The 144,179-nt window shown below is 41.8% G+C and overlaps 2 protein-coding genes and 1 pseudogene across 2 annotated transcripts; all 3 read left to right on the top strand.

The window, feature by feature from the left end:
• Positions 1-26,139: 26,139 nt before the first annotated feature.
• LOC129640850 (rho GTPase-activating protein 20-like) lies at positions 26,140-51,661 on the top strand. The gene is made up of 7 exons (XM_055565837.1): positions 26,140-26,148; positions 27,675-27,836; positions 32,987-33,096; positions 33,616-33,796; positions 34,987-35,118; positions 51,218-51,282; positions 51,643-51,661. Exons 1-7 carry the CDS (start codon positions 26,140-26,142, stop codon positions 51,659-51,661), a joined length of 678 nt encoding a protein of 225 aa, XP_055421812.1.
• Positions 51,662-55,923: 4,262 nt separating this feature from the next.
• LOC129640849 (rho GTPase-activating protein 20-like) lies at positions 55,924-64,272 on the top strand. Its single transcript, XM_055565836.1, has 5 exons — positions 55,924-56,082; positions 59,482-59,591; positions 60,111-60,291; positions 61,485-61,616; positions 64,258-64,272. Exons 1-5 carry the CDS (start codon positions 55,924-55,926, stop codon positions 64,270-64,272), a joined length of 597 nt encoding a protein of 198 aa, XP_055421811.1.
• Positions 64,273-96,522: 32,250 nt separating this feature from the next.
• Positions 96,523-120,396, top strand: LOC129640848 (rho GTPase-activating protein 20-like; annotated as a pseudogene).
• Positions 120,397-144,179: the final 23,783 nt, after the last annotated feature.

Genomic DNA, 144,179 nt, shown 5'->3' with positions numbered 1-144,179 from the left:
TCCATTTTTTTCCTTTGGGTGAGAGAGTACTTGTTTTGCATAGAATGGTGGGGAGTTCCTGGAGGAGATTTTGAACTCCAGGCTATTTTGAGCTGCGTAGCTTTCCTTCAGACTCTGTGTGTAAGAATCTCTGAGAGTCCACCTCATCCTCATATGTCTCCTCATCTCCTCCCTTGAAGTCCACACGAGTCTCAAGACTCCTTCAGCTGAGTCTACTCCCCCTTATGATGCAAAATGTCTCGCACGGATTTCATATGCAACTCAAGTGTTTAAGCATAAATTACGCATCCTCTGCCAAAGATGAATCATGTGCTCCTGACAGAATGTGTCAAAAGAGAGCCACAGAGTTTGGACTGTGCTATATCACATTAGTGTATTGAACTGTAAGCATTAACTCTTGGTCACTGTCCACTATCTCTGCAAGCACTACACTAGATGCAGGGAATTTTATCGTATATATGAAGAAATTTATCATACTAGCTACGTGCTAGCTACTACCCCAGACCGTGCGTCTTTCACAGAAAATTTAGGGAGTAGCCATGACTATCATCACCCCCACTTCATAAATGAAAAACAAAAGAGCCTCACCCAAGTATGTGCTATGCCCATAGTCGCAGAGTGGAAGACTGGCATAACAGACTCCACATTTCTTGAAAAACCTGGCTCCAATATCTGTTATTTCTCTAACTCTGCAGACAGCAGAGGACATGAAACTACAGGAAAATGAACTAGAAAGGCTGATGAGAGAGGAATGTCATCGGAGAAGGAGGAGAGGCATATTGAGCCTGATTTTGAGGGGAGGGAATACAGGAAACAGGAATGAACGGGGTGGACAGTCCCTGGAAGGAGAATAAATGAATAGAGCGTGAATATGGCAAAAAGATTTCCACACTTAGGGAAGAGCCTCTGTAATAGGGAATAATGAGAAAGGAGCGGGGAAGGAGGAGAGGGTGAATCTACAAAGGCCTCAAAGCAGAGACGTTTAACACAGTAAATTCACTGAAACGGAAAATCTGATTACACAAGTGTTTAAAATGTTTCAGTGTATGAATGTCAAATCGATTGTTGGGTCGAAAATATATTTAGAGACACTGAAGAAAAAATTTCAAACTGACTTCGGTGCTGTTCTAGAACTGTACCCTCATATACCACAGCTCTGTCAAAACAGGAGAAGCTTGTGCTCTGGGCTTCTAGGCAGGAAACGTCCCACAGTTTTCTTTTCTTTCCTTCCCTATAGGATATGCTTTCCTTTATCAATCAAAAAGGGCCCTTCACACAAGGCATCTTTAGAAAATCAGCCAGTATAAAAACATGCAGAGCCCTAAAGAAGAAACTAAACTGTGGAGACACAGTGAACTTGAAAGATGAACCAATTCTTGTCATAGCGTGGGTCTTAAAGGTAAGGAAAGTTTGAGCATTATCCACACACGGTAAATCCGAAGCTATATGACTGATCCTTCATTATGAGTGCCCAAGAACCCTAATAGGCATAAGAGAGGAAGGATCTGAAAAGTGAAAAACACTTCACAAAGCCAAAACTGAAGGAAGGTACCTCAAATGTTATAAGCCCCATACATTAGATATTTTCCTTTTTCATTGCACATCTTGACTCCGGAACACTCCATGCAAAGGAATAACAATATATTTCAAAATACCCACTTACACATTGAGTGTTTACCAAAACAAGCTTCCTGCTTTGGATGACTTCCTCATCACCTTCCTAATGAATGAAGGCTACATTTCCAAAAGAAAATTCCTATTAAGCTTTTGGAAACAGTTAACAGAAGTAACTTGCCAGGTGGCTCAGACACTAAAGAATCCACCTTCAATGCAGGCAACCTGGGTTCCATCCCTGGGTTGCAAGGATCCCCTGGAACAGGGACTGGCATACGACTCCAGTATTGTTGCCTGGAGAATCCCATGGACAGTGGAGTCTGGCAGGCTATTGTCCATGAGGTGGCACAGAATTGGACACGGCTGAAGCAACTTAGCATGGATGCAGGACAGATGTTTACTCACTACGGTAAACTCATGTGTTTAGTGTGTGTGTGAGTGTGTGTGTGTGTGTCTGTGTGTGTTAGTCTCCTAGTCGCAGCCGACTCTCTGTGATCCCATTGACTGTAGCCCAGCAGACTCCTCTGTCCATGGAATCCTCCAGGCAAGAATACTAGAGTGGTTTGCCATGCCCTTCTCCAGGGGATCTTCCTGCCAGGGATCGAACCTGCATCTCTTGCATCTCCTGCATTGGCAGGCAGGTTTTTTACCACTAGCACCACCTGGGAAGCCCATTTGGCTTACAATGGATCAAAAAACACTTAGTGAGGCCACCAAAATCTCTGATCACTTCATCATCCTTCCTTCCCCTGTGTCTCAATGCCTTTTACTTGAAAATTACTGTAGGGATGACGCCACCGTTTGTTCCTCCTTTTTCCTCCTTTTATCTCCCTTACTGTCTTTAATGGGCTTTGTTAACACTTGTAAGTTTAACCCACCACCCAAGCTTACAGTTACATGGTAACCAGTTTTACTACGTGCCTAATCTTATACATCTTATTTTTAAAGTGAGTGCAAAAATCAAAATCTGTTTGGAATTTTGCAAAACTCAATAGATTTATACAAAAAATAGACTGAGATTGAAATGATACAGCTAAATCACAAGTGTGTAGTTAAATTTCTACCAGGGCGATAATACAACAGAAAGAAAAAAATTAATCAATCCATCTTGGTACTTGTTAGCAGCTATGAACAAAAATATTTTGATGTAGTAATAACTACAGACAGGTTATTAAAATTATCTTAGAAACCAAATAACATATGGTGTTTCCTTGTCCCCTACTAATGTTCGATTGTATGATAATAGCCACAGTGCAGATATGATTTAGAGTTGACCCCTACTACACTTGACCCATACTAATACACACTAGGTATGCAAATAGCAAGTAGAGTGCCACCCTCTCAAAGGTGCACACTTGGAACTGATTTGACTTTTGAGCAAGTGTTACTAGGCTCTTGCCTGTTTCCATGCTATAAGCACAGACTAGTAAGAGGGTGGCTACTTATGGGTACAGGTCTTTGACAGTCCCACACTTTTCTCTTCCTAAAGTTGATTGATCTTGGTGGGGAATCAAACCTTGCAACTTTGGCCTTGAGAATACCATATGTCAAAGCAACCATGGAGTTGGTCTAAATCAGAAAGGAATATATAGTCAGAACCACATTGAGTTTTTCAATAAACTGTCTATAAACAGTGGTCCAATAGCAAATACCCATGGCATATTCTGCATGAGTCATGTCCTGGCTTAGCCATACTCAGTCTCACCAATCGATTCTACAGCACAGGGTTCAGGAGAGAGGAGACACACTCCAAGTGCATGTAGTTTGGCACACAAAGCATAGGCCCTGCTGCACACTCCCAGACTCCCAGAAGTCAAAGCCAGATGACATAGTTGAATGGCATCACCAACTCCATGGACATGAATTTGAACAAGACCCAGGTGTTGGTGATGGACAGGAAAGCCTGGTGTGCAGTCCATGGGGTCGCAAAGAGTAGGACAGGACTGAATGGCTGAACTGAAATGGAGTGCTTCCTCCTTCCAAATGTACTGCGGACACTCCATAAGAAGCCTAGTGAAACCCTGATGACCATCATTGGGTACTGTATACCAATTACAAGAAAAAGTATGCGAGGACTGAGACTTTGTACATTATCTTCATACTCTGTCCTCAGTACTCAAGAGAGTGCCTGACACAAACAGCAGCTCAATAAGTCCTGAAACAAGCGAACACTAACAGGATTACAATCATGATAGTTGCCTTAGAAACACTGCCTAAAGAAGATACTATTAAGAGAAGTCAGGCTGTATATTAAGACCAGTGGAAGCAAGTTGTGCCTTTGAAACTGGCAAGGCAATGCAATCATTTCCCCTCAGTCTCGCACAACAGGTTACAACTTCATCTATTTTAATAGGCCCCATTCTAAGATATTAAGACTTGGTCATCAGGATAGTTTCCAGGCCTCCTCTTCGGAAGCTGACATTTGCATATTCTATCCCACAGGTGTCAAGTTGCAATGTATCTAAATTTTCAGTTTCTTCTTTGGGTGGATATATTCCATTCAAAGAGTTGTAAGGGTAACATGTAGTTTACCATTGGGGCTTTTGATTTATTCCTAACACCTGCTGCTTATAAGTCTGTAGAACTGAATTTTTATATGGTTTTTTTTTTTTTTAAGAGAAAGATTGAAGCTATTTCAATACTAGCTTTTTCCCAAACAGCACACATACTTCAGGTTTTCTCTTAATATTTGTATAAGTGCATGTAGGGGTGTAATTTTGTTTGTTTTATTTCAGAATTCTCTTTCTTGAATCACGAGCAAGCATGTGTCTGAAGGAAACAAACAAAATGGGCATGTGCGTTTCTTTTCAAGAAACTAATAGGATTTAGGATGAGTTATCACCAGACCTTGCCAGTTTGTACTAATGTGTTAACATGTACACAAAGAGTAAGTTCCAGGCGATAGAAGGAGCTTTAGCTTCATTCTCACTGCAGCCCAGACTCTGCTTTTATGCTTCTAATTTTAGTTGGGGAAAATCCATCCAGTACTTCTGGGTGTGCAAGGCTGTGGAGAATGACAGCCAAGCTCTGTGGGAATCAGTCTGCGTGGCTGTGAAGGAATTGTGGACTGAATTGAATTTTTCCACTAAATATTTTCTTTGCAATTTCTCCATTGAATTTATCCTAAGAATAATATATACTTTTTGATCTATATAAGGATTTTCTTCGAAATATCCAAGGAAGCATATTTACAACCAGTCTCTATGATAAATGGCTTGATGTTATTGATCAAGGGAACAAGGAGGAGAAAATAACATCGACCCAGAGGTAATGATGCAATAATTACTCAACTCTGAGAAAATACAACCAACAACTCTTAGGAAAATATTAGCTTATAGTTTACAACTGTGTCCTCGAAAATAATGATCAGTATCATGGGGTTTCACTTGATCATGCCCATGGAAGCCAGTTTGAAGAGAGATGCATGCCTTATTGGTGACACTGTAATTGGTGTTTTTCTCCTAATCTTATTAACATGGAATGCTTGACCATTTTACACCTTCTGAATACATGAAACTGTTGGAGATGAAACCCACTGGTCTAAAATGAGATGATAAAGAACCAATCCGCCAGTGGTATGATCTTAAATACAAACACATAACTAACCAGAGCAGGTCTTACCTGGTTCAGGAATTAAATTCAGTGAAACATTTTTGTATGCATTCATGCCTGAAACTGTGAGAATGGACTGTGTACATGGTATAAAAAGAAGTACTTTGTTCTCTGTATTTCCACTTACTAAGCAAAATGACTCGCTTTATTTATAAGTGTTTTTTCTGTCCTTAGGCTTCTAGACCAGCTGCCCAGAGCCAATGTAGTTTTTCTGCGATATCTTTTTGCAGTTTTACACAATATTGAGCAACATTCCTCATCCAATCAGATGACAGCTTATAATTTATCAGTGTGTATAACATCAAGCCTTCTTTGTCTGCCTAATTCTGGCAGCTCAGAAAACCTCACCAAACAGGTAACGAGAGCTCTCATTTTTATGCCTTGCAGAGCAGAGTCCCCATCTTGAACCTGAAGTCTGTAGTAGTAACTCTGATGAACCAGTTTTTAAAGTGCACATTTTAATTACACTGCCTTGGGGTGGCAGAGTCCTACTCTGGTTGGGCATGGGAAGGTGTATTATAACTGAGAACAGTTGACTCACTTCCCCTTTGCCATCCAAGAGATTAAACGATAGAGAGGTAAGAGTAGGATGATATGATAGAAAAGAACCTGGCTTTGGAATCAGAGAGCCAAGGTTCAACTCTCAGCCTAATCTCTGAGGGTGTGCAAGCCTCCAAACTATGATTTCATCATTACCCAATGATGACAACACCCAATACATCTGGTCACTGTCGGCACATCTTGGCGGCCTGGGCAATATGAGCACCTGAGGCTCCACACATAACTGGCCGCACTCTGCCAGCTGTGGCTCATTCAGGAAAACACTTGGCTGCTATTGTGTCTCAGCCTGAGGATGAGGAAGCTAGTAAAATATTTCAGAACATCCTAACAGAGCCACAACATGCCTAATAAGATCACAGCTCTTCTCCAAGCTCCCCCGGACAGCAAGTGTGAGGCAAGGCAATGTGCTAAGACAGACAGACATGTTTTCTCTCCAGATGCTTTCTTTGCTCCCAAACACCCCGGCCCACACAGAAACCTCTGCTACCCAAGTTTCAGACATTTCTTCACTGAAATGAAATTCACAATTGGTGTTGTATTCGATACTTTATAAATTTTAATAATAGGAGATATATAAAATCTATCTCAATAAAACTAGAAAAAATTTTATTAAAAATAAATAAAACTGAATAAGAGAATATACATTTTTGTCCCAAATATCCTATGCAGGCTACTTAAAAATCATCCTAGTTTTAAGCATGTTAACCATCATTACAAAATTTTAGCTATTAAACCAGGCTACATAGTATATACCTTTAGCCCACTGACTCAAAGAATTTTAAAATTTGAGGCCAAACTACTGTTCAAAGTATCAGTTATGTCTTAGAAAAAGCTGATGTATATATAATATATTTATATATTTTTTAGTCAAGTCTGAATTTTTCTAAGATTTCTTTGCATTTTTAGTTAGAGCCAAGATTCATGCATGAAATGTGATTTACTATTACACCATATGTACAGTAATACCCAGTTTTTTGCCCCTTTGTGTTACAGATTTCTTTCGTACAATTTCTCATTGAAAACTGTCTCAAGATATTTGGAGAAGATATCACTTCTCTCTTTGGAGAGACCTCAGTGAGTTCTGATAACAGTGATATCACTGATATTACCGATAACAGTGAGAAGGTTGCAGGTACGTGAATAATGTAACTGGCTTTGATGCCAAAGACAGCAAGGCTGCCAGGGGTCAATGGGAGATCCTAGAGCCCAAAGCACATTCTAAGGGCAGTAATTTCCATCTGCTCCAAGACATGGGAAGTTTCCCACTTGTGAGAGCAAAGCAAGGTTAAGACTGTTCTGATTACAAAAGCAACTAGTACAGCTTTAGGAGACATCACGATTCATTGAGTTCAGTTCAGTTGCTCAGACGTGTCCGACTCTTTGGGACCCCAAGGACTACAGTGACCCCAAGTCCTTGGGGTCGAGGACTGCAGCGCACCAGGCCTCCCTGTCCATCACCAACTCCCAGAGCTTACTCAAACTCATGTCCTTTGAATTGGTGATGCCATCCAACCATCTCATGCTCTCTCATCCCCTTCTCCTCCTGCCTTCAATCTTTCCCAGCATCAGGGTCTTTTCCAATGAGCCAGTTCTTTACATCAGGTGACCAAAGCATTGGAGTTTCAGCTTCAGCATCAGTTCCATAGCTGTATTTGGGGTGGCCTTTCTGTATTCCGGCAGCTTGTGGGTCTTCTTTATTGTGGAGGTTCCTCACTGTGGGTGGGGTTGTGTGAGTGGCTTGTCAAGGTTTCCTGCTTAGGGAAGCTTGCGTCCCTGTTCTGGTGGGTTTAGCTGGACTTCTCTCCGGAGTGCAATGAAGTGTCCAGTAGGGAGTTTTGAGATGTCTACGGGTTTGGTGTGAATTTGGGCAGCCTGTATATTGATGCTCAGGGCTATGTTCCTGCGTTGTTGGCGACTTTGCGTTGTATGTCTTGCTCTGGAACTTGTTGGCTCTTGGGTGGTGCTTGGTTTCAGTGTAGATATGGAGGCTTTTGGATGAGCTCTTATCCACTAATGTTCCCTGGAGTCAGGAGTTCTCTGTTGTTCTCAGGTTTTGAACCTAAGCCTCCTGTCTCTGGTTTTCAGTCTTATTCTTAGAGTAGCCTCAAGACTTCTCTATCTGTACAGCACCGATGATAAAACATCTAGATTAATGATGAAAAGCTTCTCCACAGTGAGAGACACCCAGAGAGGTTCACCAAGCTAGATGGAGAAGAGAATAGGAGGAGGGAAATAGAGTTGCCCAGGGGAAGAAGAGGGGGAATCTAAAGGGGAGAGAGCAAGCTAGCCAGTAATCAATTCCCTATGTGCTCTCCACAATCTGGACCCCTCAGAGAGGCTCATGCAATTACACAGAGAAGAGAAGGAAGAAGTAGACAGAGGTGACCAGGACAAGAAAAGAGGGAATCAAAAGGAGAGAGACAAATCCAGCCTGTAATCAGTTCCCAAAGTGTTCTCCATAGCCTGGAATACACAAAGAGATTCACAGATAGGGTAGGGAAGAAAAGGGTGAGGGAGGACATAGAGGTGTCCTGGTGGAGAAAAAAGAGAGTCAAAAGGGGGAGAGAGCAATCAAGGCAGTGGTCAAACTCCCAAGTAAAAATGGGTAGTGAAGATTGGGTTCTTAAACGTACAAAATTGATAACAAATACCAAAAAGCAAATATTACAAGTCTACAGTAAAGGTTAGAGTATCCCAAATACACTACTAAAAAAAAAAATCACAAAAATTGATAAAATATATATATGTGAAGTTTGCATTAAAAATTCGGTCTTTTTTTTGGAAAGGTAATAGTAGGTTATACAAATTAAAATTAAAGAACTAATAGACGACTTAAAAATTTAAAAAAATTTTGTTTAATCATAATAGTAAAAATATATCTAGGAATTTCTCTGGAGTTGTTGTGAACAGTGCGGTGTTAGTTCAGTTTCAGATAGTTCCATATCCAGCTCATACTTCTCAAGATCTCTAGGCCACTTCCAATGTAGTCAGTGCTAACTACAAGGGTTTAATCTGTTGCACCTGTCTTTTCCAGAGCGGATCCCTCTGTTTATTTTAAATTCTTCTGTTTGCTGGTCTTTTCAGGGTCTAATTTCCGCCCTGACTCATGGGGGCGAAGGTGGTCACTTATTTAGGCTCACTTATTCAGTGGTGCTGTGGGGACGGAGGGGCACTGCAAACAAATATCCCTGGCGTGTGCTCACAGCGTCCTGGCCGTACTAGGTTAGACCCCGCTCACGGTGTGTGTGCTTTCCCAGTCTACGCGGCTCAGACTCCAGGTTGCTCTGTGTGCAACTGTCTGAGGCGGGCCCTGGGTTGCGTGCGCTTCCCAGGTCTAAGCCGTTCAGGTTCAGGTTCTCAGGTACTCCACAAAGGCACAGACTCAGTCGGACCTGCGTTTTGTGCCCTTCCCAGGTCCGAGCAGCTCAGGCGACCAGGTGCTTAGCCAGCACAGTGCCCCCCAAGTGTGGTGTGTCTTATCACCTCCCCCATCCCAGCCGCTCGATTTCCTGGGTGGCAGCAGGCCTGCCCGTCTCAGGTGGGCCGTGTGTCTCTTCTGGGGAGCTGATCTCTGGCTGCGACCATCCCAGCGGATGTCAACCGCCCAGAATCCCAACAAGTCTTGGTTAGCAAATGGGAGCCTACTTGCAGTTTTGTAGAGGATGCCTCTCTGGGGCTGAGATTGCCCCTTTCAGGCTCTGGCTGCCCCCACCTGCCTCCCTGTCTCTGGTGGGAGATGAGTCAGTGCACAGCCAGCTAGCTCTGCTTGGTGTTCTCTCAGTCCTCTGCTCTGTGAGTGGGCCAGGAAGTGCCTTAGATTAGGGCTTTTCACAGGATAGTTTTTTTTTCTCTCTAGCTATCCCACAATTTGGGTTGCTATCTCACATTAGCTCCCTCAGATTGCCCTCAGGGCACTCAGGCCTGGTCCTTACCCTAAGCAATGCAGCCCGCACCTCCCTGTTCAGGCCCCCCGCTTGCTGGTGGAAATTGTGAGTGTCTGGAGGAGTTCCCTGCTGGAAGTTGATGTTAGGCATGTAATCTATGGAGTTTCTTTCTTTCTTTCTTTTTCCTCCCCGTTATGTTACTCTCTGAGATTCCAAACGTCCCCACTGACCTGCCAGTGAGAGTGTTTCCCGGTGTTTTGAAACTTCTCCTCTTTTAAGACTCCCGTCCCAGGACAGATCTCTGTCCCTACCTCATTTGTCTCTCTTTTTCTCTTGTATATTTTGTCCTACCTCCTTTCAAAGACAATGGGCTGCCTTTCTGGGTGCCTGATGTCCTCTGCCAGCATTCAGAAGTTGTTTTGTGGAATTTGCTCAGCATTCAAAGTTCTTTCGATGAATTTGTGGGCAGAAAGTGGTCTTTCTGTTCCATTCCTCCGCCACTTTAGGACTGCCCCTGAGACTTGAACTCTGGATTCTACCTCCACAGCAAGCTCTCGTTCCATTCTGCTTCAGACCTAGGTTGCAAACGGAACTGGACTGAATGTTTATATGTCTGTTTGTTTTTAAGTCTCTCCTCTTGCAATTATCCCTGCTACCATTCCAGTATTGTCCCATTGACATTTCTTTCTCTGAATAAAATGTCTTACTAATTTAGCAAGTACTGGGGCCAGAATAGTATTTCTACTTAAAGTATTTGTATTCTTATAATTGTTAGTCTATACCCACAAAGTTACAAAATTTCATTTTTTAACATTCAAACCCTACTATGAGCATGAGGAAAAACACTAACCTAAATCTTTCCAGGACTCTTTAAGAAAGATGAGGTTGTAAAGTTAACCTGATTAACAGTCCCTGGCAACCCACTCCAGTATTATTATCCAGCAAGTCCCACGGACAGGAGCCTAACAGGCTATAGTCCATGGGGTCGCAAGAGTTGGACACGACTGAACAACTGAGCACCATACTTTTCGTGGCTATAGTATATAGTTTTATTGGTCACAGAGCCCACAAGAACTCTAACACCAACCAATGTACATTACGAAAGGGCCATCTAGGCCTGAAAATAAAAGCGTAGGCCTTAATGTCTATTTTGCTTTCCATCTATGCTTATAGGCTAGCTGGCCATGTAGCTTTGTACCAACTGATAGAGCTTTCTTCCTAAGAGTATTCTTAATTAAAACTGAACAATGAATGAATACATTTGAAATACATGAATACCTGTGGGTACTGTAGAAATAAAAGAATCAGGTTAAGAGTAGGGAAACCAGGGTGCATAAAGCAACTCAACCCATATAAACCTGTATCTTTTTAACATTTGTACATATTAATTAGGAGAATCTCTTCCTGAATTTAAGAATGCATTTGCTTTCTTCATTCTCTCCTTTGAAAATGATGGTAGTATGAATGTCAGGGCAGGAAGAGCCTAAGGCAAAGTGATGGCATTCCTTGAGGAATGCACACCTACTGGAGGCTGCACAATCAAATGGAGAATGGGGGTGGGGTCTGCTTAGGGGGAGCTGACTGATGTCTAAGCTGCCTTAGGCCTTCTGAAGGAGGGAAATTACCTTTATTAAGGCTGCTATGTGCCATGTCTTGTGCTGGGAAGTACATTATGTTATGTAGTCCAGTGAGGTGTAAGTAGCATCATTTATGTTACATTTGAGCAAACTGATGCTCAAAGCGTTTTAGGTAACTCATTCAATTAAGGGGCAGAATAGGAGCCTTCTGGTTCTCTCACCCAGCACCACAAGTGGTTCACTCACTTGAATGGACATGGTGACGCACTCACTATGTCTCCGAAAGACAAGTGGATGGGCATTTTAAAAGATTTGGTTAAATTCTTCTGTTTATTTTTCTACACCTGGGCTCCTCTAATTGACTTCTGTAGCTGGTTATTTAAGCAGGTTATTTAAGGAAATATTAAGCAGGTTTATTGAGCAAATATCAGGAAAATATTCATAGCTGGGCACGAGACACTTTGAACTCAATTTTTCATTGCTGATCACTCTTTTTTGAAAAGCATTCCTTTGACTGGGGCTGTTAGTAGTTAAAATTCATCTTTGGGTTAGCTCAGTAAGGTGTCACACACACACAAAAAATGGGCCCCTGTAATCTAACCACATTGTCTGCAATTAATGACTACTTCTCAAGGACCCTGAGGGCAGGAAGTCATCCTTGGAGCTGACTGAGGTGTGTGGCCTCCCAGAGGAGAGGTCCAGAGGCTGACTTATATGCACTGTCAGGCAGAATGTCTCGTGAAAGGCGATTATTTTCAAGGGAGAAAATTGGGCATGACTGGGTATTCAGAAAGCCAAACAGGTAACTGAACAGAGGAAGGAAACTTACTACAAATTCTGCTTGATTTGAATATTAAATAATTTTGGCTTTTCTAATGAGATCTTAAACCAGAATCCACTGATAATACTTCACATTAGGAAACCTGTATAACTATAGGTTAAGTGCCTCATGACACAGGGCAAAGGGAATAGAGAGCACTGTATGGGGGAATACTGTCACAGGGAGAATCAACCCTGAGTCTGATCACGCCTCTAGGTTTAACTACTGGCTTGCCGAATATGGGGAAGAACATGTTAACACCACAAGGATGCAATTAGCCTGCTTCAGAATGAGGGGAATGTTATATGACAAACGGCTCAGTTTCTCTCTTTCAGCCTCTGCCATGAACATGCTGCTGACTGTAAGTGGTGGAAATCAGGCTAAATAAGCTAAGCTACGAGTAGTGAAAATCTCTCTTCTACATTAGTTTCAGACAAGAAGACAGTTAGGAAGAATTCTCTCAAAAAGTGGGCCTTTGGGTGTATATCAAGGACCCGCGAGGACAAGCAACACGCGTGTCTACCACCCACAAAGCCAAAACAGCTCTTTGGAGCTGCTCTTGAGGATGTATGTGATAATGACACCCTGCCCACCCCAATTCTGGTAGGTCTTATTTTGGTTTCTGTAACCTTCCTGAGAAGGGGAGTTCTGAGAGATCAAGTGTTCTCTTCCAAATCTACTCCCAAATGAAGAAGTCTGACTTTGTCCGATAAGACTCATAACATTACTTGAAAGAATAAGACCTGATTTAGGTACTGCAGAGTCAGAAGGCAACTACAAGATGAAAAGATACTCTCATCCATTCCGCTGATTTCAACAAAGACCCATCTATACCAGCTCAGACCAGTTAACATAGACTCTATAAGTTAAGACAGTTAGAGAAGGCGAGGTTGAGAAAAAGAATGACAGCAGTCTTTTACAGATCACCTTTATGAGGTGAGAAGGGGCAGCAGTCAGATTAGTGAGCTGCTGCCCTTACCCAAGAAAAGAGAAGTATATAGAGGCACGTAGGTGGAAACCTCCTGTCTTAAGGGGGCCTGTTCTTGTGCAAGGTTCTTCAGAGTAGTTATCGCTTAAACAGCTGCGGCAAGGAATTCTGGAGGTCAGCCAGAGGCTGGGACTGGCTGGGAGCTGGGCAAAGTCCACCCAGTGTCCATTTTTTTCCTTTGGGTGAGAGAGTACTTGTTTTGCATAGAATGGTGGGGAGTTCCTGGAGGAGATTTTGAACTCCAGGCTATTTTGAGCTGCGTAGCTTTCCTTCAGACTCTGTGTGTAAGAATCTCTGAGAGTCCACCTCATCCTCATATGTCTCCTCATCTCCTCCCTTGAAGTCCACACGAGTCTCAAGACTCCTTCAGCTGAGTCTACTCCCCCTTATGATGCAAAATGTCTCGCACGGATTTCATATGCAACTCAAGTGTTTAAGCATAAATTACGCATCCTCTGCCAAAGATGAATCATGTGCTCCTGACAGAATGTGTCAAAAGAGAGCCACAGAGTTTGGACTGTGCTATATCACATTAGTGTATTGAACTGTAAGCATTAACTCTTGGTCACTGTCCACTATCTCTGCAAGCACTACACTAGATGCAGGGAATTTTATCGTATATATGAAGACATTTATCATACTAGCTACGTGCTAGCTACTACCCCAGACCGTGCGTCTTTCACAGAAAATTTAGGGAGTAGCCATGACTATCATCACCCCCACTTCATAAATGAAAAACAAAAGAGCCTCACCCAAGTATGTGCTATGCCCATAGTCGCAGAGTGGAAGACTGGCATAACAGACTCCACATTTCTTGAAAAACCTGGCTCCAATATCTGTTATTTCTCTAACTCTGCAGACAGCAGAGGACATGAAACTACAGGAAAATGAACTAGAAAGGCTGATGAGAGAGGAATGTCATCGGAGAAGGAGGAGAGGCATATTGAGCCTGATTTTGAGGGGAGGGAATACAGGAAACAGGAATGAACGGGGTGGACAGTCCCTGGAAGGAGAATAAATGAATAGAGCGTGAATATGGCAAAAAGATTTCCACACTTAGGGAAGAGCCTCTGTAATAGGGAATAATGAGAAAGGAGCGGGGAAGGAGGAGAGGGTGAATCTACAAAGGCCTCAAAGCAGAGACGTTTAACACAGTAAATTCACTGAAACGGAAAATCTGATTACACAAGTGTTTAAAATGTTTCAGTGTATGAATGTCAAATCGATTGTTGGGTCGAAAATATATTTAGAGACACTGAAGAAAAAATTTCAAACTGACTTCGGTGCTGTTCTAGAACTGTACCCTCATATACCACAGCTCTGTCAAAACAGGAGAAGCTTGTGCTCTGGGCTTCTAGGCAGGAAACGTCCCACAGTTTTCTTTTCTTTCCTTCCCTATAGGATATGCTTTCCTTTATCAATCAAAAAGGGCCCTTCACACAAGGCATCTTTAGAAAATCAGCCAGTATAAAAACATGCAGAGCCCTAAAGAAGAAACTAAACTGTGGAGACACAGTGAACTTGAAAGATGAACCAATTCTTGTCATAGCGTGGGTCTTAAAGGTAAGGAAAGTTTGAGCATTATCCACACACGGTAAATCCGAAGCTATATGACTGATCCTTCATTATGAGTGCCCAAGAACCCTAATAGGCATAAGAGAGGAAGGATCTGAAAAGTGAAAAACACTTCACAAAGCCAAAACTGAAGGAAGGTACCTCAAATGTTATAAGCCCCATACATTAGATATTTTCCTTTTTCATTGCACATCTTGACTCCGGAACACTCCATGCAAAGGAATAACAATATATTTCAAAATACCCACTTACACATTGAGTGTTTACCAAAACAAGCTTCCTGCTTTGGATGACTTCCTCATCACCTTCCTAATGAATGAAGGCTACATTTCCAAAAGAAAATTCCTATTAAGCTTTTGGAAACAGTTAACAGAAGTAACTTGCCAGGTGGCTCAGACACTAAAGAATCCACCTTCAATGCAGGCAACCTGGGTTCCATCCCTGGGTTGCAAGGATCCCCTGGAACAGGGACTGGCATACGACTCCAGTATTGTTGCCTGGAGAATCCCATGGACAGTGGAGTCTGGCAGGCTATTGTCCATGAGGTGGCACAGAATTGGACACGGCTGAAGCAACTTAGCATGGATGCAGGACAGATGTTTACTCACTACGGTAAACTCATGTGTTTAGTGTGTGTGTGAGTGTGTGTGTGTGTGTCTGTGTGTGTTAGTCTCCTAGTCGCAGCCGACTCTCTGTGATCCCATTGACTGTAGCCCAGCAGACTCCTCTGTCCATGGAATCCTCCAGGCAAGAATACTAGAGTGGTTTGCCATGCCCTTCTCCAGGGGATCTTCCTGCCAGGGATCGAACCTGCATCTCTTGCATCTCCTGCATTGGCAGGCAGGTTTTTTACCACTAGCACCACCTGGGAAGCCCATTTGGCTTACAATGGATCAAAAAACACTTAGTGAGGCCACCAAAATCTCTGATCACTTCATCATCCTTCCTTGCCCTGTGTCTCAATGCCTTTTACTTGAAAATTACTGTAGGGATGACGCCACCGTTTGTTCCTCCTTTTTCCTCCTTTTATCTCCCTTACTGTCTTTAATGGGCTTTGTTAACACTTGTAAGTTTAACCCACCACCCAAGCTTACAGTTACATGGTAACCAGTTTTACTACGTGCCTAATCTTATACATCTTATTTTTAAAGTGAGTGCAAAAATCAAAATCTGTTTGGAATTTTGCAAAACTCAATAGATTTATACAAAAAATAGACTGAGATTGAAATGATACAGCTAAATCACAAGTGTGTAGTTAAATTTCTACCAGGGCGATAATACAACAGAAAGAAAAAAATTAATCAATCCATCTTGGTACTTGTTAGCAGCTATGAACAAAAATATTTTGATGTAGTAATAACTACAGACAGGTTATTAAAATTATCTTAGAAACCAAATAACATATGGTGTTTCCTTGTCCCCTACTAATGTTCGATTGTATGATAATAGCCACAGTGCAGATATGATTTAGAGTTGACCCCTACTACACTTGACCCATACTAATACACACTAGGTATGCAAATAGCAAGTAGAGTGCCACCCTCTCAAAGGTGCACACTTGGAACTGATTTGACTTTTGAGCAAGTGTTACTAGGCTCTTGCCTGTTTCCATGCTATAAGCACAGACTAGTAAGAGGGTGGCTACTTATGGGTACAGGTCTTTGACAGTCCCACACTTTTCTCTTCCTAAAGTTGATTGATCTTGGTGGGGAATCAAACCTTGCAACTTTGGCCTTGAGAATACCATATGTCAAAGCAACCATGGAGTTGGTCTAAATCAGAAAGGAATATATAGTCAGAACCACATTGAGTTTTTCAATAAACTGTCTATAAACAGTGGTCCAATAGCAAATACCCATGGCATATTCTGCATGAGTCATGTCCTGGCTTAGCCATACTCAGTCTCACCAATCGATTCTACAGCACAGGGTTCAGGAGAGAGGAGACACACTCCAAGTGCATGTAGTTTGGCACACAAAGCATAGGCCCTGCTGCACACTCCCAGACTCCCAGAAGTCAAAGCCAGATGACATAGTTGAATGGCATCACCAACTCCATGGACATGAATTTGAACAAGACCCAGGTGTTGGTGATGGACAGGAAAGCCTGGTGTGCAGTCCATGGGGTCGCAAAGAGTAGGACAGGACTGAATGGCTGAACTGAAATGGAGTGCTTCCTCCTTCCAAATGTACTGCGGACACTCCATAAGAAGCCTAGTGAAACCCTGATGACCATCATTGGGTACTGTATACCAATTACAAGAAAAAGTATGCGAGGACTGAGACTTTGTACATTATCTTCATACTCTGTCCTCAGTACTCAAGAGAGTGCCTGACACAAACAGCAGCTCAATAAGTCCTGAAACAAGCGAACACTAACAGGATTACAATCATGATAGTTGCCTTAGAAACACTGCCTAAAGAAGATACTATTAAGAGAAGTCAGGCTGTATATTAAGACCAGTGGAAGCAAGTTGTGCCTTTGAAACTGGCAAGGCAATGCAATCATTTCCCCTCAGTCTCGCACAACAGGTTACAACTTCATCTATTTTAATAGGCCCCATTCTAAGATATTAAGACTTGGTCATCAGGATAGTTTCCAGGCCTCCTCTTCGGAAGCTGACATTTGCATATTCTATCCCACAGGTGTCAAGTTGCAATGTATCTAAATTTTCAGTTTCTTCTTTGGGTGGATATATTCCATTCAAAGAGTTGTAAGGGTAACATGTAGTTTACCATTGGGGCTTTTGATTTATTCCTAACACCTGCTGCTTATAAGTCTGTAGAACTGAATTTTTATATGGTTTTTTTTTTTTTTAAGAGAAAGATTGAAGCTATTTCAATACTAGCTTTTTCCCAAACAGCACACATACTTCAGGTTTTCTCTTAATATTTGTATAAGTGCATGTAGGGGTGTAATTTTGTTTGTTTTATTTCAGAATTCTCTTTCTTGAATCACGAGCAAGCATGTGTCTGAAGGAAACAAACAAAATGGGCATGTGCGTTTCTTTTCAAGAAACTAATAGGATTTAGGATGAGTTATCACCAGACCTTGCCAGTTTGTACTAATGTGTTAACATGTACACAAAGAGTAAGTTCCAGGCGATAGAAGGAGCTTGAGCTTCATTCTCACTGCAGCCCAGACTCTGCTTTTATGCTTCTAATTTTAGTTGGGGAAAATCCATCCAGTACTTCTGGGTGTGCAAGGCTGTGGAGAATGACAGCCAAGCTCTGTGGGAATCAGTCTGCGTGGCTGTGAAGGAATTGTGGACTGAATTGAATTTTTCCACTAAATATTTTCTTTGCAATTTCTCCATTGAATTTATCCTAAGAATAATATATACTTTTTGATCTATATAAGGATTTTCTTCGAAATATCCAAGGAAGCATATTTACAACCAGTCTCTATGATAAATGGCTTGATGTTATTGATCAAGGGAACAAGGAGGAGAAAATAACATCGACCCAGAGGTAATGATGCAATAATTACTCAACTCTGAGAAAATACAACCAACAACTCTTAGGAAAATATTAGCTTATAGTTTACAACTGTGTCCTCGAAAATAATGATCAGTATCATGGGGTTTCACTTGATCATGCCCATGGAAGCCAGTTTGAAGAGAGATGCATGCCTTATTGGTGACACTGTAATTGGTGTTTTTCTCCTAATCTTATTAACATGGAATGCTTGACCATTTTACACCTTCTGAATACATGAAACTGTTGGAGATGAAACCCACTGGTCTAAAATGAGATGATAAAGAACCAATCCGCCAGTGGTATGATCTTAAATACAAACACATAACTAACCAGAGCAGGTCTTACCTGGTTCAGGAATTAAATTCAGTGAAACATTTTTGTATGCATTCATGCCTGAAACTGTGAGAATGGACTGTGTACATGGTATAAAAAGAAGTACTTTGTTCTCTGTATTTCCACTTACTAAGCAAAATGACTCGCTTTATTTATAAGTGTTTTTTCTGTCCTTAGGCTTCTAGACCAGCTGCCCAGAGCCAATGTAGTTTTTCTGCGATATCTTTTTGCAGTTTTACACAATATTGAGCAACATTCCTCATCCAATCAGATGACAGCTTATAATTTATCAGTGTGTATAACATCAAGCCTTCTTTGTCTGCCTAATTCTGGCAGCTCAGAAAACCTCACCAAACAGGTAACGAGAGCTCTCATTTTTATGCCTTGCAGAGCAGAGTCCCCATCTTGAACCTGAAGTCTGTAGTAGTAACTCTGATGAACCAGTTTTTAAAGTGCACATTTTAATTACACTGCCTTGGGGTGGCAGAGTCCTACTCTGGTTGGGCATGGGAAGGTGTATTATAACTGAGAACAGTTGACTCACTTCCCCTTTGCCATCCAAGAGATTAAACGATAGAGAGGTAAGAGTAGGATGATATGATAGAAAAGAACCTGGCTTTGGAATCAGAGAGCCAAGGTTCAACTCTCAGCCTAATCTCTGAGGGTGTGCAAGCCTCCAAACTATGATTTCATCATTACCCAATGATGACAACACCCAATACATCTGGTCACTGTCGGCACATCTTGGCGGCCTGGGCAATATGAGCACCTGAGGCTCCACACATAACTGGCCGCACTCTGCCAGCTGTGGCTCATTCAGGAAAACACTTGGCTGCTATTGTGTCTCAGCCTGAGGATGAGGAAGCTAGTAAAATATTTCAGAACATCCTAACAGAGCCACAACATGCCTAATAAGATCACAGCTCTTCTCCAAGCTCCCCCGGACAGCAAGTGTGAGGCAAGGGAATGTGCTAAGACAGACAGACATGTTTTCTCTCCAGATGCTTTCTTTGCTCCCAAACACCCCGGCCCACACAGAAACCTCTGCTACCCAAGTTTCAGACATTTCTTCACTGAAATGAAATTCACAATTGGTGTTGTATTCGATACTTTATAAATTTTAATAATAGGAGATATATAAAATCTATCTCAATAAAACTAGAAAAAATTTTATTAAAAATAAATAAAACTGAATAAGAGAATATACATTTTTGTCCCAAATATCCTATGCAGGCTACTTAAAAATCATCCTAGTTTTAAGCATGTTAACCATCATTACAAAATTTTAGCTATTAAACCAGGCTACATAGTATATACCTTTAGCCCACTGACTCAAAGAATTTTAAAATTTGAGGCCAAACTACTGTTCAAAGTATCAGTTATGTCTTAGAAAAAGCTGATGTATATATAATATATTTATATATTTTTTAGTCAAGTCTGAATTTTTCTAAGATTTCTTTGCATTTTTAGTTAGAGCCAAGATTCATGCATGAAATGTGATTTACTATTACACCATATGTACAGTAATACCCAGTTTTTTGCCCCTTTGTGTTACAGATTTCTTTCGTACAATTTCTCATTGAAAACTGTCTCAAGATATTTGGAGAAGATATCACTTCTCTCTTTGGAGAGACCTCAGTGAGTTCTGATAACAGTGATATCACTGATATTACCGATAACAGTGAGAAGGTTGCAGGTACGTGAATAATGTAACTGGCTTTGATGCCAAAGACAGCAAGGCTGCCAGGGGTCAATGGGAGATCCTAGAGCCCAAAGCACATTCTAAGGGCAGTAATTTCCATCTGCTCCAAGACATGGGAAGTTTCCCACTTGTGAGAGCAAAGCAAGGTTAAGACTGTTCTGATTACAAAAGCAACTAGTACAGCTTTAGGAGACATCACGATTCATTGAGTTCAGTTCAGTTGCTCAGACGTGTCCGACTCTTTGGGACCCCAAGGACTACAGTGACCCCAAGTCCTTGGGGTCGAGGACTGCAGCGCACCAGGCCTCCCTGTCCATCACCAACTCCCAGAGCTTACTCAAACTCATGTCCTTTGAATTGGTGATGCCATCCAACCATCTCATGCTCTCTCATCCCCTTCTCCTCCTGCCTTCAATCTTTCCCAGCATCAGGGTCTTTTCCAATGAGCCAGTTCTTTACATCAGGTGACCAAAGCATTGGAGTTTCAGCTTCAGCATCAGTTCCATAGCTGTATTTGGGGTGGCCTTTCTGTATTCCGGCAGCTTGTGGGTCTTCTTTATTGTGGAGGTTCCTCACTGTGGGTGGGGTTGTGTGAGTGGCTTGTCAAGGTTTCCTGCTTAGGGAAGCTTGCGTCCCTGTTCTGGTGGGTTTAGCTGGACTTCTCTCCGGAGTGCAATGAAGTGTCCAGTAGGGAGTTTTGAGATGTCTACGGGTTTGGTGTGAATTTGGGCAGCCTGTATATTGATGCTCAGGGCTATGTTCCTGCGTTGTTGGCGACTTTGCGTTGTATGTCTTGCTCTGGAACTTGTTGGCTCTTGGGTGGTGCTTGGTTTCAGTGTAGATATGGAGGCTTTTGGATGAGCTCTTATCCACTAATGTTCCCTGGAGTCAGGAGTTCTCTGTTGTTCTCAGGTTTTGAACCTAAGCCTCCTGTCTCTGGTTTTCAGTCTTATTCTTAGAGTAGCCTCAAGACTTCTCTATCTGTACAGCACCGATGATAAAACATCTAGATTAATGATGAAAAGCTTCTCCACAGTGAGAGACACCCAGAGAGGTTCACCAAGCTAGATGGAGAAGAGAATAGGAGGAGGGAAATAGAGTTGCCCAGGGGAAGAAGAGGGGGAATCTAAAGGGGAGAGAGCAAGCTAGCCAGTAATCAATTCCCTATGTGCTCTCCACAATCTGGACCCCTCAGAGAGGCTCATGCAATTACACAGAGAAGAGAAGGAAGAAGTAGACAGAGGTGACCAGGACAAGAAAAGAGGGAATCAAAAGGAGAGAGACAAATCCAGCCTGTAATCAGTTCCCAAAGTGTTCTCCATAGCCTGGAATACACAAAGAGATTCACAGATAGGGTAGGGAAGAAAAGGGTGAGGGAGGACATAGAGGTGTCCTGGTGGAGAAAAAAGAGAGTCAAAAGGGGGAGAGAGCAATCAAGGCAGTGGTCAAACTCCCAAGTAAAAATGGGTAGTGAAGATTGGGTTCTTAAACGTACAAAATTGATAACAAATACCAAAAAGCAAATATTACAAGTCTACAGTAAAGGTTAGAGTATCCCAAATACACTACTAAAAAAAAAAATCACAAAAATTGATAAAATATATATATGTGAAGTTTGCATTAAAAATTCGGTCTTTTTTTTGGAAAGGTAATAGTAGGTTATACAAATTAAAATTAAAGAACTAATAGACGACTTAAAAATTTAAAAAAATTTTGTTTAATCATAATAGTAAAAATATATCTAGGAATTTCTCTGGAGTTGTTGTGAACAGTGCGGTGTTAGTTCAGTTTCAGATAGTTCCATATCCAGCTCATACTTCTCAAGATCTCTAGGCCACTTCCAATGTAGTCAGTGCTAACTACAAGGGTTTAATCTGTTGCACCTGTCTTTTCCAGAGCGGATCCCTCTGTTTATTTTAAATTCTTCTGTTTGCTGGTCTTTTCAGGGTCTAATTTCCGCCCTGACTCATGGGGGCGAAGGTGGTCACTTATTTAGGCTCACTTATTCAGTGGTGCTGTGGGGACGGAGGGGCACTGCAAACAAATATCCCTGGCGTGTGCTCACAGCGTCCTGGCCGTACTAGGTTAGACCCCGCTCACGGTGTGTGTGCTTTCCCAGTCTACGCGGCTCAGACTCCAGGTTGCTCTGTGTGCAACTGTCTGAGGCGGGCCCTGGGTTGCGTGCGCTTCCCAGGTCTAAGCCGTTCAGGTTCAGGTTCTCAGGTACTCCACAAAGGCACAGACTCAGTCGGACCTGCGTTTTGTGCCCTTCCCAGGTCCGAGCAGCTCAGGCGACCAGGTGCTTAGCCAGCACAGTGCCCCCCAAGTGTGGTGTGTCTTATCACCTCCCCCATCCCAGCCGCTCGATTTCCTGGGTGGCAGCAGGCCTGCCCGTCTCAGGTGGGCCGTGTGTCTCTTCTGGGGAGCTGATCTCTGGCTGCGACCGTCCCAGCGGATGTCAACCGCCCAGAATCCCAACAAGTCTTGGTTAGCAAATGGGAGCCTACTTGCAGTTTTGTAGAGGATGCCTCTCTGGGGCTGAGATTGCCCCTTTCAGGCTCTGGCTGCCCCCACCTGCCTCCCTGTCTCTGGTGGGAGATGAGTCAGTGCACAGCCAGCTAGCTCTGCTTGGTGTTCTCTCAGTCCTCTGCTCTGTGAGTGGGCCAGGAAGTGCCTTAGATTAGGGCTTTTCACAGGATAGTTTTTTTTTCTCTCTAGCTATCCCACAATTTGGGTTGCTATCTCACATTAGCTCCCTCAGATTGCCCTCAGGGCACTCAGGCCTGGTCCTTACCCTAAGCAATGCAGCCCGCACCTCCCTGTTCAGGCCCCCCGCTTGCTGGTGGAAATTGTGAGTGTCTGGAGGAGTTCCCTGCTGGAAGTTGATGTTAGGCATGTAATCTATGGAGTTTCTTTCTTTCTTTCTTTTTCCTCCCCGTTATGTTACTCTCTGAGATTCCAAACGTCCCCACTGACCTGCCAGTGAGAGTGTTTCCCGGTGTTTTGAAACTTCTCCTCTTTTAAGACTCCCGTCCCAGGACAGATCTCTGTCCCTACCTCATTTGTCTCTCTTTTTCTCTTGTATATTTTGTCCTACCTCCTTTCAAAGACAATGGGCTGCCTTTCTGGGTGCCTGATGTCCTCTGCCAGCATTCAGAAGTTGTTTTGTGGAATTTGCTCAGCATTCAAAGTTCTTTCGATGAATTTGTGGGCAGAAAGTGGTCTTTCTGTTCCATTCCTCCGCCACTTTAGGACTGCCCCTGAGACTTGAACTCTGGATTCTACCTCCACAGCAAGCTCTCGTTCCATTCTGCTTCAGACCTAGGTTGCAAACGGAACTGGACTGAATGTTTATATGTCTGTTTGTTTTTAAGTCTCTCCTCTTGCAATTATCCCTGCTACCATTCCAGTATTGTCCCATTGACATTTCTTTCTCTGAATAAAATGTCTTACTAATTTAGCAAGTACTGGGGCCAGAATAGTATTTCTACTTAAAGTATTTGTATTCTTATAATTGTTAGTCTATACCCACAAAGTTACAAAATTTCATTTTTTAACATTCAAACCCTACTATGAGCATGAGGAAAAACACTAACCTAAATCTTTCCAGGACTCTTTAAGAAAGATGAGGTTGTAAAGTTAACCTGATTAACAGTCCCTGGCAACCCACTCCAGTATTATTATCCAGCAAGTCCCACGGACAGGAGCCTAACAGGCTATAGTCCATGGGGTCGCAAGAGTTGGACACGACTGAACAACTGAGCACCATACTTTTCGTGGCTATAGTATATAGTTTTATTGGTCACAGAGCCCACAAGAACTCTAACACCAACCAATGTACATTACGAAAGGGCCATCTAGGCCTGAAAATAAAAGCGTAGGCCTTAATGTCTATTTTGCTTTCCATCTATGCTTATAGGCTAGCTGGCCATGTAGCTTTGTACCAACTGATAGAGCTTTCTTCCTAAGAGTATTCTTAATTAAAACTGAACAATGAATGAATACATTTGAAATACATGAATACCTGTGGGTACTGTAGAAATAAAAGAATCAGGTTAAGAGTAGGGAAACCAGGGTGCATAAAGCAACTCAACCCATATAAACCTGTATCTTTTTAACATTTGTACATATTAATTAGGAGAATCTCTTCCTGAATTTAAGAATGCATTTGCTTTCTTCATTCTCTCCTTTGAAAATGATGGTGGTATGAATGTCAGGGCAGGAAGAGCCTAAGGCAAAGTGATGGCATTCCTTGAGGAATGCACACCTACTGGAGGCTGCACAATCAAATGGAGAATGGGGGTGGGGTCTGCTTAGGGGCAGGTGACTGATGTCTAGGCTGCCTTAGGCCTTCTGAAGGAGGGAAATTACCTTTATTAAGGCTGCTATGTGCCATGTCTTGTGCTGGGAAGTACATTATGTTATGTAGTCCAGTCAGGTGTAAGTAGCATCATTTATGTTACATTTGAGCAAACTGATGCTCAAAGCGTTTTAGGTAACTCATTCAATTAAGGGGCAGAATATGAGCCTTCTGGTTCTCTCACCCAGCTCCACAAGTGGTTCACTCACTTGTATGGACATGGTGACGCACTCACTATGTCTCCAAAAGACAAGTGGATGGGCATTTTAAAATATTCGGTTAAATACTTCTGTTTATTTTTCTAAAACTGGGCTCCTCTAATTGACTTCTGTAGCTGGTTATTTAAGCAGGTTATTTAAGGAAATATTAAGCAGGTTTATTGAGCAAATATCAGGAAAATATTCATAGCTCGGCACGAGACACTTTGAACTCAATTTTTCATTGCTGATCACTCTTTTTTGAAAAGCATTCCTTTGACTGGGGCTGTTGGTAGTTAAAACTCATCTTTGGGTTAGCTTAGTAAGGTGTCACACACACACAAAAATGGCCCCCTGTAATCTTACCACATTGTCTGCAATTAATGACTACTTCTCAAGGACCCTGAGGGCAGGAAGTCATCCTTGGAGCTGACTGAGGTGTGTGGCCTCCCAGAGGAGAGGTCCAGAGGCTGACTGATAAGCACTGTCAGGCAGGATGTCTCGTGAAAGGCAATTCTTTTCAAGGGAGAAAATTGGGCATGACTGGGTACTCAGAAAGCCAAACAGGTAACTGAACAGAGGAAGGAAATTTACTACAATGCTTCTTGATTTGAATATTAAATAATTTTGGCCTTTCAAATGAGATCTGAAACCAGAATCCACTGATAACACTTCACATTAGGAAACCTGTATAACTATAGGTTAAGTGCATCATGACACAGGGCAAAGGGAATAGAGAACACTGTCTGGGGGAATACTGTCACAGGGAGAATCAACCCTGAATCTGATCACGCCTCTAGGTTTAACTACTGCTTTGCAGAATATGGGGAAGAAGAACATGTTAACACCACAAGGATGCAATTAGCCTGCTTCAGAATGAGGGGAATTTTATATGACAAACGGCTCAGTTTCTCTCTTTCAGCCTCTGCCATGAACATGCTGCTGACTGTAAGTGGTGGAAATCAGGCTAAATAAGCTAAACTACTACTAGTGAAAATCTCTCTTCTACATTAGTTTCAGACAAGAAGACAGTTAGGAAGAGTTCTCTCAAAAACTGGGACTCTGGCTGTTTCCCCATGACCTGCGAGGACAACCAACACCCATCTGTACCATCCACAAAGCCAAAACAGCTCTTTGGAGCTCGTCTTGAGGATGTATGTGATAATGACACCCTGCCCACCCCAATTCTGGTAGGTCTTATTTTGGTTTCTGTAACCTTCCTGAGAAGGGGAGTTCTGAGAGATCAAGTGTTCTCTTCCAAATCTACTCCCAAATGAAGAACTCTGACTTTGTCCGATAAGATTCACAACATTACTTCAAAGAATAAGATCTGATTTAGGTACTGCAGAGTCAGAAGGCAACTACAAGATGAAAAGATACTCTCATCCATTCCGCTGATTTCAACAAAGACCATCTATACAGCTCAGAGCAGTTAACATGGACTCTGTAAGTTAAAGTAGTTAGAGAAGGTGAGGTTGAGAAAAAGAATAACAGCAGTTCTTGACAGATCACCTTTATGAGGCGAGAAGGAGCAGCAGTCAGATTAGTGAGCTGCTGCCCTTACCCAAGTAATGAGGAAGTATATAGAGGCACGTATGTGGAAAGATCCTGTCTTAAGGGGGCCTGTTCTTCTGCAAGGTTGTTCAGAGTAGTTATCTCTTAAAGAGCTGCGGCAAAGAATTCTGGAGATCAGCCACAGGCTGGGACCGGCTGGGAGATGGGCAAAATCCACCCAATGTCCATTTTTCCTTTGGGTGAGAGAGTACTTGTTTTGCATAGAATGGTGGGGAGGTCCTGGAGGCGAGTTTGAACTCCAGGCTATTTTGAGCCGTGTAGCTTTCCTTCGGACTCTGTGTGTAAGAATCTCTGAGAGTCCACCTCATCCTCATATGTCTCCTCGTCTCCTCCCTTGAGGCCCACACAAGTGTCAAGTCTTCTTCAGCTGAGTCTACTCCCTCTTATAATGCAAAATTTCTCACACGGATGTGATATGTAACCCAGGTGTTTAAGTATAAAGTACGCATCCTCTGGCAAAGATGAATCATTTGCTCCTGACAGAATGTGTCAAAAGAGAGTCACAGAGTTTGGACTGTGTTATATCAAATTAGTGTATTGAACTGTAAGCATTAACTCTTGTTCACTGTCCACTATCTCTGCAAGCACTACACTAGATGCAGGGAATTTTATAGTATATATGAAGACATGTATCATACTAGCTACATGCCAGCTACTACCCCAGACCTTGCGTCTTTTACAGAAAATTTAGGTGGTAGCCATGAGTATCAACACCCCCACTTCATAAATGAAAAACAAAAGAGCCTCACCCAAGTATGTGCTATGCCCAAAGTCACACAGTGGATGACTGGCATAACAGATTCCACATTCCTTGAAAAACCTGGCTCCAATATCTGTTATCTCTCTTAACTATGCAGACTGTGAGGACATGAAAATAAGGAAAAGGAACTAGAAAAGCTGATGAGAAAGGAATGTCATCGGAAAGGAGTAGAGGTGTATTGAGCTTGATATTGAGGGGAGGGAATACAGGAAACAGGAATGAATGTGCTGGACAGTCCCAGGAAGGGCAATAAACAAATGGAGCATGAATATGGCAAAAAGATTTCAACACTTAGCGAAGAGCATCTATAATAGGGAATAATGAGAAAGGAGTGGTGAAGGAGGAGAGGGTGAATCTACAAAGGCCTCAAAGCAGAGACGTTTAACACAGTAAATTCACTGAAACAGAAAATCTGATTACACAAGTGTTTAAAATGTTTCAGTGTATGAATGTCAAATCGATTGTTGGGTTGAAGATATATTTAGAGACACTGAAGAAAAAATTTCAAATTGACTTCGGTGCTGTTCTAGAAATGTACCCTCATATACCACAGCTCTGTCAAAACAGGAGCAAGCTTGTGCTCTGGGCTTCTAGACATGAAATGTCCCACAGTTTTCTTTTCTTTCCTTCCCTATAGGATATGCTTTCCTTTATCAATCAAAAAGGGCCATTCACAGAAGGTATCTTCAGAAATTCAGCCAGTATAAAATCATGCACAGCCCTACAGAAGAAACTAAACTGTGGAGACTTAGTCAACTTGAATGATGAACCAATTCTTGTGATAGGGTCGGTCTTAAAGGTAAGGAAAGTTTGAGCATTATCCACACACGGTAAATCTGAAGCTATATGACTGGCCCTTCAGTATGAATGCCCAAGAACCCTAATAGGCATAAGAGAGGAAGGATCTGAAAAGTGAAAAACACTTCACAAAGCCAAAACTGAAGGAAGGTACCTCAAATGTTATAAGCTCTATACATTAGATATTTTCCTTTTTCATTGCACATCTTGACTCCTGAACACTCCATGAAAAAGAATAATAATACATTTCAAAATACACACTTACACATTGAGTGTTTACCAAAACAAGCTTCCTGCTTTGGATGACTTCCTCATCACCTTCCTAATGAAGGCCACATTTCCAAAAGAAAATTCATATTAAGCTTTTGGAAACAGTTAACAGAAGCAACTTCCCAGGTGGCTCAGACAGTAAAGGATACGCCTTCAATGCAGGAAACCTGGGTTCCATCCCTGGGTTGCAAGGATCCCCTGGAACAGGGACTGGCATACGACTCCAGTATTCTTGCCTCGAGAATTCCATGGAGAGTGGAGTCTGGCAGGCTATAGTCCATGAGGTGGCACAGAATTGGACACGGCTGAAACAACTTAGAATGGATGCAGGACAGATGTTTAGTCTCTATGGTAAACTCGTGTGTTTAGTGTGTGTGTGTGTGTGCGTGTGTGTGTGTGTCTGTGTCTGTGTGTGTTAGTCACCTAGTCGCAGCTGACTCTCTGTGATCCCATTGACTGTAGCCCAGCAGACTCCTCTGTCCATGGAATCCTCCAGGCAAGAATACTAGAGTGGGTTGCCATGCCCTTCTCCAGGGGATCTTCCTGCCAGGGATCGAACCTGCATCTCTTGCATCTCCTGCATTGGCAGGCAGGTTTTTTACCACTAGCACCACCTGGGAAGCCCATTTGGCTTACAATGGATCAAAAAACGCTTAGTGAGGCCACCAAAATCTCTGATCACTTCATCATCCTTCCTTCCCCTGTGTCTCAATGCCTTTTACTTGAAAATTACTGTAGGGATGACGCCACCATTTGTTCCCCCTTTTTCCTCCTTTTATCTCCCTTACTGTCTTTAATGGGCTTTGTTAACACTTGTAAGTTTAACCCACCACACAAGGTTACAGTTACATGGTAACCAGTTTTAATACATGCCTAATCTTATAAATCTTATTTTTATTTTTTTTAATTAATTTTATTTTTTAAACTTTACATAATAGTATTAGTTTTGCCAAATATCAAAATGAATCCGCCACAGGTATACATGTGTTCCCCATCTTGAACCCTCCTCCCTCCTCCCTCCCCATTCCATCCCTCTGGGTCGTCCCAGTGCACCAGCCCCAAGCATCCAGTATCATGCATCGAACCTGGACTGGCAACTCCTTTCATACACGATATTTTACATGTTTCAATGCCATTCTCCCAAATCTTCCCACCCTTTCCCTCTCTCTCAGAGTCCATAAGACTGTTCTATACATCAGTGTCTCTTTTGCTGTCTCGTACACAGGGTTATTGTTACCATCTTTCTAAATTCCATATATATGCGTTAGTATACTGTATTGGTGTTTTTCCTTCTGGCTTACTTCACTCTGTATCATAGGCTCCAGTTTCATCTACCTCATTAGAACTGATTCAAATGTATTCTTTTTAATGGCTGAGTAATACTCCATTGTGTATATGTACCACTGCTTTCTTATCCATTCATCTGCTGATGGACATCTAGGTTGCTTCCATGTCCTGGCTATTATAAACAGTGCTGCGATGAACATTGGGGTACACGTGTCTCTTTCCCTTCTGGTTTCCTCAGTGTGTATGCCCAGCAGTGGGATTGCTGGATCATAAGGCAGTTCTATTTCCAGTTTTTTAAGGAATCTCCACACTCTTCTCCATAGTGGCTGTACTAGTTTGCATTCTCACCAACAGTGTAAGAGGGTTCCCTTTTCTCCACACCGTCTCCAGCATTTATTACGTGTAGACTTTTGGATCACAGCCATTCTGACTGGTGTGAAATGGTACCTCATAGTGGTTTTGATTTGCATTTCTCTGATAATGAGTGATGTTGAGCATCTTTTCATGTGTTTGTTAGCCATCTGTATGTCTTCTTTGGAGAAATGTCTATTTAGTTCTTTGGCCCATTTTTTGATTGGGTCATTTATTTTTCTGGAGTTGAGCTGTAGGAGTTGCTTGTGTATTCTCGAGATTAGTTGTTTGTCAGTTGCTTCATTTGCTATTATCTTCTCCCATTCTGAAGGCTGTCTTTTCACCTTGCTAATAGTTTCCTTTGATGTGAAGAAGCTTTTAAGGTTAATTAGGTCCCATTTGTTTATTTTTGCTTTTATTTCCAATATTCTGGGAGGTGGGTCATAGAGGATCCTGCTGTGATGTATGTCAGAGAGTGTTTTGCCTATGTTCTCCTCTAGGAGTTTTATAGTTTCTGGTCTTACATTTAGACCTTTAATCCATTTTGAGTTTATTTTTGTGTATGGTGTTAGAAAGTATTCTAGTTTCATTCTTTTACAAGTGGTTGACCAGTTTTCCCAGCACCACTTGTTAAAGAGATTGTCTTTACTCCATTGTATATTCTTGCCTCCTTTGTCAAAGATAAGGTGTCCATATGTGTGTGGATTTATCTCTGGGCTTTCTATTTTGTTCCATTGATCTATATTTCTGTCTTTGTGCCAGCACCATACTGTCTTGATAACTGTGGTTTTGTAGTAGAGCCTGAAGTCAGGTAGGTTGATTCCTCCAGTTCCATTCTTCTTTCTCAACATCGCTTTGGCTATTCGAGGTTTTTTGTATTTCCATACAAATTGTGAAATTATTTGTTTTAGCTCTGTGAAGAATACTGTTGGTAGCTTGATAGGGATTGCATTGAACCTATAGATTGCTTTGGGTAGTACACTCATTTTCACTATATTGATTCTTCCAATCCATGAACATGGTATATTTTTAAAGTGAGTGCAACAATCAAAATCTGTTTGGAATTTTGCAAAATTCAATAGATTTATACAAAAAATAGACTGAGATTGAAATGATACAGCTAAATCACAAGTGTGTACATAAATTTCTACCAGGGTGATAACACAACAGAAAGAAAAAAAATTAATCAATCCCTCTTTGTACATGTAAGCAGCTATGAACAAAAATATTTTGATGTAGTAATAACTACACACAGGTTATTAAAATTATCTTAGAAACCAAATAACATATGGTGTTTCCTTGTCCCCTAATAATGGTCGATTGTATGATAATAGCCACAGTGCAGATATGATTTAGAGTTGACCCCTACTACACTTGACCCATAATAATACACACTAGGTATGCAAATAGCAAGTAGAGTGCCACCCTCTCAAAGGTGCACACTTGGAACTGATTTGACTTTTGAGCAAGTGTTACTAGGCTCTTGCCTGTTTCCATGCTATAAGCACAGACTAGTAAGAGGGTGGCTACTTATGCGTACAGGTCTTAGACAGTCCCACACTTTTCTCTTCCTAAAGTTGATTGATCTTGGTGGGGAATCAAACCTTGCAACTTTGACCTTGCGAATACCATATGTCAAAGCAACCATGGAGTTGGTCTAAATCAGAAAGGAATGTATAGTCAGAACCACATTGAGTTTTTCAATAAACTGTCTATAAACAGTGGTCCAATAGCAAATACCCATGGCATATTCTGCATGAGTCATGTCCTGGCTTAACCATACTCAGTCTGACCAATCGATTCTACAGCACAGGGTTCAGGAGAGAGAAGAGACACACTCCAAGTGCATGTAGTTTGGCACACAAAGCATAGGCCCTGCTGCACACTCCCAGACTCCCAGAAGTCAAAGCCAGATGACATGGTTGAATGGCATCACCAAATCCATGGACATGAATTTGAACAAGACCCAGGTGTTGGTGATGGACAGGAAAGCCTGGTGTGCAGTCCATGGGGTCGCAAAGAGTAGGACAGGACTGAAGGGCTGAACTGAAATGGAGTGCTTCCTCCTTCCAAATGTACTGTGGACACTCCATAAGAAGCCTAGTGAAACCCTGATGACCATGATTGGATACTGTGTACCAATTACAAGAAAAACTAAGAGAGGACTGAGACTTTGTACATTATCTTCATACTCTATCCTCAGTACTCAAGAGAGTGCCTGACACAAACAGCAGCTCAATAAGTCCTGAAACAAGCGAACACTAACAGGATTACAATCATGATAGTTGCCTTAGAAACACTGCCTAAAGAAGATACTATTAAGAGAAGTCAGGCTGTATATTAAGACCAGTGGAAGCAAGTTGTGCCTTTGAAACTGGCAAGGCAATGCAATCATTTCCCCTCAGTCTTGCACAACAGGTTACAACTTCATCTATTTTAATAGGCCCCATTCTACAATATTAAGACTTGGTCATCAGGATAGTTTCCAGGCCTCCTCTTCGGAAGCTGACATTTGCATATTCTATCCCACAGGTGTCAAGTTGCAATGTTTATAATTTTCAGTTTCCTCTTTGGGTGGATATATTCCATTCAAAGAGTTGTAAGGGTAACATGTAGTTTACCATTGGGGCTTTTGATTTATTTCTAACACCTGCTGCTTAAAAGTCTGTAGAACTGAACTTTTATATGATTTTTTTTTTAAAGAAAAAGATTGAAGCTATTTCAATACTAGCTTTTTCCCAACAGCACACATACTTCAGGTTTTCTGTTAATATGTGTATAAGAGCATGTAGAGGTGTAATTTTGTTTGGTTTATTTCAGAACATCTCTTTCTTGAATCACGAGCAAGCATGTGTCTGAAGTAAACAAACAAAATGGGCATGTGCGTTTCTTTTCAAGAAACTAATAGGATTTAGGACGAGTTATCACTAGAACTTGCCAGTTTGTACTAATGTGTTACCATGTATACAAAGAGTAAGTTCCAGGCGACAGAAGGAGCTTTAGCTTCATTCTCACTGCAGCCCAGACTCTGCTTTTATGCTTCTAATTTTAGTTGGGGAAAATCCATCCAGTACTCCTGGGTGTGAAAGGCTGTGGAGAATGACAGCCAAGCTCTGTGTGAATCAGTCTGCGTGGCTGTGAAGGAATTGTGGACTGAATTGAATTTTTCCACTAAATATTTTCTTTGCAATTTCTCCATTGAATTTATCCTAAGAATAATATATACTTTTTGATTTATATAAGGATTTTCTTCAAAATATCCAAGGAAGCATATTTTCAGCCAGTCTCTATGATAAATGGCTTGATGTTATTGATCAAGGGAACAAGGAGGAGAAAATAACCAGGACTAAGAGGTAATGATGCAATAATTACTCAACTCTGAGAAAATATAACCAACATTCTCTTAGGAAAATATTAGCTTATAGTTTAGAGTAAGTCCTCTAAAATAATGATCAGTATCACGGGGTTTCACTTGATCATGCCCATGGAAGCCAGTTTGAAGAGAGATGAATGCCTTATTGGTGACACTGTAATTGCTATTTTTCTCCTAATCTTATTAACATGGAATGCTTGACCATTTTACACCTTCTGAATACATGAAACTGTTAGAGATGAAATCCACTGGTCTAAAATGAGATGATAAAGAACCAATCCGCCAGTGGTATGATCTTAAATACAAACACATAACTAACCAGAGTAGGTCTTACCTGGTTCAGGAATTAAATTCAGTGAAACACTTTTGTATACATTCATGCCTGGAACTGTGACAATGCACTGTGTACATCGTATAAAAAGAAGTCCTTTGTTCTCTGTGTTTCCACTTACTAAGCAAAATGACTCGCTTTATTTATAAGTGTTTTTTCTGTCCTTAGGCTTCTAGACCAGCTGCCCAGAGCCAATGTAGTTTTTCTGCGATATCTTTTTGCAGTTTTACACAATATTGAGCAACATTCCTCATCCAATCAGATGACAGCTTATAATTTATCAGTGTGTATATCCCCAAGCATTCTTTGTCTGTCTAATTCTGGCAGCTCAGAAAACTTCACCAAACAGGTAACGAGATCTCTCATTTTTATACCTTGCAGAGCAGAGTCCCCATCTTAAACCTGAAGTCTGTAGTAGTAACTCTGATGAACCAGTTTTTAAAGTGCACATTTTAATTACACTGCCTTGGAGTGGCAGAGTCCTACTCTGGTTGGGCATGGGAAGGTGTATTATAACTGAGAACAGTTGACTCACTTCCCCTTTGCCACCCAAGAGACTAAACGATAGAGAGGTAAGAGTAGGATGATATGATACAAAAAAACTTGCTTTGGAATCGGAGAGCCAAGGTTCAACTCTCAGCCTAATCACTGAGGGTGTACAAGCCTCCAAACTATGATTTCATCATTACCCAATGATGACAACACCCAATACATCTGGTCACTGTTGGCACATCTTGGCGGCCTGGGCAATATGAGCACCTGAGGCTCCACACATAACTGGCCGCACTCTGCCAGCTGTGGCTCATTCAGGAAAATACTTGGCTTCTATTGTGTCTCTGCCTGAGGATGAGTAAGCTAGTAAAATATTTCAGAATATCCTAACAGAGCCACAACATGCCTAATAAGATCACAGCTCTTCTCCAAGCTCCCCCGGACAGCAAGTGTGAGGCAAGGGAATGTGCTAAGACAGACAGACATGTTTTCTCTCCAGATGCGTTCTTTCCTCACAAAACCCCCGGCCCACACAGAAACCTCTGCTACCCAAGTTTCAGACATTTCTTCACTGAAGTGAAAATCACAATTGGTGTTGTATTCGATACTTTATAAATTTTAATAATAGGAGATATATAAAATCTATCTCAATAAAACTAGAAAAAATTTTATTAAAAATAAATAAATCTTAATAAGAGAACATACATTTTTGTTCCAAATACCCTTGCAGGCTACTTAAAAATCATCCTAGCTTTAAGCATGTTAACCATCATTACAAAATTTTAGCTATTAAACCAGGCTACATAGCATAACTTTAGCCCACTGACTCAAAGAATTTTAAAATTTGAGGCCAAACTACTCTTCAAAGTATCAGTTATGTCTTAGAAAAAGCTGATGTTTATATACTTATATAGTTTTTAGCCAAGTCTGAATTTTTCTAAGATTTCTTTTGCACTTTTTGTTAGATCAAGACTCATGGATGAAATGTGATTTACTATTACACCATATGTACAGTAATACCCTGTATTTTGCCCCTTTGTGTTACAGATTTCTTTCATACAATTTCTCATTGAAAACTGTCTCAAGATATTTGGAGAAGATATCACTTCTCTCTTTGGAGAGACCTCAGTGAGTTCTGATAACAGTGATATCACTGATATTACCGATAACAGTGAGAAGGTTGCAGGTACGTGAATAATGTAACTGGCTTTGATGCCAAAGACAGCAAGGCTGCCAGGGGTCAATGGGAGATCCTAGAGCCCAAAGCACATTCTAAGGGCAGTAATTTCCATCTGCTCCAAGACATGGGAAGTTTCCCACTTGTGAGATCAAAGCAAGGTTAAGACTGTTCTGATTACAAAAAGCAACTAGTACAGCTTTAGGAGACATCACGGTTCGTTGAGTTCAGTTCAGCTGCTCAGTCGTGTCCGACTCTTTGGGACCCCAAGGACTACAGTGACCCCAAGTCCTTGGGGTCGAGGACTGCAGCGTGCGAGGCCTCCCTGTCCATCACCAACTCCCAGAGCTTACTCAAACTCATGTCCTTTAAATTGATGATGCCGTCGAACCATCTCATCCTCTCTCGTCCCCTTCACCTCCTGCCTTCAATCTTTCCCGGCATCCGGGCCTTTTCCAATGAGTCAGTTCTTCACATCAGGTGACCAAAGCATTGGAGTTTCAGCTTCAGCATCAGTTCGACTGCTATATTTGGGGTGGCCTTTCTGTATTCTGGCAGCTTGTGGCTACTTTTTATTGTGTTGGTTCCTCACTGTGGGTGGGGTTGTGTAAGTGGCTTTTCAAGGTTTCCTGCTTAGGGAAGATGGTGTCCCTGTTCTGGTGGGTGGAGCTGGACTTCTCTCCAGAGTGCAATGAAGTGTCCAGTAGTGAGTTTTGAGATGTCTACGGGTTTGATGTGAATTTGGGCAGACTGTATATTGATGCTCAGGGCTATGTTCCTGCGTTGTTGGCGACTTTGCGTTGTATGTCTTGCTCTGGAACTTGTTGGCTCTTGGGTGGTGCTTGGTTTCAGTGTAGGTATGGAGGCTATTGTATGAGCTCTTATCCATTACTGTTCCCTGGAGTCAGCAGTTCTCTGGTGTTCTCAAGTTTTGAACTTAAGCCTCCTGTCTCTGGTTTCCAGTCTTATTCTTAGAGTAGCTTCAAGACTTCTCTGTCTGTATACCACCGATCAGAAAACATCTAGGTTAATGATGAAAAGCTTCTCCACAGTGAGGGACACCCTGAGAAGTTCACCAAGTTAGATGGAGAAGAGAATAAGGAGGAGGGAGATAGAGTTGGCCAGGTGAAGAAGAGGGGGCTCAAGGAGAGAGAGCAAGCTTGCCAGTAATCAATTCCATATGTGCTCTCCACAGTCTGGACCCCTCAGAGAGGTTCATGCAGTTACACAGAAAAGAGGAGGAAGAAGGAGACAGAGGGGACCAGGACAAAGAAAGAGGGAATCAAAAGGAGAGAGACATATCCAGCCAGTAAGCAGTTCCCAAAGTGTTGTCCATAGCTCGGAATACACAAAGAGATTCACAGAGTGGGTAGCAAAGAAAAGGGTGAGGGAGGAGATAGAGGCGAACTGGTGGAGAAAAAGGAGAGTCAAAAGGGGCAGAGAGCAATCAAGGCAGTGGTCAAACTCTCAAGTAAAAATGGGTAGTGAAGACTGGGTTCTTAAACGTACAAAATTGATAACAAATACCAAAAAGCACACATTAAAAGTCTACAGTAAATGTTAGAGGCTCCCAAATACAGTATTAAAGAAACAAAACAAAGTCACAAAAAATGATATAATATATATATGAATTTTGTATTAAAAATAGGGTCTTTTTTTTTGAAAGGTAATAGTAGGTTATAAAAATTACAATTAAAGAAGTAATAGAGGACTTAAAAATTAAAAAAAAATTAATCATAATAGTAAAAATGTATCGAGGAATTTCTCTGGAGTTGTTGTGGGCAGTGCGGGGTTAGTTCAGTTTCAGATAGTTCCATATCCAGCTCATACTTCTCAAGATCTCTAGGCCACTTCCAATGTAGTCAGTGCTAACTACAAGGTTTTAATCTGTTGCACCTGTCTTTTCCAGAGCGGTTGCCTCTGTTTACTTTAACTTCTTCTGTTTGCTGGTGTTTTCAATGTCTAACTTCTGCCCTGACTCAAGGGGGCGAAGGTGGTCACTTATTTAGGCTCACTTATTCAGTGGTGCTTTGGGGACGGAGGAGCACTGCAAACAAATATCCCTGGCGTGTGCTTACAGTGTCCTGGCCGCACTGGGTTTTCCCCCGCTCACAGTGTGTGTGCTTTCCCAGTCTACACTGCTCAGGCTCCAGGTTGCTCTGCCTGCAACTGTCTGAGGCGGGCCCTGGGTTGCGTGCAATTCCTAGCTCTAAGCTGTTCAGGTTCAGGTTCTCAGGTACTCCACAAAGGCATACACTCGATCGGGCCTGGCTTTTCTGCCCTTCCCAGGTCCGAGCAGCTCAGGCGACCAGGTGCTTAGCCAGCACAGTGCCCCCCAGATGTGGTGTGTCTTATCACCTCCCCCATCCCAGCCGCTCGATTTGCTGGGTGTCAGCAGGCCTGCCCGTCTCAGGTGGGCCGTGTGTCTCTTCTGGGGAGCTGATCTCTGGCTGCGACCATCCCAGCGGATGTCAACCGCCCAGAATCCCAACAAGTCTCGGTTAGCAAATGGGAGCCTACTTGCAGTTTTGTAGAGGATGCCTCTCTGGGGCTGAGATTGCCCCTTTCAGGCTCTGGCTGCCCCCGCCTGCCTCTCTGTCTCTGGTGGGAGATGAGTCAGTGCACAGCCAGCTAGCTCTGCTCTGGTGTTCTCTCAGTCCTCTGCTCTGTGAGTGGGCCAGGAAGTGCCCTAGATTAGGGCATTTCAAAGGATAGTTTTTTTTCTCGCTCTCTGGCTATCCCACAATTTGGGTTGCTATCTCACATTAGCTGCCGCAGATTGCCCTCAGGGCACTCAGGCCTGGTCCTTACCCTAAGCAATGCAGCCCGCACCTCCCTGATCAGGCCCCCCACTTGCTGGTGGCAATTGTGAGTGTCTGGACTAGTTCCCTGCTGGAAGTTGATGATAGGCACGTAATCTGTGGGGTTTCTTTATTTCATTCTTTCTTTTTCCTGCCCGTTATGTTACCCTCTGAGATTCCAAAACTCCCCACTGACCTGCCAATGAGAGTGTTTCCTAGTGTTTCGAAACTTCTCCTCCTTTAAGACTCCCGTTCCAGGACAGATCTCTGTCCCTACCTCATTTGTCTCTCTTTTTCTCTTGTATATTTTGTCCTACCTCCTTTCAAAGACAATGGGCTGCCCTTCTGGGTGCCTGATGTCCTCTGCCAGCATTCAGAAGTTGTTTTGTGGAATTTGCTCAGCATTCAATGTTCTTTCGATGAATTTGTGGGGAGAAAGTGGTCTTCCCGTTCTATTCCTCTGCCACCTTAGGACCGCCTCTGAGACTTGAACTCTGGATTCTACCTCCACAGCAAGCTCTCTTTCCATTCTGCTTCAGACCTAGGTTGCAAATGGAACTGGGCTGAATGTTTATATGTCTGTTTGTTTTTAAGTCTTTCCTCTTGCAATTATCCCTGCTAGCATTCCAGTATTGTCCCATTGACATTTGTTTCTCTGAATAAAATATCTTAATAATTTAGCAAGTACTGAGGCCAGAATAGAATTTCTACTTAAAGTATTTATATTCTTATCATTGTTATTCTATACCCACAAAGTTACAAAATTTCATTTTATAACATTCAAACCCTAATTTGAACATGAGGAAAAACACTAAACTAAAACTTGCCAGGATACTTTAAGAAAGATGAGGTTGTAAAGTTAACCTGTTTAACAGTCGCTGGCAACCCACTCCAGTATTATTATCCAGCAAGTCCCACGGACAGGAACCTGACAGGCTATAGTCCATGAGGTCGCAAGGGTTGGACATGACTGGACAACTAAGCACCATACTTTTCGTGGCTATAATATATATTTTTATTGGTCACAGAGCCAACAAGAACTCTAACACCAACCAATGTACATTACGAAAGGTCCATCTAGGCCTGAAAATGAAAGCATAGGCCTTAAGGTCTATTTTGCTTTCCATCTATGCTTATAGGCTAGCTGGCCATATAGCTTTCTACCAACTGATAGAGCTCTCTTCCAAAGAGTATTCTTATTAAAGCTGAACAATGAATGAATACATTTGAAATACATGAATACCTGTGCGTAGATTAGAAATAAAAGAATCAGGTTAAGAGTAGGGAAACCAGGGTGCATAAAGCAACTCAACCCATATAAACCAGTATCTTTTTAACATTTGTACATATTAATTAGGAGAATCTCTTCCTGAATTTAAGAATGCATTTGCTTTCTTCATTCTCTCCTTTGAAAATGATGGTGGTATGAATGTCAGGGCAGGAAGAGCCTAAGGCAAAGTGATGGCATTCCTTGAGGAATGCACACCTTCTGGAGGCTGCACAATCAAATGGAGAATGGGGTTGGGGTCTGCTTAGGGGGAGGTGACTGATGTCTAGGCTGCCTTAGGTCTTCTGAAGGAGGGAAATCACCTTTACTAAGGCTGCTATGTGCCATGTCTTGTGCTGGGTAGTACATTATGTTATGCAGTCCAGTGAGGTGTAAGTAGCATCATTTATGTTACATTTGAGCAAACTGACGCTCAAAGAGTTTTAGGTAACTCATCCAATTAAGAGGCAGAATAGGAGCCTTCTGGTTCTCTCACCCAGCTCCACAAGTGGTTCACTCACTTGAATGGACATGGTGACGCACTCACTATGTCTCCGAAAGGCAAATGGATGGGCATTTTAAAAGATTTGGTTAAATTCTTCTGTTTATTTCTCTAAAACTGGGCTCCTCTAATTGACTTCTGTAGCTGGTTATTTAAGCAGGTTATTTAAGGAAATATTAAGCAGTTTTATTGAGCAAATATCAGGAAAACATTCATAGCTGGGCACTAGACACTTTGAACTCAATTTTTCATTGCTGATCACTCTTATTTGAAAAGCATTCCTTTGACAGGGGCTGTTAGTAGGTAAAATTCACCTCTGGGTTAGCTGAGTAAGGTGTCACACAAAAAATGGCCACCTGTAATCTTACCACTTTGTCTGCAAATAATGACTACTTATCAAGGACGCTGAGGGCAGGAAGTCATCCTTGGAGCTGACTGAGGTGTGTGGCCTCCCAGAGGAGAGGTCCAGAGGCTGACTGATAAGCACTGTCAGACAGGATGTCTCATGAAAAGCGATTCTTTTTAAGGGAGAAAATTGGGCGTGACTGGGTACTCAGAAAGCCAAACAGGTAACTGAAAGAGCAAGGAAACTTCCTACAAATGCGGCTTAATTTGAATATTAAATAATTTTGGCCTTTCAAATGAAATCTGAAACCAGAATCCACTGATAACACTTCACATTAGGAAACCTGTATAACTATAGGTTAAGTGCCTCATGAAACAGTGCAAAGGGAATAGAGAGCACTCTCTGGGGGAATACTGTCACAGGGAGAGTCAACCCTGAGTCTAACCACGCCTCTAGGTTTAACTACTGCTTTGCAGAATATGGGGAAGAAGAACATGTTAACACCACAAGGATGCAATTAGCCTGCTTCAGAATGAGGGGAATGCTATATAACAAATGGTTCAGTTTCTCTCTTTCAGCCTCTGCCATGAACATGCTGCTGAATGTAAGTGGTGGAAATCAGGCTAAATAAGCTAAGCTACTAGTAGTGAGAATCTCTCTTCTACATTAGTTTCAGATAAGAAGACACTTAGGCAGAGTTCTCTCCAAAAGTGGGCCTTTGGGTGTATATCAAGGACCCGCGAGGACAACCAACACGCGTGTCTACCACCCACAAAGCCAAAACAGCTCTTTGGAGCTGCTCTTGAGGATGTATGTGATAATGACACCCTGCCCACCCCAATTCTGGTAGGTCTTATTTTGGTTTCTGTAAGCTTCCTGAGAAGGGGAGTTCTGAGTGATCAAGTGTTCTCTTCCAAATCTACTCCCAAATGAAGAAGTCTGACTTTGTCCGATAAGATTCTTAACATTACTTCAAAGAATAAGATCTGATTTAGGTACTGCAGAGTCAGAAGGCAACTACAAGACGAAAAGATACTCTCATCCATTCCGCTGATTTCAACAAAGACCCATCTATACCAGCTCAGACCAGTTAACATGGACTCTGTAAGTTAAGGCAGTTAGAGAAGGCGAGGTTGAGATAAAGAGTGAGAGCAGTCCTTTACAGATCACCTTTATGAGGTGAGAAGGGGCAGCAGTCAGATTAGTGAGCTGCTGCCCTTAACCAAGGAAAGAGTAAGTATATAGAGGCCTGTATGTGGAAAGCTCCTGTCTTAAGGGGGGGGGGGTGTTCTTCTGCAAGGTTGTACAGAGTAGTTATCGCTTAAACAGCTGCGGCAGGAATTCTGGAGATCAGCCAGAGGCTGGGACCAGCTGGGAGCTGGGCAAAATCCACCCAATGTCCATTTTTTCCTTCGGGTGAAAGAGTACTTGTTTTGCATAGAATGGTGGGGAGGTCCTGGAGGCGAGTTTGAACTCCAGGCTATTTGGAGCCACGTACATTTCCTTCAGACTCTGTGTGTAAGAATATCTGAGAGTCCACCTCATCCTCATATGTCTTCTTGTCTCCTCCCTTGAAGTCCACACTAGTCTCAAGTTTCGTTCAGCTGAGTCTACTCCCCCTTATGATGCAAAATGTCTCACACGGATTAGATATGTAACTCAAGTGTTTAAGCATAAAGTATATATCCTCTGGCAAAGATGAATCATGTGCTCCTGACAGAATGTGTCAAAAGAGAGTCACAGAGTTTGGACTGTGCTATATCAAATTAGTGTGTTGAACTGTAAGAATTAACTCTTGTTCACTGTCCACTATCTCTGCAAGCACTACACTAGATGCAGGGAATTTTATGGTATATATGAAGAAATTTATCATACTAGCTACGTGCCAGCTACTACCCCAGACCTTGCGTCTTTCACAGAACGTTTAGGCAGTAGCCATGACTATCATCACCCCCACTTCATAAATGAAAATCAAAAGAGCCTCACCCAAGTATGTGCTATGCCCAAAGTCACACAGTGGATGATTGGCATAACAGATTCCACATTCCTTGAAAAACCTGGCTCCAATATCTGTTATCTCTCTAACTCTGCAGACCGCAGAGGACATGAAAATACAGGAAAAGTAACTAGAAAGGCTGATGAGAAAGGAATGCCATCGGAGAAGGAGGAGGGGCGTATTGAGCCTGATTTTCAGGGGAGGGAATACAGGAAACAGGGATGAATGGGGTGGACAGTGCCTGGAAGGGGAATAAATGAATAGAGCATGACTATGGCAAAAAGATTTCCACACGTAGGGAAGAGCATCTATAATAGGGAATAATGAGAAAGGAGTGGTGAAGGAGGAGAGGGTGAATCTACAAAGGCCTCAAAGCAGAGACGTTTAACACAGTAAATTCACTGAAATGGAAAATCTGATTACACAAGTGTTTAAAATGTTTCAGTGTATGAATGTCAAATCGATTGTTGGGTCGAACATATATTTAGAGACACTGGAGAAAAAATTTCAAATTGACTTCGATGCTGTTCTAGAACTGTACCCTCATATACCACAGCTCTGTCAAAAAAGGAGCAAGCATGTGGTCTGGGCTTCTAGGCATGAAATGTCCCACAGTTTTCTTTTCTTTCCTTCCCTATAGGATATGCATTCCTTTATCAATCAGAAACGGCCGTTCACAGAAGGCATCTTTAGAAAATCAGCCAGTATAAAATCATGCAGCGTCCTACAGAAGAAACTAAACTATGGAGACAGAGTGAACTTGAATGATGAACCAGTTCTTGTGATATCGTCGGTCTTAAAGGTAAGGAAAGTTTGAGCATTATCCACACACGGTAAATCTGAAGCTATATGACTGGTCCTTCAGTATGAATGCCCAAGAAACATAATAGGCATAAGAGAGGAAGGATCTGAAAAGTGAAAGACATTTCACAAAGCCAAAACTGAAGGAAGGTACCTCAAATGTTATAAGCCCCATACATTAGATATTTTCCTTTTTCATTGCACATCTTGACTCCAGAACGCTCCATGCAAAAGAATAACAATATATTTCAAAATACCCACTTACACATTGAGTGTTTACCAAAACAAGCTTTCTGCTTTGGATGACTTCCTCATCACCTTCCTAATGAAGGCCACATTTCCAAAAGAAAATTCATATTAAGCTTTTGGAAACAGTTAACAGAAGCAACTTCCCAGGTGGCTCAGACAGTAAAGAATCCGCCTTCAATGCAGGAAACCTTGGTTCCATCCCTGGGTTGCAAGGATCCCCTGGAACAGGGACTGGCATACGACTCCAGTATTCTTGCCTCGAGAATCCCATGGACAGTGGAGTCTGGTAGGGTATAGTCCATGACGTGGCACAGAACTGGACACGTCTGAAGCAACTTAGCATGCATGCAGGACAGATGTTTACTCACTATGGTAAACTCGTGTGTTTAGTGTGTGTGTGGTTGTGTGTGTGTGTCTGTGTGTCTGTGTGTGTTACTCTTCTACTCGCAGCCGACTCTCTGTGATCCCATTGACTGTAGCCCAGCAGAGTCCTCTGTCCATGGAATCCTCCAGGCAAGAATACTAGAGTGGGTTGCCATGCCCTTCTCCAGGGGATCTTCCTGCCAGGGATCGAACCTGCATCTCTTGCATCTCCTGCATTGGCAGGCAGGTTTTTTTTTACCACTAGGTCCACCTGGGAAGCCCATTTGGCTTACAATGGATCCAAAAACGCTTAGTGAGGCCACCAAAATCTCTGATCACTTCATCATCCTTCCTTCCCCTGTCTCAATGCCTTTTACTTGAAAATTAGTGTAGGGATGACTCCACCATTTGTTCCTCCTTTTATCTCCCTTACCATCTTTGATGGGACTTGTTAACATTTGTAAGTTTAACCCACCAACCAAGGTTACAGTTACACGGTAGCCAGTTTTACTACGTGCCTAATCTTATATATCTTATTTTTAAAGTGAGTGCAACAATCAAAATCTGTTTGGAATTTTGCAAAAGTCAATAGATTTATATAAAAAATGGACTGAGTTTGAAATGATACAGCTAAATCACAAGTGTGTAGTTAAATTTCTACCAGGGCGGTAATACAACAGAAAGAAAAAATTAATCAATCCATCTTGGTGCTTGTTAGCAGCTATGAACAAAAATATATTGATGTAGTAATTACTACAGACAGGTTATTAAAATTATCCTAGAAACTAAATAACTTATGGTGTTTCCTTGTCCCCTATTAATGTTCCCTTGGATGATAATAACAACAGTGCAGGTATGATTTAGAGTTGACCCCTACTACACTGGACCCATAATAATACACACTAGGTATGCAAATAGCAAGTAGAGTGCTACCCTCTCTAAGGTGCACACTTGGAACTGATTTGATTTTTGAGCAAGTGTTACAAGGCTCTTGCCTGTTTCCATGCTATAAGCTAGTAAGACTAGTAAGCTTACAGACTAGTAAGAGGGTGGCTACTTATGGGTACAGGTCTTTGACAGTCCCACAGTTTTCTCTTCCTAAAGTTGATTGATCTTGGTGGGGAATCAAACCTTGCAACTTTGGCCTTGAGAATACCATATGTCAAAGCATCCATGGAGTTGGTCTAAATCAGAAATGAATATAGAGTCAGAACCACATTGAGTTTTTCATTAAACTGTGTATAAACAGAGGTCCAAAAGCAAATACCCATGGCATATTCTGCATGAGTCATACCCTGGCTTAACCATACTCAGTCTCACCAATCGATTCTACAGCACAGGGTTCAGGAGAGAGAAGAGACACACTCCAAGTGCATGTAGTTTGGCACACAAAGCATAGGCCCTGCTGCACACTCCCAGACTCCCCGAAGTCAAAGCCAGATGACATGGTTGAATGGCATCACCAACTCCATGCACATGAATTTGAACAAGACCCAGGTGTTGGTGATGGACAGGAAAGCCTGGTGTGCAGACCATGGGGTCGCAAAGAGTAGGACGGGACTGAATGGCTGAACTGAAATGGAGTGCTTCCTCCTTCCAAATGTACTGCGGACACTCCATAAGAAGCCTAGTGAAACCCTGATGACCATCATTGGGTACTGTATACCAATTACAAGAAAAAGTATGCGAGGACTGAGACTTTGTACATTATCTTCATACTCTGTCCTCAGTACTCAAGAGAGTGCCTGACACAAACAGCAGCTCAATAAGTCCTGAGACAAGCGAACACTATCAGGATTACAATCATGATAGTTGCCTTAGAAACACTGCCTAAAGAAGATACTATTAACAGAAGTCAGGCTGTATATTAAGACCAGTGGAAGCAAGTTGTGCCTTTGAACCTGGCAAGGCAATGCAATCATTTCCTCTCAGTCTTGCACAACAGGTTACAACTTCATCTATTTTAATAGGCCCCATTCTACGATAGGAAGCCTTGATCATCAGGATAAAGTTTCCAGGCCTCCTCTTCGGAAGCTGACATTTGCATATTCTATCCCACAGGTGTCAAGTTGCAATGTATCTAAATTTTCAGTTTCCTCTTTGGGTGGATATATTCCATTCTCAGAGTTGTAAGGGTATCATGTAGTTTACGATTGGGGATTGTGATTTATTTCTAACACCGGCTGCTTAAAAGTCTGTAGAACTGAACTTTTATATGATTTTTTTTTTTAAGAGAAAAGGATTGAAGCTATTTCGATACTAGCTTTTTCCCAAAGAGCACACGTACTTCAGGTTTTCTCTTAATATGTGCAGAAGACCATGTAGGGGTGTAATTTTGTTTGTTTTATTTCAGAACTTCTCTTTCTTGAATTAAGAGCAAGCATGTGTCTGAAGGAAACAAACAAAATGGGCATGTGCATTTCTTTTCAAGAAACTAATAGGTTTTAGGATCAGTTATCACCAGACCTTGCCAGTATGTACTAATGTGTTAACATGTACACAAAGAGTAAGTTCCAGGCGATAGAAGGAGCTTTCGTTTCATTCTCACTACAGCCCAGACTCTGCTTTTATGCTTCTAATTTTAGTTGGGGAAAATCCAACCAGTACTTCTGGGTGTGCAAGGCTGTGGTGAATGACAGCCAAGCTCTGTGTGAATCAGTCTGGGTGGCTGTGAAGGAATTGTGGACTGAATTGAATTTTTCCACTAAATATTTTCTTTGCAATTTCTCCATTGAATTTATCCTAAGAATAATATATACTTTTTGATCTCTATAAGGACTTTCTTCGAAATATCCAAGGAAGCATAATTACAGACAGTCTATATGATAAATGGCTTGATGTTATTGATCAAGGGAACGAGCCGGAGAAAACAACGTCGACCCAGAGGTAATGATGCAATAATTACTCAACTCTGAGAAAATACAACCGACATACTCTTAGGAAAATATTAGCTTATAGTTTACCGCTATGTCCTCGAAAATAATGATCAGTATCATGGGGTTTCACTTGATCATGCCCATGGATGCCAGTTTGAAAAGAGATGCATGCCTTATTGGTGACACTGTAATTGCTGTTTTTCTCCTAATCTTATTAACATGGAATGCTTGACCATTTTACACCTTCTGAATACATGAAACTGTTGGAGATGAAATCCACTGGTCTAAAATGAGATGATAAAGAACCAATCCTCCAGTGGTATGATCTTAAATACAAACACATAACTAACCAGAGCAGGTCTTACCTGGTTCAGGAATTAAATTTAGTGAAACATTTTTGTATGCATTCATGCCTGGAAATGTGAGAATAGACTGTGTATATGGTATAAAAAGAAGTACTTTGTTCTCTGTATTCCCACTTACTAAGCGAAATGACTCGCTTATTTATAAGTGTTTTTTCTGTCCTTAGGCATCTAGACCAGCTGCCAAGAGCCAATATAGATTTTCTGCCATATCTTTCAGCAGTTTTACACAACATTGAGCAACATTCCTCATTCAATCAGATGACAGCTTATAATTTATCAGTGTGTATATCCCCAAGCATTCTTTGTGTGTCTAATTCTGGCAGCTTAGAAAACTTCACCAAACAGGTAACGAGATCTCTCATTTTTATGCCTTGCAGAGCAGAGTCCCCATCTTGAACCTGCAGTCTGTAGTATTAACTCTGATGAACCAGTTTTTAAAGTGCACATTTTCATTACACTGCCTTGGAGTGGCAGAGTCCTACTCTGGTTGGGCATGGGAAGGTGTATTATAACTGAGAACAGTTGACTCACTTCCCCTTTGCCATCCAAGAGATTAAACGTTAGAGAGGTAAGAGTAGGATGATATGATAGAAAAGAACCTGGCTTTGGAATCGGAGAGCCAAGGTTCAACTCTCAGCCTCATCCCTGAGGTTGTGCAAGCCTCCAAACTATGATTTCATCATTACCCAATGATGACAACACCCAATACACCTGGTCACTGTTGGCACATCTTGGCGGCCTGGGCAATATGAGCACCTGAGGCTCCACACATACTGGCCGCACTCTGCCAGCTGTGGCTCATTCAGGAAAATACTTGGCTTCTATTGTGTCTCTGCCTGAGGATGAGGAAGCTAGTAAAATATTTCAGAACATCCTAACAGAGCCACAACATGCCTAATAAGATCAAAGCTCTTCTCTAAGCTCCTCCGGACAGCAAGTGTGAGGCAAGGGAGTGTGCTAAGACAGACAGACATGTTTTCTCTCCAGATGCTTTCTTTCCTCACAAACCCCCCCGGCCCACACAGAGACCTCTGCTACCCAAGTTTTAGACATTTCTTCACTGAAGTGAAATTCACAATTGGTGTTGTATTTGATACTTTATAAATTTTAATAATATGAGATATATAAATTCTATCTCAATAAAACTAGAAAAAAATTTTATTAAAAATAAATAAAACTTAATAAGAGAACATACATTTTTGTTCCAAATATCCTATGTGGGCTACTTAAAAATCATCCTAGTTTTAAGCATGTTAACCATCATTACAAAATTTTAGCTATTAAACCAGGCTACATAGTATAACTTTAGCCCACTGACTCAAAGAATTTTAAAATTTGAGGCCAATCTACTCTTCAAAGTATCAGTTATGTCTTAGAAAAAGCTGATGTAGATATATATATATATATATATATATATATATATATTTTTTAGCCAAGTCTGAATTTTTCTCAGATTTCTTTTGCACTTTTTGTTAGAGCCAAGACTCATGGATGAAATGTGATTTACTATTACACCATATGTACAGTAATACCCCGTTTTTTGCCCCTTTGTGTTACAGATTTCTTTCATACAATTTCTAATTGAAAACTGTCTCAAGATATTTGGAGAAGATATCACTTCTCTCTTTGGAGAGACCTCAGTGAGTTCTGATAACAGTGATATCACTGATATTACCGATAACAGTGAGAAGGTTGCAGGTACGTGAATAATGTAACTGGCTTTGATGCCAAAGACAGCAAGGCTGCCAGGCGTCAATGGGAGATCCTAGAGCCCAAAGCACATTCTAAGGGCAGTAATTACCATCTGCTCCAAGACATGGGAAGTTTCCCACTTGTGAGAGCAAAGCAAGGTTAAGACTGTTCTGATTTCAAGAAGCAACTAGTACAGCTTTAGGAGACATCACGATTCGTTGAGCTCAGTTCAGTTGCTCAGTTGATTCTGACTTTTTGAGACCCCAAGTACTACAGTGACCCCAAGTCCTTGGGGTCGAGGACTGCAGCGTGCCAGGCCTCCCTGTCCATCACCAACTCCCAGAGCATACTCAAACTCATGTCCTTTGAATTGGTGATGCTATCCAACCATCTCATCCTCTCTCATCCCCTTCTCCTCCTGCCTTCAATCTTTCCCAGCATCAGGGTCTTTTCCAATGTGTCAGTTCTTCACATCAGGTGACCAAAGCATTGGAGTTTCAGCTTCAGCATCAGTTCGATTGCTGTATTTGGGGTGGCCTTTCTGTATTCTGGCAGCTTGTGGCTCCGTTTTATTGTGGAGGTTCCTCACTGTGGGTGGGGTTGTGTGAGTGGATTTTCAAGGTTTCCTGCTTAGGGAAGCTTGCATCCCTGTTCTGATGGGTGGAGCTGGACTTCTCTCCGGAGTGCAATGAAGTGTCCAGTAGTGAGTTTTGAGATGTCTATGTGTTTGGTGTGAATTTGGGCAGCCTGTATATTGATGCTCAGGGATATGTTCCTGCGTTGTTGGCGACTTTGCGTTGTATGTCTTGCTCTGGAACTTGTTGGCTCTTGGGTGGTGCTTGGTTTCAGTGTAGGTATGGAGGCTTTTGGATGAGCTCTTATCCATTACTGTCCCCTGGAGTCAGGAGTTCTCTGATGTTCTCAGGTTTTGAACTTAAGCCTCCTGTCTCTGGTTTTCAGTCTTATTTTTAGAGTAGCCTCAAGACTTCTCTATCTGTACAGCACCGATGAGAAAACATCTAGTCTAAAGATGAAAAGCTTCTCCACAGTGAGGGACACCCAGAGAGGTTCACCAAGTTAGATGGAGAAGAGAATAAGGAGGAGGGAGATAGAGTTGGCCAGGGGTAGAAGAGGGGGCTCAAGGGGAGAGAGCAAGCTAGACAGTAATCAATTCCATATGTGCTCTCCACAGTCTGGACCCCTCAGAGAGGTTCATGCAGTTACTCAGAAAAGAGGAGGAAGAAGGAGACAGAGGGAACCAGGACAAGAAAAGAGGGAATCAAAAGGAGAGCGACATATCCAGCCAGTAAGCAGTTCCCAAGATGTTCTCCATAGCCCGGAATACACAAAGAGACTCAGAGAGTGGGTAGGGAAGAAAAGGGTGAGGGAGGAGATAGAGGCGACCTGGTGGAGAAAAAGGAGAGTCAAAAGGGGGAGAGAGCAATCAAGGCAGTGTTCAAACTCCCAAGTAAAAATGGGTAGTGAAGATTGGGTTCTTAAACGTACAAAATTGATAACAAATACAAAAAAACACATCAAAAGTCTACAGTAAATGTTAGAGACTCCCAAATACAGTATTAAAGAAACAAAACAAAGTCACAAAAAAATGATAAAATATATATATGAATTTTGCATTAAAAATAAGGTCTTTTTTATTTGAAAGGTAATAGTAGGTTATAAAAATTACAGTTAAAGAAGTAATAGAGGACTTAAAAATTAAAAAAAAATTTAATCATAATAGTAAAAATATATCGAGGAATTTCTCTGGAGTTGTTGTGGGCAGTGCGGGGTTAGTTCAGTTTCAGATAGTTCCGTGATCCAACTTATACTTCTCAAGATCTCTAGGCCACTTCCAATGTAGTCAGTGCTAACTACATGGTTTTAATCTGTTGCACCTGTCTTTTCCAGAGCGGTTCCCTCTGTTTATTTTAACTTCTTCTGTTTGCTGGTCTTTTCAGGGTCTAATTTCCGCTCTGACTCATGGGGGGCGAAGGTGGTCACTTATTTAGGCTCACTTATTCAGTGGTGCTGTGGGGACGGAGGAGCACCGCAAACAAATATCCCTGGCGTGTGCTCACAGTGTCCTGGCCGCACTGGGTTTGCCCCTGCTCACGGTGTGTGTGCTTTCCCAGTCTACACTGCTCAGGCTCCAGGTTGCTCTGTGTGCAACTCTCTGAGGCGGGCCCTGGGTTGCGTACACTTCCCAGATCTAAACCGTTCAGGTTCAGGTTCCCAGGTACTCCACAAAGGCGCAGACTCGGTCAGGCCTGGGTTTTGTGCCCTTCCCAGGTCTGAGCAGCTCAGGCGACCAGGTGATTAGCGAGCACAGAGCCCCCCAGGTGTAGTGTGTCTTATCAGCTCCCCCATCCCAGCCGCTCGATTTGCTGGGTGGCAGCAGGCCTGCACGTCTCAAGTTGGAGGTGTGTCTTCTCTGGGGAGCTGATCTCTGGCTGCGACCATCCCAGCGGATGTCAACCGCCCAGAATCCCAACAAGTCTTGGTTAGCAAATGGGAGCCCACTTGCAGTTTTGTAGAGGATGCCTCTCTGGGGCTGAGATTGCCCCTTTCAGGCTCTGGCTGCCCCCGCCTGCCTCCCTGTCTCTGGTGGGAGATGAGTCAGTGCACAGCCAGCTAGCTCTGCTCTGGTGTTCTCTCAGTCCTCTGTTCTGTGAGTGGGCCAGGAAGTGCCTTAGATTAGGGCTTTTCACAGGATATTTTTTTTCTCTCTCTATGACTATCCCACAACTTGTGTTGCTATCTCACATTAGCTCCCTCAGATTGCCCTCAGGGCACTCAGGCCTGGTCCTTACCCTAAGCAATGCAGCCCGCACCTCCCTGTTCAGGCGCCCCGCTTGCTGGTGGCAATTGTGAGTGTCTGGACGAGTTCCCTGCTGGATGTTGATGTTAGGTACGCAATCTGTGGGGTTTCTTTCTTTCTTTCTTTTTCCTCCTGGTTATGTTACCCTCTGAGATTCCAAAACTCCCCACTGACCTGCCAATGAGAGTGTTTCCTAGTGTTTCAAAACTTCTCCTCTTTTAAGACTCCCGTTCCAGGACAGATCTCTGTCCCTACCTCATTTGTCTCTCTTTTTCTCTTGTATATCTTGTCCTACCTCCTTTCAAAGACAATGGGCTGCCCTTCTGGGTGCCTGATGTCCTCTGCCAGCATTCAGAAGTTGTTTTGTGGAATTTGCTCAGCATTCAATGTTCTTTCGATGAATTTGTGGGGAAAAAGTGGTCTTCCTGTTCTATTCCTCTGCCGCCTTAGGACCGCCTCTGAGACTTGAACCCTGGATTCTACCTCCACAGCAAGCTCTCTTTCCATTCTGCTTCAGACCTAGGTTGCAAATGGAACTGGACTGAATGTTTATATGTCTGTTTGTTTTGAAGTCTTTCCTGTTGCAATTATCCCTGCTAGCATTCCAGTATTGTCCCATTGACATTTCTTTCTCTGAATAAAATGTCTTACTAATTTAGCAAGTACTGGGGCCAGAATAGAATTTCTACTTAAAGTATTTGTGTTCTTATCATTGTTATTCTATACCCACAAAGTTACAAAATTTCATTTTTTAACATTCAAACCCTAATTTGAGCATGAAGAAAACCACTAACCTAAATCTTGCCAGGATTCTTTATGAAAGATAAGGTTGTAAAGTTAACCTGTTTAACAGTCCCCGGCAACCCTCTCCAGTATTATTATCCAGCAAGTCCCACGGACAGGAACCCGACAGGCTATAGTCCATGAGGTCGCAAGAGTTGTACATGACTGAACAACTGAGCACCATACTTTTCGTGGCTATAGTATATATTTTTATTGGTCACAGAGCCAACAAGAACTCTAACTCCAACCAGTGTACATTACGAAATGTCCATCTAGGCCAGAAAATGCAAGCATAGGTCTGAATGTCTATTTTGCTTTCCATCTATGCTTATAGGCTAGCTGGCCATATAGCTTTGTACCAACTGATAGAGCTTTCTTCCTAAGAGTATTCTTATTAAAGCTGAACAATGAATGAATACATTTGAAATACATGAATACCTGTGGGTAGTTTAGAAATAAAAGAATCAGGTTAGGAGTAGGGAATCCAGGGTGCATAAAGCAACTCAACCCATATAAACCTGTATCTTTTTAACATTTGTACATATTAATTAGGAGAATCTCTTCCTGAATTTAAGAATGCATTTGCTTTCTTCATTCTCTCCTTTGAAAATGATGGTAGTATGAATGTCAGGGCAGAAAGGGCCTAAGGCAAAGTGATGGCATTCCTTGAGCAATGCACACCTTCTGGAGGCTGCACAATCAAATGGAGAATGGGGGTGGGGTCTGCTTAGGGGGAGGTGACTGATGTCTAGGCTGCCTTAGGCCTTCGGAAGGAGGGAAGTCACCTTTATTAAGGCTGCTATGTGCCATGTCTTGTGCTGGGAGGTACATTATATTATGTAGTCCAGTGAGGTGTAGTAGCGTCATTTATGTTACATTTGAGCAAACTGATGCTCAAAGAGTTTTAGGTAACTCATCCAATTAAGAGGCAGAATAGGAGCCTTCTGGTTCTCTCACCCAGCACCACAAGTGGTTCACTCACTTGAATGGACATGGTGACGCACTCACTATGTCTCCGAAAGACAAGTGGATGGGCATTTTAAAAGATTTGGTTAAATTCTTCTCTTTATTTTTCTACAACAGGGCTCCACTAATTGACTTCTGTAACTGGTTATTTAAGCAGGTTATTTAAGGAAATATTAAGCAGGTTTATTGAGCAAATATCAGGAAAACATTCATAGCTGGGCACGAGACACTTTGAACTCAATTTTTCATTGCTGATCACTCTTATTTGAAAAGCATTCCTTTGACAGGGGCTGTTGGTAGGTAAAATTCACCTCTGCGTTAGCTGAGTAAGGTGTCACACAAAAAATGGCCACCTGTAATCTTACTACATTGTCTGCAATTAATGACTACTTCTCAAGGACCCTAAGGGCTGGAAGTCATCCTTGGAGCTTACTGAGGTGTGTGGCCTCCCAGAGGAGAGGTCCAGAGGCTGACTGATAAGCACTGTCAGGCAGAATGTCTCATGAAAAGCGATTCTTTTTAAGGGAGAAAATTGGGCGTGACTGGGTACTCAGAAAGCCAAACAGGTAACTGAAAGAGCAAGGAAACTTCCTACAAATGCGGCTTAATTTGAATATTAAATAACTATGGCCTTTCAAATGAGATCTGAAGCCAGAATCCACTGATAACACTTCACATTAGGAAACCTGTATAACTATAGGTTAAGTGCCTCATGACACAGGGCAAAGGGAATAGAGAGCACTCTCTGGGGGAATACTGTCACAGGGAGAGTCAACCGTGAGTCTGATCACGCCTCTAGGTTTAACTACTGGTTTGCAGAATATGGGGAAGAAGAACATGTTAACACCACAAGGATGCAATTAGCCTGCTTCAGAATGAGGGGAATGCTATATAACAAATGATTCAGTTTCTCTCTTTCAGCCTCTGCCATGAACATGCTGCTGAATGCAAGTGGTGGAAATCAGGCTAAATAAGCTAAACTACTAGTAGTGAAAATCTCTCTTCTACATTAGTTTCAGATAAGAAGACACTTAGGAAGAGTTCTCTCCAAAAGTGGGCCTTTGGGTGTATATCAAGGACCCGCAAGGACAACCAACACACGTGTCTACCACCCACAAAGCCAAAACAGCTCTTTGGAGCTGCTCTTGAGGATGTATGTGATAATGACACCCTGCCCACCCCAATTCTGGTAGGTCTTATTTTGGTTTCTCTAACCTTCCTGAGAAGGGGAGTTCTGAGAGATCAAGTGTTCTCTTCCAAATCTACTCCCAAATGAAGAAGTCTGACTTTGTCCGATAAGATTCATAACATTACTTCAAAGAATAAGACCTGATTTAGGTACTGCAGAGTCAGAAGGCAACTACAAGATGAAAAGATACTCTCATCCATTCCGCTGATTTCAACAAAGACCCATCTATACCAGCTCAGACCAGTTAACATGGACTCTGTAAGTTAAGGCAATTAGAGAAGGCGAGGTTGAGATAAAGAGTGAGAGCAGTCCTTTACAGATCACCTTTATGAGGCGAGAAGGAGCAGCAGTCAGATTAGTGAGCTGCTGCCCTTACCCAAGGAAAGAGTAAGTATAAAGAGGCATGTATGTGGAAAGCTCCTGTCTTAAGGGGGGGGGGGTGTTCTTCTGCAAGGTTGTACAGAGTAGTTATCGCTTAAACAGCTGCGGCAGGAATTCTGGAGATCAGCCAGAGGCTGGGACCAGCTGGGAGCTGGGCAAAATCCACCCAATGTCCATTTTTTCCTTCGGGTGAAAGAGTACTTGTTTTGCATAGAATGGTGGGGAGATCCTGGAGGCGAGTTTGAACTCCAGGCTATTTGGAGCCGCGTAGCTTTCCTTCAGACCCTGGGTGTAAGAATCTCTGAGAGTCCACCTCATCCTCATATGTCTTCTCGTCTCCTCCCTTGAGGTCCACACTAGTCTCAAGTTTCGTTCAGCTGAGTCTACTCCCCCTTATGATGCAAAATGTCTCACATGGATTAGATATGTAACTCAGGTGTTTCAGCATAAAGTACACATCCTCTGGCAAAGATGAATCATGTGCTCCTGACAGAATGTGTCAAAAGAGAGTCACAGAGTTTGGACTGTGCTATATCAAATTAGTGTGTTGAACTGTAAGCATTAACTCTTGTTCACTGTCCACTATCTCTGTAAGCACTACACTAGATGCAGGGAATTTTATGGTATATATGAAGAAATTTATCATACTAGCTACGTGCCAGCTACTACCCCAGACCTTGCGTCTTTCACAGAACATTTAGGCAGTAGCCATGACTATCATCACCCCCACTTCATAAATGAAAATCAAAAGAGCCTCACCCAAGTATGTGCTATGCCCAAAGTCACACAGTGGATGATTGTCAAAACAGATTCCACATTCCTTGAAAAACCTGGCTCCAATATCTGTTACCTCTCTAACTCTGCAGACAGCAGAGGACATGAAAATACAGGAAAAGGAACTAGAAAGGCTGATGAGAGAGGAATGTCATCGGAGAAGGAGGAGGGGCGTATTGAGCCTGATTTTCAGGGGAGGGAATACAGGAAACAGGGATGAATGGGGTGGACAGTCCCTGGAAGGGGAATAAATGCATAGAGCATGACTATGGCAAAAAGATTTCCACACGTAGGGAAGAGCATCTATAATAGGGAATAATGAGAAAGGAGCGGTGAAGGAGGAGAGGGTGAATCTACAAAGGCCCTAAAGCAGAGACGTTTAACACAGTAAATTCACTGAAACGGAAAATCCGATTACACAAGTGTTTAAAATGTTTCAGTGTATGAATGTCAAATCGATTGTTGGGTCGAACATATATTTAGAGACTCTGGAGAAAAAATTTCAAACTGACTTCGGTGCTGTTCTAGAACTGTACCCTCATATACCACAGCTCTGTCAAAAAAGGGGCAAGCGTGTGGTCTGGGCTTCTAGGCATGAAATGTCCCACAGTTTTCTTTTCTTTCCTTCCCTATAGGATATGCATTCCTTTATCAATCAGAAACGGCCGTTCACAGAGAGCATCTTTAGAAAATCAGCCAGTATAAAATCATGCAGCGTCCTACAGAAGAAACTAAACTGTGGAGACACAGTGAACTTGAATGATGAACCAGTTCTTGTGATATCGTCGGTCTTAAAGGTAAGGAAAGTTTGAGCATTATCCACACACGGTAAATCTGAAGCTATATGACTGGTCCTTCAGTATGAATGCCCAAGAAACATAATAGGCATAAGAGAGGAAGGATCTGAAAAGTGAAAGACATTTCACAAAGCCAAAACTGAAGGAAGGTACCTCAAATGTTATAAGCCCCATACATTAGATATTTTCCTTTTTCATTGCACATCTTGACTCCAGAACGCTCCATGCAAAAGAATAACAATATATTTCAAAATACCCACTTACACATTGAGTGTTTACCAAAACAAGCTTCCTGCTTTGGATGACTTCCTCATCACCTTCCTAATGAAGGCCACATTTCCAAAAGAAAATTCATATTAAGCTTTTGGAAACAGTTAACAGAGGCAACTTCCCAGGTGGCTCAGACAGTAAAGAATCCGCCTTCAATGCAGGAAACCTGGGTTCCATCCCTGGGTTGCAAGGATCCCCTGGAACAGGGACTGGCATATGACTCCAGTATTCTTGCCTCGAGAATCCCATGGACAGTGGAGTCTGGTAGGCTATAGTCCATGAGGTGGCACAGAACTGGACACGGCTGAAGCAACTTAGCATGGATGCAGGACAGATGTTTACTCACTATGGTAAACTTGTGTGTTTAGTGTGTGTGTGTGTGTGTGTGTGTGTGTGTGTGTGTGTGTCTGTGTGTCTGTGTGTGTTACTCTTCTACTCGCAGCCGACTCTCTGTGATCCCATTGACTGTAGCCCAGCAGAGTCCTCTGTCCATGGAATCCTCCAGGCAAGAATACTAGAGTGGGTTGCCATGCCCTTCTCCAGGGGATCTTCCTGCCAGGGATCGAACCTGCATCTCTTGCATCTCCTGCATTGGCAGGCAGGTTTTTTACCACTAGGTCCACCTGGGAAGCCCATTTGGCTTACAATGAATCAAAAAACGCTTAGTGAGGCCAGCAAAATCTCTGATCAATTCATCATCCTCCCTTCCCCTGTGTCTCAATGCCTTTTACTTGAAAATTAGTGTAGGGATGACTCCACCATTTGTTCCTCCTTTTATCTCCCTTACCATCTTTAATGGGCTTTGTTAACATTTGTAAGTTTAAGCCACCAACCAAGGTTACAGTTACACGGTAGCCAGTTTTACTACGTGCCTAATCTTATAAATCTTATTTTTAAAGTGAGTGCAACAATCAAAATCTGTTTGGAATTTTGCAAAAGTCAATAGATTTATATAAAAAATGGACTGAGTTTGAAATGATACAGCTAAATCACAAGTGTGTAGTTAAATTTCTACCAGGGCGGTAATACAACAGAAAGAAAAAATTAATCAATCCATCTTGGTGCTTGTTAGCAGCTATGAACAAAAATATATTGATGTAGTAATTACTACAGACAGGTTATTAAAATTATCCTAGAAACTAAATAACTTATGGTGTTTCCTTGTCCCCTATTAATGTTCCCTTGGATGATAATAACAACAGTGCAGATATGATTTAGAGTTGACCCCTACTACACTGGACCCATAATAATACACACTAGGTATGCAAATAGCAAGTAGAGTGCTACCCTCTCTAAGGTGCACACTTGGAACTGATTTGATTTTTGAGCAAGTGTTACAAGGCTCTTGCCTGTTTCCATGCTATAAGCTAGTAAGACTAGTAAGCTTACAGACTAGTAAGAGGGTGGCTACTTATGGGTACAGGTCTTAGACAGTCCCAAAGTTTTCTCTTCCTAAAGTTGATTGATCTTGGTGGGGAATCAAACCTTGCAACTTTGGCCTTGAGAATACCATATGTCAAAGCATCCATGGAGTTGGTCTAAATCAGAAATGAATATAGAGTCAGAACCACATTGAGTTTTTCATTAAACTGTGTATAAACAGAGGTCCAAAAGCAAATACCCATGGCATATTCTGCATGAGTCATACCCTGGCTTAACCATACTCAGTCTCACCAATCGATTCTACAGCACAGGGTTCAGGAGAGAGAAGAGACACACTCCAAGTGCATGTAGTTTGGCACACAAAGCATAGGCCCTGCTGCACACTCCCAGACTCCCCGAAGTCAAAGCCAGATGACATGGTTGAATGGCATCACCAACTCCATGGACATGAATTTGAACAAGACCCAGGTGTTGGTGATGGACAGGAAAGCCTGGTGTGCAGACCATGGGGTCGCAAAGAGTAGGACGGGACTGAATGGCTGAACTGAAATGGAGTGCTTCCTCCTTCCAAATGTACTGCGGACACTCCATAAGAAGCCTAGTGAAACCCTGATGACCATCATTGGGTACTGTATACCAATTACAAGAAAAAGTATGCGAGGACTGAGACTTTGTACATTATCTTCATACTCTGTCCTCAGTACTCAAGAGAGTGCCTGACACAAACAGCAGCTCAATAAGTCCTGAAACAAGCGAACACTATCAGGATTACAATCATGATATTTGCCTTAGAAACACTGCCTAAAGAAGATACTATTAAGAGAAGTCAGGCTGTATATTAAGACCAGTGGAAGCAAGTTGTGCCTTTGAACCTGGCAAGGCAATGCAATCATTTCCTCTCAGTCTTGCACAACAGGTTACAACTTCATCTATTTTAATAGGCCCCATTCTACGATAGGAAGCCTTGATCATCAGGATAAAGTTTCCAGGCCTCCTCTTCGGAAGCTGACATTTGCATATTCTATCCCACAGGTGTCAAGTTGCAATGTATCTAAATTTTCAGTTTCCTCTTTGGGTGGATATATTCCATTCTCAGAGTTGTAAGGGTATCATGTAGTTTACGATTGGGGATTGTGATTTATTTCTACACCGGCTGCTTAAAAGTCTGTAGAACTGAACTTTTATATGATTTTTTTTTTTAAGAGAAAAGGATTGAAGCTATTTCAATACTAGCTTTTTCCCAAAGAGCACACGTACTTCAGGTTTTCTCTTAATATGTGCAGAAGAGCATGTAGGGGTGTAATTTTGTTTGTTTTATTTCAGAACTTCTCTTTCTTGAATTAAGAGCAAGCATGTGTCTGAAGGAAACAAACAAAATGGGCATGTGCGTTTCTTTTCAAGAAACTAATAGGATTTAGGATCAGTTATCACCAGACCTTGCCAGTTTGTACTAATGTGTTAACATGTACACAAAGAGTAAGTTCCAGGCGATAGAAGGAGCTTTCGTTTCATTCTCACTACAGCCCAGACTCTGCTTTTATGCTTCTAATTTTAGTTGGGTAAAATCCAACCAGTACTTCTAGGTGTGCAAGGTTGTGGTGAATGACAGCCAAGCTCTGTGTGAATCAGTCTGGGTGGCTGTGAAGGAATTGTGGACTGAATTGAATTTTTCCACTAAATATTTTCTTTGCAATTTCTCCATTGAATTTATCCTAAGAATAATATATACTTTTTGATCTATATAAGGATTTTCTTCGAAATATCCAAGGAAACTTATTTACAGCCAGTCTGTATGATAAATGGCTTGATGTTATTGATCAAGGGAACGAGCAAGAGAAAATAACGTCGACCCAGAGGTAATGATGCAATAATTACTCAACTCTGAGAAAATACAACCAACATACTCTTAGGAAAATATTAGCTTATAGTTTACAGCTATGTCCTCGAAAATAATGATCAGTATCACGGGGGTTCACTTGATCATGCCCATGGATGCCAGTTTGAAAAGAGATGCATGCCTTATTGGTGACACTGTAATTGCTGTTTTTCTCCTAATCTTATTAACATGGAATGCTTGACCATTTTACACCTTCTGAATACATGAAACTGTTGGAGATGAAATCCACTGGTCTAAAATGAGATGATAAAGAACCAATCCGCCAGTGGTATGATCTTAAATACAAACACATAACTAACCAGAGCCGGTCTTACCTGGTTCAGGAATTAAATTCAGTGAAACATTTTTGTATGCATTCATGCCTGGAACTGAGAGAATGGACTGTGTATATGGTATAAAAAGAAGTACTTTGTTCTCTGTATTCCCACTTACTAAGCAAAATGACTCGCTTATTTATAAGTGTTTTTTCTGTCCTTAGGCATCTAGACCAGCTGCCAAGAGCCAATGTAATTTTCATGCGATATCTTTTTGGATGTTTACACAACATTGAGCAACATTCCTCATCCAATCAGATGACAGCTTATAATTTATCATTGTGTATATCCCCAAGCATTCTTTGTCTGTCTAATTCTGGCAGCTCAGAAAACTTCAGCAAACAGGTAACAAGATCTCTCATTTTTATGCCTTGCGGAGCAGAGTCCCCATCTTGAACCTGCAGTCTGTAGTATTAACTCTGATGAACCAGGTTTTAAAGTGCACATTTTAATTACACTGCCTTGGAGTGGCAGAGTCCTACTCTGGTTGGGCATGGGAAGGTGTATTATAACTGAGAACAGTTGACTCACTTCCCGTTTGCCACCCAAGAGATTAAACGATAGAGAGGTAAGAGTAGGATGATATGATAGAAAAAACGTGGCTTTGGAATCGGAGAGCCAAGGTTCAACTCTCAGCCTAATCACTGAGGGTGTACAAGCCTCCAAACTATGATTTCATCATTACCCAATGATGACAACACCCAATACATCTGGTCACTGTCGGCACATCTTGGCGGCCTGGGCAATATGAGCACCTGAGGCTCCACACATACTGGCCGCACTCTGCCAGCTGTGGCTCATTCAGGAAAACACTTGGCTGCTATTGTGTCTCAACCTGAGGATGAAGAAGCTAGTAAAATATTTCAGAACATCCTAACAGAGCCACAACATGCCTAATAAGATCACAGCTCTTCCCCAAGCTCCCCTGGACAGCAAATGTGAGGCAAGGGAATGTGCTAAGACAGACAGACATGTTTTCTCTCCAGATGCTTTCTTTCCTCACAAACCCCCCCGGCCCACACAGAAACCTGTGCTACCCAAGTTTCAGGCATTACTTCACTGAAGTGAAATTCACAACTGGTGTTGTATTCGATACTTTATAAATTTTAATAATATGAGATATATAAAATCTATCTCAATAAAACTAGAAAAAATTTTTATTAAAAATAAATAAAACTTAATAAGAGAACATACATTTTTGTTCCAAATATCCTATGTGGGCTACTTAAAAATCATCCTAGTTTTAAGCATGTTAACCATCATTACAAAATTTTAGCTATTAAACCAGTCTACATAGTATAACTTTAGCCCACTGACTCAAAGAATTTTAAAATTTGAGGCCAAACTACTCTTCAAAGTATCAGTTATGTCTTAGAAAAAGCTGATGTATATATATTTATATAGTTTTTAGCCAAGTCTGAATTTTTCTCAGATTTCTTTTGCACTTTTTGTTAGAGCCAAGACTCATGGATGAAATGTGATTTACTATTACACCATATGTACAGTAATACCCCATTTTTTGCCCCTTCGTGTTACAGATTTCTTTCATACAATTTCTAATGGAAAACTGTCTCAAGATATTTGGAGAAGATATCACTTCTCTCTTCGGAGAGAGCTCAGTGAGTTCTGATAACAGTGATATCACTGATATTACCGATAACAGTGAGAAGGTTGCAGGTACGTGAATAATGTAACTGGCTTTGATGCCAAAGACAGCAAGGCTGCCAGGCGTCAGTGGGAGATCCTAGAGCCCAAAGCACATTCTAAGGGCAGTAATTTCCATCTGCTCCAAGACATGGGAAGTTTCCCACTTGTGAGATCAAAGCAAGGTTAAGACTGTTCTGATTTCAAGAAGCAACTAGTACAGCTTTAGGAGACATCATGATTCGTTGAGTTCAGTTCAGTTGCTCAGTCGTGTCTGACTCTTTGGGACCCCAAGTACTACAGTGACCCCAAATCGTTGGGGTCGAGGACTGCAGCGCGCCAGGCCTCCCTGTCCATCACCAACTCCCAGAGCTTACTCAAACTCATGTCCTTTGAATTGGTGATGCCATCCAACCATCTCATCCTCTCTCGTCCCCTTCTCCTCCTGCCTTCAATCTTTCCCAGCATCAGGGTCTTTTCCACTGAGTCAGTTCTTTATATCAGGTGACCAAAACATTGGAGTTTCAGCTTCAGCATCAGTTTGATTCCTGTGTTTGGGGTGGCCTTTCTGTATTCTGGCAGCTTGTGATTCCTCTTTATTGTGGATGTTCCTCACTGTGGGTCGGTTGTGCGGGTGTCTTTTCAAGGTTTCCTGCTTAGGGAAGCTTGTGTCCCTGTTCTGGTGGGTGGAGCTGGACTTCTCTCCAGAGTGCAATGAAGTGTCCAGTAGTGAGTTTTGAAATGTCTACGGGTTTGGTGTGAATTTGGGCAGCCTGTATATTGATGCTCAGGGCTATGTTCCTGCGCTGCTGGAGAATTAGCCTGGTATGTCTTGCTCTGGAACTTGTTGGCTCTTGGGTGGTGCTTGATGAGCTCTTATCCATTAATGTTCCCTGGAGTCAGGAGTTCTCTGGTGTTCTCAAGTTTTGGACTTAAGCCTCCTGCCTCTGGTTTTCAATCTTATTCTTACAGTTGCCTCAAGACTTCTCTCTCTGAACAGCTCCAATAATATAACATCTAGGTCAAGGATGAAAAGCTTCTCCACAGTGAGGGACACCAAGATAGTTTCACCAAATTAGATGGAGAAGAGAAGAGGAAGGAGGAAGATAGAGTTGACCAGGAGAAGAAGAGTGGGAATCAGACGGGTAGAGAGCAAGCTAGCCAGTAATCAATTCCCTATGTGCTCTACACAGTCTGGACTCCTCAGAGAGGCTCATGCAGTTACACAGAGAAGAGAAGGAAGAAGGAGACAGAGGTTACCAGGACAAGAATAGAGGTAATCAAAAGGAGAGAGACAGATCCAGCCAGTAATCAGTTCCCAAAGTGTTCTCCACAGCCTTGAACACACAAAGAGATTCACAGACTTGGGTATGGAAGAGAAGGGTGAGGCAGGAGTTAGAGGCGACCTGGTGGAGAAAAAGGAGAGTCAAAAGGGGGAGAGAGCAATCAAGGCAGTGATCAAACTCCCAAGTAAAAATGGGTAGTGAAGATTGGGTTCTTAAACCTACAAAATTGATAACAAATACCAAAAAGCACACATTAAAAGTCTACAGTAAAGGTTAGAGTCTCCCAAATACAATATTAAAAGAACAAAATAAAGTCACAAAAAATGATAAAATATATATATGAAGTTTGCATTAAAAATAGGGTCTTTTTTCCTGAAAGGTAATAGTAGGTTATAAAAATTAAAATTAAAGAAGTAATAGTGGATTTAAAAATTAAAAAAAAAATTTTTAATGATAATTATAAACATATTCCTAGGAATTTCTCTGGAGTTGTTTTCGGCAGTGTGGGGTTAGTTCAGTTTCAGATAGTTCCGTGATCCAGCTTATACTTCTCAAGATCTCTAGGCCACTTCCAATGTAGTCAGTGCTAACTACAAAGTTTTAATCTGTTGCACCTGTCTTTTCCAGAGCGGATCCCTCTGTTTATTTTAACATCTTCTGTTTGCTGGTTTCTTCAGTGTCTAATTTCCACCCTGACTGATGGGGGCAAAGGTGGTCACTTATTTAGGCTCACTTATTCAGTGGTGCTGTGGGGATGGAGGAGCACTGCAAACAAATATCCCTGGCGTGTGCTCACAGTGTCCTGGCCGCACTGGGTTTGCCCCCGCTCACAGTGTGTGTGCTTTCCCAGTCTACACTGCTCAGGCTCCAGTTTGCTCTGCCTGCAACTATCTGAGGTGGGCCCTGGGTTGCGTGCACTTCCCAGGTCTAAGAGGTTCAGGTTCAGGTTCAGGTTCTCAGGTACTCCACAAAGGCACAGACTCAGTCGGACCTGCATTTTGTGCCCTTCCGAGGTCCGAGCAGCTCAGGCGACGAGGTACTTGACAAGCACAGTCAGCCGCAGGTGTCGTGTGTCTTATCAGCTCTCTAATCCCAGCTGCTCAGATTCCTGGGTGGCAGCAGGCATGCCCATCTCAGGTGGGCCATGTCTCTCTGTTGGGGAGCTGATCTCTGGCTGTGACCCTCCCAGCGGATGTCAACCGCCCAGAATCCCAAGAAGTATTGGTTAGCAAATGGGAGCCTGCTTGCAGTTTTGTAGAGGATGCCTCTCTGAGGCTGAGATTGCCCCTTTTTGGCTCTGGCTGCCCCCGGCTGCCACCCTGTCTCCAGCGGGGGATGAGCCAGTTGACAGCCAGCTAGCTCTTCTCCCGTATTCTCTCAGTTCTCTGCCCTGTGAGTGGGCCAGGAAGTGCCTTAGATTAGGGCTTTTCACAGGATGGTTTTCTCTATTTTTTTTCTCTCTCTCTGGCTATCCCACAATTTGGGTTGCGAAAATCTCACATTAGCTCCCTCAGATTGCCCTCAGGGCACTCAGGCCTGGTCCTTACCCTAAGCAATGCAGCCCGCACCTCCCTGTTCAGGCCCCCCGCTTGCTGCTGGCAATTGTGAGTGTCTGGACTAGTTCCCTGCTGGAAGTTGATGTTAGGCACGCAATCTGTGGGGTTTCTTTCTTTCTTTTTCCTCCCCGTTATGTTACCCTCTGATATTCCAAAATTCCCCAATGGCCTGCCAATGGGAGTGTTTCTTAGTGTTTGGAAACTTCTCTTTTAAGACTCCCGTCCCAGGACAGATCTCTGTCCCTACCTCATTTGTCTGTCTTTTTCTCTTTTATATTTTTTCCTACCTGCTTTTAAGACAACGCGCTGCCTTTCTGGGTCCCTGATGTCCTCTTCAAGCATTCAGAAGTTGTTTTGTGGAATTTGCTCAGCATTCTATATTCTTTCGATGAACTTGTGTGGAGAAAGTGGTGTTTCTGTCCTATTCTTCCGCCACCTTAGGACCGCCCCTGAGACTTGAACTCTCCATTGTACTTTCACAGCCAGCTCACTTTCCATTCTGCTTCAGACCTAGGTTGCAAATGGAACTGGACCGAATGTTTATATGTCCTTTTGTTTTTAAATCTTTCCTCTTGCAATTATCCCTGCTACCATTCCAGTATTGTCCCATTGACATTTCTTTCTCTGAATAAAATGTCTTACCAATTTAGGAAGTACTGGGGCCAGAATAGAATTTCTAATTAAAGTATTTGTATTCTTATAATTGTTATTCTATACCCACAAAATTTCAAAATTTCATTTTTTAACATTCAAAGCCTACTTTGAGTATGAGGAAACACTGACCTAAATAACTGTAAAACAAAATTCAAATAAACTTTACCTACCCAGGGGGATACCAGAACACCTGCTCATTTCCATGAAGGGAACGAATAAGAAATAATTACACCATAGTGTCACCAAATGAAAACAGTTTATTAAAAATAAAACTCAACCTATGTGAAATACATAAAAGAAAAGCAGGAGACGGGAGAGGAACCCAACTTACAAAGTCCTAAGCCTCTTCTGTTCCTGGCACAAATTACTGGGATATGCTGCTTATCTTCGTACCTGTCAAGGTCCTGTGGGAAAACATTGTTTGTCTAAGCTTTCCATCTATGCGTATAGGCTAGCTGGACATATAGCTTTGTACCAACTGATAGAGATTTCTTCCTAAGAGTATTCTTTTTAAAGCTGAACAATGAATGAATACATTTGAAATACATGAATATCTGTGGGTACTGTAGAAATAAAAGAATCAGGTTAAGAGTAGGGAAACCAGGGTGCATAAAGCAACTCAACCCATATAAACATGTACCTTTTTAACATTTTTACATGTTAATTAGGAGAATCTCTTCCTGAATTTAAGAATGCATTTACTTTCTTCATTCTCTCCTTTTAAAATGATGGTGGTATGAATGTCAGGGCAGGAAGAGCCTAAGGCAAAGTGATGGCATTCCTTGAGGAATGCACACCTTCTGGAGGCTGCACAATCAAATGGAGAATGGGGGTGGGGTCTGCTTAGGGGCAGGTGACTGATGTCTAGTCTGCCTTAGGCTTTCTGAAGGATGGAAATCACCTTTATTAAGATGCTATGTGCCATGTCTTGTGCTGGGTAGTACATTATGTTATGTAGTCCAGTGAGGTGTAAGTAGCATCATTTATGTTACATTTGAGCAAACTGATGCTCAAAGAGTTTTAGGTAACTCATCCAATTAAGAGGCAGAATAGGAGCCTTCTGGTTCTCTCACCCAGCACCACAAGTGGATCACTCACTTGAATGGACATGGTGACGCACTCACTATGTCTCCGAAAGACAAGTGAATGGGCATTTTAAAAGATTTGGTTAAATTCTTCTGTTTATTTCTCTACACCTGGGCTCCTCTAATTGGCTTCTTTAGCTGGTTATTTAAGCAGGTTATTTAAGGAAATATTAAGCAGGTTTATTGAGCAAATATCAGGAAAACATTCATAGCTGGGCACGAGACACTTTGAACTCAATTTTTCATTGCTGATCACTCTTTTTTGGAAAGCATTCCTTTGACTGGGGCTGTTGGTAGTTAAAATTCATCTTTGGGTTACCTGAGTAAGGTGTCACACACACAAAAAAAAATGGCCCCCTGTAATCTTACCACATTTTCTGCAATTAATGATTACTTCTCAAGGACCCTGAGGGCAGGAAGTCATCCTTGGAGCTGACTGAGGTGTGTGGCCTCCCAGAGGAGAGGTCCAGAGGTTGACTGATAAGCACTGTCAGGCAGGATGTTTCATGAACGGCGATTCTTTTCAAGAGAGAAAATTGGGCATGACTGGGTATTCAGAAAGCCAAACAGGTAACTGATCAGAGGAAGGAAACTTACTACAAATGCTGCTTGATTTGAATATTAAATAATTTTGGCCTTTCAAATGAGATCTGAAACCAGAATCCACTGATAAAACTTCACGTTAGGAAACCTGTATAACTATAGGTTAAGTGCCTCATGACACAGGGCAAAGGGAATAGAGAGCACTCTCTGGGGGAATACTGTCACAGGGAGAGTCAACCCTGCGTCTGATCACGCCTCTAGGTTTAACTACTGGTTTGCAGAATATGGGGAAGAAGAACATGTTAACACCACAAGGATGCAATTAGCCTGCTTCAGAATGAGGGGAATGCTATATAACAAATGATTCAGTTTCTCTCTTTCAGCCTCTGCCATGAACATGCTGCTGAGTGTAAGTGGTGAAAATCAGGCTAAATAAGCTAAACTACTACTAGTGAAAATCTCTCTTCTACATTAGTTTCAGACAAGAAGACACTTAGGAAGAGTTCTCTCAAAGGGTGGGCCTTCGGCCGTATCTCCGGGATCCGTGAGGACAACCAACACGCGTGTCTACCACCCACAAAGCCAAAACAGCTCTTTGGAGCTGCTCTTGAGGATGTATGTGATAATGACACCCTGCCCACCCCAATTCTGGTAGGTCTTATTTTGGTTTCTCTAACCTTCCTGAGAAGGGGAGTTCTGAGAGATCAAGTGTTCTCTTCCAAATCTACTCCCAAATGAAGAAGTCTGGCTTTGTCCGATAAGATTCATAACATTACTTCAAAGAATAAGATCTGATTTAGGTACTGCAGAGTCAGAAGGCAACTACAAGATGAAAAGATACTCTCATCCATTCCGCTGATTCCAACAAAGACCCATCTATACCAGCTCAGACCAGTTAACATGGACTCTGTAAGTTAAGACAGTTAGAGAAGGTGAGGTTGAGAAAAAGAAGGAGAGCAGTCCTTTACAGATCACCTTTATGAGGCGAGAATGGGCAGCAGTCAGATTAGTGAGCTGCTGCCCTTACCCAAGAAAAGAGAAGTATATAGAGACAGGTATATGAAAAGCTCCTGTCTTAAGGGGGCCTGTTCTTCTGCAAGGTTCTTCAGAGTAGTTATCTCTTAAACAGCTGCAGCAAGGAATTCTGGAGGTCAGCCAGAGGCTGGGACTGGCTGGGAGCTGGGCAAAATCAACCCATTGTCCATTTTTCCTTTGGGTGAGAGACTACTTGTTTTGCATAGAATGCTGGGGAGGTCCTGGAGGCGAGTTTGAACTCCAGGCTATTTTGAGCTGCGTAGCTTTCCTTCAGACTCTGTGTGTAAGAATCTCTGAGAGTCCACCTCATCCTCATATGTCTTCTCGTCTCCTCCCTTAAAGTCCACACGAGTCTCAAGACTCCTTCAGCTGAGTCTACTCCCACTTATGATGCAAAATATCTCACACGGATTTGACATGCAACTCAAATGTTTAAGCATAAAGTACGCATCCTCTGACAAAGATGAATCATTTGCTCCTGACAGAATGTGTCAAAAGAGAGCCAAAGAGTTTGGACTGTGCTATATCAAATTAGTGTATTGAACTGTAAGCATTAACTCTTGCTCACTGTCCACTATCTCGGAAGCACTAACTAGATGCAGGGAATTTTATGGTATATATGAAGAAATTTATCATACAGGCTACGTGCTAGCTACTACCTCAGACCTTGCGTCTTTCACAGAAAATTTAGGGGGTAGCCATGACTATCATCAGTGCCACTTCATAAATGAAAAACAAAAGAGCCTCACCCAAGTATGTGCTATGCCCAAAGTCGCACAGTGGATGACTGGCATAAGAGATTCCACATTTCTTGAAAAACCTGGCCCAATATCTGTTATCTCTCTAACTCTGCAGACAGCAGAGGAAATGAAAATACAAGAAAAGGAACTAGAAAGGCTGATGAGAGAAGAATGTCATTGGAGAAGGAGGAGAGGCGTATTGAGCCTGATTTTGAGGGGAGGGAATACAGGAAACAGGAATGAATGGGGTGGACAGTCCCTGGAAGGGGAATAAATGAATAGAGCATGACTATGGCAAAAAGATTTCCACACGTAGGGAAGAGCATCTATAATAGGGAATAATGAGAAAGGAGCGGTGAAGGAGGAGAGGGTGAATCTACAAAGGCCCTAAAGCAGAGACGTTTAACACAGTAAATTCACTGAAACGGAAAATCTGATTACACAAGTGTTTAAAATGTTTCAGTGTATGAATGTCAAATCGATTGTTGGGTTGAAAATATATTTAGAGACACTGAGGAAAAAATTTCAAATTGACTTCAGTGCTGTTCTAGAACTGTACCCTCATATACCACAGCTCTGTCAAAACAGGAGCAAGCGTGTGGTCTGGGCTTCTAGGCATGAAACGTCCCACAGTTTTCTTTTCTTTCCTTTCCTATAGGATATGCTTTCCTTTATCAATCAAAAAGGGCCATTCACACAAGGCATCTTCGGAAAATCAGCCAGTATAAAATCATGCAGAGCCCTAAAGAAGAGACTAAACTGTGGAGACACAGTGAACTTGAAAGATGAACCAATTCTTGTCATAGCGTGGGTCTTAAAGGTAAGGAAAGTTTGAGCATTATCCACAAGCGGTAAATCTGAAGCTATATAACTGATCTTTCATTATGAGTGCCCAAGAAACCTAATAGGCATAAGAGAGGAAGGATCTGAAAAGTGAAAAACACTTCACAAAGCCAAAACTGAAGGAAGGTACCTCAAATGTTATAAGCCCCATACATTAGATATTTTCCTTTTTCATTGCACATCTTGACTCCGGAACACTCCATGGAAAGGAATAACAATATATTTCAAAATACCCACTTACACATTGAGTGTTTACCAAAACAAGCTTCCTGCTTTAGATGACTTCCTCATCACCTTCCTAATGAAGGCCACATTTCCAAAAGAAAATTCATATTAAGCTTTTGGAAACAGTTAACAGAAGTAACTTCCCAGGAAGCTCAGACAGTAAAGAATCCGCCTTCAATGCAGGAAACCTGGGTTCCATCCCTGGGTTGCAAGGATCCCCTGGAACAGGGACTGGCATACGACTCCAGTATTGTTGCCTGCAGAATCCCATGGACAGTGGAGTCTGTCAGGCTATTGTCCATGAGGTGGCACAGAATTGGACACGGCTGAAGGAACTTAGCATGGATGCAGGACAGATGTTTACTCACTACGGTAAACCCGTGTTTTTAGTGTGTGTGTGTGTGTGTGTGTGTGTGTGTGTGTGTGTCTGTGTGTGTTAGTCTCCTAGTCGCAGCCGACTCTCTGTGATCCCATTGACTGTAGCCCAGCAGACTCCTCTGTCCATGGAATCCTCCAGGCAAGAATACTAGAGTGGGTTGCCATGCCCTCCTCCAGGGGATCTTCCTGCCAGGGATCGAACCTGCATCTCTTGCATCTCCTGCATTGGCAGGCAGGTTTTTTACCACTAGCACCACCTGGGAAGCCCATTTGGCTTACAATGAATCAAAAAACGCTTAGTGAGGCCACCAAAATCTCTGATCACTTCATCATCCTTCCTTCCCCTGTTTCACAATGCCTTTTACTTGAAAATTAGTGTAGGGATGACGCCACCGTTTGTTCCTCCTTTTTCCTCCTTTTATCTCCCTTACCATCTTTAATGGGCTTTTTTAACACTTGTAAGTTTAACCCACCACCCAAGCTTACAGTTACATGGTAACCAGTTTTACTACATGCCTAATCTTATAAATGTTATTTTTAAACTGAGTGCAACAATCAAAATCTGTTTGGAATTTTGCAAAACTCAATAGATTTATACAAAATATAGACTGAGTTTGAAATTATATAGCTAAATCACAAGTGTGTATCTAAATTTCTACCAGGGCGATAATACAACAGAAAATAAATTTATTAATCCATCTTGCTACTTGTTAGCAGCTATGAACAAGGATATTTTGATGTAGTAGTAACTACAGAAAGGTTATTAAAATTATCTTAGAAACCAAATAACATATGGTGTTTCCTTGTCCCCTATTAATGTTCGATTGTATGATAATAGCAACAGTGCAGATATGATTTAGAGTTGACCCCTACTACACTGGACCCATAATAATACCCACTAGGTATGCAAATAGCAAGTAGAGTGCTACCCTCTCAAAGGTGCACACTTGGAACTGATTTGACTTTTGAGCAAGTGTTACTAGGCTCTTGCCTGTTTCCATGCTATAAGCACAGACTAGTAAGAGGGTGGCTACTTATGGGTACAGGTGTTTGACAGTCCCACACTTTTCTCTTCCTAAAGTTGATTGATCTTGGTGGGGAATCAAACCTTGCAACTTTGGCCTTGAGAATACCATATGTCAAAGCAACCATGGAGTTGGTCTAAATCAGAAATGAATATAGAGTCAGAACCACATTGAGTTTTTCATTAAACTGTCTATAAACAGTGGTCCAATAGCAAATACCCATGGCATATTCTGCATGAGTCATGTCCTGGCTTAACCATACTCAGTCTCACCAATGGATTCTACAGCACAGGGTTCAGGAGAGAGAAGAGACACACTCCAAGTGCATGTAGTTTGGCACACAAAGCATAGGCCCTGCTGCACACTCCCAGACTCCCCGAAGTCAAAGCCAGATGACATGGTTGAATGGCATCACCAACTCCATGCACATGAATTTGAACAAGACCCAGGTGTTGGTGATGGACAGGAAAGCCTGGTGTGCAGATCACGGGGTCGCAAAGAGTAGGGCTGGACTCAATGGCTGAACTGAAATGGAGTGCTTCCTCCTTCCAAATGTACTGCGGACACTCCATAAGAAGCCTAGTGAAACCCTGATGACCATCATTGGGTACTGTGTACCAATTACAAGAAAAAGTATGCGAGGACTGAGACTTTGTACATTATCTTCATACTCTGTCCTCAGTACTCAAGAGAGTGCCTGACACAAACAGCAGCTCAATAAATCCTGAAACAAGCGAACACTATCAGGATTACAATCATGATAGTTGCCTTAGAAACACTGCCTAAAGAAGATACTATTAAGAGAAGACAGGCTGTATATTAATACCAGTGGAAGCAAGTTGTGCCTTTGAACCTGGCAAGGCAATGCAATCATTTCCCCTCAGTCTTGCACAACAGGTTACAACTTCATCTATTTTAATAGGCCCAATTCTACGATATTAAGACTTGATCATCAGGATAAAGTTTCCAGGCCTCCTCTTCGGAAGCTGACATTTGCATATTCTATCCCACAAGTGTCAGGTTCAAATGTATCTAAATTTTCAGTTTCCCCTTTGGGTGGATATGTTCCATTCAAAAAGTTGTAAGGGTAACATGTAGTTCACCATTGGGGCTTTTGATTTATTTCTAATACCTGCTGCTTAAAAGCGTGTAGAACTGAACTTTTATATGTTTTTTTCTTTTTTTTTTAAAGAGAAAGATTGAAGCTATTTCAATAGTAGCTTTTTCCCAAACAGCACACATACTTCAGGTTTTCTCTTAATATGTGTATAAGAGCATGTAGGGGTGTAATTTTGTTTGTTTTATTTCAGAACTTCTCTTTCTTGAATCACGAGCAAGCATGTGTCTGAAGTAAACAAACAAAATGGGCATGTGCGTTTCTTTTCAAGAAACTAATAGGATTTAGGATGAGTTATCACCAGACCTTGCCAGTTTGTACTAATGTGTTAACGTGTACACAAAGTATAAGTTCCAGGCGATAGAAGGAGCTATAGCTTCATGCTCACTGCAGCCCAGACTCTACTTTTATGCTTCTAATTTTAGTTGGGGAAAATCCAACCAGTACTTCTGGGTTTGCAAGGCTGTGGAGAATGACAGCCAAGCTCTGTGTGAATCAGTCTGCATGGCTGTGAAGTAATTGTGGACTGAATTGAATTTTTCCACTAAATATTTTCTTTGCAATTTCTCCATTGAATTTATCCTAAGAATAATATATACTTTTTGATCTATATAAGGATTTTCTTCGAAATATCCAAGGAAGCATATTTACAGCCAGTCTGTATGATAAATGGCTTGATGTTATTGATCAAGGGAACGAGCAGGAGAAAACAACATCGACCCAGAGGTAATGATGCAATAATTACTCAACTCTGAGAAAATACAACCAACATACTCTTAGGAAAATATTAGCTTATAGTTTACAGCTGTGTCCTCTAAAATAATGACCAGTATCACGGGGTTTCACTTGATCATGCCCATGGAAGCCAGTTTGAAAAGAGATGCATGCCTTATTGGTGACACTGTAATTGCTGGTTTTCTCCTAATCTTATTAAAATGGAATGCTTGACCATTTTACAGCTTCTGAACACAAGAAACTGTTGGACATGAAATCCACTGGTCTAAAATGAGATGATAAAGAACCAATCCGCCAGTGGTATGATCTTAAATACAAACACATAACTAAACAGAGTAGGTCTTACCTGGTTCAGGAATTAATGTCAGTGGAATATTTTTGTATGCATTCATGCCTGGGAACTGTGAGAATTGACTGTGTACATGGTATAAAAAGAAGTAATTTGTTCTCTGTATTCCCACTTACTAAGCAAAATGACTCACTTATTTATAACTGTTTTTTCTGTCCTTAGGCTTCTAAACCAGCTGCCGAGAGCCAATGTAGTTTTTCTGCGATATCTTTTTGCAGTTTTACACAATATTGAGCAACATTCCTCATCCAATCAGATGACAGCTTATAATTTATCAGTGTGTATTACACCAAGCCTTCTTTGTCTGCCTAATTCTGGCAGCTCAGAAAACCTCACCAAACAGGTAATGAAATCTCTCATTTTTATGCCTTGCGGAGCAGAGTCCCCATCTTAAACCTGAAGTCTGCAGTAGTAACTCTGATGAACCAGTTTTTAAAGTGCACATTTTAATTACACTGCCTTGGAGTGGCAGAGTCCTACTCTGGTTGGGCATGGGAAGGTGTATTATAACTGAGAACAGTTGACTCACTTCCCCTTTGCCACCCAAGAGGTTAAACGATAGAGAGGTAAGAGTAGGATGATATGATAGAAAAAACGTGGCTTTGCAATCGGAGAGCGAAGGTTCAACTCTCAGCCTAATCACTGAGGGTGTACAAGCCTCCAGACTATGATTTCATCATTACCCAATGATGACAACACCCAATACATCTGGTCACTGTCGGCACATCTTGGCGGCCTGGGCAATATGAGCACCTGAGGCTCCACACATACTGGCCGCACTCTGCCAGCTGTGGCTCATTCAGGAAAACACTTGGCTGCTATTGTGTCTCTGCCTGAGGATGAAGAAGCTAGTAAAATATTTCAGAACATCCTAACAGAGGCACAACATGCCTAATAAGATCACAGCTCTTCTCCAAGCTCCTCCGGACAGCAAGTGTGAGGCAAGGGAGTGTGCTAAGACAGACAGACATGTTTTCTCTCCAGATGCTTTCTTTCCTCACAAACCCCCCAGGCCCACACAGAGACCTCTGCTACCCAAGTTTCAGACATTTCTTCACTGAAGTGAAATCCACAATTGGTGTTGTATTCGATACTTTATAAATTTTAATAATGAGATATATAAAATCTATCTCAATAAAACTAGAAATAATTTTATTAAAAATAAATAAAACTTAATAAGAGAATATACATTTATGTCCCAAATATCCTATGTGGGCTACTTAAAAATCATCCTAGTTTTAAGCATGTTAACCATCATTACAAAATTTTAGTTATTAAACCAGGCTACATAGTAAAACTTTAGCCCACTGACTCAAAGAATTTTAAAATTTGAGCCCATACTACTCTTCAAAGTATCAGTTATGTCTTAGAAAAAGCTGATGTATATATAATATATTTATATAGTTTTTAGTCAAGTCTGAATTTTTCTCAGAATTCTTTTACATTTTTGGTTAGAGCCAAGATTCATGCATGAAATGTGATTTACTATTACACCATATGTACAGTAATACCCAGTTTTTTGCCCCTTTGTGTTACAGATTTCTTTCATACAATTTCTCATTGAAAACTGTCTCAAGATATTTGGAGAAGATATCACTTCTCTCTTTGGAGAGACCTCAGTGAGTTCTGATAACAGTGATATCACTGATATTACCGATAACAGTGAGAAGGTTGCAGGTACGTGAATAATGTAACTGGCTTTGATGCCAAAGACAGCAAGGCTGCCAGGGGTCAATGGGAGATCCTAGAGCCCAAAGCACATTCTAAGGGCAGTAATTTCCATCTGCTCCAAGACATGGGAAGTTTCCCACTTGTGAGAGCAAAGCAAGGATAAGACTGTTCTGATTTCAAGAAGCAACTAGTACAGCTTTAGGAGACATCACGATTCTTTGAGTTCAGTTCAGTTGCTCAGTCATGTCTGACTCTTTGGGACCCCAAGGACTACAGTGACCCCAAGTCCTTGGGGTCGAGGACTGCAGCGCGCCAGGCCTCCCTGTCCATCACCAACTCCCAGAGCTTACTCAAACTCATGTCCTTTGAATTGGTGATGCCATCCAACCATCTCATCCTCTCTCGTCCCCTTCTCCTGCCTTCAATCTTTCCCAGCATCAGGGTCTTTTCCGCTGAGTCAGTTCTTTACATCAGGTGACCAAAGCATTGGAGTTTCAGCTTCAGCATCAGTTCGATTGCTGTATTGGGGGTGGCTTTTCTGTATTCTGGCAACTTTTGGTTCTTTTTCATTGTGGAGGTTCCTCACTGTGGGTGGGGTTGTGTGAGTGGCTTGTCAAGGTTTCCTGCTTAGGGAAGCTTGCGTCCCTGTTCTGGTGGGTTTAGCTGGACTTCTCTCCAGAGTGCAATGAAGTGTCCTGTAGGGAGTTTTGAGATGTCTACGGGTTTGGTGTGAATTTGGTCAGCCTGTATATTGAAGCTCAGGGCTATGTTCCTGCGTTGTTCGAGAATTTGCATTGTATGTCTTGCTCTGGAACTTGTTGGCTCTTGGGTGGTGCTTGGTTTCAGTGTAGGTATGGAGGCTTATGGATGAGCTCTTATCCATTAATGTTCCCTGGAGTCAGGAGTTCTCTGGTGTTCTCAGGTTTTGAACTTAAGCTTCCTGTCTCTGGTTTTCAGTCTTATTCTTAGAGTAGCCTCAAGACTTCTCTATCTGTACAGCACCGATGAGAAAACATCTAGGTTAATGATGAAAAGCTTCTCCACAGTGAGGGACACCCAGAGAGGTTCACCAAGTTAGATGGAGAAGAGAATACGGTGGAGGGAGATAGAGTTGGCCAGGAGAAGAAGAGGGGGAATCCAAAGGGGAGAGAGCAAGCTAGCCAGTAATCAATTCCCTATGTGGTCTCCACAGTCTGGACCCATCACAGAGGCTCATGCAGTTACACAGAGAAGAGAAGGAAGAAGTAGACAGAGGTGACCAAGACAAGAAAAGAGGGAATCAAAAGGAGAGAGACAGATCCAGCCAGTAATCAGTTCCCAAAGTGTTCTCCATAGCCCGGAATACACAAAGAGATTCACAGAGTGGGTAGGGAAGAAAAGGGTGAGGGTGGAGATAGAGGCGACCTGGTGGAGAAAAAGGAGAGTCAAAAGGGGGAGAGAGCAATCAAGGCAGTGGTCAAACTCCCAAGTAAAAATTGGTTGTGAAGATTGGGTTCTTAAACGTACAAAATTGATAACAAATACCAAAAAGCACACATTAGAAGTCTACAGTAAAGGTTAGAGTCTCCCAAATACAGTATTAAAAAAAAAAAAAAAACAAAGTCACAAAAAATGATAAAATATATGTATGAAGTTTGCTTTAAAAATAGGGTCTTTTTTTGGAAAGGTAATAGTAGGTTATACAAGTTAAAATTAAAGAAGTAATAGAGGACTTAAAAATTAAAAAAAAAATTTTTAAATGATAATAGTAAAAATATATCTAGGAATTTCTCTGGAGTTGTTGTTGGGAGTGCGGGGTAGTTCAGTTTCAGATAGTTCCGTGATCCAGCTTATACTTCTCAAGATCTCTAGGTCCCTTCCAAAGTCGTCAGTGCTAACTACAAGGTTTTAATCTGTCGCACCTGTCTTTTCCAGAGCGGATCCCTCTGTTTATTTTAACTTCTTCTGTTTGCTGGTCTTTTCAGGGTCTAATTTCCGCCCTGACTCATGGGGGCGAAGGTGGTCACTTATTTAGGCTCCCTTATTCAGTGGTACTGTGGGGACGGAGGAGCACTGCAAACAGATATCCCTGGCGTGTGCTCACAGTGTCCTGGCCGCACTGGGTTTGCCCCCGCTCACGGTGTGTGCTTTCCCAGTCTACACTGCTCAGCTCCAGGTTGCTCTGCCTGCAACTGTCTGAGGCGGGCCCTGGGTTGCGTGCACTTCCCAGGTCTAAGCCATTCAGGTTCAGGTTCTCAGGTACTCCACAAAGGCGCAGACTCAGTTGGACCTGCGTTTTGTGCCCTTCCCAGGTCCGAGCAGCTCAGGCGACCAGGTGCTTAGCGAGCACAGTGCCCCCCAAGTGTGGTGTGTCTTATCACCTCCCCCATCCCAGCCGCTCGATTTGCTGGGTGGCAGCAGGCCTGCCCATCACAGGTGGGCCGTGTGTCTCTTCTGGGGAGCTGATCTCTGGCTGCGACCATCCCAGCGGATGTCAATCGCCCAGAATCCCAACAAGTCTTGGTTAGCAAATGGGAGCCTACTTGCAGTTTTGTAGAGGATGCCTCTCTGGGGCTGAGATTGCCCCTTTCAGGCTCTGGCTGCCCCCACCTGCCTCCCTGTCTCTGGTTGGAGATGAGTCAGTGCACAGCCAGCTAGCTCTGCTCTGGTGTTCTCTCAGTCCTCTGCTCTGTGAGTGGGCCAGGAAGTGCCCTAGATTAGGGCTTTTCACAGGAGAGTTTTTTTTCTCTCTCTCTGGCTATCCCACAATTTGGGTTGCTATCTCACATTAGCTCCCTCAGATTGCCCTCAGGGCACTCAGGCCTGGTCCTTACCCTAAGCAATGCAGCCCGCACCTCCCTGTTCAGGCCCCCCGCTTGCTGGTGGCAATTGTGAGTGTCTGGACGAGTTCCCTGCTGGAAGTTGATGTTAGTCACATAATCTGTGGGGTTTCTTTCTTTCTTTTTCCTCCCCGTTATGTTACCCTCTGAGATTCCAAAACTCCCCACTGACCTGCCAATGAGAGTGTTTCCCAGTGTTTCGAAACTTCTCCTCTTTTAAGACTCCCATCCCAGGACAGATCTCTGTCCCTACCTCATTTGTCTCTCTTTTTCTCTTGTATATTTTGCCCTACCTCCTTTTGAAGACAATGGGCTGCCTTTCTGGGAGGACCTGATGTCCTCTTCCAGCATTCTGAAGTTGTTTTGTGGAATTTGCTCAGCATTCACTGTTCTTTCGATGAATTTGTGGGGAGAAAGTGGTCTTTCTGTTCTATTCCTCCGCTGCCTTAGGACTGCCCCTGAGACTTGAACTCTGGATTCTACCTCCACAGCAAGCTCTCATTCCATTCTGCTTCAGACCTAGGTTGCCAACAGAACTGGACTGAATGTTTATATGTCTGTTTGTTTTTAAGTCTTTCCTCTTGCAATTATCCCTGCTAGCATTCCAGTATTGTCCCATTGACATTTCTTTCCCTGAATAAAATGTCTTACTAATTTAGCAAGTACTGGGGCCAGAATAGAATTTCTACTTAAAGTATTTATATTCTTATCATTGTTATTCTATACCCACAAAGTTACAAAATTTCATTTTTTAACATTCAAACCCTAATTTGAGCATGAGGAAAAACACTAACCTAAATCTTGCCAGGATTCTTTAAGAAAGATGAAGTTGTAAAGTTAACCTGTTTAACAGTCCCTGGCAACCCACTCCAGTATTATTATCCAGCAATTCCCACGGACAGGAGCATGACAGGCTGTAGTCCATGGGGTCGCAAGAGTGGGACACGACTGAACAACCAAGCACCATACTTTTCGTGGCTATAGTATATAGTTTTATTGGTCACAGAGCCCACGAGAACTCTAACACCAACCAATGTACATTACAAAAGGGCCATTTAGGCCTGAAAATAAAAGCGTAGGCCTTAATGTCTATATTGCTTTCCATCTAAGGTTATAGGCTAGCTGGCCATATAGCTTTGTACCAACTGATAGAGCTTTCTTCCTAAGCGTATTCTTAATTAAAACTGAACAATGAATGAATACATTTGAAATACATGAATACCTGTGGGTACTGTAGAAATAAAAGAATCAGGTTAAGAGTAGGGAAACCAGGGTGCATAAAGCAACTCAACCCATATAAACCTGTATCTTTTTAACATTTGTACATATTAATTAGGAGAATCTCTTCCTGAATTTAAGAATGCATTTGCTTTCTTCATTCTCTCCTTTGAAAATGATGGTAGTATGAATGTCAGGGCAGGAAGAGCCTAAGGCAAAGTGATGGCATTCCTTGAGGAATGCACACCTTCTGGAGGCTGCACAATCAAATGGAGAATGGGGGTGGGGTCTGCTTAGGGGCAGGTGACTGATGTCTAGGCTGCCTTAGGCCTTCTGAAGGAGGGAAATTACCTTTATTAAGGCTGCTATGTGCCATGTCTTGTGCTGGGTAGTACATTATGTTATGTAGTCCAGTGAGGTGTAAGTAGCATCATTTATATTACATTTGAGTAAACTGACGCTCAAAGATTTTTAGGTAACTCATCCAATTAAGAGGCAGAATAGGAGCCTTCTGGTTCTCTCACCCAGCACCACAAGTGGTTCACTTACTTGAATGGACATGGTGACGCACTCACTATGTCTCCGAAAGACAAGTGGATGGGCATTTTAAAAGATTTGGTTAAATTCTTCTGTTTATTTCTCTACACCTGGGCTCCTCTAATTGACTTCTGTAGCTGGTTATTTAAGCAGGTTATTTAAGGAAATATTAAGCAGGTTTATTGAGCAAATATCAGGAAAACATTCATAGCTGGGCACGAGACACTTTGAACTCAATTTTTCATTGCTGATCACTCTTTTTTGGAAAGCATTCCTTTGACTGGGGCTGTTGGTAGGTAAAATTCACCTCTGCGTTAGCTGAGTAAGGTGTCACACAAAAAATGGCCACCTGTAATCTTACCATATTTTCGGCAATTAATGCCTACTTCTCAAGGACTCTGAGGGCAGGAAGTCTTCCTTTGAGGTGACTGATGTGTGTGGCCTCCCAGAGGAGAGGTCCAGAGGCTGACTGATAAGCACTGTCAGGCAGGATGTCTCATGAAAGGCGATTCTTTTTAAGGGAGAAAATTGGGCGTGACTGGGTACTCAGAAAGCCAAACAGGTAACTGAACAGAGCAAGGAAACTTCCTACAAATGCGGATTAATTTGAATATTAAATAACTATGGCCTTTCAAATGAGATCTGAAACCAGAATCCACTGATAACACTTCACATTAGGAAACCTGTATAACTATAGGTTAAGTGCCTCATGACACAGGGCAAAGGGAATAGAGAGCACTGTCTGGGGGAATACTGTCACAGGGAGAGTCAACCCTGCGTCTGATCACGCCTCTAGGTTTAACTACTGGTTTGCAGAATATGACGAAGAAGAACATGTTAACACCAGAAGAATGCAATTAGCCTGCTTCAGAATGAGGGGAATGCTATATAACAAATGGTTCAGTTTCTCTCTTTCAGCCTCTGCCATGAACATGCTGTTGAATGTAAGTGGTGGAAATCAGGCTAAATAATCTAAACTACTAGTAGTGAAAATCTCTCTTCTACATTAGTTTCAGACAAGAAGACACTTAGGAAGAGTTCTCTCAAAAAGTGGGCCTTTGGCCATACCTTCAAGACCTGCGAGGACAACCAACACGTGTCTCTACCACCCACAAAGCCAAAACAGCTCTTTGGAGCTGCTCTTGAGGATGTATGTGATCATGACACCCTGCCCACCCCAATTCTGGTAGGTCTTATTTTGGTTTCTGTAACCTTCCTGAGAAGGGGAGTTCTGAGAGATCAAGTGTTCTCTTCCAATTCTACTCCCAAATGAAGAAGTCTGGCTTTGTCCGATAAGATTCATAACATGACTTCAAAGAATAAGATCTGATTTAGGTACTGCAGAGTCAGAAGGCAACTACAAGATGAAAAGATACTCTCATCCATTCCGCTGATTTCAACAAAGACCCATCTATACCAGCTTAAACCAGTTAACTTGGACTCTGTAAGTTAAGGCAGTTAGAGAAGGCGAGGTTGAGAAAAAGAAGGAGAGCAGTCCTTTACAGATCACCTTTATGAGGTGAGAAGGGGCAGCAGTCAGATTAGTGAGCTGCTGAAGGAAATGGCAACCCACTCCAGTACTCTCGCCTGGAAAATCCCATGGGCGGAGGAGCCTGGTAGGCTGCAGTCCATGGGGTCGCTAAGAGTCGGACACGACTGAGTGACTTCCCTTTCACTTTTCACTTTCATGCACTGGAGAAGGAAATGGCAACCCATTCCAGTTTTCTTGCCTGGAGAATCCCAGGGATGGGGGAGCCTGGTGGGCTGCCATCTATGGGGGTCACACAGAGTCAGACATGACTGGAGCGACTTAGCAGCAGCAGAAGCCCTTACCCAAGAAAAGATTAAGTATATAGAGGCACATATGTGGAAAGCTCCTGTCTTAATGGGGCCTGTTCGTCTGCAAGGTTGTTCAGAGTAGTTATCTCTTAAACAGCTGGGGCAAGGAATTTTGAAGATTGGCCAGAGGCTGGGACTGGCTGGGAGCTGGGTGTAATCAACCCAATGTCCTTTTTTCTTTCGGGTGAGAGAGTACTTGTTCTGCATAGAATGGTGGGGAGGTCCTGGAGGCGAGTTTGAACTCCATGCTGTTTTGAGCCGTATAGCTTTCCTTCAGACTCTGTGTGTTAGAATCTCTGAGAGTCCACCTCATCCTCAAATGTCTCCTCGTCTCCTCTCTTGAAGTCAACACTAGTCCCAAGTCTCCTTCAGCTGAGTCTACTCCCCCTTATGATGCAAAATGTCTCACACGGATTTGATATGTAACTCAAGTGTTTAAGCATAAAGTACGCATCCTCTGACAAAGATGAATCATTTGCTCCTGACAGAATGTGTCAAAAGAGAGTCACAGAGTTTGGACTGTGCTATATCAAATTAGTGTATTGAACTGTAAGCATTAACTCTTGTTCACTGTCCACTATCTCTGCAAGCACTACACTAGATGCAGGGAATTTTATGGTATATATGAAGAAATTTATCTTATTAGGTACGTGCTAGCTACTACCCCAGACCTTGTGTCTTTCACAGAACATTTAGGCGGTAGCCATGACTATCATCACCCCCACTTCACAAATGAAAATCAAAAGAGCCTCACCCAAGTATGTGCTATGCCCAAAGTCACACAGTGGATGACTGGCATACAGATTCCACATTCCTTGAAAAACCTGGCTCCAATATCTGTTATCTCTCTAACTCTGCAGATAGCAGAGGACATGAAAATACAGGAAAAGGAACTAGAAAGGCTGATGAGAGAGGAATGTCATCGGAGAAGGAGGAGAGGCGTATTCAGCTTCATTTTGAGGGGAGGGAATACAGGAAACAGGACTGAATGGGGTGGACAGTCCCTGGAAGGGGAATAAACAAAACGAGAATGAATATGGGAAAAAGATTTCCACACATAGGGAAGAGCATCTATAATAGGGAATAATGAGAAAGGAGTGGTGAAGGAGGAGAGGGTGAATCTACAAAGGCCTCAAAGCAGAGACGTTTAACACAGTAAATTCATAGAAACGGAAAATCTGATTACACAAGTGTTTAAAATCTTTCAATGTATGAATGTCAAATCGCTTCTTGGGTCGAAAATATATTTAGAGACACTGAAGAAAAAATTTCAAATTGACTTCGGTGCTGTTCTAGAACTGTACCCTCATATACCACAGCTCTGTCAAAACAGGAGCAAGCTTGTGCTCTGGGCTTCTAGACATGAAACGTCCCAAAGTTTTCTTTTCTTTCCTTCCCTATAGGATATGCTTTCCTTTATCAATCAAAAAGGGCCATTCACAGAAGGCATCTTCAGAAAATCAGCCAGTATAAAATCATGCAGAGCCTTAAAGAACAAACTAAACTGTGGAGACACAGTGAACTTGAATGATGAACCAGTTCTTGTGATATCGTCGGTCTTAAAGGTAAGGAACGTTTGAGCATTATCCACACACGGTAAATCTGAAGCTATATGACTGGTCCTTCATTATGAGTGCCCAAGAAACCTAATAGGCATAAGAGAGGAAGGGTCTGAAAAGTGAAAAACACTTCACAAAGCCAAAACTGAAGGAAGGTACCTCAAATGTTATAAGCCCCATACATTAGATATTTTCCTTTTTCATTGCACATCTTGACTCCGGAACACTCCATGCAAAAGAATAACAATATATTTCAAAATACCCACTTACACATTGAGTGTTTACCAAAACAAGCTTCCTGCTTTGGATGACTTCCTCATCACCTTCCTAATGAAGGCCACATTTCCAAAAGAAAATTCATATTAAGCTTTTGGAAACAGTTAACAGAAGCAACTTCCCAGGTGGCTCAGACAGTAAAGAATCCGCCTTCAATGCAGGAAACCTGGGTTCCATCCCTGGGTTGCAAGGATCCCCTGGAACAGGGACTGGCATACGACTCCAGTATTCTTGCCTGGAGAATCCCATGGACATGGAGTCTGGCAGGCTATAGTCCATGAGGTGGCACAGAACTGGACACGGCTGAAGCAACTTAGCATGGAGGCAGGACAGATGTTTACTCACTATGGTAAACTCGTGTGTTTAGTGTGTGTGTGTGTGTGTGTGTGTGTGTGTGAGTGTGTCTGTGTGTGTTAGTCTCCTAGTCGCAGCCGACTCTCTGTGATTTCATTGACTGTAGCCCAGCAGACTCCTCTGTCCATGGAATCCTCCAGGCAAGAATACTAGAGTGGGTTGCCATGCCTTTCTCCAGGGGATCTTCCTGCCAGGGATCGAACCTGCATCTCTTGCATCTCCTGCATTGGCAGGCAGGTTTTTTTTTTTACCACTAGCACCACCTGGGAAGCCCATTTGGCTTACAATGAATCAAAAAACGCTTAGTGAGGCCACCAAAATCTCTGATCACTTCATCATCCTTCCTTCCCCTGTTTCACAATGCCTTTTACTTGAAAATTAGTGTAGGGATGACTCCACCATTTGTTCCTCCTTTTATCTCCCTTACCATCTTTAATGGGCTTTGTTAACATTTGTAAGTTTAGCCCACCAGCCAAGGTTACAGTTACACGGTAACCAGTTTTACTACGTGCCTAATCTTATAAATCTTATTATTAAAGCGAGTGCAACAATCAAAATCTGTTTGGAATTTGACAAAAGTCAATAGATTTATATAAAAAATAGACTGAATTTGAAATGATACAGCTAAATCACAAGTGTGTAGTTAATTTTCTACCAGGGCGATAATACAACAGAAAGAAAAAAATTAATCAATCCATCTTGGTGCTTGTTAGCAGCTATGAACAAAAATATATTCATGTAGTAATTACTACAGACAGGTTATTAAAATTATCTTAGAAACCAAATAACATATGGTGTTTCCTTGTCCCCTATTAATGTTCGATTGTATGATAATAGCAACAGTGCAGATATGATTTAGAGTTGACCCCTACTACACTGGACCCATAATAATACACACTAGGTATGCAAATAGCAAGTAGAGTGCTACCCTCTCAAAGGTGCACACTTGGAACTGATTTGATTTTTGAGCAAGTGTTTCTAGGCTCTTGCCTGTTTCCATGCTATAAGCACAGACTAGTAAGAACCGGGTGGCTACTTATGGGTACAGGTCTTAGACAGTCCCAAAGTTTTCTCTTCCTAAAGTTGATTGATCTTGGTGGGGAATCAAACCTTGCAACTTTGGCCTTGAGAATACCATATGTCAAAGCAACCATGGAGTTGGTCTAAATCAGAAATGAATATATAGTCAGAACCACTTTGAGTTTTTCATTAAATTGTCTATAAACAGAGGTCCAATAGCAAATACCCATGGCATATTCTGCATGAGTCATGTCCTGGCTTAACCATACTCAGTCTCACCAATGGATTCTACAGCACAGGGTTCAGGAGAGAGAAGAGACACACTCCAAGTGCATGTGGTTTGGTACACAAGGCAAGGGCCCTACCACACACTCCCAGACTCCCAGAAGCCAAAGCCGATGACATGGTTGAATGGCATCAACAACTCCACGGACATGAATTTGAACAAGACCCAGGTGTTGGTGATGGACAGGAAAGCCTGGTGTGCAGTCCATGGGGTCACAAAGAGTAGGACGGGACTGAATGGCTGAACTGAAATGGAGTGCTTCCTCCTTCCAAATGTACTGCGGACACTCCCTAAGTAGCCTAGTGAAACCCTGATGACCATGATTGGGTACTGTATACCAATTAGAAGAAAAAGTATGAGAGGCCTCAGTCTTTGTACATTATCTTCATACTCTGTCCTCAGTACTCAAGAGTGCCAGACACAAACAGCAGCTCAATAAGTACTGAAAGAAGCAAACACTATCAGGATTACAATCATAGATGGCTTAGAAACACTGCCTAAAGAAGATACTATTAAGAGAAGTCAGGCTGTATATTAAGACCAGTGGAAGCAAGTTGTGCCTTTGAAACTGGCAAGGCAATGCAATCATTTCCTCTCAGTCTTGCACAACAGGTTACAACTTCATCTATTTTAATAGGCCCCATTCTACGATAGGAAGCCTTGATCATCAGGATAAAGTTTCCAGGCCTCCTCTTCGGAAGCTGACATTTGTATATTCTCTCCCACAGGTGTCAAGTTGCAATGTATCTAAATTTTCAGTTTCCTCTTTGGGTGGATATATTCCATTCAAAGTGTTGTAAGGGTAACATGTAGTTTACCCTTGGGGCTTTTGATTTATTTCTAACACCTGCTGCTTAAAAGTCTGTAGAACTGAACTTTTATATGATTTTTTCTTTTTTTTTTAATTTAATTTTATTTTTTAAACTTTACATAATTGTATTAGTTTTGCCAAATATCAAAATCAATCCGCCACAGGTACACATGTGTTCCCCATCCTGAACCCTCCTCCCTCCTCCCTCCCCGTTCCATCCCTCTGGGTCGTCCCAGTGCACCAGCCCCAAGCATCCAGTATCGTGTATCGAACCTGGCAGCTCAACTCCAGAAAAACAAATGACCCAATCAAAAAATGGGCCAAAGAACTAAATAGACATTTCTCCAAAGAAGACATACAGATGGCTAACAAACACATAAAAAGATGCTCAACATCACTCATTATCAGAGAAATGCAAATCAAAACCACTATGAGGTACCATTTCACACCAGTCAGAATGATTTTTTTCTTTTTAAGAAAACGATTGAAGCTATTTCAATATTAGTTTTTTCCCAGGGAGCACACATACTTCAGGTTTTCTCTTAATATGTGTATAAGAGCATGTAGGGGTGTAATTTTGTTTATTTCAGAACTTCTCTTTCTTGAATTACGAGTAAGCATGTGTCTGAAGTAAAGAAACAAAATGGGCATGTGCGTTTCTTTTCAAGAAACTAATAGGATTTAGGATCAGTTATCACCAGACCTTGCCAGTTTGTACTAATGTGTTAACATGTACACAAAGAGTAAGTTCCAGGCGATAGAAGGAGCTTGAGCTTCATTCTCACTGCAGCCCAGACTCTGCTTTTATGCTTCTAATTTTAGTTGGGGAAATTCCATCCACTACTTCTGGGTGTGCAAGGCTGTGGAGAATGACAGCCAAGCTCTGTGTGAATCAGTCTGGGTGGCTGTGAAGGAATTGTGGACTGAATTGAATTTTTCCACTAAATATTTTCTTTGCAATTTCTCCATTGAATTTATCCTAAGAATAATATATGCTTTTTGATCTATATAAGGATTTTCTTCGAAATATCCAAGGAAGCATATTTACAGCCAGTCTGTATGATAAATGGCTTGATGTTATTGATCAAGGGAATGAGCAGGAGAAAATAACGTCGACCCAGAGGTAATGATGCAATAATTACTCAACTCTGAGAAAATACAACCAACATACTCTTAGGAAAATATTAGCTTATAGTTTACAGCTGTGTCCTCTAAAATAATGACCAGTATTACAGGGTTTCACTTGATCATGCCCATGGAAGCCAGTTTGAAGAGAGATGCATGCCTTATTGGTGACACTGTAATTGCTGTTTTTCCCCTAATCTTATTAACATGGAATGCTTGACCATTTTACACCTTCTGAACACATGAAAGTGTTGGAGATGAATCCACTGGTCTAAAATGAGATGATAAAGAACCAATCCGCCAGTGGTATGATCTTAAATACAAACACATAACTAACCAGAGCAGGTCTTACCTGGTTCAGGAATTAAATTCAGTGAAACGTTTTTGTATGCATTCATGCCTGGAACTGTGAGAATGGACTGTGTACATGGTATAAAAAGAAGTAATTTGTTCTCTGTATTCCCACTTACTAAGCAAAATGACTCGCTTTATTTATAAGTGTTTTTTTCTGTCCTTAGGCTTCTAAACCAGCTGCCGAGAGCCAATGTAGTTTTTCTGCGATATCTTTTTGCAGTTTTACACAATATTGAGCAACATTCCTCATCCAATCAGATGACAGCTTATAATTTATCAGTGTGTATTACACCAAGCCTTCTTTGTCTGCCTAATTCTGGCAGCTCAGAAAACCTCACCAAACAGGTAATGAGATCTCTCATTTTTATGCCTTGCGGAGCAGAGTCCCCATCTTAAACCTGAAGTCTGCAGTAGTAACTCTGATGAACCAGTTTTTAAAGTGCACATTTTAATTACACTGCCTTGGAGTGGCAGAGTCCTACTCTGGTTGGGCATGGGAAGGTGTATTATAACTGAGAACAGTTGACTCACTTCCCCTTTGCCACCCAAGAGGTTAAACGATAGAGAGGTAAGAGTAGGATGATATGATAGAAAAAACGTGGCTTTGCAATCGGAGAGCGAAGGTTCAACTCTCAGCCTAATCACTGAGGGTGTACAAGCCTCCAGACTATGATTTCATCATTACCCAATGATGACAACACCCAATACATCTGGTCACTGTCGGCACATCTTGGCGGCCTGGGCAATATGAGCACCTGAGGCTCCACACATACTGGCCGCACTCTGCCAGCTGTGGCTCATTCAGGAAAACACTTGGCTGCTATTGTGTCTCTGCCTGAGGATGAAGAAGCTAGTAAAATATTTCAGAACATCCTAACAGAGGCACAACATGCCTAATAAGATCACAGCTCTTCTCCAAGCTCCTCCGGACAGCAAGTGTGAGGCAAGGGAGTGTGCTAAGACAGACAGACATGTTTTCTCTCCAGATGCTTTCTTTCCTCACAAACCCCCCAGGCCCACACAGAGACCTCTGCTACCCAAGTTTCAGACATTTCTTCACTGAAGTGAAATCCACAATTGGTGTTGTATTCGATACTTTATAAATTTTAATAATGAGATATATAAAATCTATCTCAATAAAACTAGAAATAATTTTATTAAAAATAAATAAAACTTAATAAGAGAATATACATTTATGTCCCAAATATCCTATGTGGGCTACTTAAAAATCATCCTAGTTTTAAGCATGTTAACCATCATTACAAAATTTTAGTTATTAAACCAGGCTACATAGTAAAACTTTAGCCCACTGACTCAAAGAATTTTAAAATTTGAGCCCATACTACTCTTCAAAGTATCAGTTATGTCTTAGAAAAAGCTGATGTATATATAATATATTTATATAGTTTTTAGTCAAGTCTGAATTTTTCTCAGAATTCTTTTACATTTTTGGTTAGAGCCAAGATTCATGCATGAAATGTGATTTACTATTACACCATATGTACAGTAATACCCAGTTTTTTGCCCCTTTGTGTTACAGATTTCTTTCATACAATTTCTCATTGAAAACTGTCTCAAGATATTTGGAGAAGATATCACTTCTCTCTTTGGAGAGACCTCAGTGAGTTCTGATAACAGTGATATCACTGATATTACCGATAACAGTGAGAAGGTTGCAGGTACGTGAATAATGTAACTGGCTTTGATGCCAAAGACAGCAAGGCTGCCAGGGGTCAATGGGAGATCCTAGAGCCCAAAGCACATTCTAAGGGCAGTAATTTCCATCTGCTCCAAGACATGGGAAGTTTCCCACTTGTGAGAGCAAAGCAAGGATAAGACTGTTCTGATTTCAAGAAGCAACTAGTACAGCTTTAGGAGACATCACGATTCTTTGAGTTCAGTTCAGTTGCTCAGTCATGTCTGACTCTTTGGGACCCCAAGGACTACAGTGACCCCAAGTCCTTGGGGTCGAGGACTGCAGCGCGCCAGGCCTCCCTGTCCATCACCAACTCCCAGAGCTTACTCAAACTCATGTCCTTTGAATTGGTGATGCCATCCAACCATCTCATCCTCTCTCGTCCCCTTCTCCTGCCTTCAATCTTTCCCAGCATCAGGGTCTTTTCCGCTGAGTCAGTTCTTTACATCAGGTGACCAAAGCATTGGAGTTTCAGCTTCAGCATCAGTTCGATTGCTGTATTGGGGGTGGCTTTTCTGTATTCTGGCAACTTTTGGTTCTTTTTCATTGTGGAGGTTCCTCACTGTGGGTGGGGTTGTGTGAGTGGCTTGTCAAGGTTTCCTGCTTAGGGAAGCTTGCGTCCCTGTTCTGGTGGGTTTAGCTGGACTTCTCTCCAGAGTGCAATGAAGTGTCCTGTAGGGAGTTTTGAGATGTCTACGGGTTTGGTGTGAATTTGGTCAGCCTGTATATTGAAGCTCAGGGCTATGTTCCTGCGTTGTTCGAGAATTTGCATTGTATGTCTTGCTCTGGAACTTGTTGGCTCTTGGGTGGTGCTTGGTTTCAGTGTAGGTATGGAGGCTTATGGATGAGCTCTTATCCATTAATGTTCCCTGGAGTCAGGAGTTCTCTGGTGTTCTCAGGTTTTGAACTTAAGCTTCCTGTCTCTGGTTTTCAGTCTTATTCTTAGAGTAGCCTCAAGACTTCTCTATCTGTACAGCACCGATGAGAAAACATCTAGGTTAATGATGAAAAGCTTCTCCACAGTGAGGGACACCCAGAGAGGTTCACCAAGTTAGATGGAGAAGAGAATACGGTGGAGGGAGATAGAGTTGGCCAGGAGAAGAAGAGGGGGAATCCAAAGGGGAGAGAGCAAGCTAGCCAGTAATCAATTCCCTATGTGGTCTCCACAGTCTGGACCCATCACAGAGGCTCATGCAGTTACACAGAGAAGAGAAGGAAGAAGTAGACAGAGGTGACCAAGACAAGAAAAGAGGGAATCAAAAGGAGAGAGACAGATCCAGCCAGTAATCAGTTCCCAAAGTGTTCTCCATAGCCCGGAATACACAAAGAGATTCACAGAGTGGGTAGGGAAGAAAAGGGTGAGGGTGGAGATAGAGGCGACCTGGTGGAGAAAAAGGAGAGTCAAAAGGGGGAGAGAGCAATCAAGGCAGTGGTCAAACTCCCAAGTAAAAATTGGTTGTGAAGATTGGGTTCTTAAACGTACAAAATTGATAACAAATACCAAAAAGCACACATTAGAAGTCTACAGTAAAGGTTAGAGTCTCCCAAATACAGTATTAAAAAAAAAAAAAAAACAAAGTCACAAAAAATGATAAAATATATGTATGAAGTTTGCTTTAAAAATAGGGTCTTTTTTTGGAAAGGTAATAGTAGGTTATACAAGTTAAAATTAAAGAAGTAATAGAGGACTTAAAAATTAAAAAAAAAATTTTTAAATGATAATAGTAAAAATATATCTAGGAATTTCTCTGGAGTTGTTGTTGGGAGTGCGGGGTAGTTCAGTTTCAGATAGTTCCGTGATCCAGCTTATACTTCTCAAGATCTCTAGGTCCCTTCCAAAGTCGTCAGTGCTAACTACAAGGTTTTAATCTGTCGCACCTGTCTTTTCCAGAGCGGATCCCTCTGTTTATTTTAACTTCTTCTGTTTGCTGGTCTTTTCAGGGTCTAATTTCCGCCCTGACTCATGGGGGCGAAGGTGGTCACTTATTTAGGCTCCCTTATTCAGTGGTACTGTGGGGACGGAGGAGCACTGCAAACAGATATCCCTGGCGTGTGCTCACAGTGTCCTGGCCGCACTGGGTTTGCCCCCGCTCACGGTGTGTGCTTTCCCAGTCTACACTGCTCAGCTCCAGGTTGCTCTGCCTGCAACTGTCTGAGGCGGGCCCTGGGTTGCGTGCACTTCCCAGGTCTAAGCCATTCAGGTTCAGGTTCTCAGGTACTCCACAAAGGCGCAGACTCAGTTGGACCTGCGTTTTGTGCCCTTCCCAGGTCCGAGCAGCTCAGGCGACCAGGTGCTTAGCGAGCACAGTGCCCCCCAAGTGTGGTGTGTCTTATCACCTCCCCCATCCCAGCCGCTCGATTTGCTGGGTGGCAGCAGGCCTGCCCATCACAGGTGGGCCGTGTGTCTCTTCTGGGGAGCTGATCTCTGGCTGCGACCATCCCAGCGGATGTCAATCGCCCAGAATCCCAACAAGTCTTGGTTAGCAAATGGGAGCCTACTTGCAGTTTTGTAGAGGATGCCTCTCTGGGGCTGAGATTGCCCCTTTCAGGCTCTGGCTGCCCCCACCTGCCTCCCTGTCTCTGGTTGGAGATGAGTCAGTGCACAGCCAGCTAGCTCTGCTCTGGTGTTCTCTCAGTCCTCTGCTCTGTGAGTGGGCCAGGAAGTGCCCTAGATTAGGGCTTTTCACAGGAGAGTTTTTTTTCTCTCTCTCTGGCTATCCCACAATTTGGGTTGCTATCTCACATTAGCTCCCTCAGATTGCCCTCAGGGCACTCAGGCCTGGTCCTTACCCTAAGCAATGCAGCCCGCACCTCCCTGTTCAGGCCCCCCGCTTGCTGGTGGCAATTGTGAGTGTCTGGACGAGTTCCCTGCTGGAAGTTGATGTTAGTCACATAATCTGTGGGGTTTCTTTCTTTCTTTTTCCTCCCCGTTATGTTACCCTCTGAGATTCCAAAACTCCCCACTGACCTGCCAATGAGAGTGTTTCCCAGTGTTTCGAAACTTCTCCTCTTTTAAGACTCCCATCCCAGGACAGATCTCTGTCCCTACCTCATTTGTCTCTCTTTTTCTCTTGTATATTTTGCCCTACCTCCTTTTGAAGACAATGGGCTGCCTTTCTGGGAGGACCTGATGTCCTCTTCCAGCATTCTGAAGTTGTTTTGTGGAATTTGCTCAGCATTCACTGTTCTTTCGATGAATTTGTGGGGAGAAAGTGGTCTTTCTGTTCTATTCCTCCGCTGCCTTAGGACTGCCCCTGAGACTTGAACTCTGGATTCTACCTCCACAGCAAGCTCTCATTCCATTCTGCTTCAGACCTAGGTTGCCAACAGAACTGGACTGAATGTTTATATGTCTGTTTGTTTTTAAGTCTTTCCTCTTGCAATTATCCCTGCTAGCATTCCAGTATTGTCCCATTGACATTTCTTTCCCTGAATAAAATGTCTTACTAATTTAGCAAGTACTGGGGCCAGAATAGAATTTCTACTTAAAGTATTTATATTCTTATCATTGTTATTCTATACCCACAAAGTTACAAAATTTCATTTTTTAACATTCAAACCCTAATTTGAGCATGAGGAAAAACACTAACCTAAATCTTGCCAGGATTCTTTAAGAAAGATGAAGTTGTAAAGTTAACCTGTTTAACAGTCCCTGGCAACCCACTCCAGTATTATTATCCAGCAATTCCCACGGACAGGAGCATGACAGGCTGTAGTCCATGGGGTCGCAAGAGTGGGACACGACTGAACAACCAAGCACCATACTTTTCGTGGCTATAGTATATAGTTTTATTGGTCACAGAGCCCACGAGAACTCTAACACCAACCAATGTACATTACAAAAGGGCCATTTAGGCCTGAAAATAAAAGCGTAGGCCTTAATGTCTATATTGCTTTCCATCTAAGGTTATAGGCTAGCTGGCCATATAGCTTTGTACCAACTGATAGAGCTTTCTTCCTAAGCGTATTCTTAATTAAAACTGAACAATGAATGAATACATTTGAAATACATGAATACCTGTGGGTACTGTAGAAATAAAAGAATCAGGTTAAGAGTAGGGAAACCAGGGTGCATAAAGCAACTCAACCCATATAAACCTGTATCTTTTTAACATTTGTACATATTAATTAGGAGAATCTCTTCCTGAATTTAAGAATGCATTTGCTTTCTTCATTCTCTCCTTTGAAAATGATGGTAGTATGAATGTCAGGGCAGGAAGAGCCTAAGGCAAAGTGATGGCATTCCTTGAGGAATGCACACCTTCTGGAGGCTGCACAATCAAATGGAGAATGGGGGTGGGGTCTGCTTAGGGGCAGGTGACTGATGTCTAGGCTGCCTTAGGCCTTCTGAAGGAGGGAAATTACCTTTATTAAGGCTGCTATGTGCCATGTCTTGTGCTGGGTAGTACATTATGTTATGTAGTCCAGTGAGGTGTAAGTAGCATCATTTATATTACATTTGAGTAAACTGACGCTCAAAGATTTTTAGGTAACTCATCCAATTAAGAGGCAGAATAGGAGCCTTCTGGTTCTCTCACCCAGCACCACAAGTGGTTCACTTACTTGAATGGACATGGTGACGCACTCACTATGTCTCCGAAAGACAAGTGGATGGGCATTTTAAAAGATTTGGTTAAATTCTTCTGTTTATTTCTCTACACCTGGGCTCCTCTAATTGACTTCTGTAGCTGGTTATTTAAGCAGGTTATTTAAGGAAATATTAAGCAGGTTTATTGAGCAAATATCAGGAAAACATTCATAGCTGGGCACGAGACACTTTGAACTCAATTTTTCATTGCTGATCACTCTTTTTTGGAAAGCATTCCTTTGACTGGGGCTGTTGGTAGGTAAAATTCACCTCTGCGTTAGCTGAGTAAGGTGTCACACAAAAAATGGCCACCTGTAATCTTACCATATTTTCGGCAATTAATGCCTACTTCTCAAGGACTCTGAGGGCAGGAAGTCTTCCTTTGAGGTGACTGATGTGTGTGGCCTCCCAGAGGAGAGGTCCAGAGGCTGACTGATAAGCACTGTCAGGCAGGATGTCTCATGAAAGGCGATTCTTTTTAAGGGAGAAAATTGGGCGTGACTGGGTACTCAGAAAGCCAAACAGGTAACTGAACAGAGCAAGGAAACTTCCTACAAATGCGGATTAATTTGAATATTAAATAACTATGGCCTTTCAAATGAGATCTGAAACCAGAATCCACTGATAACACTTCACATTAGGAAACCTGTATAACTATAGGTTAAGTGCCTCATGACACAGGGCAAAGGGAATAGAGAGCACTGTCTGGGGGAATACTGTCACAGGGAGAGTCAACCCTGCGTCTGATCACGCCTCTAGGTTTAACTACTGGTTTGCAGAATATGACGAAGAAGAACATGTTAACACCAGAAGAATGCAATTAGCCTGCTTCAGAATGAGGGGAATGCTATATAACAAATGGTTCAGTTTCTCTCTTTCAGCCTCTGCCATGAACATGCTGCTGAATGTAAGTGGTGGAAATCAGGCTAAATAATCTAAACTACTAGTAGTGAAAATCTCTCTTCTACATTAGTTTCAGACAAGAAGACACTTAGGAAGAGTTCTCTCAAAAAGTGGGCCTTTGGCCATACCTTCAAGACCTGCGAGGACAACCAACACGTGTCTCTACCACCCACAAAGCCAAAACAGCTCTTTGGAGCTGCTCTTGAGGATGTATGTGATCATGACACCCTGCCCACCCCAATTCTGGTAGGTCTTATTTTGGTTTCTGTAACCTTCCTGAGAAGGGGAGTTCTGAGAGATCAAGTGTTCTCTTCCAATTCTACTCCCAAATGAAGAAGTCTGGCTTTGTCCGATAAGATTCATAACATGACTTCAAAGAATAAGATCTGATTTAGGTACTGCAGAGTCAGAAGGCAACTACAAGATGAAAAGATACTCTCATCCATTCCGCTGATTTCAACAAAGACCCATCTATAACAGCTTAAACCAGTTAACTTGGACTCTGTAAGTTAAGGCAGTTAGAGAAGGCGAGGTTGAGAAAAAGAAGGAGAGCAGTCCTTTACAGATCACCTTTATGAGGTGAGAAGGGGCAGCAGTCAGATTAGTGAGCTGCTGAAGGAAATGGCAACCCACTCCAGTACTCTCGCCTGGAAAATCCCATGGGCGGAGGAGCCTGGTAGGCTGCAGTCCATGGGGTCGCTAAGAGTCGGACACGACTGAGTGACTTCCCTTTCACTTTTCACTTTCATGCACTGGAGAAGGAAATGGCAACCCATTCCAGTTTTCTTGCCTGGAGAATCCCAGGGATGGGGGAGCCTGGTGGGCTGCCATCTATGGGGGTCACACAGAGTCAGACATGACTGGAGCGACTTAGCAGCAGCAGAAGCCCTTACCCAAGAAAAGATTAAGTATATAGAGGCACATATGTGGAAAGCTCCTGTCTTAATGGGGCCTGTTCGTCTGCAAGGTTGTTCAGAGTAGTTATCTCTTAAACAGCTGGGGCAAGGAATTTTGAAGATTGGCCAGAGGCTGGGACTGGCTGGGAGCTGGGTGTAATCAACCCAATGTCCTTTTTTCTTTCGGGTGAGAGAGTACTTGTTCTGCATAGAATGGTGGGGAGGTCCTGGAGGCGAGTTTGAACTCCATGCTGTTTTGAGCCGTATAGCTTTCCTTCAGACTCTGTGTGTTAGAATCTCTGAGAGTCCACCTCATCCTCAAATGTCTCCTCGTCTCCTCTCTTGAAGTCAACACTAGTCCCAAGTCTCCTTCAGCTGAGTCTACTCCCCCTTATGATGCAAAATGTCTCACACGGATTTGATATGTAACTCAAGTGTTTAAGCATAAAGTACGCATCCTCTGACAAAGATGAATCATTTGCTCCTGACAGAATGTGTCAAAAGAGAGTCACAGAGTTTGGACTGTGCTATATCAAATTAGTGTATTGAACTGTAAGCATTAACTCTTGTTCACTGTCCACTATCTCTGCAAGCACTACACTAGATGCAGGGAATTTTATGGTATATATGAAGAAATTTATCTTATTAGGTACGTGCTAGCTACTACCCCAGACCTTGTGTCTTTCACAGAACATTTAGGCGGTAGCCATGACTATCATCACCCCCACTTCACAAATGAAAATCAAAAGAGCCTCACCCAAGTATGTGCTATGCCCAAAGTCACACAGTGGATGACTGGCATACAGATTCCACATTCCTTGAAAAACCTGGCTCCAATATCTGTTATCTCTCTAACTCTGCAGATAGCAGAGGACATGAAAATACAGGAAAAGGAACTAGAAAGGCTGATGAGAGAGGAATGTCATCGGAGAAGGAGGAGAGGCGTATTCAGCTTCATTTTGAGGGGAGGGAATACAGGAAACAGGACTGAATGGGGTGGACAGTCCCTGGAAGGGGAATAAACAAAACGAGAATGAATATGGGAAAAAGATTTCCACACATAGGGAAGAGCATCTATAATAGGGAATAATGAGAAAGGAGTGGTGAAGGAGGAGAGGGTGAATCTACAAAGGCCTCAAAGCAGAGACGTTTAACACAGTAAATTCATAGAAACGGAAAATCTGATTACACAAGTGTTTAAAATCTTTCAATGTATGAATGTCAAATCGCTTCTTGGGTCGAAAATATATTTAGAGACACTGAAGAAAAAATTTCAAATTGACTTCGGTGCTGTTCTAGAACTGTACCCTCATATACCACAGCTCTGTCAAAACAGGAGCAAGCTTGTGCTCTGGGCTTCTAGACATGAAACGTCCCAAAGTTTTCTTTTCTTTCCTTCCCTATAGGATATGCTTTCCTTTATCAATCAAAAAGGGCCATTCACAGAAGGCATCTTCAGAAAATCAGCCAGTATAAAATCATGCAGAGCCTTAAAGAACAAACTAAACTGTGGAGACACAGTGAACTTGAATGATGAACCAGTTCTTGTGATATCGTCGGTCTTAAAGGTAAGGAACGTTTGAGCATTATCCACACACGGTAAATCTGAAGCTATATGACTGGTCCTTCATTATGAGTGCCCAAGAAACCTAATAGGCATAAGAGAGGAAGGGTCTGAAAAGTGAAAAACACTTCACAAAGCCAAAACTGAAGGAAGGTACCTCAAATGTTATAAGCCCCATACATTAGATATTTTCCTTTTTCATTGCACATCTTGACTCCGGAACACTCCATGCAAAAGAATAACAATATATTTCAAAATACCCACTTACACATTGAGTGTTTACCAAAACAAGCTTCCTGCTTTGGATGACTTCCTCATCACCTTCCTAATGAAGGCCACATTTCCAAAAGAAAATTCATATTAAGCTTTTGGAAACAGTTAACAGAAGCAACTTCCCAGGTGGCTCAGACAGTAAAGAATCCGCCTTCAATGCAGGAAACCTGGGTTCCATCCCTGGGTTGCAAGGATCCCCTGGAACAGGGACTGGCATACGACTCCAGTATTCTTGCCTGGAGAATCCCATGGACATGGAGTCTGGCAGGCTATAGTCCATGAGGTGGCACAGAACTGGACACGGCTGAAGCAACTTAGCATGGAGGCAGGACAGATGTTTACTCACTATGGTAAACTCGTGTGTTTAGTGTGTGTGTGTGTGTGTGTGTGTGTGTGTGTGAGTGTGTCTGTGTGTGTTAGTCTCCTAGTCGCAGCCGACTCTCTGTGATTTCATTGACTGTAGCCCAGCAGACTCCTCTGTCCATGGAATCCTCCAGGCAAGAATACTAGAGTGGGTTGCCATGCCTTTCTCCAGGGGATCTTCCTGCCAGGGATCGAACCTGCATCTCTTGCATCTCCTGCATTGGCAGGCAGGTTTTTTTTTTTACCACTAGCACCACCTGGGAAGCCCATTTGGCTTACAATGAATCAAAAAACGCTTAGTGAGGCCACCAAAATCTCTGATCACTTCATCATCCTTCCTTCCCCTGTTTCACAATGCCTTTTACTTGAAAATTAGTGTAGGGATGACTCCACCATTTGTTCCTCCTTTTATCTCCCTTACCATCTTTAATGGGCTTTGTTAACATTTGTAAGTTTAGCCCACCAGCCAAGGTTACAGTTACACGGTAACCAGTTTTACTACGTGCCTAATCTTATAAATCTTATTATTAAAGCGAGTGCAACAATCAAAATCTGTTTGGAATTTGACAAAAGTCAATAGATTTATATAAAAAATAGACTGAATTTGAAATGATACAGCTAAATCACAAGTGTGTAGTTAATTTTCTACCAGGGCGATAATACAACAGAAAGAAAAAAATTAATCAATCCATCTTGGTGCTTGTTAGCAGCTATGAACAAAAATATATTCATGTAGTAATTACTACAGACAGGTTATTAAAATTATCTTAGAAACCAAATAACATATGGTGTTTCCTTGTCCCCTATTAATGTTCGATTGTATGATAATAGCAACAGTGCAGATATGATTTAGAGTTGACCCCTACTACACTGGACCCATAATAATACACACTAGGTATGCAAATAGCAAGTAGAGTGCTACCCTCTCAAAGGTGCACACTTGGAACTGATTTGATTTTTGAGCAAGTGTTTCTAGGCTCTTGCCTGTTTCCATGCTATAAGCACAGACTAGTAAGAACCGGGTGGCTACTTATGGGTACAGGTCTTAGACAGTCCCAAAGTTTTCTCTTCCTAAAGTTGATTGATCTTGGTGGGGAATCAAACCTTGCAACTTTGGCCTTGAGAATACCATATGTCAAAGCAACCATGGAGTTGGTCTAAATCAGAAATGAATATATAGTCAGAACCACTTTGAGTTTTTCATTAAATTGTCTATAAACAGAGGTCCAATAGCAAATACCCATGGCATATTCTGCATGAGTCATGTCCTGGCTTAACCATACTCAGTCTCACCAATGGATTCTACAGCACAGGGTTCAGGAGAGAGAAGAGACACACTCCAAGTGCATGTGGTTTGGTACACAAGGCAAGGGCCCTACCACACACTCCCAGACTCCCAGAAGCCAAAGCCGATGACATGGTTGAATGGCATCAACAACTCCACGGACATGAATTTGAACAAGACCCAGGTGTTGGTGATGGACAGGAAAGCCTGGTGTGCAGTCCATGGGGTCACAAAGAGTAGGACGGGACTGAATGGCTGAACTGAAATGGAGTGCTTCCTCCTTCCAAATGTACTGCGGACACTCCCTAAGTAGCCTAGTGAAACCCTGATGACCATGATTGGGTACTGTATACCAATTAGAAGAAAAAGTATGAGAGGCCTCAGTCTTTGTACATTATCTTCATACTCTGTCCTCAGTACTCAAGAGTGCCAGACACAAACAGCAGCTCAATAAGTACTGAAAGAAGCAAACACTATCAGGATTACAATCATAGATGGCTTAGAAACACTGCCTAAAGAAGATACTATTAAGAGAAGTCAGGCTGTATATTAAGACCAGTGGAAGCAAGTTGTGCCTTTGAAACTGGCAAGGCAATGCAATCATTTCCTCTCAGTCTTGCACAACAGGTTACAACTTCATCTATTTTAATAGGCCCCATTCTACGATAGGAAGCCTTGATCATCAGGATAAAGTTTCCAGGCCTCCTCTTCGGAAGCTGACATTTGTATATTCTCTCCCACAGGTGTCAAGTTGCAATGTATCTAAATTTTCAGTTTCCTCTTTGGGTGGATATATTCCATTCAAAGTGTTGTAAGGGTAACATGTAGTTTACCCTTGGGGCTTTTGATTTATTTCTAACACCTGCTGCTTAAAAGTCTGTAGAACTGAACTTTTATATGATTTTTTCTTTTTTTTTTAATTTAATTTTATTTTTTAAACTTTACATAATTGTATTAGTTTTGCCAAATATCAAAATCAATCCGCCACAGGTACACATGTGTTCCCCATCCTGAACCCTCCTCCCTCCTCCCTCCCCGTTCCATCCCTCTGGGTCGTCCCAGTGCACCAGCCCCAAGCATCCAGTATCGTGTATCGAACCTGGCAGCTCAACTCCAGAAAAACAAATGACCCAATCAAAAAATGGGCCAAAGAACTAAATAGACATTTCTCCAAAGAAGACATACAGATGGCTAACAAACACATAAAAAGATGCTCAACATCACTCATTATCAGAGAAATGCAAATCAAAACCACTATGAGGTACCATTTCACACCAGTCAGAATGATTTTTTTCTTTTTAAGAAAACGATTGAAGCTATTTCAATATTAGTTTTTTCCCAGGGAGCACACATACTTCAGGTTTTCTCTTAATATGTGTATAAGAGCATGTAGGGGTGTAATTTTGTTTATTTCAGAACTTCTCTTTCTTGAATTACGAGTAAGCATGTGTCTGAAGTAAAGAAACAAAATGGGCATGTGCGTTTCTTTTCAAGAAACTAATAGGATTTAGGATCAGTTATCACCAGACCTTGCCAGTTTGTACTAATGTGTTAACATGTACACAAAGAGTAAGTTCCAGGCGATAGAAGGAGCTTGAGCTTCATTCTCACTGCAGCCCAGACTCTGCTTTTATGCTTCTAATTTTAGTTGGGGAAATTCCATCCACTACTTCTGGGTGTGCAAGGCTGTGGAGAATGACAGCCAAGCTCTGTGTGAATCAGTCTGGGTGGCTGTGAAGGAATTGTGGACTGAATTGAATTTTTCCACTAAATATTTTCTTTGCAATTTCTCCATTGAATTTATCCTAAGAATAATATATGCTTTTTGATCTATATAAGGATTTTCTTCGAAATATCCAAGGAAGCATATTTACAGCCAGTCTGTATGATAAATGGCTTGATGTTATTGATCAAGGGAATGAGCAGGAGAAAATAACGTCGACCCAGAGGTAATGATGCAATAATTACTCAACTCTGAGAAAATACAACCAACATACTCTTAGGAAAATATTAGCTTATAGTTTACAGCTGTGTCCTCTAAAATAATGACCAGTATTACAGGGTTTCACTTGATCATGCCCATGGAAGCCAGTTTGAAGAGAGATGCATGCCTTATTGGTGACACTGTAATTGCTGTTTTTCCCCTAATCTTATTAACATGGAATGCTTGACCATTTTACACCTTCTGAACACATGAAAGTGTTGGAGATGAATCCACTGGTCTAAAATGAGATGATAAAGAACCAATCCGCCAGTGGTATGATCTTAAATACAAACACATAACTAACCAGAGCAGGTCTTACCTGGTTCAGGAATTAAATTCAGTGAAACGTTTTTGTATGCATTCATGCCTGGAACTGTGAGAATGGACTGTGTACATGGTATAAAAAGAAGTAATTTGTTCTCTGTATTCCCACTTACTAAGCAAAATGACTCGCTTTATTTATAAGTGTTTTTTTCTGTCCTTAGGCTTCTAAACCAGCTGCCGAGAGCCAATGTAGTTTTTCTGCGATATCTTTTTGCAGTTTTACACAATATTGAGCAACATTCCTCATCCAATCAGATGACAGCTTATAATTTATCAGTGTGTATTACACCAAGCCTTCTTTGTCTGCCTAATTCTGGCAGCTCAGAAAACCTCACCAAACAGGTAATGAGATCTCTCATTTTTATGCCTTGCGGAGCAGAGTCCCCATCTTAAACCTGAAGTCTGCAGTAGTAACTCTGATGAACCAGTTTTTAAAGTGCACATTTTAATTACACTGCCTTGGAGTGGCAGAGTCCTACTCTGGTTGGGCATGGGAAGGTGTATTATAACTGAGAACAGTTGACTCACTTCCCCTTTGCCACCCAAGAGGTTAAACGATAGAGAGGTAAGAGTAGGATGATATGATAGAAAAAACGTGGCTTTGCAATCGGAGAGCGAAGGTTCAACTCTCAGCCTAATCACTGAGGGTGTACAAGCCTCCAGACTATGATTTCATCATTACCCAATGATGACAACACCCAATACATCTGGTCACTGTCGGCACATCTTGGCGGCCTGGGCAATATGAGCACCTGAGGCTCCACACATACTGGCCGCACTCTGCCAGCTGTGGCTCATTCAGGAAAACACTTGGCTGCTATTGTGTCTCTGCCTGAGGATGAAGAAGCTAGTAAAATATTTCAGAACATCCTAACAGAGGCACAACATGCCTAATAAGATCACAGCTCTTCTCCAAGCTCCTCCGGACAGCAAGTGTGAGGCAAGGGAGTGTGCTAAGACAGACAGACATGTTTTCTCTCCAGATGCTTTCTTTCCTCACAAACCCCCCAGGCCCACACAGAGACCTCTGCTACCCAAGTTTCAGACATTTCTTCACTGAAGTGAAATCCACAATTGGTGTTGTATTCGATACTTTATAAATTTTAATAATGAGATATATAAAATCTATCTCAATAAAACTAGAAATAATTTTATTAAAAATAAATAAAACTTAATAAGAGAATATACATTTATGTCCCAAATATCCTATGTGGGCTACTTAAAAATCATCCTAGTTTTAAGCATGTTAACCATCATTACAAAATTTTAGTTATTAAACCAGGCTACATAGTAAAACTTTAGCCCACTGACTCAAAGAATTTTAAAATTTGAGCCCATACTACTCTTCAAAGTATCAGTTATGTCTTAGAAAAAGCTGATGTATATATAATATATTTATATAGTTTTTAGTCAAGTCTGAATTTTTCTCAGAATTCTTTTACATTTTTGGTTAGAGCCAAGATTCATGCATGAAATGTGATTTACTATTACACCATATGTACAGTAATACCCAGTTTTTTGCCCCTTTGTGTTACAGATTTCTTTCATACAATTTCTCATTGAAAACTGTCTCAAGATATTTGGAGAAGATATCACTTCTCTCTTTGGAGAGACCTCAGTGAGTTCTGATAACAGTGATATCACTGATATTACCGATAACAGTGAGAAGGTTGCAGGTACGTGAATAATGTAACTGGCTTTGATGCCAAAGACAGCAAGGCTGCCAGGGGTCAATGGGAGATCCTAGAGCCCAAAGCACATTCTAAGGGCAGTAATTTCCATCTGCTCCAAGACATGGGAAGTTTCCCACTTGTGAGAGCAAAGCAAGGATAAGACTGTTCTGATTTCAAGAAGCAACTAGTACAGCTTTAGGAGACATCACGATTCTTTGAGTTCAGTTCAGTTGCTCAGTCATGTCTGACTCTTTGGGACCCCAAGGACTACAGTGACCCCAAGTCCTTGGGGTCGAGGACTGCAGCGCGCCAGGCCTCCCTGTCCATCACCAACTCCCAGAGCTTACTCAAACTCATGTCCTTTGAATTGGTGATGCCATCCAACCATCTCATCCTCTCTCGTCCCCTTCTCCTGCCTTCAATCTTTCCCAGCATCAGGGTCTTTTCCGCTGAGTCAGTTCTTTACATCAGGTGACCAAAGCATTGGAGTTTCAGCTTCAGCATCAGTTCGATTGCTGTATTGGGGGTGGCTTTTCTGTATTCTGGCAACTTTTGGTTCTTTTTCATTGTGGAGGTTCCTCACTGTGGGTGGGGTTGTGTGAGTGGCTTGTCAAGGTTTCCTGCTTAGGGAAGCTTGCGTCCCTGTTCTGGTGGGTTTAGCTGGACTTCTCTCCAGAGTGCAATGAAGTGTCCTGTAGGGAGTTTTGAGATGTCTACGGGTTTGGTGTGAATTTGGTCAGCCTGTATATTGAAGCTCAGGGCTATGTTCCTGCGTTGTTCGAGAATTTGCATTGTATGTCTTGCTCTGGAACTTGTTGGCTCTTGGGTGGTGCTTGGTTTCAGTGTAGGTATGGAGGCTTATGGATGAGCTCTTATCCATTAATGTTCCCTGGAGTCAGGAGTTCTCTGGTGTTCTCAGGTTTTGAACTTAAGCTTCCTGTCTCTGGTTTTCAGTCTTATTCTTAGAGTAGCCTCAAGACTTCTCTATCTGTACAGCACCGATGAGAAAACATCTAGGTTAATGATGAAAAGCTTCTCCACAGTGAGGGACACCCAGAGAGGTTCACCAAGTTAGATGGAGAAGAGAATACGGTGGAGGGAGATAGAGTTGGCCAGGAGAAGAAGAGGGGGAATCCAAAGGGGAGAGAGCAAGCTAGCCAGTAATCAATTCCCTATGTGGTCTCCACAGTCTGGACCCATCACAGAGGCTCATGCAGTTACACAGAGAAGAGAAGGAAGAAGTAGACAGAGGTGACCAAGACAAGAAAAGAGGGAATCAAAAGGAGAGAGACAGATCCAGCCAGTAATCAGTTCCCAAAGTGTTCTCCATAGCCCGGAATACACAAAGAGATTCACAGAGTGGGTAGGGAAGAAAAGGGTGAGGGTGGAGATAGAGGCGACCTGGTGGAGAAAAAGGAGAGTCAAAAGGGGGAGAGAGCAATCAAGGCAGTGGTCAAACTCCCAAGTAAAAATTGGTTGTGAAGATTGGGTTCTTAAACGTACAAAATTGATAACAAATACCAAAAAGCACACATTAGAAGTCTACAGTAAAGGTTAGAGTCTCCCAAATACAGTATTAAAAAAAAAAAAAAAACAAAGTCACAAAAAATGATAAAATATATGTATGAAGTTTGCTTTAAAAATAGGGTCTTTTTTTGGAAAGGTAATAGTAGGTTATACAAGTTAAAATTAAAGAAGTAATAGAGGACTTAAAAATTAAAAAAAAAATTTTTAAATGATAATAGTAAAAATATATCTAGGAATTTCTCTGGAGTTGTTGTTGGGAGTGCGGGGTAGTTCAGTTTCAGATAGTTCCGTGATCCAGCTTATACTTCTCAAGATCTCTAGGTCCCTTCCAAAGTCGTCAGTGCTAACTACAAGGTTTTAATCTGTCGCACCTGTCTTTTCCAGAGCGGATCCCTCTGTTTATTTTAACTTCTTCTGTTTGCTGGTCTTTTCAGGGTCTAATTTCCGCCCTGACTCATGGGGGCGAAGGTGGTCACTTATTTAGGCTCCCTTATTCAGTGGTACTGTGGGGACGGAGGAGCACTGCAAACAGATATCCCTGGCGTGTGCTCACAGTGTCCTGGCCGCACTGGGTTTGCCCCCGCTCACGGTGTGTGCTTTCCCAGTCTACACTGCTCAGCTCCAGGTTGCTCTGCCTGCAACTGTCTGAGGCGGGCCCTGGGTTGCGTGCACTTCCCAGGTCTAAGCCATTCAGGTTCAGGTTCTCAGGTACTCCACAAAGGCGCAGACTCAGTTGGACCTGCGTTTTGTGCCCTTCCCAGGTCCGAGCAGCTCAGGCGACCAGGTGCTTAGCGAGCACAGTGCCCCCCAAGTGTGGTGTGTCTTATCACCTCCCCCATCCCAGCCGCTCGATTTGCTGGGTGGCAGCAGGCCTGCCCATCACAGGTGGGCCGTGTGTCTCTTCTGGGGAGCTGATCTCTGGCTGCGACCATCCCAGCGGATGTCAATCGCCCAGAATCCCAACAAGTCTTGGTTAGCAAATGGGAGCCTACTTGCAGTTTTGTAGAGGATGCCTCTCTGGGGCTGAGATTGCCCCTTTCAGGCTCTGGCTGCCCCCACCTGCCTCCCTGTCTCTGGTTGGAGATGAGTCAGTGCACAGCCAGCTAGCTCTGCTCTGGTGTTCTCTCAGTCCTCTGCTCTGTGAGTGGGCCAGGAAGTGCCCTAGATTAGGGCTTTTCACAGGAGAGTTTTTTTTCTCTCTCTCTGGCTATCCCACAATTTGGGTTGCTATCTCACATTAGCTCCCTCAGATTGCCCTCAGGGCACTCAGGCCTGGTCCTTACCCTAAGCAATGCAGCCCGCACCTCCCTGTTCAGGCCCCCCGCTTGCTGGTGGCAATTGTGAGTGTCTGGACGAGTTCCCTGCTGGAAGTTGATGTTAGTCACATAATCTGTGGGGTTTCTTTCTTTCTTTTTCCTCCCCGTTATGTTACCCTCTGAGATTCCAAAACTCCCCACTGACCTGCCAATGAGAGTGTTTCCCAGTGTTTCGAAACTTCTCCTCTTTTAAGACTCCCATCCCAGGACAGATCTCTGTCCCTACCTCATTTGTCTCTCTTTTTCTCTTGTATATTTTGCCCTACCTCCTTTTGAAGACAATGGGCTGCCTTTCTGGGAGGACCTGATGTCCTCTTCCAGCATTCTGAAGTTGTTTTGTGGAATTTGCTCAGCATTCACTGTTCTTTCGATGAATTTGTGGGGAGAAAGTGGTCTTTCTGTTCTATTCCTCCGCTGCCTTAGGACTGCCCCTGAGACTTGAACTCTGGATTCTACCTCCACAGCAAGCTCTCATTCCATTCTGCTTCAGACCTAGGTTGCCAACAGAACTGGACTGAATGTTTATATGTCTGTTTGTTTTTAAGTCTTTCCTCTTGCAATTATCCCTGCTAGCATTCCAGTATTGTCCCATTGACATTTCTTTCCCTGAATAAAATGTCTTACTAATTTAGCAAGTACTGGGGCCAGAATAGAATTTCTACTTAAAGTATTTATATTCTTATCATTGTTATTCTATACCCACAAAGTTACAAAATTTCATTTTTTAACATTCAAACCCTAATTTGAGCATGAGGAAAAACACTAACCTAAATCTTGCCAGGATTCTTTAAGAAAGATGAAGTTGTAAAGTTAACCTGTTTAACAGTCCCTGGCAACCCACTCCAGTATTATTATCCAGCAATTCCCACGGACAGGAGCATGACAGGCTGTAGTCCATGGGGTCGCAAGAGTGGGACACGACTGAACAACCAAGCACCATACTTTTCGTGGCTATAGTATATAGTTTTATTGGTCACAGAGCCCACGAGAACTCTAACACCAACCAATGTACATTACAAAAGGGCCATTTAGGCCTGAAAATAAAAGCGTAGGCCTTAATGTCTATATTGCTTTCCATCTAAGGTTATAGGCTAGCTGGCCATATAGCTTTGTACCAACTGATAGAGCTTTCTTCCTAAGCGTATTCTTAATTAAAACTGAACAATGAATGAATACATTTGAAATACATGAATACCTGTGGGTACTGTAGAAATAAAAGAATCAGGTTAAGAGTAGGGAAACCAGGGTGCATAAAGCAACTCAACCCATATAAACCTGTATCTTTTTAACATTTGTACATATTAATTAGGAGAATCTCTTCCTGAATTTAAGAATGCATTTGCTTTCTTCATTCTCTCCTTTGAAAATGATGGTAGTATGAATGTCAGGGCAGGAAGAGCCTAAGGCAAAGTGATGGCATTCCTTGAGGAATGCACACCTTCTGGAGGCTGCACAATCAAATGGAGAATGGGGGTGGGGTCTGCTTAGGGGCAGGTGACTGATGTCTAGGCTGCCTTAGGCCTTCTGAAGGAGGGAAATTACCTTTATTAAGGCTGCTATGTGCCATGTCTTGTGCTGGGTAGTACATTATGTTATGTAGTCCAGTGAGGTGTAAGTAGCATCATTTATATTACATTTGAGTAAACTGACGCTCAAAGATTTTTAGGTAACTCATCCAATTAAGAGGCAGAATAGGAGCCTTCTGGTTCTCTCACCCAGCACCACAAGTGGTTCACTTACTTGAATGGACATGGTGACGCACTCACTATGTCTCCGAAAGACAAGTGGATGGGCATTTTAAAAGATTTGGTTAAATTCTTCTGTTTATTTCTCTACACCTGGGCTCCTCTAATTGACTTCTGTAGCTGGTTATTTAAGCAGGTTATTTAAGGAAATATTAAGCAGGTTTATTGAGCAAATATCAGGAAAACATTCATAGCTGGGCACGAGACACTTTGAACTCAATTTTTCATTGCTGATCACTCTTTTTTGGAAAGCATTCCTTTGACTGGGGCTGTTGGTAGGTAAAATTCATCTTTGGGTTAGCTGAGTCAGGTGACACAGAAAAATGGCCACCTGTAATCTTACCATATTTTCGGCAATTAATGCCTACTTCTCAAGGACTCTGAGGGCAGGAAGTCTTCCTTTGAGGTGACTGATGTGTGTGGCCTCCCAGAGGAGAGGTCCAGAGGCTGACTGATAAGCACTGTCAGGCAGGATGTCTCATGAAAGGCGATTCTTTTTAAGGGAGAAAATTGGGCGTGACTGGGTACTCAGAAAGCCAAACAGGTAACTGAACAGAGCAAGGAAACTTCCTACAAATGCGGATTAATTTGAATATTAAATAACTATGGCCTTTCAAATGAGATCTGAAACCAGAATCCACTGATAACACTTCACATTAGGAAACCTGTATAACTATAGGTTAAGTGCCTCATGACACAGGGCAAAGGGAATAGAGAGCACTGTCTGGGGGAATACTGTCACAGGGAGAGTCAACCCTGCGTCTGATCACGCCTCTAGGTTTAACTACTGGTTTGCAGAATATGACGAAGAAGAACATGTTAACACCAGAAGAATGCAATTAGCCTGCTTCAGAATGAGGGGAATGCTATATAACAAATGGTTCAGTTTCTCTCTTTCAGCCTCTGCCATGAACATGCTGCTGAATGTAAGTGGTGGAAATCAGGCTAAATAATCTAAACTACTAGTAGTGAAAATCTCTCTTCTACATTAGTTTCAGACAAGAAGACACTTAGGAAGAGTTCTCTCAAAAAGTGGGCCTTTGGCCATACCTTCAAGACCTGCGAGGACAACCAACACGTGTCTCTACCACCCACAAAGCCAAAACAGCTCTTTGGAGCTGCTCTTGAGGATGTATGTGATCATGACACCCTGCCCACCCCAATTCTGGTAGGTCTTATTTTGGTTTCTGTAACCTTCCTGAGAAGGGGAGTTCTGAGAGATCAAGTGTTCTCTTCCAATTCTACTCCCAAATGAAGAAGTCTGGCTTTGTCCGATAAGATTCATAACATGACTTCAAAGAATAAGATCTGATTTAGGTACTGCAGAGTCAGAAGGCAACTACAAGATGAAAAGATACTCTCATCCATTCCGCTGATTTCAACAAAGACCCATCTATAACAGCTTAAACCAGTTAACTTGGACTCTGTAAGTTAAGGCAGTTAGAGAAGGCGAGGTTGAGAAAAAGAAGGAGAGCAGTCCTTTACAGATCACCTTTATGAGGTGAGAAGGGGCAGCAGTCAGATTAGTGAGCTGCTGAAGGAAATGGCAACCCACTCCAGTACTCTCGCCTGGAAAATCCCATGGGCGGAGGAGCCTGGTAGGCTGCAGTCCATGGGGTCGCTAAGAGTCGGACACGACTGAGTGACTTCCCTTTCACTTTTCACTTTCATGCACTGGAGAAGGAAATGGCAACCCATTCCAGTTTTCTTGCCTGGAGAATCCCAGGGATGGGGGAGCCTGGTGGGCTGCCATCTATGGGGGTCACACAGAGTCAGACATGACTGGAGCGACTTAGCAGCAGCAGAAGCCCTTACCCAAGAAAAGATTAAGTATATAGAGGCACATATGTGGAAAGCTCCTGTCTTAATGGGGCCTGTTCGTCTGCAAGGTTGTTCAGAGTAGTTATCTCTTAAACAGCTGGGGCAAGGAATTTTGAAGATTGGCCAGAGGCTGGGACTGGCTGGGAGCTGGGTGTAATCAACCCAATGTCCTTTTTTCTTTCGGGTGAGAGAGTACTTGTTCTGCATAGAATGGTGGGGAGGTCCTGGAGGCGAGTTTGAACTCCATGCTGTTTTGAGCCGTATAGCTTTCCTTCAGACTCTGTGTGTTAGAATCTCTGAGAGTCCACCTCATCCTCAAATGTCTCCTCGTCTCCTCTCTTGAAGTCAACACTAGTCCCAAGTCTCCTTCAGCTGAGTCTACTCCCCCTTATGATGCAAAATGTCTCACACGGATTTGATATGTAACTCAAGTGTTTAAGCATAAAGTACGCATCCTCTGACAAAGATGAATCATTTGCTCCTGACAGAATGTGTCAAAAGAGAGTCACAGAGTTTGGACTGTGCTATATCAAATTAGTGTATTGAACTGTAAGCATTAACTCTTGTTCACTGTCCACTATCTCTGCAAGCACTACACTAGATGCAGGGAATTTTATGGTATATATGAAGAAATTTATCTTATTAGGTACGTGCTAGCTACTACCCCAGACCTTGTGTCTTTCACAGAACATTTAGGCGGTAGCCATGACTATCATCACCCCCACTTCACAAATGAAAATCAAAAGAGCCTCACCCAAGTATGTGCTATGCCCAAAGTCACACAGTGGATGACTGGCATACAGATTCCACATTCCTTGAAAAACCTGGCTCCAATATCTGTTATCTCTCTAACTCTGCAGATAGCAGAGGACATGAAAATACAGGAAAAGGAACTAGAAAGGCTGATGAGAGAGGAATGTCATCGGAGAAGGAGGAGAGGCGTATTCAGCTTCATTTTGAGGGGAGGGAATACAGGAAACAGGACTGAATGGGGTGGACAGTCCCTGGAAGGGGAATAAACAAAACGAGAATGAATATGGGAAAAAGATTTCCACACATAGGGAAGAGCATCTATAATAGGGAATAATGAGAAAGGAGTGGTGAAGGAGGAGAGGGTGAATCTACAAAGGCCTCAAAGCAGAGACGTTTAACACAGTAAATTCATAGAAACGGAAAATCTGATTACACAAGTGTTTAAAATCTTTCAATGTATGAATGTCAAATCGCTTCTTGGGTCGAAAATATATTTAGAGACACTGAAGAAAAAATTTCAAATTGACTTCGGTGCTGTTCTAGAACTGTACCCTCATATACCACAGCTCTGTCAAAACAGGAGCAAGCTTGTGCTCTGGGCTTCTAGACATGAAACGTCCCAAAGTTTTCTTTTCTTTCCTTCCCTATAGGATATGCTTTCCTTTATCAATCAAAAAGGGCCATTCACAGAAGGCATCTTCAGAAAATCAGCCAGTATAAAATCATGCAGAGCCTTAAAGAACAAACTAAACTGTGGAGACACAGTGAACTTGAATGATGAACCAGTTCTTGTGATATCGTCGGTCTTAAAGGTAAGGAACGTTTGAGCATTATCCACACACGGTAAATCTGAAGCTATATGACTGGTCCTTCATTATGAGTGCCCAAGAAACCTAATAGGCATAAGAGAGGAAGGGTCTGAAAAGTGAAAAACACTTCACAAAGCCAAAACTGAAGGAAGGTACCTCAAATGTTATAAGCCCCATACATTAGATATTTTCCTTTTTCATTGCACATCTTGACTCCGGAACACTCCATGCAAAAGAATAACAATATATTTCAAAATACCCACTTACACATTGAGTGTTTACCAAAACAAGCTTCCTGCTTTGGATGACTTCCTCATCACCTTCCTAATGAAGGCCACATTTCCAAAAGAAAATTCATATTAAGCTTTTGGAAACAGTTAACAGAAGCAACTTCCCAGGTGGCTCAGACAGTAAAGAATCCGCCTTCAATGCAGGAAACCTGGGTTCCATCCCTGGGTTGCAAGGATCCCCTGGAACAGGGACTGGCATACGACTCCAGTATTCTTGCCTGGAGAATCCCATGGACATGGAGTCTGGCAGGCTATAGTCCATGAGGTGGCACAGAACTGGACACGGCTGAAGCAACTTAGCATGGAGGCAGGACAGATGTTTACTCACTATGGTAAACTCGTGTGTTTAGTGTGTGTGTGTGTGTGTGTGTGTGTGTGTGTGAGTGTGTCTGTGTGTGTTAGTCTCCTAGTCGCAGCCGACTCTCTGTGATTTCATTGACTGTAGCCCAGCAGACTCCTCTGTCCATGGAATCCTCCAGGCAAGAATACTAGAGTGGGTTGCCATGCCTTTCTCCAGGGGATCTTCCTGCCAGGGATCGAACCTGCATCTCTTGCATCTCCTGCATTGGCAGGCAGGTTTTTTTTTTACCACTAGCACCACCTGGGAAGCCCATTTGGCTTACAATGAATCAAAAAACGCTTAGTGAGGCCACCAAAATCTCTGATCACTTCATCATCCTTCCTTCCCCTGTTTCACAATGCCTTTTACTTGAAAATTAGTGTAGGGATGACTCCACCATTTGTTCCTCCTTTTATCTCCCTTACCATCTTTAATGGGCTTTGTTAACATTTGTAAGTTTAGCCCACCAGCCAAGGTTACAGTTACACGGTAACCAGTTTTACTACGTGCCTAATCTTATAAATCTTATTATTAAAGCGAGTGCAACAATCAAAATCTGTTTGGAATTTGACAAAAGTCAATAGATTTATATAAAAAATAGACTGAATTTGAAATGATACAGCTAAATCACAAGTGTGTAGTTAATTTTCTACCAGGGCGATAATACAACAGAAAGAAAAAAATTAATCAATCCATCTTGGTGCTTGTTAGCAGCTATGAACAAAAATATATTCATGTAGTAATTACTACAGACAGGTTATTAAAATTATCTTAGAAACCAAATAACATATGGTGTTTCCTTGTCCCCTATTAATGTTCGATTGTATGATAATAGCAACAGTGCAGATATGATTTAGAGTTGACCCCTACTACACTGGACCCATAATAATACACACTAGGTATGCAAATAGCAAGTAGAGTGCTACCCTCTCAAAGGTGCACACTTGGAACTGATTTGATTTTTGAGCAAGTGTTTCTAGGCTCTTGCCTGTTTCCATGCTATAAGCACAGACTAGTAAGAACCGGGTGGCTACTTATGGGTACAGGTCTTAGACAGTCCCAAAGTTTTCTCTTCCTAAAGTTGATTGATCTTGGTGGGGAATCAAACCTTGCAACTTTGGCCTTGAGAATACCATATGTCAAAGCAACCATGGAGTTGGTCTAAATCAGAAATGAATATATAGTCAGAACCACTTTGAGTTTTTCATTAAATTGTCTATAAACAGAGGTCCAATAGCAAATACCCATGGCATATTCTGCATGAGTCATGTCCTGGCTTAACCATACTCAGTCTCACCAATGGATTCTACAGCACAGGGTTCAGGAGAGAGAAGAGACACACTCCAAGTGCATGTGGTTTGGTACACAAGGCAAGGGCCCTACCACACACTCCCAGACTCCCAGAAGCCAAAGCCGATGACATGGTTGAATGGCATCAACAACTCCACGGACATGAATTTGAACAAGACCCAGGTGTTGGTGATGGACAGGAAAGCCTGGTGTGCAGTCCATGGGGTCACAAAGAGTAGGACGGGACTGAATGGCTGAACTGAAATGGAGTGCTTCCTCCTTCCAAATGTACTGCGGACACTCCCTAAGTAGCCTAGTGAAACCCTGATGACCATGATTGGGTACTGTATACCAATTAGAAGAAAAAGTATGAGAGGCCTCAGTCTTTGTACATTATCTTCATACTCTGTCCTCAGTACTCAAGAGTGCCAGACACAAACAGCAGCTCAATAAGTACTGAAAGAAGCAAACACTATCAGGATTACAATCATAGATGGCTTAGAAACACTGCCTAAAGAAGATACTATTAAGAGAAGTCAGGCTGTATATTAAGACCAGTGGAAGCAAGTTGTGCCTTTGAAACTGGCAAGGCAATGCAATCATTTCCTCTCAGTCTTGCACAACAGGTTACAACTTCATCTATTTTAATAGGCCCCATTCTACGATAGGAAGCCTTGATCATCAGGATAAAGTTTCCAGGCCTCCTCTTCGGAAGCTGACATTTGTATATTCTCTCCCACAGGTGTCAAGTTGCAATGTATCTAAATTTTCAGTTTCCTCTTTGGGTGGATATATTCCATTCAAAGTGTTGTAAGGGTAACATGTAGTTTACCCTTGGGGCTTTTGATTTATTTCTAACACCTGCTGCTTAAAAGTCTGTAGAACTGAACTTTTATATGATTTTTTCTTTTTTTTTTAATTTAATTTTATTTTTTAAACTTTACATAATTGTATTAGTTTTGCCAAATATCAAAATCAATCCGCCACAGGTACACATGTGTTCCCCATCCTGAACCCTCCTCCCTCCTCCCTCCCCGTTCCATCCCTCTGGGTCGTCCCAGTGCACCAGCCCCAAGCATCCAGTATCGTGTATCGAACCTGGCAGCTCAACTCCAGAAAAACAAATGACCCAATCAAAAAATGGGCCAAAGAACTAAATAGACATTTCTCCAAAGAAGACATACAGATGGCTAACAAACACATAAAAAGATGCTCAACATCACTCATTATCAGAGAAATGCAAATCAAAACCACTATGAGGTACCATTTCACACCAGTCAGAATGATTTTTTTCTTTTTAAGAAAACGATTGAAGCTATTTCAATACTAGTTTTTTCCCAGGGAGCACACATACTTCAGGTTTTCTCTTAATATGTGTATAAGAGCATGTAGGGGTGTAATTTTGTTTATTTCAGAACTTCTCTTTCTTGAATTACGAGTAAGCATGTGTCTGAAGTAAAGAAACAAAATGGGCATGTGCGTTTCTTTTCAAGAAACTAATAGGATTTAGGATCAGTTATCACCAGACCTTGCCAGTTTGTACTAATGTGTTAACATGTACACAAAGAGTAAGTTCCAGGCGATAGAAGGAGCTTGAGCTTCATTCTCACTGCAGCCCAGACTCTGCTTTTATGCTTCTAATTTTAGTTGGGGAAATTCCATCCACTACTTCTGGGTGTGCAAGGCTGTGGAGAATGACAGCCAAGCTCTGTGTGAATCAGTCTGGGTGGCTGTGAAGGAATTGTGGACTGAATTGAATTTTTCCACTAAATATTTTCTTTGCAATTTCTCCATTGAATTTATCCTAAGAATAATATATGCTTTTTGATCTATATAAGGATTTTCTTCGAAATATCCAAGGAAGCATATTTACAGCCAGTCTGTATGATAAATGGCTTGATGTTATTGATCAAGGGAATGAGCAGGAGAAAATAACGTCGACCCAGAGGTAATGATGCAATAATTACTCAACTCTGAGAAAATACAACCAACATACTCTTAGGAAAATATTAGCTTATAGTTTACAGCTGTGTCCTCTAAAATAATGACCAGTATTACGGGGTTTCACTTGATCATGCCCATGGAAGCCAGTTTGAAGAGAGATGCATGCCTTATTGGTGACACTGTAATTGCTGTTTTTCCCCTAATCTTATTAACATGGAATGCTTGACCATTTTACACCTTCTGAACACATGAAAGTGTTGGAGATGAATCCACTGGTCTAAAATGAGATGATAAAGAACCAATCCGCCAGTGGTATGATCTTAAATACAAACACATAACTAACCAGAGCAGGTCTTACCTGGTTCAGGAATTAAATTCAGTGAAACGTTTTTGTATGCATTCATGCCTGGAACTGTGAGAATGGACTGTGTACATGGTATAAAAAGAAGTAATTTGTTCTCTGTATTCCCACTTACTAAGCAAAATGACTCGCTTTATTTATAAGTGTTTTTTTCTGTCCTTAGGCTTCTAAACCAGCTGCCGAGAGCCAATGTAGTTTTTCTGCGATATCTTTTTGCAGTTTTACACAATATTGAGCAACATTCCTCATCCAATCAGATGACAGCTTATAATTTATCAGTGTGTATTACACCAAGCCTTCTTTGTCTGCCTAATTCTGGCAGCTCAGAAAACCTCACCAAACAGGTAATGAGATCTCTCATTTTTATGCCTTGCGGAGCAGAGTCCCCATCTTAAACCTGAAGTCTGCAGTAGTAACTCTGATGAACCAGTTTTTAAAGTGCACATTTTAATTACACTGCCTTGGAGTGGCAGAGTCCTACTCTGGTTGGGCATGGGAAGGTGTATTATAACTGAGAACAGTTGACTCACTTCCCCTTTGCCACCCAAGAGGTTAAACGATAGAGAGGTAAGAGTAGGATGATATGATAGAAAAAACGTGGCTTTGCAATCGGAGAGCGAAGGTTCAACTCTCAGCCTAATCACTGAGGGTGTACAAGCCTCCAGACTATGATTTCATCATTACCCAATGATGACAACACCCAATACATCTGGTCACTGTCGGCACATCTTGGCGGCCTGGGCAATATGAGCACCTGAGGCTCCACACATACTGGCCGCACTCTGCCAGCTGTGGCTCATTCAGCAAAGTATTTGGCTTCCGTTGTGTCTCCGCCAGAGAATGAGGAAGCTAGTAAAATATTTCAGAACATCCTAACAGAGCCACAACATGCCTAATAAGATCACAGCTCTTCCCCAAGCTGCCCCAGACAGCAAGTGTGAGGCATGGCAATGTAGTTAGACAGACAGACATGTTTTCTCTCCAGATGCTTTCTTCCTTCACAAACCCTCCCACCCTGCACAGAAACCTCTGCTACCCACGTTTCAGATATTTCTTCACCGAAGTGAATTTCACAGTTTGTGTTGTATTCGATACTTTATAAGTTTTAATAAGATGCTATATATAAATCCTATCTCAATAAAACTAGGAAAGAGGGATGGTATGCGGAGGAAGGAGGGAGGAGGGTTCAGGATGGGGAACACATGTATACCTGTGGCAGATTCATTTTGATATTTGGCAAAACTAATACAATTATGTAAAGTTTAAAAATAAAATAAAATTAAAAAAAATAAATAAATAAAACTTAATAAGAGAATATACATTTTTGCTCCAAACATCCTGTGTGGGGTGCTTAAAAGTCATCCTGGTTTTAAGCATGTAACCATCATTACAAAATTTAAGTTATTAAAGCAGACCACATATTATAACTAGCCCACTGACTTAAAGAATTTTAAAATTTGAGCCCAAAGTACTCTTGAAAGTATCAGTTATTTCTTAGAAAAAGCTGATGTATATATATATATTTTTAATCAAGTCTGAATTTTTCTCAGACTTCTTTTGCATTGTTTGTTAGAGCCAAGATTCATGGATGAAATGTGATTTACTATTACACCATATGTACAGTAATACCCCATTTTTTGCCCCTTCGTGTTACAGATTTCTTTCATACAATTTCTCATTGAAAACTGTCTCAAGATATTTGGAGAAGATATCACTTCTCTCTTTGGAGAGATCTCAGTGAGTTGTGATAACAGTGATATCACTGATATCATTGATAACAGTGAGAAGGTTGCAGGTACGTGAATAATGTAACTGGCTTTGATGCCAAAGACAGAAAGGCTGCCAGGGGTCAATGGGAGATCCTAGAGCCCAAAGCACATTCTAAGGGCAGTAATTTCCATCTGCTCCAAGACATGGGCAGTTTCCCACTTGTGAGATCAAAGAAAGGATAAGACTGTTCTGATTTCAGGAAGCTACTAGTAAGCTTTAGGAGACATCATGGTTCAGTTCTGTTCAGTTGCTCAGTCGTGTCTGACTCTTTGTGACCCCAAGGACTACAGTGACCCCAAGTCCTTGGGGTCGAGGACTGCAGCGCGCCAGGCCTCCCTGTGCATCACCAACTCCCGGAGCTTACTCAAACTCATGTCCATCGAATCGGTGATGCCATCCAACCATCTCACCCTCTCGTCCCCTTCTCCTCCTGCCCTCAATCTTTCCCAGCATCAGGGTCTTTTCCAATGAGTCCGTTCTTCACATCAGGTGGCAAATCATTGGCATTTCAGTCTCAACATCAGTCCTTCCAATGAATATTCAGGACTGATCTCCTTTAGGATGGACTGGTTGGATCTCCTTGCAGTCCAAAGGACTCTCAAGAGTCTTCTCCAATACCACAGTTCAAAACGAACCGCCCAGTATGTTATCACATTTGGAAATTTTTAAAATAAAACTTGAAATGCAACTCATATATAAAAGATGTGCTCTGGCTTAACCTAGGTTGATGGGCCCAGAGCACTGCCTGGTTTATTCCCCTCTCCTTCCTTTTTTCTGGGCAGTGGTCCCTGAGGCACTGCAGGTTTCTAGTGCCTTTGAATTAGGTTGGAAAAAAAAAAAAAAAACCAGCATCATTGAGGAAAAAAAGGACTAATGTCAGAAAAACTTTCCAGACTATCAACTCTTGTACCACTGTTTACCAGTTGCGTTAACTTTGGCCAATTGTTCTAGCTCAGTTTCAGTTTCTTCATCTCTAAAATGTGAATAAAAATATCTAAATCTTAGGATTCTTGTAAAGATTAAATAAGATAATTGATGTAAAACAAATCTGTAAAGAAGCAATTAATAGGGCTAATAGAAGTTCTCATGAGATTAGAGTTAGTACTACTTGAGCCTAGCAACAGTGGAAACAGTGCCAGACTTTATTTTGGGGGGCTCCAAAATCACTGCAGATGGTGACTGCAGCCATGAAATTAAAAGATGCTTACTCCTTGGAAGAAAAGTTATGACCAACCTAGATAGCATATTGAAAAGCAGAGACATTACTTTGCCAACAAAGGTCCGTCTAGTCAAGGCTATAGTTTTTCCAGTGGTCATGTATGGATGTGAGAGTTGGACTGTGAAGAAAGCCGAGAGCTGAAGAATTGATGCTTTTGAGCTGTGGTGTTGGAGAAGACTCTTGAGAGTCCCTTGGACTGCAAGGAGATCCAACCAGGCCATTCTGAAGGAGATCAACCCTGGAATTTCTTTGGAAGGAATGACGCTAAAGCTGAAACTCCAGTACTTTGGCCACCTCATGCGAAGAGTTGACTCATTGGAAAAGACCCTGATGCTGGGAGGGATTGGGGGAAAGAGGAGAAGGGGACGACAGAGGATGAGATGGCTGGATGGCATCACTGACTCGATGGACGTGAGTCTGAGTGAACTCCGGGAGTTGGTGATGGACAGGGAGGCCTGGCATGCTGCGATTCACGAGGTTGCAAAGATTCAGACACGACTGAGCGACTGAACTGAACTGAACTGAACTGAATATCTGAGAACATGTTCAAACTAAGTTAACTGTTTGCTTTCATTTCATCAGTGACAAAAGAACAATCTCTTGAATCCAAGTGAGAATGACAGTTTTTTACAAAAAGGGACAACTGCAGTATGATGCCATGACCTCATCAAGGATGGGTCCATCCACTGACCTGTCTACAGTATTCTAAGGCCCCGAAGATTACAGTCCCCATAATCACACTTTATCCTTGCTTTTTCTTTATCCTATAATAAATCTCTCACTCAAGAACACTTTTTACAAAATATTTGCATAATTTTGTTGAGTTTGAATTAAATGCTCAGATCTTATCCAGAAATAAATGAATTTCCTGGCACAAGAATGAACATGAGGCACTTCAACCAAGAAAACTACTTTGGATCATTCAATGAAAAATAAGACCTTTCAAGGTCCCAGCTTATACCATTTCAGTTTTTCTTGATCCCATATATCCATATTTGAGAAAATATTCCCCCCAAAGTATTTCTTCTTTCATTCCTACCATATTATTTTTTGTACTGTATTGTCCATTTTTATATTGATGCAATAAAAATAGGTTAGAGAACCATTTCATTTGCTTATGATTCAGTTTAACACTTTGGTAGAGGCTCAACTGGCAGTTTGGGTCTCAACTAAGATCACTTATGAACTTTTAAGCACTTGGCAGCTCAACCTGGAGTAAGCTACATGTCTGCTGTTTGAAGTTGGCTCTGGGTTGATCCCCACGTCTTCAACAAGAAAACCGGCCTACTTCATATGGTGGAAGAAGAGTTCCCAACAGCAAGAGAGGCTTTTCAAGAGTCACCGTAGAAAAGGGCTCCACAGAAGACTACAAAGACAATGAGTTATTCATTATTTACTGAGGAAAGTAAGGGAGTTCCAGAAAAACATCTATAGTCAGCTTCACTGACTATGCTAAAGCCTTTGACTGTATGTATGCATGGTGCTCAGTTGTCAGTCGTGTCCAACTCTTTGCAACCCTATGGACTGTAGCCCACCAGCTCCTCTGTTCATGGGATTTTCCAGGCAAGAATACTGGAGTAGGTTGCCATTTCCTCCTCCAGGGGAATCTTCCTGATCCAGGGATCAAATCCATGTTTCCTGAGACTCCTGTGTTGGAGGTGGTACCTTTACCTGCTGAGCTGTCAAGGAAGTCCTTTGACCATGTGGATCACAACAAACTGTGAAAAATGATTAAAGAGATGGGAGTACCAGACCACCTTACTTGCCTCCTGGGAAACCTGTATGCCGGTCAAGAAGCAACACTTAGAATCGAACATGGAACAGAGGACTGGCTCATGATTTAGAAAGGTTGTATATCATCACTCTGCTTATTTAATTGATATGCAGAGTATATCATGCGAAGTGCTATGCTGGAGGAATCAAGTTGGAATCAAGATTTCTGGGAGAATTATCAACCTCAGATATACAGATGATACCGCTCTAATGGCAGAAAGTGAAGACAAACTAGAGTCTCTTGAAAAGGGTGAAAGAGGAGAATGAAAAAGCTGGTTTGAAACTAACCATTAGAAAAACTAAGGGACAGCTAGGTCATTTCCTCAGAGGATAAAAAATTACAGAAGCATAAGAGAAACAGAGAGCATTTTATGGCTTATGCGTTTTGAAAACTTAGTTTCCTAGGAAACAACAACAACACATGGCAGAGGGTAAAGATCTAGGTGGAAACCTCATGGGAAAAGCCTTAAATCATTAGGTGTATGGAACACATGCCACATTTCATAAATAGAAACCAAGGGGAATTAGGAAGCCCCCAGAGAACAATTAAATAACATGTCTAAGAAAGATGGGGCATCGTACATTCATACAGAATTTCTTGTACCTCAACATGGAACAGATCAGTGAAGTTATTCCCATCAACATGAGAATTACCGTATGGAAGGAACAAAGAGAACCACTGGATTTGAGTAACACATGTCTCAGTAATAGTGGTACAGGCCAATCACCTGGGACAAGAGAGCAAGTAGGACCTTTCAGCAGATGTCCAGCATACACAGATGACACAGTGGATAAATGTCATGCCTCATTCCACAATCACCTAACTCCTTAGCATTAGAAGACCCCAGAACATGATACATTCATGGAGAAAATGGAAAGACCTTGAATTTATGCCAATCTGGGAACAAAGGATTACACTAGGAATGTACCATTTAAAACTATACAACAGTACATATCTTAATATGTTACAGTTTGTAGACTGAGATTGATACCAATATATATAGAATACTTGATCCATGCATTGTTTCCATAGCAAGGGTTCCAGGGTCAAATCGGTTTGGGAAATGCTAGATTTTCCTACCGGAAATCAAAATGCCCATTAACATATTAATGTCTTAGAGAAGACTCACAGTAAAGAAACTCAGTATTTTCCACATCTGACCTGAGAGGTCGTTTTGGAGGAACCCTATTAATGAACGATCCTAGGAACATACATATATCAACACTGCTCTTAGTTTATCTTCTTAGGTCACAGAAGATCCTCTACAATGCAACCTGCTCCAGTAATCCATTTTTTCTTCACTATCTCTCAGTGTAGATCCTTTTCTTTAGCTGGGTCAGACACTTCACTGTTTCCTGAACAAGATACATGCATATCTCTAAGTATAATTATCAACTCCTCTTTGTCTCTAAATATACACAAACTAGATAGCTACTTGGGTTCTACTCGCTCAGAAATTTCACAAGAGACATCTGTGACCATTCCAGCTCAAATTAATTGCTCTTTTATAATGCATAAACATTTGACCCCATTAGATATTGGCTCCTATGCTGCTATGCACCATCAGGAATTACACTGGTATTTTTATACATAGCTCAACAATCCAAATTCCTCTGGTAAATGATTATTCGTTGTGTTAATTTTATATTACTTTTAATGCCTGGGTAAATGTCTACTAAAAAAAGGTATAAATGAACTTTTGAATTTTTCTAAGAGTACAGAAATTACATTGACTGGTAATGACTGCAAATTTTAAAACCGAAGAGGTAGAAAACAGCACAAATGGAATTTCAGTGAGTAGCAGTAAGACATAAGTTTTAGATATGACTTTACAGTCTTTACTGTTCACAAGTTCTGGTAGTCACTGTTTTTATTCATCTAGCAAAAATGGGATATCGGTGTGATATATTTGGGAATAATCGCATGCTTGTATAAATTTTCTTTTGAGTAGAAACAATTCCATAACAAAAAGGGGTAAAAACATGGCTGGGCAGTGTATCTGTGAGTTTTTAGGCCAAGAAAGATACACAAAAGTCTCTCAAATCTGAAGAGGAGAAATAACAGGAGATAAAGAAAAGCTGAAAACAGTCTGTCAACTGTAACTCACAGAGGAGATTCTTGCCATGTGGAAATGACAAATAAAGGTTAGCTTCCCCCTAGGATACTCACCAAGAAAATCAAGTTATTAATTTTAGAAAAGACTCTAGGAACTGATAAACTATACAAGGACCCACTTGTCTAATGTAGAATGAATAAAAGACGATTTGATTTTCTGATATTAGTCTTTACTATAGCTAGTAAGATCTGTGTAATCATCAGACAATTTTCACTTAGTGATGTAATTAAGGTTAACTTTTTTGAAAAGCAAAGCAAAGATACTAAGGATGAAAATATTGATTGATTCCAGAAAGAGAGCTATTGAATGGCTTTAAGAGGAAACTAATTATCTTTATGGTGATTAAAAATTATGATATATTGACTAGAATATGAATGTAATATATATATTCCATTTTTATTTCACTGCATTAGCTATATCTCAAATAATTATTTTTATTTTTTAGTATTTTAGTTTTTCAATCATTCAGTTAATACATGTTATAATTTTGTGAATTATTCTTTAATCCATACATTGGTTATGCTTTTTTTTTTTTCAGGTTCCCATACTGAAGGATTTTCATTACTATTTGTAACAGCTAATTTCTAATTTTAATAGAATAGTGACTAGATAATATGTGAATGATTGTGATTCTTTGTGACTGCAAGTATATAGTAAATTTTAAACTTTTAAATGTTGCATGCATGCTTTAGAAGAGTATGTATTCTCTGTTGGGTTCTCTTTTGGGTACAAAGATATATATATATATATATATATATATATATATATTTAAAATCATGCTATATATGTTACTCTGAAGAAGGACATGGCAACCCACTCCTGTACTCTTGCCTGAAAAATCCCATGGATGGAGGGGCCTGGTAGGCTACAGTCCATGAGATCGCGAAGTCAGACACGACCAAGCGACTTCACTTTCACTTTTCACTTGCATGCATTGGAGAAGGAAATGGCAACCCACTCCAGTGTTCTTGCCTGGAGAATCCCAGGGACAGAGGAGCCTGGTGGGCTGCCATCCATGGCGTCGCACAGAGTCGGACACGACTGAAGCGACTTAGCAGCAGCATATGTGTTACTCAAATCCTCTCTGTATATTCTCCAAATTAGTAGTTTCTAAGAGAGGTGTTAAACTCTCCCATTATGATATTAAGTTTGTCAATTTTATTTTGTAATTCTGAGTTTTTATAGCTGTTTGTTTTGGAGGGGGGTTACAGTCTACATCTATATTAAGCATACACAAAGTTATAATTTTATACTCTTCATAAATATTCTTTATTAATGTTAATGCATCTGCTTTATATTCTATTTTGAATAATATTTTTATTTCAGCTCTTCTTTTGGTCCATATATGCCTAGAATATCTCTTTTGCTTTTTCTCTTTTGAAATTTTCTTTTCAGGGTGGGTGTGCACAGATTTGGTGGTGTGCGTGTTTTTGTGTCAGTGTCTCCTATAAACACCATATAACTGTTTTTTTTTTTTAATATCTAAGCTAGTAATTTTATTTTTAATTTAACCAGAGTCATGTAATCTATTTACATTTGTTGTCACTACAATGTATTTTGAGTTACACCATTTTATTCCATAGTTTAGTTTCATCAGCAGTTTCTAATGGCTTCATTTGTCCTCCTTCTTCTAACCTTTATTGGATTAGTACACTGTAGATAAGTGTTTTCCTTATTGATTTTTATTTATGCATATTAAAACTTCTCAGACATTCTCTCTCTGAATATCCTGCTGTAACATTCCTCTATTATCTTTTGCTAGCATCCCATTAAAATTCTATTAAACAAGGATTCTTGAACACCATATCTCAAAATTTTTTCAATGTTTTTCTTTATGCTGCATCTTGGGTACAATTCTTAGTTCTCTCTTCCAGTTTGTTAGGTCTTTAACTTTGTCCCATTCCAGAGTTAATGTTTTAAATTTTATGAGTTTTCAAATGCTGATATATTTTCTAGGGCTACCAACTGGATCTTTTTCCTATCCTTATGATTATATATATATATATATATATATATATATATATATATATATTTAATATAGATCATTCCTTTTCCTTTCTGATTCTGGTACCAAGAAATAGCCTGCTGCTGTAACAATACCTAAATATGTGGAAGGGGCTTTGTAAACTGGGTAGTGAGCAGAGGCTTGGAGAAGTTTTTGAGATACATGCCAATAAAAGCCTGAGTTACTGTGAGGACAATATTGGTAGAACTATAGATGTTAGAGGTGATTCTAGTAAGGATTCAGAAAGAAAAGAGGAGAGCTTGAGAGGCAGTCTATCTTCTTAGAGAATAAACAAATAATTATGAACAGAATGTTAGTAGAAATATGGACATTCAAGGTCATCCTGGTGAAGCCTCAGATAGAAATGAAGAACACGTTACTGGAAACTAAGACAAGATAACCATGTGATAAAAGGCAAAGAACTTGGCTGAACTGGTGTTCTAGTTCTGTGAAAAAGAGAGCTTGCAAGCAATAAAAATGAGTATTTATTTCAGCGGCAGTGAATTACCCTACTCTGTCTTCTGGCTCACTGATCTGTTGCCCTGTACCATTCAATCTACTGTTGATTCCTTCGAGTGTATTTTTTATTTCAGTTATTGTGCTCTTCATCTCTATTTGGTTGTTTGGCTCTTTGTTAAAAGCTTTTAACTTCTCACTTAGTGCATCCATTCATACTGTGGACAACACTTTGGAGGTTTCTAAAAAAAACTAAAAAGGGAACTACCATATGACTCAGCAATCTCACTCCTGGGTATATATCTGGAAAATACAAAAATTCTACTCGAAAATATACATGCACCCCAATGTTCATAGCAGTACACTTTCAAGACACAGAAGCAACCTAAGGGTCCATTGACAGATGAATGGAATGCACATATATACAATGTAATACAATTCAAACACATTGAAACCATACTCGCAAAAAACTAGTCAATCTAATCACACTAGGACCACAGCCTTGTCTAACTCAATGAAACTAAGCCATGCTCGTGGGGCAGGTCATGGTGGAGAGATCTGACAGAATTTGGTCCGCTGGAGAAGGGAATGGCAAACCACTTCAGTATTCTTGCCTTGAGAACCCCATGAACAGTATGAAAGGGCAAAATGATAGGATACTGAAAGAGAAACTCCCCAGGTCAGTAGGGGCCCAATATGCTACTGGAGATCAGTGGAGACATAACTCCAGAAAGAATGAAGGGATGGAGCCAAAGCAAAAACAATACCCAGCTGTGGATGTGACTGGTGATAGAAGCAAGGTCTGATGCTGTAAAGAGCAATATTGCATAGGAACCTGGAATGTCAGGTCCATGAATCAAGGCAAATTGGAAGTGGTCAAACAAGAGATGGCAAGTGTGAATGTCAACATTCTAGGAATCAGCGAAGTGAAATGGACTGGAATGGGTGAATTTAACTCAGATGACCATTATATCTACTACTGCGTGCAGGAATCCCTCAGAAGAAATGGAGTAGCCATCATGGTCAACAAAAGAGTCCAAAATGCAGTACTTGGATGCAATCTCAAAAACGACAGAATGATCTCTGTTCGTTTCCAAGGCAAACCATTCAATATTACAGTAATCCAAGTCTATGCCCCAACCAGTAATGCTGAAGAATCTGAAGTTGAACGGTTCTATGAAGACCTACAAGACCTTTTAGAACTAACACCCAAAAAAGATGTCCTTTTCATTATAGGGGACTGGAATGCAAAAGTAGGAAGTCAAGAAACACCTGGAGTAACAGGCAAATTTGGCCTTGGAATACGGAATGAAGCAGGGCAAAGACTAATAGAGTTTTGCCAAGAAAATGCACTGGTCATAACAAACACCCTCTTCCAACAACACAAGAGAAGACTCTATACATGGATATCGCCAGATGGTCAACACCGAAATCAGATTGATTATATTCTTTGCAGCCAAAGATGGAGAAGCTCTATACAGTCAGCAAAAACAAGACCAGGAGCTGACTGTGGCTCAGACCATGAACTCCTTATTGCCAAAATCAGACTTAAATTGAAGAAAGGAGGGAAAACCACTAGACCATTCAGGTATGACCTAAATCAAATCCCTTATGATTATACAGTGGAAGTGAGAAATAGATTTAAGGGCCTAGATCTGATAGATAGAGTGCCTGATGAACTATGGAATGAGGTTCGTGACATTGTACAGGAGACAGGAATCAAGACTATCCCTATGGAAAAGAAATGCAAAAAAGCAAAATGGCTGTCTGGGGAGGCCTTACAAATAGCTCTGAAAAGAAGAGAAGCGAAAAGCAAAGGAGAAAAGGAAAGATATAAACATCTGAATGCAGAGTTCCAAAGAATAGCAAGAAGAGATAAGAAAGCCTTCTTCAGTGATCAATGCAAAGAAATAGAGGAAAACAACAAAATGGGAAAGACTAGAGATCTCTTCAAGAAAATCAGAGATACCAAAGGAACATTTCATGCAAAGATGGGCTCAATAAAGAACAGAAATGGTATGGACCTAACAGAAGCAGAAGATATTAAGAAGAGATGGAAAGAATACACAGAAGAACTGTACAAAACAGATCTTCACAACCCAGATAATCACGATGGTGTGATCACTGACCTAGAGCCAGACATCCTGGAATGTGAAGTCAAGTGGGCCTTAGAAAGAATGACTACCAACAAAGCTAGTGGAGGTGATAGAAATGCAACTGAGCTATTCCAAATCCTGAAAGATGATGCTGTGAAAGTGCTGAACTCAATATGCCAGCAAATTTGGAAAACTCAGCAGTGGCCACAGGACTGGAAAAGGTCAGTTTTCATTCCAATCCCAAAGAAAGGCAATGCCAAAGAATGCTCAAACTACCGCACAATTGCACTCATGTCACACGCTAGTAAAGTAATGCTCAAAATTCTCCAAGCCAGGCTTCAGCAATACGTGAACCGTGAACTTCCTGATGTTCAAGCTGGTTTTAGAAAAGGCAGAGGAACCAGAGATCAAATTGCCAGCATCCGCTGGATCATGGAAAAAGCAAGAGAGTTACAGAAAAACCATCTATTTCTGCTTTACTGACTATGCCAAAGCCTTTGACTGTGTGGATCACAATAAACTGTGGAAAATTCTGAAAGAGATGGGAATACCAGACCACTTGACCTGCCTCTTGAGAAATGTGTATGCAGGTCAGGAAGCAACAGTTAGAACTGGACATGGAACAACAGACTGGTTCCAAATAGGAAAAGGAGTACGACAGGGCTGTATATTGTCACCCTGTTTAACTTCTATGCAGAGTACATCATGAGAAACGCTGGACTGGAAGATACACAAGCTGGAATCAAGATTGCCAGGAGAAATATCAATAACCTCAGATATGCAGATGATACCACCCTTACGGCAGAAAGTGAAGAGGAACTCAAAAGCCTCTTGAGGAAAGTGAAAGAGGAGAGTGAAAAAGTTGGCTTAAAGCTCAACATTCAGAAAACGAAGATCATGGCATCCGGTCCCATCACTTCATGGGAAATAGATGGGGAAACAGTGGAAACAGTGTCAGACTTTATTTTTCTGGGCTCCAAAATCACTGCAGATGGTGACTGCATCCATGAAATTAAAAGATGCTTACTCCTTGGAAGGAAAGCTATGACCAACCAAGATAGCATGTTGAAAAGCAGAGACATTACTTTGCCAACAAAGGTCCGTCTAGTCAAGGCTATGGTTTTTCCTGTGGTCATGTATGGATGTGAGAGTTGGACTGTGAAGAAGGCTGAGCGCCGAAGAATTGATGCTTTTGTACTGTTGGTGTTGGAGAAGACTCTTGAGAGTCCCTTGGACTGCAAGGAGATCCAACCAGGCCATTCTGAAGGAGATCAGCCCTGGGATTTCTTTGGAAGGAATGATGCTAAAGCTGAAACTCCGGTACTTTGGCCACCTCATCCGAAGAGTTGACTCATTGGAAAAGACTCTGATGCTGGGAGGGATTGGGGGAAAAAGGAGAAGGGGACGACAGAGGATGAGATGGCTGGATGGCATCACTGACTCGATGGATGTGAGTCTGAGTGAACTCTGGGAGTTGGTGATGGACAGGGAGGCCTGGCGTGCTGCGATTCATGGTGTCACAAAGAGTCGGACAGGACTGAGCGACTGATCTGTTCTGAATACAACTCAGCCATAAAAAAGAAATTTTTTTTGCCATTTCCAGCAATATGGATGCACCTGGGGCAGAGGATTATGCTAAGTGAAATAAGGAAGACAAAGAAAAATACTGTATGATATCACATATGTGGAATCTAGTGAATAAAAGAAAAAAGAAGCAGACTTACAGATATAGAGAACAAACAGTGGCTACAAACTGGGAGAGGGAAGAGGGGAAGGGCATGATAAGAATAGGGAATTAAGAGGTACAAGCTATTAAGTATAAAATCAGCTACAAGGACATTGTACAACAAGGAAATAACAGCAAATATTTTATGGTAACTATAAACTATAACTATAAAGGTTATATTTGGAATATAACCTTTACAAATTATGAATTACTATATCAGACACTGACAACATATAGCAACTATAAAAATTGATTTTTATAATAAAATAAAATGGAATATCCAAACAAGTGGGTTTTTAGCTGTAGAGGTTGCTCAGCAAACTGTTAAAGGACCAGTATGGTTCCTCCTGACTGCTTATAATAAAATGCAAGAAGAGGGAGCTGAACTGAAGAAGGAATTGTTGAGCAAAAAGGAAGCAGCACTTGACTACTTAGAAAATTTTCAGTCCCTACATTTTACACACACATATACAAAAGTAAGCTTTTTCTAAAGAAAAAATAGAGGGCATGGCTATACAACCTTTGAAAATAAGACTAGTAGGGATTAGAATCACAAAATTATCCACTACCTCAGCAAAAACCAGGCATAGATATAGGATTTTATTAGCAGAAACACTGCCCATTAGGGATACTGAAACAGGATGAAATGAAAGAAGGCTGTTAAACTGCTTAGATTCTGTAAGAGGAAAGCTATTTGCAGCTATTTGGCTGCAAATGTACACTATTCTCTAAGAAACAAAAAGAAAGACTCCAAAGGCCATTCAGAGATCATCAGATTCCTTCTTAAGCTTCAAAGCATGGGCCATCACCTTGGTTTCAACAGGCCATATGGCCTCCAACTGAAGCCTTGGGGATGAGACCTCCACCTGGCAAAGCCACAGGACTGACACCCCAGTGGTTCCAGAAGGCGGGATGTGGAGCCAAAGAGGATTATTCCCAAGAAAATTTATAAACAATAAATGCTGGAGAGGGTACGGAGAAAAGGGAACCCTCTTACACTGTTGGCAGGAATGCAAATTGATACAGCCACCATGGAGAACAGTATGCTACTACTGCTGCTAAGTCACTTCAGTCGTGTCCGACTCTGTGCGACCCCATAGACGGCATCCCACCAGGCTCCCCTGTCCCTGGGATTCTCCAGGCAAGAACACTGGAGTGGGTTGCCATTTCCTTCTCCAATGCATGAAAGTGAAAAGTGAAAGTGAAGTTGCTCAGTTGTGTCCGACTCTTCGCGACCCCATGGGCTCCAGCCTACCAGGCTCCTCTGCCCATGGGATTTTCCAGGCAAGAGTACTGGAGTGGGGTGCCATTGCCTTCTCTGGGAGAGCTGTATAGAGGTTCTTTAAAAATTAAAAATAGAACTATCATATGACCCAGAAATCCCACTCCTGGGCATATACCTGGAGAAAACCATAATTCCAAAAGATACGTGCCCCTCAGTGTTCATTGCAACACTATTTACAATAGCCAGGACATGGAAGCAACCTAAACATCCATCAACAGAGGAATGGATAAAGCATGGATATGCATGTATGTATACATGCATGCATGCATGCTAAGTTGCTTTAGTTGTCTTTGACTCTTTGCAACCCTATGGACTATAGCCCACCAGGCTCCTCTGTCCATGGGATTCTCTAGGCAAGAATACTGGAGGGGATTGCCATGCCGTCCTCCAGTGGCTCTTCCAGACCCAGGAATCTAACCCACATTTCTAACATCTCCTGGAAGGCAGGTTCCTCACCACTAGTGCCATCTGGGAAACCTAATGTGTGTGTGTGTGTGTGTGTGTGTGTGTATCAGTTCAGTTCAGTACAGTTGCTCAGTCGTGCCCGACTCTTTGCGACCCCATGGACTAAAGCACACCAGGCTTCCCTGTCCATCACTAACTCCCAGAGCTTGCTCAAACTGCTGTCCATCAAGTCAGAGATGTCATCCAACCATCTCATCCTCTGTTGTCCCCTTCTCCTCCCACCTTCAGGCTTTCCCAGGATCAGGGTCTTTTCAAGTGAGTCAGTTCTTTGTATCATGTGGCCAGAGTATTGGAGTTTCAGCTTCCACATCAGTCCTTCCAAAGAATATTCAGGACTGAATTCCTTCAGGATTGATTGGTTGGATCTCCTTGCAGTCCAAGGGACTCTCAAGAGTCTTATCCAACACCATAGTTCAAAAGTATCACTTCTTTGGCACTCAGCTCTTTATAGCCCAACTCTCACATCCATACATGACTACTGGAAAAACCATAGCTTTGACTAAGCAGACCTTTGTTGGCAAACTAATGTCTCTGCTTTTTAATATGCTGTCATAACTTTTCTTCCAAGGAACAAGTGACTTTTAATTTCATGGCTGCAGTCACCATCTGCAGTGATTTTGGAGTCCCCCCAAAATAAAGTCTGTCACTGTTCCCACTGTTTCCCCATCTGTTTGCCATGAAGTGATAGGACCAGATGCCATAACCTTACCTTTCTGAATACTGAGCTTTAAGCCAACTTTTTCACTCTCCTCTTTCACTTTCATAAAGACGCTCTTTAGTTCTTCTTCACCTTCTGCCATAAGGGTGCTGTCATCTGTGTATCTGAGGTTATTGATATTTCTCCCGGCAATCTTGATTCCAGCTTGTGCTTCATCCAGCCTGGTATTTTGCATGATGTACTGTGCATGTAAGTTAAATAAGCAGGGTGACAATATACAGCCTTAACATACTGCTCTCCCGATTTGGAACCAGTCTGTTGTTGCATGTCCAGTTCTGACTGTTGCTTCCTGACCTGCACACAGATTTCTCAAGAGGCAGGTCAGGTGGTCTGGTATTCCCATCTCTTTAAGAATTTTCCAGTTTGATGTGGTCCACACAGTCTGCATGGTAAATAAAGCAGAAGTAGATTTTTTGTGAAAGTTTCTTGCCTTTTTGATGATCCAGTGGATGTTGGCAATTTGATCTCTGGTTCCTCTGCCTTTCTAAATCCAGCTTGAACATCTGGAAGTTCATGGCTCATGTACAGTTGAAGCCTGGCTTGGAGAATTCTGAGTATTACTTTGCTAATGTGTGAAATGAGTGCAATTTTGCAGTACTTTGAACATTCTTTGACATTGCCTTTCTTTGGGACTGGAATGAAAACTGACTTATCCTAGTCCTGTGGCCACTGCTGAGTTTTCCAAACTTGCTGGCATATTGAGTGCAACACTTTCACAGCATCATCTTTTAGGATTTGAAATAGCTCAACTGGAATTCTATCACCTCCACTAACTTTGTTCACAGTGATGCTTCCTAAGGCCCACTTGACTTTGCATTCCAGGATGTCTGGCTCTAGGTGAGTGATCACACCATCATGATTATATGGGTCATGAAGATCTTTTTAGTATAGTTCTTCTGTGTATTCTTGCCACCTCTTCTTAATATCTTCTTCTTCTGTTAGGTCTGTATCATTTCTGTTCTTTATTGAGCCCATCTTTGCATGAAATTTTCCCTTGGTACCTCTAATTTTCTTGAAGAGATCTCTAGACTTTCCCATTCTCTTATTTTCCTCTATTTCTCTGCACTGATCACTGAGGAAGGCTTTGTTATCTCTCCTTGCTATTCTTTGGAACTCTGTATTCAAATGGGTATATTTTTCCTTTTCTCCTTTGCCTTTTGCTTCTCTTCTTTTCACAGCTATTTGTAAGGCCTCCTCAGACAACCATTTTCCTTTTTGCATTTCTTTTCCTTGGGGATGGTCTTGTTCCCTGCCTCCTGTACAATGCCATGAACCTCTGTGCGTAGTTCTTCAGGCACTCTGTCTAACATATCTAATCCCTTGAATCTATTGGTCACTTCCACTGTATAATGTATAATATATGTGTGTGTGTGTGTGTGTATGCAATGAAATATTACTCAAACATAACAAGAAACAAAATTGAGTCATCTGTAGAGATGTGGATAAATCTAGAGACTGTCATATAGAGTGAAGTGAGTCAGAAAAACAAATACTGTATATTAACACACCTATGTGGAATCTAGAAAAAAGGGTACAGCTTAACCTATTTGCACCAGGGCTTCTCTGGTGGCTCAGCTGGTAAAGAGTCCTGGGGTCAATCCCTGGGTTGGGAAGATGCCCTGGAAAAGGGAATGGCCACCCACTAAACATTCTGGCCTGGGAAATTCCATGGACTGTACAGTCATGGGGTCACAAAGATTCAGACACGACTAAGTGACTTTCACTGTCACCTATTTGCAAAGAAAGAAACGGAAACACAAATATACAGAACATATATATGAACACAGAGGGGTGAAGAGGAGGGCTGGGTGAATTGGTAGATTGGGATTGAAATATATACATTACTATGCATAAAACAGATAACTAATGAGAACCTACTGTACAGCTAGGGAACTCTGCTCAGTGCTCTGCGATGACCTAAATGGGACGGAAATCCAAGAGTGGATATCTGTATACATATAACTGATTTACTTTGCTGTACAGTAGAGACTAACACAACACTGTTCAGCAACTACACTCCAACAAAATTTTTTTTTTTTTAATCTAAAGGAATTTGCCTCGCTAGGTTTTGGATTTGCTTGGGACCTGTCACCCTACCCTTCTTTCCTATTTCTTTCTTTTGGAGTGGGAATGTCTATGCCTGAACCACCACTGTACTTCAGAAGCACATAATTGTCTGATATCGCAGGTTCACAGCTGGAGAAGAATTTTTGTTTCAGGATGAAATGTACCTTGAATCTCATCCATATCTGATTTAGATGGTATTTAGATTAGACTTTGGACTTTAGAGTTGAAGCTAGAATGAATTAAGGCTTTGGGGGCTATGTGGACAGAACAAATGTATTTTGCACATGATAAAGACATGAATCTGGGGCAGCTAGAGGCATATTGCTTTGAAGTGAATTGTGTCACCTCCTCCAATTTGTATGTTGAAACCCTAATCGCCCATGTGACTGTATTGGTAATAGAGTTTTCAAGGTGATTAGGGTTAAAAGAAGTCAGAAGGGTAGTAATCTGATACATTGGAACTGATGTTCCTATAAAAGTGGAAGAGCCATCAGCTCTCTCTGACCTGTGACGACAGAGGGAGAAGGCAGCCCTCCACAAGCCAGGAAGAGAGCTCTTGCCATTAGCAGACCCTGCCAGCACCTTGATCTTGGACTTAACAGCCTTCAAAACTGTAGGAAAATAAATGTTTTTTAAGCCATCTAGTCTATGGCATTACATTATGGCAACCTGAGTAGACTAAGGCAGGATTTTAAAAAGACTTAAAGTCATTTTAAGACTGCTCAACATTTTTCATTTTTATCTGGAATGAATTCATCTCCTGACTGGTTTTTATGTTTTTTTTTTTTTTTTTTTTTTTTTTTTTTTACTGTCTTCACATCTTATACTTTATTTCAGTTTGATGGCTCACCTTGAAAACAAATTTTAAAAGCTGCTCCTCTGCCCTTGCCATTCTCATTTAATCTTCTTCAGCTGCCCCGATCTAACCCCCTAAAACTACTAAAGAAAGATTTTTATATCAGTAGCACAGAGCTTCATCAGCATGAATATTGGGAATATCAGAGTCAGCCCCAGTCCTTCAAGGCTAATTCAGTTCCTGCCTTATACATGGTTCCCTAGGCAGTTTTACAGTGTTATGGGCCTATTTTATTTATAACAGTTTAGGATTTCCTGGTCGATCATTAGTAGATCAGAGCTATATACTAGGTAGTTCCTGGATTACATACTCGCTAGCTTGGAAGAACTGGAGGACTGACACCCTCCCAGTGTCAGCCAATTTTTTAGGGACAATAAACAACTCTCCCTTGCATGTGCTTTTCAAATGTAAACCAAACAATTCAGAGGCCATATCCCCAACCACCTCCTTTATTGGGCTCTTACACTCCAGGGCAATATTCCCTTGTCTCAATCACTCCAAAGGCTAAGTACCAGACAACAAATCCCTATGCCCCCAGAGACTGCGGAAATTACTCACACTAGCCAATCCTAACCCTGCTGCTGCTGCTGCTGCTAAGTTGCTTCAGTCGTGTCTGACTCTGTGCAACCCCATAGACGGCAGCCCACCAGGTTCCCCCGTCCCTGGGATTCTCCAGGCAAGAACACTGGAGTGGGTTGCCATTTCCTTCTCCAATGCATGCAAGTGAAAAGTGAAAGTGAAGCTGCTCAGTCGTGTCTGACCCTCAGCAACCCCGTGGACTGCAGCCTACCAGGCTCCTCTGTCCATGGGATTTTCCAGGCAAGAATACTGGAGTGGGGTGCCATAACCCTGCTTGCACTGCCTCAATTGTACCTGCCCATGGAAACCACAGTAAAGGCTCCTGCCCATGATTTCTCCCATACCTTCTGCCTACTGACCAGTTTTGGAGCTTCTCCATGTGCCCTCCGCCCAAACCTGCAGGGTATGCTATGCCTTCTGTTTCTAAGAATCTGTGACGGTTCTTGCCGCATAAACACTCATTTCCAAGTCTGTGTGTCTTACCACACATGATTAAAATAAATTCCAAGTACTACCAAAACTATGAAAGTGAGTGTTAGTCGCTCAGTTGTGTCCGACTCTCTGAGACCCCATGGACTATAGCCCACCAGGCTCCGCTGTTCGTGGAATTCTCCAGGCAAGAATACTGGAGTGGGGTGCCATTCCCTTCTCCAGGGGATCTTCCCAACCCAGGTCTCCTGCACTACAGGCAGATTCTTTACCATGTGAGCCACCAGGGAAGCCTACTATCAAAACGATGATATACTACCTAAAATATAGAAAAAGTAACTTGTGGTAGTAGAAAACATGCATCTCAGTACTTGGCTAACTTTAGTACATTTAACAAAACAATCGGAAAGTTTTTCGGAGTTGGCAATGTGTTGCTTTCATAATACTGTGAATATTATCAAGAGTTCAAATCAATATTGGGTTATTACTGTAAAATATATACTTGCGGTAATAATGTGCTTAGTTGGTCAGTCATGTCCGACTCTTTGCCAACCATGGACTGTTGCCTGCCAGGTTCCTCTGTCCATGAGGACTCTCCAGGCAAGAATACTGAAGTGGGTTGCCATGTTCTCCTCAAGGGGATCTTCCCAACCCAGGGATAGAACCCATGTCTCATTACAGGTGGATTCTTTGTACCTTCAAGCCACTAGGGAAGTCCTACATTAATAATCAGTCAGTCAGTTCAGTCGTTCAGTCACGTCCAACTCTTTGCGACCCCATGGACTGCAGCATGTCAGGCTTCCATGTCCATCACCAACTCTCACAGCTTGTTCAAATTCATATCCATCCAGTCAGTGATACCATCCAACCATCTCATCCTCTGTCATCCCCTTCTCCTCTGCCTTCAATCTTTCCCAGCATCCGGATCTTTTCCAAGGAGTCAGCTCTTCACAGCAGGTGGCCAAAGTATTGGAGTTTCAGCTTCAGCATCAGTCCTTCCAATGGATATTCAGGACTGATTTCCTTTAGGATTGACTTGTTGGATCTCCTTGAAGTCCAAGGGACTCTCAAGAATCTTCTCCAACACCACAATTCAAAAGCATCAATTCTTCGGCACTCAGTGTTCTTAATACTCCAACTCTCACATCCATACATGACTACTGAAAAAACCATAGCTTTGACTAGACAGACCTTTGTTGGCAAAGTAATGTCTCTGCTTTTTAATAATGCCATCGAGGTTGGTCATATATTTTCTTCCAAGCGGCAAGGGGTCTTTTAATTTCATGACTGCAGTCACCATCTGTGGTGATTTTGGAGCCCCCCAAAAGAAAGTCTGTCACTGTTTCCCTATCTGTTTGCCATGAAGTGATGGGACCGGATGCCGTGATCTTAGTTTTCTGCATTTTGAGCTGTAAGCCAAATTTTCACTCTCCTCGTTCACTTTCATCAAGACTCTTTAGTTCTTCTTCACTTTCTGCCATAAGGGTGGTGTCATCTGCATATCTGAAGTTATTGATGTTTCTCCCTGCAATCTTGATTCCAGCTTGTGCTTCATCCAGCCTGGCACTTCTCATGATATACCCTGCATATAAGTTAAATGAACAGGGTGACAATACACAGCCTTAACATAGTCCTTTTCCAATTTGGAACCAGTCGGTTGTTCCATGTCTAGTTCTAACTATTGCTTCTTGACCTGCATACAGATTTCTCAAGAGGAAAGTCAGGTGGTCTGCTATTCCCATCTCTTTAAGAATTTCCCACAGTTTTTTGTGGTCCACATAGTCAAAGGCTTTGGCATAGTCAATAAAGCAGAAGTAGATGTGTTTCTGGAAGTCTCTTGCTTTTTTGATGATCCAACAGATGTGGGCAATTTGATGTCTGGCTCCTCTGCCTTTTCTAAATCCAGCTTGAACATCTGGAAATTCATGGTCCACATACTGTAGAAACCTGGCTTGGAGAATTTTGAGTATTACTTTGCAACTGTGTGGCATGAGTGTAATTGCACAACAGTTTGAACATTCTTTGGCATTACCTTTCTTTGGGACTGGAATGAAAACTGATCTTTTCCAGTCCTGTGGCCACTGCTGAGTTTTCCAAATTTGCTGGCATATTGAGTGCAGCACTTTCACAGCGTCATCTTTTAGGATTTGAAATAGCTCAACTGGAATTCTATCACCTCCACTAACTTTGTTCATAGTGATGCTTCCTAGGGCCCACTTACTTTGCATTCCAGGATGTCTGGCTCTAGATGGGTGATCACACCATCATGTTTATCTGGGTCATGAAGATCTTTTTGTATCGTTCTTCTATGTATTTTGTGTATCAATGCAAAGAAATAGAGGAAAACGATAGAATGGGAAAGACTAGAGATCTCTTCAAGAAAATTAAGAGATACCAAGGGAGCATTTCCTGCAAAGATGGGCATATTAAAGGACAGAAATGGTATGGGCCTAACAGAAGCAGAAGATATTAAGAAGAGGTGGCAAGAATACACAGAAGAACATTAATAATACACAGTTTAAATATGAGACCTATAGGAGGAAATAGCACAATGTACTTGTCTAATTTAGAAAGACGTTGCTCTCCCATTACCTCCTGAATCAAATAAAATTTCCTCATTTTACATGTAATTTTAAACATCCAATATGTATTGGGTAAAGTTATAAATGCTGGATGTTTAGAGGTAACCCAATCCTCAGGGTCTCAATCTTTCCAAATGTGTTTCAACCAGTACTCATTGTGCAGGCTCTTTGTTCCGCATGGTCAGTCTCCCAATATCAAGTTCCGTCATTCCAGCTCCAGCACTGGTGTTCCCACTGTCGCCGCTCCTAAGTGGTTCCCTTCTTGTCCTCTTCTCCTGTCCAGATTCAGCATATCGAGTGTCAGCTTCCCAGTGAAGTCTGTCTTGATTTGCTCAGTCAGACTGGCATTTCCTCTTCTGAATTTCTACAGCCTTGTAATCATTTTCACATAATTTTTGTGAAACGTAGTCTTAAGGCATGTGCTTTTTTTGCCTTTTGGACTCTGTGGGAGAGGGAGTGGGGGATGATTTGGGAGAATGGCATTAAAACATGTATAATATAAGAAACGAATCGCCAGTACAGGTTCGATGCAGGATACAGGAAGCTTGGGGCTGGTGCACTGGGATGACCCAGAGGGATGGTATGGGGAAAGAGGTGGGAGAGGGGTTCAGGATGGGGAACACATGCACACCCATGGTGGATGCATGTTGATGTATGGCAAAACCAATACAATATTGTAAAGTAAAAAAATAAGAAGAAGAAGAAAAATTGTTTTAATTTCTGAAATGGAAATATTTCTTTATATATATAAAATGAGTTCCCCCCCCCAATGATTCTCTGCCTCCAGGCAAATGTGTTCAAGTGAATGTGTACACATATAATCCATGGGTTCTAGAAACTGAGAAAATAGGAAATCTTGACCTCTCAATGGCTCTCAGGTAGTGTTCCATGCACCTCCAGGAGCACCAGGAACAGGGCTGAAGCAGTGAGAAACCAAGATACACCAGGGAAGCCCTACTCTGGTCACTCCTATAACTTCAACAAGCAGCTCAACTTATTCTTTTTTTTTAATATAATTTTTGTTTGATTATTTTATTCATGCATATGAAGAAAAGGTTTTGTGAACCTAAAAATATTTATGTAAATGCTTAGTATGTTTTAGCTTTGTCTTTCTCATTAGATTCCAGGCTTCTGCACCCAAAGGGCCTGGCACAGTAATTGCTAGATAATTGGGTCAGCTTGTTCCTGATTGGCTCCTCTACAAATGTACAGATGATAACCACAGTGATCATGTCTCTTAATCTTTTCAAACAAATCTATTCTAGTCTCCTAAACGCTAGTTCCTTTCTGTGTTCTCTCATTTTCTTAAATAATGGTGTCTTGGGCCTCCCAAATGAACATGAATTATAGCTCCATTATGTCTTTATAGATAGCAAGTTTTAGCTTTCTTTCCAAAGCACACAAATGGATTTTAAGGAGATCTGTAAATGGTTATAATTTAAGATCAGAGGGTATTATCCTTGAGATAAGATTAGAATTTGGCAGGAAAAAAAAAAAAAAAACAAAAAAACACAAAAACCCCACAACTTTTATTTAGAAACCTGGCAACTTGAACATAGAAGCTTACTGCAGCAGAATTTCAAGTCAGATACTTGGTTGGGATGCAAGAAGTAAAGGTTGGAAAACAAGAAGTAGGTTACATTTGAAAGGACTAAGTAGTGAGTGAATTTACTTCTTAAACTGTTATCTTCTTCCCCATATTTACTCTGTTGTACTGAAATGTTTGTTCTGTTGTTTCAGGCAGAGAGAGAGAGAGAATGCATAAGCACTTCATCATAAGAAACTAGCTTACATGTTCATGATGGCTGACAAGTTCGAAATCTGGAGGGCAAGCTGACAGGCTAGAAATTCATGTAAGATTTAACGTCACAGTCTTGAGTCGAAATTCTGAAGGCTGGTGAGGCAAGTGAGCAACTCAGGCAGGGTTTCTACATTGGAGTCTTGAGGCTGAATTCCTTCTTTGGAATCTAGACTGGTGCTGACCGAACTACTGCACACCACGGGCTAGTCGAGTTGACATATAAGATTGACCATCACTGTGTCTTGTTACTGATCAGCCTCTGTTCTCTGAAATCTTTTCCTCAGTCAGCTCTACTCAGTTCCACCTCACTTCACAAAGTAAAACAAAGCTTAATTTTAGTCTTTTAAGGGTCTTCCATTTGCTACAGACCAGCAATCCCTGAACTAGTCTGGATTTCAGAGAGCTTCTGGATGACACAGCCACACAGGCCAAATCCCCAAGCAGCCTTGTGTGACAGAGGCAGTCCTGGCTGGTAGGTTTGGTAGAAGAGAGAGCGGAGAGAGAAATGGATTATGTGAGGTAGGTTGGCCCCAAAATTTCAATACAGACTTACCAGTTAATCAGTACTATTACAGACAGTATATCATTTGTATCATTATTGCTAAAATTTTCAAGAAGTCTGAGGCAGTCCACCTACGATGTACACACTTCAAGAATGTGGCTAAGGGCGGCTCTGAACTGCTCTTTCATCCTGTGTTCAGAATCTCAGTGGTCATCTCCATGGATTTGTTTAGAGAAGAACTGAGGTATTCAACACCGTGATTCAAGCTCCCAAAATGACATCTGTCCACATGAACACAAGTGGCTGCATACAACGAGCACTAAAAAGTGAGGTTAACCGTAGTCATGCTTCATGAGCTCTCGTCTGCTGCTTCAGTCTGCTTAAAAAGCAGACATCTGCATTTCTATATTTGATATCCTATAGATATGTATCTGGTGATACTCAGATTTCACTTGCTCAAGGACAAATAGTAAACACTGGGGTCAGAACTAGATCACAGCCTTCTCCACTATGTCATCCAGTCTGTTAAACATTCGTAATTACTATTCTGGGAGATAGAATCATTCGGTTTCTAAAGGAAATTAGGGACAAGCAGCACGGAACTTACTTGTTTTAGAGGTAGGGGTTCTGACAGAAAAGGAAAAAAAAACAGCGGCATTACTTTGAAAATCTCTTACTGTGAATTGCCATAGAAAAATTAAAATTTACATGAATCCCACTGATATAAACTGTAACATTAAAAAAATGGAAGAATAAAGAAATGGCGTTTTTCAGTTATGATAATAAAGGAAGCAAGTTTCTTTTGTGCCTGGTAATTACACTGAAAACATAACTGCAAGTCAAATTTAGCTGAATCTTTGAAGAAGTAGAGCAGGGTAAGAGACTCATTTGTGGGTTCTGAGAATCAGCTTGATCTTTCCTTCCATCACAAAAATCAAAAAGGTTATTGTAACTTGAGAAGGAAAAGCAAGAGTCAACAATGGCTGAGATGAAAGACACCGGGAGCAGATTTGCTGCCTTTTCAGTATTTTCTAACTGGGCATCCTGTCTCCAACTGGATCCTCTTCTAATTGATTCTTCAAAATCTTAACTTCCAATAATTAAACTTCCATGGGGTCGCAAAGAGTTGGACACGACTGAGCCACTGAACTGATACAGAGGTGAGAGTCCAGAAGGAAATTAGCGTTCATTGGATACCAGTCAGCTTCTTTCATGTTGCCTTGTTTTATTTACTTCAGAGCTTTACCTACTGCCTGAAATGACCTCAGTTGTTTGTGGTTGGTCTACCCTTACTAGAATCAAGTTCCCTGAAAGCAGAGCTCTGCTCTGTCATGTCTTCCAGACGCTGAGGCACCAAAAGACCATAGTTGACACGTAGTAGGAGTTCACGTTTTTTCAATAAACTCTAGGCCTGGTGGGCTGCCATCTGTGTGGTCGCATGGAGTTGGACACGACTGAAGTGACTTAGCAGCAGCAGCAGCAGGCACAAGACTAGACACACTGTGAATATTACATCATATGCTCTCAAAGTGATCTTGAAATGCAAATACTATCATTCCTGTCTTCAGTAAGAAATCAAGGTTTAGAGGAACTAAGGAACTTGTTAAAAATCAGGCAATTAAGGAGAGGGGATTTGAGCTAAGGTATGATGCACATTGTTTGTGGTCCATGTCATAAGGCATGTTTCCCAAAATAAACCATGGTTGGAAATAAGATGTTCATGGGCATTTTTGGACATGGTGGTGGGGGAGGGTGAATTGAGAGAGTAGCACGGAAACATACACATTACCGTATGTAAAATTAGATAGCCAGTGGAAATGTACTGCATGATGCAGGGAGTTCAAATCCAGTGTTCTGTGACAACCTGGAAGGGTGGGCTGGGGTGGGAGGTGGGAGGGAAGTTCAAGAGGGAGGAGACATATGTATACCTATGGCTGATTCATGTTGATATGTGGCAGAAAGCAACACTATATGGGAAAGCAATTATCCTCCAATTAAAAATAAATAAAACATTTTAAAACTGGCATGAAGTAACATAGCATTAGATCATAAGACACCCACTCCTTTATAAACTTCCTTTGATTAACTTGATTGCATCAACGGTAAAGACTGAGATTAGTGCCAGTGTGTATTTAATGCTTCTCTAATAACTGCTACTCTCTCTCGCCCTCGTTCAGTTGAGAGCTGGTAAGAAAATAAAGCCAAAGCTTTGTTTCCAGGCTTTTATTTTAATCTATATAATTATTCTATAGGTGATTATACCTATAAATTTTATGCTTGTGCATGCTTGGTCACTCAGTCTTGTCCAATTCTTTTGTGAGCCAATGGACTGTAGCCCGCTAGGCTCCTTAGTCCATGGGATTACCCAGGCAAGAATATTGGAGAGGGTTGTCATTTCCTCCTCCCGGGGGTCTTCCTGAACCAGAGATGGAGCCTACATCTCCTGCACTGTAGGCAGATTCTTTGGAGTCTGCCGAGTCATTGGAGAAGCCCATTATATAAACATAGTCTATTTATAAAGGATCTACACAACTATTGCAAATCACTTGCCTTATTCTGTTTTCCCATTTGCAATAGTTAGATAGTTCCTTCACAAGTAAATCTTAGATAAAAGTCTTGAATTTACTTGAAAATATTAATTAGGTAACAGTACAGATGATATATTTGGCAAAAACGGTGGAGGTTGGTATACACTGTCTAGTTTGAAAAACCCTACTGTGAAGCAATTTATAGGTCCTAGAATAGAAATAAGCAATAGAAGGAATTGCTGTGATAAGGAAACTCAGACATGGAAAATAATTCTCCCCAAAGGACTGTAAAACTTGTGTGCTTGAGGTACAAAAGTTAAAGAAGCCTAATTCTTGACATAACTGGGGAAAATGCTGAGAGTATAATTAAATTATAGTCCCTGGCTAGTTGTGCCTAAAATATAGAGGGGGAGATATTCAAATAATCAGAATACAAGTTAGGAGACAAAAAAATGCCCAAAGGAAAAAAAATACATATGATATGAGAATTCATAGTTCTACAAAGTATTAACTACCCTTGTTATCATTAAATTTGTAACTCATAATTAATTATATTAACTACACATTTTATTTGTTATAATATATAAATTACAGAAATACCATAAGTTCATTCACTTGGTTATAAACTTATAATTAACAATTTTATCATGCATGCTCAGAATAATAATGAATCTCCTTGCTGACTCTGCATGCATGCATGCTAAGTCACTTCAGTCATGTCCAACTGTTTATGACCCCATGGTCTATAGCCCACCAGGCTCCTCTGTCCATGGCATTATCTAGGCAAGAATACTGGAGCGGACTGCCATGCCCTCCTCCAGGGGATCTTCCCGACCCAGGGATCAAACCCATGTTTGTTAATGGCAGGTGGATTCTTTACCAGTAGTGCCACCTGGGAAGCCTGACACTCATATACAGCAATAAAAATGCTGTATCCCCTGTTTTGGATGAGCAACAACTGAAAAATATTCACTTGCCAAAGTGCAAGGCATTTTTTTTCTATAATTGAGAAAAGCTTTGAGGGGTCTGGCAAAGATAACCTGCTAAATTGCCAGCCATTTAAACAATAATCAAATTCATAACCCTGGCCAAGCTTACACATCTTTAATATGGCACAAAGTTAGAGCTTCACTAATGTTGGGTGCTGCCTGAGAAACTGCCATCACTTAGTTTATTTTAGGATAAACTTTTAACAACGAAGGGACTGGTTTTCCTCTTCAAATTTTTTTTATGCTGACATCTGTTTATACAGAGTATCAAAATAAAATCACATGGTCCAAAAGCTTGGACTTTCTGTGTGGCCACTTCAGTAAACGGGAGTACAGAACAGTGCTGATCTCATTAAGCTATTTTGAATGTTAAGTGAAATAAAGCAAGCCAATCTGAGGTATCTGGCACGTAATAAGCCCTCAGTTATCATTTAGCAACTAAATATTAGCCTGTGTTAGGAAGCACAGTGTTCTCACCTCTGGGCTTTCCCAGACACCCGAGGAAACATGAACTTTTTAACCTTTCTTGGGCTGGTACCTACTCTAGTGCTTCAGCCAGGTCACCCTAGGTGTACATCTCACTCTGTGACTCAGGTCTGTTTCCCTCTGCTAGTACAACCAAGGGCCTCCAGGTGGTGCTGGTGGTAAAGAACCTGCTTGCCAACACAGGTAGACATGAGAGACTCGAATTCGATCCCTGGGTTGCGAAGAACCCTAAAGAAGGGGTTGACAGCCCACTCCAGTATTCTTGCCTGGAGAATCCCATGGACAGAGGAGCCTGGCGGGCTATGGTCCGGGCTTGCAAAGAGTCAGACACGACTGAGGCGACTTAACACGCTGCAGGACAGCCAAATAGAGAGGTTGCATTCAAGCTTCAACAGGGCCTTTTTTTTTTTTTTTTTTTTAATTTTATTTTTAAATTTTACATAATTGTATTAGTTTTGCCAAATATCACAATGAATCCGCCACAGGTATACATGTGTTCCCCATCCTGAACCCTCCTCCCTCCTCCCTCCCCATACCATCCCTCTGGGTCGTCCCAGTGCACCAGCCCCAAGCATCCAGTATCGTGCATCGAACCTGGACTGGCAACTCGTTTCATACATGATATTACACGTGTTTCAACGCCATTCTCCCAAAACTTCCCACCCTCTCCCTCTCCCACAAAGTCCATAAGACTGTTCTATACATCAGTGTCTCTTTTGCTGTCTCGTACACAGGGTTATTTTGATTTCTCCAAACTGTGAGCAGTGACTTTTTATCATACCCCTTGTCATCTCAAACACCCTTCTCTTTTGTCATTTTTTTTTTTTCAGCTAGATCAGCTAAGGGTAACATTTAATACAATGCTTCTCTTAATCTTTTTATAGCCACTAACTATAGCTCTCTGGAAACTTTTGCCTCTGACAAACAGTATGTTAGACATTTTCCCAAACGATAT

Source organism: Bubalus kerabau, unplaced genomic scaffold (assembly GCF_029407905.1).
Source record: "Bubalus kerabau isolate K-KA32 ecotype Philippines breed swamp buffalo unplaced genomic scaffold, PCC_UOA_SB_1v2 scaffold_50, whole genome shotgun sequence".
Lineage (NCBI taxonomy): Eukaryota > Metazoa > Chordata > Mammalia > Artiodactyla > Bovidae > Bubalus > Bubalus kerabau.
The sequence above is the reverse complement of the archived record's forward strand: the minus strand, read 5'-3'. Positions and strand labels throughout refer to the sequence as shown.

What these genes read in the sequence shown, in the direction of transcription:
- LOC129640850 (XM_055565837.1), top strand. An exon ending in TGATAGGGTCGGTCTTAAAG is followed by an intron (nt 27,837 to 32,986) that starts GTAAGGAAAGTT and finishes GATTTATATAAG; the next exon opens with GATTTTCTTCAAAATATCCA. An exon ending in AAAATAACCAGGACTAAGAG is followed by an intron (nt 33,097 to 33,615) that starts GTAATGATGCAA and finishes TTCTGTCCTTAG; the next exon opens with GCTTCTAGACCAGCTGCCCA.
- LOC129640849 (XM_055565836.1), top strand. Translation starts at nt 55,924, where the DNA reads ATGCATTCCTTTATCAATCAGAAACGGCCGTTCACAGAGAGCATCTTT. An exon ending in TGATATCGTCGGTCTTAAAG is followed by an intron (nt 56,083 to 59,481) that starts GTAAGGAAAGTT and finishes GATCTATATAAG; the next exon opens with GATTTTCTTCGAAATATCCA. An exon ending in AAAATAACGTCGACCCAGAG is followed by an intron (nt 59,592 to 60,110) that starts GTAATGATGCAA and finishes TTCTGTCCTTAG; the next exon opens with GCATCTAGACCAGCTGCCAA.